Consider the following 134,831-nt stretch of genomic DNA (forward strand, 5'->3'; position numbering starts at 1 on the left):
GTAAAATAATACATTATAAGTTGCTAAAATAATTTAATATTTTACATTTATACACAACACAATAACGATATCTGTATATTTACACAACTATGTATAAATTACAGGATTGCAAAATTGAACACAACTTGATGTGATATTATTTTCACATTCATATAACCAATAACTAATGTGACATTCATCATCTTATTTACATACGTTACGATTTTGATCTCATTTTCACATATTTAATTTACTTTGTGTCACCTTTGCACATATATAATGAAATATTCTGTAAAGTGTTTTAGCAATGTTACAAATGAATTATACATGCATAAATTGAAAAACCATATAGTATATTTTTATGGAATTAAGTGTGACGCCACATCCACAAAAGTATAAATAATACTGAGTGTGACATTACATAACATAAACATAAACCACAATGTAGGGTGTTACTAGATCCACAAAAAGGTAACGTGCGTGACGCTACATAAATATAAACGTCTATTGGGTGTGACGATTCATCTAGATAATACACACATTCACATAAATGGGAACAAGATTTTTGCGTGATGCTACCCCGTTAGGCGTGACGCTACTCTACGTAAACAAGAATAAGTTTTATGTGACGCTAATAATATCCATATTTGCCAGAAAAATAAGTACACTCCACAAATAAATGCATTGGCCACTATTTGCCAAGATGGAGAGTGATCATACATATATTCAAAAACAATTTCGATTAACACCTTAATGTAATTCATACGAGGTTACCATGCCTGATGACAGTTTCCTATGAATAGGCGTAATGATATGTGATCGTTCATTCACATCTAGGATGAAATGAACAAAATACTACTCTGCATTCCGAAATGAGAGTCTAAATAACATTTTTAGGTACATCTAACATTCACAGAAATAAGAATTACATTTACAAACGTTTCCACAAATCCACTTATTTATGTAGTTGCCCTGAAGGGTGAATTTTTACTGAAGCGGCTATTTCTAGGTATACACGCCGTCTATTCTAAACTTCTAAATCAGAGTAGATATTCCTTTGCCTTGATAGCAGGATGTGACACAAGCTTTAAGCACTAACCAATGATTACCTAGAGCGGTAAACACTTAAACTTTCCTAACTGTCAATTCCATACATAGTTTATACACTGAAGTTATCTGTATATATACTTAAGTTATCTGTTTATGCGTTATCGTTAGCTGTTTATGCACTTACGTTATCTGTTTATGCACTTAAGTTATCTCTTTTCTCAACACTTAAGTATAATTTATACAATTCATTCTTTAAAAGAATGTTTTCTCGATGAAAGTTGTTTGTTGAGGCACGATGTTGTGCTCCTCCCTAAGTTCTTCCGTCGGGAAGAAGGCTGGAGTTTCTTCTTTGTATTCAATGAATTTGAAGTATTTGCCAATAGCCACTGCCGGAATCCAAAGTACAGAACTCAGTATAAGACAGACTGCACATAACTGACACCATCCTGGCCAAGGGCGTGATTCGACGATACCCTGGAGAAAAAAAAATATGAATAGAGTCTATACATTCACGAATACGACTGTTTCATTTTTGGACAAATACAAGAGTACATGTATATGTATTTGCAAAAAAAAAACGTTTATCTGTAAGAGACTATTCTCTATTGGAAAAATATAGCATAATCTGATTTCCAAAGAAGAGAACAAATATATACAAACCAAATCTGAATTCCAAGTTTCGTAGTTGATACCGTTTGAAAATATCTCAATTAAACTAGCTGTAAATATCACAACCATAGCAACTGGTGCCATATATCTCCAAGCAAACAGGAAAAAATAAGATGGTCGTGTACCCAACATAAGCTCTATGTCCTCGCTTAGTCTGAAACCAGAATGATACATTAACTACTTTTTGATTCTCAGCTTATAGTACCTGTTTCTATTAATCCAAAATTTCGGAGCAGGATTATGATTGTTCTACTGTTCATTAAGTAACATAACAGTGCCGTCAATGGCTATACAAAGTAACGATGATAAACATCCATAACCATCATTGTTTCAAATAAACAGTATTACCTTTTCCCGATCGGCCTACTGAAGACATGTTGTGTGCCGTGAGGATAGTTTTGCAAGATATATACCAACGAGGGAAATTTAATCACTTACTGTTGTAAACCATACACGTATGATATAGATACACATTCCATAAAAGCTATTATCAATAATGGTATATTAGCTGAGAATGAATCAAATAATGAGAAAACATATGGTCCTGTGTTGGTAGCAAAACATAATGCGACTATCAGTGAGAAAAAGCACACGACACCTGTAAATGAAAAACACTGTAAGTTAATTGGGATATTTCAGGGTGGATTTTGATGGCTTATTGACCAAATTAATTGTTTACTTATTTAGCATCTGTGCGTTTCAGTCACATTCAAAGGGTTTTTTTCGATGTATTTTTATCATGAATATCCTTTACGATAAGTAGTAGAGGCCACCAAAACCGAACAAAAATTTACTAAAATGAGATTGGTGATATTGTGCTAAGAGCATCCTTGCATTCTGTTTATATTTCAGTTAGTTCCATAAACTTTATTAGTTATTAGTCGTAGAAAAACCAGAAATATGTTTCACTTAGAAAGATAATAACAACGCCCCAAATCAAATTGCTATCAATCACTTTGCGACTCAATCTATCTTTCTATTGGATTGTTTCTTTACGTGGACAGACTACAGAGTATCAGGAGAAAACACGATGTTTGATAATTGATTCATTCCTTTAGGGAATATAAGGTGACAATACTTTGTTATTGAATCATAAAAATCAATATATCACACGTACCACAAACAATTTCTTTACGAACATGTCGAAATAATATCATATCATAGATAGAGGTTAGAGCTCCTTCTAGAGTACCAAACATACTGTCCAAACCCAGAGTGAATAACATCAGAAAAAACAGTACAGCCCATAATGGAGCTACTGGAAATTGGTTTATAGCTTCAGTAAATGCTATAAAGGCTAATCCAGTGCCGGAAGCCGACTGTAATATAAGAAAGAGACGATCGTGTGTTATGATAGAAGGATTATAGAAGGTTACATCTGACTATTAATTATAAAGATCAATATTGTAATTATGTACTTACTATGATATAATTTAGGGATAACAGAAATTCGTCTCCCTCCCACTCAATATATTTCGCAATGGTGTAATAAGGATTACTCTGGTAGGAGAAGATTATTGGCTGTCGAAACTTATCATTCTGGATAGATGTACTGTATTTCAAAGCAGTGACAAATATGGTATAAATGGCTGTAAATTTTTGTTTGTAATTTTTAGACTTGTACGTTGTACATGATAGGTAACATTGCCAAGTTATTCAGGCATTTGATTTAAGTCCTACATTTTTAGGAAGATAGCTTACCAGGCAAGGAAACATACACCCACTTCCAGCTGTCAGAAATGATAACAAAGACTTTAGTGGCTTAATAATGAATTTTCAAACAATCTTAAAAACATTTATAAGTCAAATCAAAACCTCAAAAATGGTTCATCAAATTATCAACAAATTCTTACATGAATAAGGTATCATCGACGTACACACAAGGGAAATAACTCTAAAACCGTTCATCCAATTATTACCAATTTCAAACTTAACCGAGATCTCAATATATAGATCCATAACAAGTTCCTGCACGATCGGATAAAAACTGTGGTCTCTATCGTGCATACGAACCAAATTTGAATAAGTAGACGGAGATAACCCAGATAAAAACTAGGGTCGATCGTGTCTACTAGAAATGTGAACGGACCGATCGACGGACGGGCGGACAGGGCGACGGCAATATACGTCCACATTTCCATGTGGGCGAATAAAAGGCGTGTATCTTAATAGTTTTCTACAGTCACTTGCGTTATAGCGATTCGTCAAACTTTTGGACCTTCCTCAAACTCATTTGTCTATTTCGAGAAAGCTTTTATGGAAATATATGACATTGGTGAATGGTGAAAGTCATCATTATGACCCCTTATCAAATCCTATCTTAATGTTGTATATCTTGTTATTATACTAATGGGTGTTGAGTGTTGAATAACAATTACAGACCAGAAATAACGCCTTATATTATGAAACGACAGCAGTTTATGCAAGAGATTATGCAATACCAGCAATCCAGAATTATTTTTTCAGAATAAAAACAATTTTTGAATCTTGAAATGAACATATCCAACATAGGTCATGAATTCAGTGTGTTCGATCTACCTGATTTGAGCACGCACGAGACAAATACGATAATGGAGATGGTCTGTCCAGTGATCGCTACAATAAGAAGGGAAGGTTACAAAGTTAAAGAATGACCTATAAGAAATCAATAAGAGTTATACAGATAGAATACTGTTTAATTACAACCCAGACTCTATTAGTAATAAATAATCATTTTATCAATACCCACCACATACCTCTTCCAATAACTTTTTAAAATCACAGATAACTGAAGAATTTAAACCGCCGTTTGTAGAATTACTCTGATTTTCCAGACATTTTTCATAGGCTAACGTAGTTTTAAATCCTGAAAGATAAAAAATTTGAAGTTTACTAACAACATCACTGTATAAAACGTTTGTCTGGTTATGGTAAATTATTCCTAAAGAGCTCAAAATCATATGGGATTCTATGACAATGTGACTGTTATGACCGTTTATCATAACAACTTTGCAAAATTAATTTTTGAATTATCCAGTACGCCCAATCGTTTTAATAATCGTTGTACTAGTAACTGGCGTGCTGGCAGACCATTTGTTTATTGGCGTGTCTGGTAGGTTATAACATGAAGCACGTTACAGGCATATTGCTTAGACTTGGACAAATAAGGGGAAAGACCTCAAAAAATTATTTTGATATCAAGCAGTTCGTGGTAATTCTTCAAGTAATCTCCAAGTGCTCTTAAGTCTATACTATAATCTGTATAATGTAATAAGAATGGCCATCTGAAGACTGTTTCTATACTTTTTATATTGATGAACTAATTAGACAGCCACGGGGAGAATGTTCTTAGCTATAAATATTCGTTATTTGCCTACTGACAGTTCAATTAAAAGCCCGTGTAACTGTTTATTTGACACTCAAGTGATATCAGTTAGTAACATTAACTTTACAATCTTTAGGCTCACAATCAATGAAGTTTTATGTACCATTCTGCTATATCTTATTAGCCAAATGAATGCGAACAACTTTGAACGGTAAAATGTGATAAAGATTAGTTACTACTGTTTGTGTATAGTTACTCCTGTTTGAGTATAGTTACTCCTGTTTGTGTATAGTTACTCCTGTTTGTATGGAATAATTTCTCTTTTACATAGTTTCGAGACCTACAATCTCAACGCATCATTAACAAAACATCTTTTCCTGACGATAATGAGAAGCAAAATCCTCTTTATCTGTGTCGTACAGACTTCAACTACAATATTCAAATTCATCAATTAAAGCACACCGAGGTGAGCTTCGTGTCATTTTACCAATCACAGACTAAAACTAATCTTTAAATGTACTTCTTGAAACCATCTTTAACAAAATACACTGTCAATTTGCCCCAGCGTTAAAAATTAAATCAAATTAAAGTGCGGGAAAAATCAATTCTTGACAATCATTGTAAGTAGAAGCTAAAATGTTGAACTGATCGAGAATCAAAGTGACTACAAAAGACTTGAGGATGATTCCAGATTTCAATTTCCTTAGGTAATAAAACCCAGAATTCAATCAGGAAATACTAGAAAAAAACATTGAGTAGGATTAAATAACTACAGAATAAAACCTGATTAAAATAACATCAATAGATACTATAACACTATCCGCTTTCTTGTATCAACGAATCCCTCAGCTCAAACCACTTTCTATTTCTAATGGAAGAATATTGTACATGGTAATTATTAACAATTTGTTCATAACCGGTACTCCTACAGAATAAACCTTCAAATTCCGGTCTGTCACTAAACCGGATGTAATTAAACTCTCTAACAAAAAACAACATAAACGTATATGCCGAAGTAAATGACGAACGAAACAAATTACGTTAACAATATTTCATACATTGGGCGTACATGAAAACCACTCTTCCTATTCCCCTTTATAGGTTATACGGAAATAAAAAAGACGGAGAGTGGTCAAATATATACATAGAAAATATACATACCTAATATGGAAAAAACAACCACTGCAGTGAAAATTGAAGTAAAGAAATCACACACCGTCACTAACAGTGTTTCTTTTAGAAAATTACTACGAACTGGGTTATAAGATGCTAAAGCTATAGACAACCAAATGCTAAACCAAAACTGTAAAATATCTGTGTTGCAGCATCTAACCAAACTGCAGGATCAAACAGCTTATTCCACTGAAAATTTGAATATAACACGTGGTTAATCATCACTATGTGGCTTATCGGTAGAAGTTAAATATATATGTATACCAAATAAATATCATTGCTAATGTGGACTTTCCTCTTAAAAACTGATATTATTTGACATTCATGTTTTGACAAACCGCATTCAAGGTGTTGATCCAAATTACTGTAAAGATCTCACTAGCTGGGTTCTTAAATGAAACACTTCAAGCAAAATAGACAGGAATGGCATGGAGCTGATCATCATCCTGTGCTTTGAAGTATTTCGATTAAATCATTGTCGTATGTCTGATCATTCTTGAAAAGTTTGGCTGATCAATTATCGAACAGTCGTCGTTATCATTTGATCAAATCATTATCCTGTGACTGATCATTATTGTACAGTTTTCGCTAGCATCTGAACGTATCACAATCGCGTGACTGATCCTCTTCGTAAGGTTTGAAGTTATCTTCTGATCAAATCATTATCGCGTGATTGATCATTATCGTACGATTTGATCTGATCAAATCATTATCGAGTGACTGATCATAATATAGCGTGTAAATTAGATTCATTATGGCAGACTTTTACCGTGAGGTTCATCTATACCATGTAGCTGATCTGTGCCTTGCTTGGAGGTAACAGTACAATTTGGCATAATAATAACCACGAGGTTACTGCTCTACCTTGGCTATCAGACAATTAAAGAAATTTATCATGTATGCCCCTAAGATGCATGTTGCTAAATTTGTATTTTCTAGCAGCTCCAGACAGATTTCTAACAACCAATTTTAGAACGTAAATAGATTCTGCTGTCCAGAACCAGTTGCTCGTCGTCTAGTTGACTTGACAACTAGCCTACCAATTACAACTAACAGATGTTTTTGTCATGAGATCTCATTATTTCAAGAAAATTAAAGACTCTTAGGCGATATCAACTTGATGAGAATGTAAAATTGTCAATATTGTTACATAATAAGTTACCAAAAATACATTCTTCTGTCCAAAAAAATGAGGAAAAACCCGAAAATCCTCAACAAAGACATATATACTTTATAACAGAGTTTTTGACATCGGTAATGCAATAATTCAAGCTAGTAGGAGACACTGTGGCAACTTTCCTTCTATTTATGTTTCAAGTTTCTTAACCGCCGCGTTTATTCAAATCATTTGTTGACTTTCGTCTTCAAAATCAATACTTGTGAATGGATATATATTCAATTCTGACCTATGGTATTTGAAATGGTAAGTGGAATAAGACAATAAGCGTAAAGGACCTACCTCTGGTACGAATAAATGTTCTATACCTTTCTCCATTCCACGTAGTGTAACACCACGAAAGAAGAAAACCACCAAAACGATGTAGGGAAACGTGGCTGTAACGTACACAACCTGAAAAAAGAAGGTCATATTCTATGTTCAATATATGAGTGTGATGCCTTTGTTTTTTGTTTTCACTGTGGATTTTGTACTGGAAAGCGAAATAAAGGCACTGGTTCGTTGGTAGAGATATTCTTTCGAATACACAACTAATTGTAGCTTGGCAATCGTCGCGAGCTTATAAAACTGACATGCTTGTTAAAAGTTTAAAACAGTAAATTGATAATAAAATAATATGATGTACTAACCAGCAAATGATGTGCTTGTCAGAAAGATAATCACCTCCGTCAATTTTTATATTTTTTCTGGGGCATTTTGTTTGAGATAAATTATTGCATGTCATTGATTGAGCAGCACTGCCACAAAACTAGCGTAAAATAACCAACGAAGACAATTTTTATCTGACAAATCAAAGGTTTCCAAGAGTTAAGAATGGTAGTCAAGATAAGTTTGACAAGTTGGCTCTTATCCAACTTTTAACTCTTAAAGTATTTTGTCTTTACATGCAAGACAAAGGTCATTTTCCGGAGTAGTTTCTATATGCGAACAGTCTAGTCACGCTATATCGAATATACCAAGGTTCAATTTAGATTGAAAAAATTGGATAAGCAATTTATCACATGAGTTTTGGCTGATCAAGTTAAATTTTGATTTTAATTTCATAACAATTCGGTAGCAATTTAAAATATTCCACTTTTTTGATTGATCTTGCCAATGACAATAGTTTCTTAAGGTTATAGAGGCCTTCGAGATTTACCGTATATTTTTAGCTTTGGCAGTAAATTCTCGCGAAAATTGTTCATTTATATTTGATTCGCTGATCTTTGCGCTAAATGTTAATTTTGGCTAATCAAATGAAATATTGGATGATAAAAGGTATCATTTTATTTCGCAAAATAAAATGCCATAGCGCTTAAATTTAAACTTGGAAAAAATATAAACTTGCTTATTCCAAACAGATGAAATACGAAATTTTAGCTTTTGGTATAGTCTTTTTTATTTCAAACGCATTCCCCTTTTTCTTTTACTAATTAAAAAAACGTAGTAGAGTCAGTGGTTGCAAAATATGGTTCTATCATTTGTTAATCATTTTAATAAGGATACCTTAACTTTCTAAAGAGCTGCACTCGTTGCTTAAAACCTTACGTCCGTACATGTTCTTTGATATGTATGGCTGTTTTTACGCCAATTTCAATTTAACTAATAGAATGAAATCTAGCATGTAAAACGTTTCCCATTAAATAGCTAGTTAATGGATTGTTTACTGTCTGGTGCTCAACGAATAAGTCAATGAAACTATTTCAAATTTTGATTTTTTTTTATTATGTCCGAAACAGGAAAGAACTCTGACACAGGATGGTGAAAATCAGGTTTTAAACGATGACACCTAACAACAGTCTGTCTGATTCATGAGTATGTGACGCTTACTGTCTCTAAAATGATGCATCTTGTCAGTGGAAGTGGTTGAGCAAGCAGATAATACATACACTTTTCAAACTCCAAGGAAAACATTATGACAATGGTCGAATTATCATTTCTTTTTCTTAATAGATTGACTTTTTGTTGGCGGTCTTGAGAATATCTGGCGAATTCATATAATTCTTCATAGAAAAAATAGGGCTTGAGTCAACATTCATATAGTAATATTAAAACTGGCTAAAAGTGATAAAAATGCCAATAACCAGTCTTCATATCTAGCACAAAATAAGTGTTTGTTCTACCACAAAAATGGCACTATCTTTAGGTATTGCCTTGGAAATGAAACTCTTAAAATGATGTAGAAATTTATGTCAAAGCAGTTACGGTAAAAAGATTCATGATAAAATTTGTATTATTTTGCAAACGTTTATAGCGGATATTTTTCTTCTCTTAAGCCCAAATATGCATCGACCGATCAATGCTTTTTCTTGTATTAAGAATATATGCCGGTTTACTTATGGGAGATTGAATGTACTTGTAATTATCTATCTACACATAACATTAGAGCCTCTTACTCTGGGTATTAATACGGTTACATCAGCCAATATAATAAATATAAGCTATATTAATGTAAGCTATATATGGAAGGTAAGGCTGAAAGTTAACAGCTTATTATGAGACGTGAATCCATTAGGATAAATATAGTATAATGGATACGTCCAATAAGGCTATACAAGTCAGTCGCCATCTTGCCTTTGTCACAGTCCTTAAAACAAAAAAGCGAGTAAACTCAAATCATTTATATCAAGCTCGTAAAATTGGACAATTGGACAACCAAGTCAATAACTGTCTGCTGAGTTATTGGTTTCTATAGGTTTGAATCCTTAGATCCTTAGAAAGCGTCGACCCCAAACCATTTCACTAACCAGCAGTCTAAATAAAATGGCCAAACATTCGTTCCGTTTTTTTATTTCTAATATAACCACTCCAGAAAGGGTCTAACTAACGACAACCCTCTTGAACGTCCGTCAAAATGTTAATTATAATGTTCAATATGACCATAACTGAAATGGCTACATTAAAAATAAAAGCTAATAAAAAAACGGAAAAAGTGTGGTTTAATTTTAATTAAGCTGCCATGGCAGAAGACTCACTTACTTTCCCTGAAGATTTGATGCCTTTAATCATACATAAATAGACTATTATCCATGCACCAATTAAACCAACCACAATCTTCCAGTTGAGATACGGTGTCGATTCAACTGAGTCAGCAGTCTGCAGAGTATCTCGATACCAGAAATAACTCGGAGGGCTGCTTTTCTTACAAAATAAGATTAATATAACTAATTAGATAAGCTAAAATTAAATACATTAGTCTGTACAGATTAAGTGTGTTATAAAGATAACTGTGGCGTGGCATTTTTATTCATGTTAATAATTTATGTTTGAGAACGAGCAAACAGAAAGCTAAGCCTGGAGCTCTGTTATCTACATCAGTATGCTTCTGTGAAAAATCAAAGCATATGCATGTACTTTAAAATGAGTGGGCCTTTTTTCATCTATTCAAAATCCAAAGACTGGACAGTCCTTGCGATTTTGGGACGATACCACACATAAAATAACCATTTTGTAATATCATGCAATCATAGACATCAGAAGAGGATAATTTAGGAGAATCAGACTCTTTGTAGACCATTGAGAGTATTCATGTACTTGAAAGCACTAATCTTTTAGCCAATATGACAGATCCTGCTAGTGTCAGACTCATAATAGATCAGACTCATCATTAAGCAGGTGTCAATGGTCCTTGAAGGTATTACTGGAGAATAACCAGTCATCGGATTCTGTCTCATTGCTATAGATAGTCGGAACGTTTATGAAACATCTTACCTCACACTCTGGTACAATGATATAGGAATCATTTATGCCGAGATCATGTGGACAGCTTGCCCATGGTAAGGGACTTTGGAAACTTTGTACAAGATACACTAAACACCAGGCCATGATGGTATTATAATACAGAGCTACGTTGAATGAAACAATAGATGATGCAATTCCTATTCCTCCTAAATATGGCGACACCTGATTCCAGGCACCATAAGCACCTTTTCTAAGTCTTTGGCCAATAGCCAATTCCAGGTAAAATAACGGAATTCCTTCCACTGCCAACATAACTGCATAGGGAATTAAAAAAGCACCTGAAAATAAAAAAAAAATAATAAAAATCCCTTGAAAATTAATACTTATTCATTTTTATAATAAATACACTGGTCAAGATACATTTTCCTAACAGGATTCATTTAGATTATTTTAAAGTTTCTATTCTATTTCTATACACGACCTTTTAGGATGCATATTTATTTAATTATAATGTCTAGTCTACTTATATACATTTTAGAGTACAAATGCCTTGTTTGCACCAGTACAAACACATAAAAAATCTCTAATATTATACCAGAAATCAAACGGAATTATTTAGGATGTATAGTCTATGGTAGATTGAGATGAGGTTATCATTGGAAGAGCAGATGCGAACTGTCATATATATCATTTTATATTATATATATTCAGTCATTGACCTTTTCCGAGATTTAAAATATCTATGGATATTATCTATGTTAAATAAAAATCATGACATATCCGACTGTCCAAATATTTATCATACATGCTTGGAGTCTTTCTCCTTCTAGGACTAATGATTGATATTTATGTGTTTCTACAACAACACTGAAAAAAGTTATAGGATTTAGCTTTGCCATTAGTGTCGTTTCCACAACAAGTCGCTACCAATTAATTAAATCATTGCCTTTAGGCAAAGTCAACGACCAGAGTATTTAATTGTCAGCAAGTATGGCAATATTCTCTTTTACCCTCAGCTACATTGGTTCAATTACCCTTAAATATTTACATGCTAATCATTATCATTTACACTCAGGTGATGGAATCACGCTGTATCAATGACGCAAATCCTAACGGATCCCTAACAGCTTTCCACAAGGTATTGTGAGAAAAAAGGCCACGCCATTCAGTTTATGTGTAGATCACAACGATGTTTACAGTATAAATGTCTCCCTTTGATGACATGTTTAGTAACCTTGTTAGTAAATCAGACGATGCACAGATCAATACTGTTCGAGTTGTGGATTTAAAAACCGGTTATAATCAAATCAATAGGAGACCTCCACCCCCTTTTCTTTAGTCCACTTCGCCACCTTTAACAGTATTAATGAATATATGAATAAGGTAACAGCCTGGGAACAACTGATCTGTGATAATATCTGCACTCATTGGAGGCTCCAAAGTGTGTACCAAGGGGGCCATGACCTCCTCCAAAATTCCCCCAAAAAGGAAGAAAATGGAGAAAAATTAAAAGGCAAAATGGAAGAAGGAAAATTTTGTTTATTTGATAGAGGAAGAAAGCCTCTGAAATGCATAGAATAATGATTTGAGCCCTTTATTTTCAAAAACATTTTGGAGTGGCCCTTCCAATACAAAATATAAATGAAATACATCGATTATGACATTAATTTCTATCGCTACCAGAGGTTTATGTTAACCGATGAAAAGAATTGGAGGAGAAACGCCGTAAACGTAGTTTATACAAGAATAATACACATAATTACCCCCAATTCAATTACAAATTTCAAGTCGTGACTATTTTGGATTTCTTGTTCTTTAATCAAGAAGTAAAGATCATTAAAATGCCACCAACATGTGATTATGTATTGAGTGGTATTGAGTAGATCGAAGATCATCAATATTGAGAGCCGATGATGCGATGATCAACAGTAGATCATATTACTTGACACGTAACGAATGTCATATATTACGCTGTTGTTGGCAGTATATTTAGAGATAATGAAGACTGACTGATAGTCTAGAGATATTGTATATCTAAAGTATTATGTAACAACTTATTCAGACTGGAAGCCTGTACATCTTGATCACAGTAACATAATCTGTCTATCTTATAACACAATGTACTTGTGTATATTTTGATAAAATTTCTTTATATTTCATACTGTTTTGTTCCAAATAAAATAAACAGTTATTATTATCGTATTATTATTATTACTATTATCATTATTACTATTATCATTATTATTACTATTATCATTATTACTATTATTATTATTATTACTATTATCATTATTACTACTATCATTATTATTATTATCATTAATTTTATTATTATTATCATTAATTTTATTATCAGTATCATTATTACTATTATTATTATTATCATTAATTTTATTATTATTATCATTATTATTATCATTAATATTATTATTATGATCATTATCATTATTACTATTATTATTACTATTATCATTATTATTATTATTACTATTATCATTATTATTACTATTATCATTATTATTACTATTATCATTATTATTACTTTCATTTCAGAAAATGATATATGATTACGCTCCACTACTACTATTATTTTTAAGAATGATATATCGGAACCCTGACATTTGTTAGTATTTAGTCATGCTTATTTTGTTTTCCACTGCTAGTGCTATTTCAAATCACTTCCTAATTGTTAAATTTGATATTTAAACACAAGAGATAACATTTGACATTTAGCAATTAATGTAGTTAAGCTTACTCAGGTTCGTTATAATTATATTATATCTAAAAAAGGAATATGATCTCAAAAACATCAAAATTGTCAGAAAATTGCAAAATGTATTCACCATTTAATAACATTTTAATATGATCTCATGTGTTGCAAGTTCCAATTATAACTGAATTTAGACAGCAATCACGATCTGAAAATATATCATGTACACACGATCTGATATTAACTGCATTTAATATAGTTGGACATTATACAGTTGTCAATTATTGAATATTGTGTCAGTCAAGGAATGTAAACCCGAGGCTTGTCTTTCTCGATTTAATCATCCTTATCCTCGATACCCAATCTAATATCAGCGGTAGATAATTATGTTTTAACGTAATATTCTTACAATACCATCTCAGTATCAATACAGACCAGACACACTGTAAGGGAAACTTCTCAGGGAATGAGTATAATTAAGAGTGTAGCAATGATAATAGGATTGCGTTCCAACCATTATTCCAATATCCAATTCCATTAACGTTAAGAAAATCAAGGACGATTATGGCAGGGACAACAGTAGGGCGACATAGAAAGTAAACTAAAATAAATCTAATTTGTAGTTGAGCAAGAAAAAGGAAGTTCTACCCAGATTTAGAAAGTGTGGATCACTCTGTTGCTAATCAAATGAATGTAAATGTTCATCTTCCAAGGGAGATAATTTTAATTTGAAAATGCATTTCTATTAACAATACCATACAATAAAATTGCAACACAATGGCTGAATTAAAAATGCAACAACTCCAGGCGGAGGCGTCATAATCGTAAGGAATCTTATGGAGCGTCTGAGAGGGTTCTCTCGAGAATTTTTGCAAAATTGAAATGATTTGGTGCATCCTGACAAAAATTTCTAATTTGTTCAAATAGAAGTTGGGGAATAACTGGGGTGCAAATCGTTATTCTATCTGGCCAAAAGAACCAAACCCCCAACCCAGTTCAGTGATTCCAAAAGCTCTTGTTCATTAAATTCATAAAACACTTCTTAAAACAAAACTATGAATCAACGACCAACCTATTCGTACTAAACATTGCTCTTTTCGAAATCTCAAAGGGATAATAATGGCTCTTTACTGTTTATGAATGTATAACAATATAATTATTCAGTTTATTTTATATTAATCATTCAGTAGTTTCCTGGATAAAACAGGAAAAAGCTTCGTTGATTGAGGTAAACAAACACATGTAATTAAGTTTGTAGTGGTATAATCATGAAAGAAGGTAGATTGGTTGAAAAGCTTCAAAGTGGTAGACTGATATATAGGTTTGTTTATACGATGACAAAAGCGGAAATTACGTTTCCACAAATGTTTTGGAAACAAATTGCATCACAGCTGGCTGTGAAATGGGAAAAGGGTTATTTTTCAATATGTTGATTTATGTCTTATTTTCACTAAAAATCTAGTTATAATGAGTCGAGTCAGATATCCGCCTTTTGTAGCATTGTTGTCAGAAGAAAGAAAAAGCCCAAATTTATTTTAAGTATTATAAACAGATCTTTCGTTATTCACTTTCTGTTCAGAGATTAGTAGATCAGTTGCAGGTAACCAATCCTCAGATCTAATGCACTGAAGTCATTAGACTCGTTACTATCCAAAAAATGGATTGCCCCCAATTTTACACTTATTTAGGTTTGATGGTACACGAGAAAAGTTAAAAAGGTTTTACATTGCACTGATCGGCTCCGTAAGAGGATTGTGAATCCTGCATCGTAGTGCATTATCAGAGGCATTTGAGTAGGACAATGGTCAGTTTCGTCCAGACAATGCACCAAATTAGATCCGGAATATTGTTCAATTTAACCGTCTTTTACTTTCCATTTCAACTATCTGAACATTTATGGGTAAAAGTGAAGTAACTTTTAGACAAACATTGGGATCCATCAGAGCATACCAGAAACGACTCACTGAACCAAAGGCGATAAAGAAAAACAAGAAAGCCATCTATAGATAGCATTTTGCCTTGCATGGTGGATGCTGTAAAATAAATCGATATTCTATTTTTGAACTATGCTATTAAATTTTTATTCTGTTTTTCCTATGAATATCGCTATTTAGTTTCATTGTTATAAGATAAAAGGGAAATAGGTTGAACATTTATAGATAACAAATAAAAAGCTTTGTTTTATCGTTTCAAATGCTTCTAGCCCTTTCAACAAATTATAACCATATTAAAACAATAATACTAATGGCATGACTATTGATTTTTTCGATGACTTAAAGAAATAATAACGCAACTCCAATTGTGATTTCCATCTTAGAAAAATCTTCAGATAATAACTGAACTATAAAATGATTGCTTTCTAGTTACAGCTCGTCACCATAAGGAATAGTCCATAGAATGCAACCCATAATTTTTAGATGCCTTATGTTCAGAATAAAAGTTGGAAATTTATCACAAGAAAATAGATCTAGTTACATAAGAATTTGAAATGACTAGATCTATAAGCTAACAATAATAGAAGAGTCTCAGGAAAGCAAACAAGTGTTGCCTGAAATATTTTGTTTTCAATTAATATATAAATCTAAATAATAAATATACAAACACCTGTTTCGAAGTATAATTTCAACAATGCAATGTTTCATTAAATTTTTATTCATGCAATAAAGCATAAATTACCATGTAAATTTTCAAAAAAACATGTAATTGGTTTTTTGAATATTTAGAGTATATCATATATTTGTATGATAAACCTTCACTATATATGATATCGAGAAGCCTGAAAACGCAACAAATAGTAACTGCCGAAGTTGATTGTTTAGAACATCCAAGATAAGCTGCAATGGCATAAATCGAACTACTTCAGCAGTGATGTCAAAAAAGTGTATTCTTTACTTGCATTGCACATAATCATGCTTTCATAAGCGTTCAACCATTGTTCATTAGCAAAAAATCAGGTGGGGGTGTAAAACTTGAATGACAAGTAGGCAAGCTGACGCCAAAAGACAGACTGCAATATCATAGGTAAATATAGACAATTTCAAGATAAAGATCGTGTATGAATACCTGGTGTAGTCTATTTTCAAATCATCGGCGTAGTATGCCATGGGTATTTGAAAATTTTGCTTTAAAAAACAGAAGCAGAAAGAATGGGATGGGGTATTAGATTAAGGTGATTGAACCCAATTTAGTGATGAAAATACCATACCGCATTAATGCATCGTGGTTTTATGTTGTTTTACGATTTATAAAACAAAGCTATTTTAAAACATGCCCAGATTTTTTTTTTTATCAGAAGATAAATTTTTATTTGGTTGGCAATAGAGGTTCCGTCCGGGGAAGAGCATAGCATACCCTGCCTCGCTCGCACCACCCGCCACAGTGCTATTATTAGCCTACATTGAACCAAGTCTATGACTCAAAAGCTCAAGCTAATAGCTTGACATTGGGGAACAAACTTGCCCACCAGTAGATTCATCGTCCTATTGGTATGTAATAAATATGTCAGCTTACCACCGCCATTTTTCTGTGTTAAATATGGGAATCTCCAAACATTTCCTAATCCCACAGCATAGCCCACTAATGATAGAATAAATTGTGCTCGATTATCCCAAGTTTCTCTTTGTTCAGCACCTTCACCAGTATGTCGACTGATCTTTTTATCCAAATCAATCCTCAAAAGATTAGCTGTTGATGCACCAGGACCAATGTCCATCGTACTACCATAAGATCCGGGTGGCGAAGCTGCTAAGGATTCCACGTCCGTGATCAGTTCTCCATTTTGATTTGGAATTGGTAGTCTCTCCATTTCCATGCCATCTGGTCTTTTGATGGGAACAGTTTCACTGGTGTCTTTAGGAGTTGACATGATATAAATCTGATATAATTCCTTGTGCAGATTTGTTCAATTTTGGAGATTTTCACAACATTTTACACGAACTCTTTCGGTTGAAAAAGTCATTAAATAAGTTGTCACGAAGTAATTAAGTAAGTTTCCGCTGTCCTTTTGAATAGCAATTAATCTAACTTTATAGACCTATCATCGTTTCACAAAAGTATCACAAAGTACTAAAAACTAGCATATAATTTGAGTTTGATTATAGGCTATCGTGATACTGGTGTTGAACACGAAGTTCCAGTAATTCGCCTCACATTGAATCCTCTATCAATCAATAATACCTTATAGCTTCAACTCCACTATAAATAGACAATTCATATAAATCTCCTTATCGTCACATTGTTTACGGAAAAAATCAGCAAATTTCTACCTGCTTTCCGTTCTATGATAATTAAACGTGGATTTTATTATCTTTTATTTATTGTCTCCATCACTCAAAATTGATCAGTAAAATCAAGGTCGATCAATTCAGGAAAACACATCTACATGTTTTGATTAAAATAGACTGCCGCTCTTTGGTGTGTACTTATGGCCTTTTTGATTTTGATTTTTTGCAGCCACTCACGAGGTAAATTGGAGCAAATTTCAACACAGTTTTTGTTCTTCTGATGGTCTACCGTGCTGATACGTGTATATCTATAGACTATGAAGGTTGAGATGAAAGCGTTAATCCTGTTACAAACTAATAAGCTATCGGATTAACTGCCAATCGTAAATTGAGTTCAAATCTCCATTCTTGATTACCTCCTCTGAAATTAGACCTTGATCGCTATCCTTGCAGTCCGGGGTTCGATTCGGGCAAAACAAAAAACAGCAAAAATATTATTTCAATCAGGTTTTCAACCTATGCATGTTGACGTTGAAGGCGCTGAATGATATAGTCTTTCGAAAAGTAAGACGTAAAACTCCATATTCAATAGCAAGAATAGTAAATAAATAGTAAATTCTAAGGTTGAAGTCCTGTGAACCAATGATAATGCTGAAAACAAGACGTGTCGTAGAGCATAAAATCAATCTTTGCGTTTCCTGTAAGAGCTAATTATGTTCTTAAGGAGAAGGTAAATTGTTCACAAGGAAGTCTTGATGTACAATAATTGAAGTTGGTGATTAAAGTAAGCAAAGACAGCATGGTAGCATAATTAGCACCTTCTTCTTAACATATTTTCTATAAAGGTAATGTTAAGACTATTTCCACTTTCAACAGCAAATAGACATATATGGGTAGAACGGATTCGTTTTCATCATAAAATTCGTGGAACCATGAATGAAAAAAAAAACGTCGAAAACATTCACAAAACTTTAACCATTAATTGTTGTTCCATAAAACTATATATCGTACAATTGCTCAATGTCAACCAGAATCTAACGGATCATGAAATCATTTGTGATACGTAGTGGTGCGTGGTGATAAATTTGGGTGAAATTAGCATGATTTCAAAGGAATTCAATTAAACTGGAAAATAAATTAAACCTATATAACTGAAAAATTAAGTCACTGTTGTATAATATAATGTACAAAGAATCTGGTTTTGCGATCCGGACATATTTAACACTAATGGATATATCTAATACCATTGGATCCCATGGGTGTGATAGGAATCCGCGAAAAGAACACACGTATATACTCGCAATGTCAATGTAAAAGGATCTTTATTGTGTCATTTTCATTTAGATAATTTCCAACTACTATTATTCCTTGTAAATAGGATATTATGCCATTCATTCTCCCATTTCTACAGAAACAGCTCTACAGCTTTCATTTTGTTTTATCTCATTTCGTTTTGTATAGAAACTCTATCACATCTTAGTCGTTTTTATGGTCCCACATTATGAATGACATTTAAAGTTTTACTCATTACATAAAGCATACTCCATGTGAGTCTTATTGTTCGTTTTAGATTTCACACAAATCATCTAAAGAGAAACCTTAAGTCTAATCATTTGAAATAAATGAGAAATACGGTATATAAATGTTCGTCGATGACGTCAATTTCATGGAACAGACGACACGCAATTAAAGGCGGAACCTTCGTTAACAGAGACTCTTTCTTGTTTAAAATGAATGAACATGCCATGTCTGTATAGTGATTTGTCATATCCAATTCATATGTAGAATTGGAATAAAATGGATTTTTAACGCTTTTCCCAACCTTATTGGATTGAAAAAAGAAGAACGTTTGACAGAACAGCAGCATTAGCCTACTCATTTTCGATTATCCATTGTCGAGGGACCTTCCGGGTGCATTATTATGAAGATATAGTATAGTATTTATAGTATGAACCATTGTGATGTCAGGTCCGGCGTCTGCGGTTCCTGAAATTCCATGACCTGATTCATCACATATCGAAACTGCTTTCAAAGTGTAAATTGAAAAGTTCTGGAAGACAGTAGGCCCTATTTTGCCCGATGCTTTACATGCACCTATAGTAATTTAGTAACAATAGCGACGACGATAATTTATATCTGCCCCCCTTAAACATCGTATCAACAAACTAGTTTTGACAATACGTGGTGCCATGTTTAATATTCACTTGAAAGTTATGACGAATGGAAAATCTAATTCAGGATTTCTTACATATTGCTCGACAAGATTAAAAGATATATTTATCTTCGTAATAGATAATTCTATACAGAACGTGATCCACTTTAAAAGCCAAATAAATTCCGAAATAGAAATATCTACTTATTAATTAAAATACAAGAAGTCTGTCTGTTTTTATCACTTCTAGAATGAATTTCATGTTATCCAGTTATTCATTGTCTTATTATAACAACTCCCATTTGGGAAGCTATACTGGGGCCTGTTATTATTTATAGTGAGACAGTTTAGACTGTTCAACATGAAATGTCTTATTCATGTACATATGCATAATTGTATTTTTATCATATTGTATATTTAGAGTTGAAGTCATGTTCTCATATACAAACAGTTGTAGTCAAGTTCTCATATATAGACAGTTGTAACAAGTTCTCATATATAGACAGTTGTAGTCAAGTTCTCATATACAGACAGTTGAAGTCAAGTTCTCATATACAGACAGTTGTAGTCAAGTTCTCATATATAGACAGTTGTAGTCAAGTTCTCATATACAGCCAGTTGTAGTCAAGTTCTCATATATAGACAGTTGAAGTCAAGTTCTCATATATAGACAGTTGTAACAAGTTCTCATATATAGACAGTTGTAGTCAAGTTCTCATATACAGACAGTTGAAGTCAAGTTCTCATATATAGACAGTTGTATCAAGTTCTCATATATAGACAGTTGTAGTCAAGTTCTCGTATACAGCCAGTTGTAGTCAAGTTCTCATATATAGACAGTTGTAGTCAAGTTCTCATATACAGACAGTTGAAGTCAAGTTCTCATATATAGACAGTTGTACCAAGTTCTCATATATAGACAGTTGTAGTCAAGTTCTCGTGTACAGCCAGTTGTAGTCAAGTTCTCATATATAGACAGTTGTAACAAGTTCTCATATACAGCCAGTTGTAGTCAAGTTCTCATATACAGACAGTTGTAATCAAGTTCTCCTATACAGACAGTTGAAGTAAAGTTCTCATATATAGACAGTTGTAACAAGTTCTCATATATAGACAGTTGTAGTCAAGTTCTCATATATAGAGTGTTGTAGTCAAGTTCTCATATACAGCCAGTTGTAGTCAAGTTCTCATATATAGACAGTTGTAGTCAAGTCCTCATATACAGCCAGTTGTAGTCAAGTTCTCATATATAGACAGTTGTAACAAGTTCTCATATATAGACAGTTGTAGTCAAGTTCTCATATACAGACAGTTGTAGTCAAGTTCTCATATATAGACAGTTGAAGTCAAATTATCCAAGTAAGCATATACAGACAGTTGAAGTCAAATTATCATAAAGAGAGTTAACTTTGCTTATGGTTGGCGAGTGGGTACCTTGAGCGTATAGGCGTAGAAAGAGGGCGCTATAATGAGTTCAAAAAGTTCGGAAATCGGGGTTCTAAAGACAGTTTGACGATGTAAAAATCTAAAGCTGATATATTTGTCTAATATATTGTGTAAATAAATATATACAAAAACATATAGGATGTAGTTGTTTTTTTCTATTTCAGTAGTCGACGAGCGGATACAGGAAATGAAGGTCTCGCCATATTGGCATTAATGTTAGTCAATTAAGTCGATAGGTTTCATGATAGAGAATAACTTGGGACTGATTAGTCCTATTGATCACTATTCTCTACAACCACATAAATAAATTACTATTTTCTCACTATTTCTTATCAACATTGTAACATTTATTGACTCTTTTGTTGCATTTATTCAGTCAATCAAATTTCATGGCCAGAACAAAGTTGAGCAAAGATTATATTGCGTCCGGGAATGATTAAAAACATAAATATTGAGTGAAATAACTAGTAATAAACTATTCAGGTCTGTGTTGAATGATAGCGTTTGAAAGTCTAGAAATTACATTATGATTAAATCAATTCTGTATACATTTACAATGTAACTAGAATATATCATGTTTTTTGCATCAAAAGAACTTCACTTTTTCAGTTACTAATAATTTTGAACGTAGCTGAATTACATCTACGTCTGTACAGTATGATATGTTGCCTGATAGTTTGATTTTGTTATGCGAAGACAATGGCGATTGAGATTTTCTATTACATTTATTTACTTATTATATTTTTTCTTTTCGTGAAGAAAAGCTCCAAAAATTGCACCAATGGAAGCTTTCGCCTCCATGATGCAGTGATTGTTAGTCAGTGGTGTCAGCAGTCATGTTCTCACTTAACGTTCCTTGAACATGCTCGCAGCCCCAAGACAAAGACGGTTATCTGCCCATGGTTTGGAAAGTTGTCCCAGTTTAAAGTCTATAGTCTAATGCCCTGGTAAGCCTAATTAGCATAATGGTATAAATACGTACGTGTGTTATTTGTGTAAAATTTCTAAATTATCTTAAAATAATTCAATACATAATAATTCAATTTAAAGTGTTATTCAATAAACAAATAATTTTGTATTAATTCTTAGAAATGAGTACCAAAGTGTCTGGATAATAAAAATAGTATAGACTACGTTATTAAGTCCTAAAATGAAAGTGTCCCGTGAACGAAATCATTCAAGAAACAATTATGATTCATATTATACACGCCAATTTAAAAATCATCGGAAAGAAAAAAACGCAGGTTATACGTCATTTTGAAATTTTGTTTTAATATAAAATTAATTTGTATATAAATATCTTCAGATTTTGCCTGTGTAAGCTATATACGTTACGTTATGCTTGTCTACCGTGTTATTATCATTATGTAAACACTATATCGGGTTCAGAATATAGCCCTCTTGATATTTTTCATATCTCGTAAATAATTTTAACCTTAATGTGATAATGGATAGAACCTGTAATAAAGGACAAGCGAAAACAGTGTAAACCTTATTGTTATTATTTACATGAACGATTTAATACACGGGTCGTCGACAGGTCAGCTGATTTCTTGTACAAAACATAGACCTGCAGAGTACAACTCGTAAAAACACCGCGCTCTGTGATAGGGGGAGGTTGTCCGGAGTAAAAACATTTTTCATAAAGAAACTGTCGATATCTTATCTATTGACTAACAAGTGTGTTCTTACTCAATAGAAGGTAAATAACTCTATTCTAACTTTGCTCAGCAATAGACAAATTCGAGCAGACGATTTTTTTCTAAGACGTGGAAACATATGTTGGGTTTTTGCACTGAAATGGGGATAAGTATCATTTTATCTAGTGCAATAAGGAAAATTTTCTCGAAAGCATGATTGCTTCTCCATTTCATGCTGAAGGGGTCGTTGATCATTTAGAGCTTAGGCGTTTCTTATCCAAACGCGAGTCCTTTTCTTACAACAACACCGATATGGTAAAACTGCTCAAACTGATACATTAAGAGGACTTTAATACCATATAAATTCTTATATTTGATATTTCAAAAAGCTGTCATAAAAGTGTTAATCATTTTCATTTCCATGGATAGTTTTTTTTGTACAGTTTTCCATATATTATAATATCTGAAGCATATAACTCGAACTTTGATCCTTTAGATTAAGAGTATGGGCACACATACCCTAACCAATACTTTTTGAGCTGCATTTACACAAATTATTAACGTCAATCGACAATATTACCAAGCAAAATTGTTATATTTATAGAAATTACTATTAGCCATATCCTTGAGATGCACGGACCTTAGTGACAGGCACTTTAAGTTCTAAACTTCAGTAACGACCAATACACCACACCCCCACTCAGTCCCTTGTTATGCAAAATTGATGGCAACAACAAATGATGCTTTAGACAATGCTAATAGTTTATGATGCCATATGTGTCAGTTCGTTATGTGCTAAGAAGTGCTATAATTTTTAAAACATTTCCTATGATATATGATTTATTGAAGTTGCCTGTTGCTTTTATTTCAATTTGAGTACCTCCTCGTGTATTGTGTACTAAGTTTAATGTTCGTTCAAGTGTTTTGTTACTTAGAATCGTTTACTTTATGATTTAAATGATAAACTGCAGTAGGTTAGGTAGATCATGTCTGTTATCAAAAATGGCGTTTCTATTAATTAGAAATACCTTTTTAGATACACGAAGCAAATATTTGGCTATCATATCAGTAGTCAAACCAGGCTGTGTTGTGGGTGGTCAATTTTTTTGTAAAAGCCTACGATATCCTTATAGTTTATTTTACGACTTCGAGTCAAATTTGTAGTGTACAATTGCTGGAGCGAGATTCACGTATAATAATATTTAACGATGTAAGATACCGGCCTAATATTAGTAGAACAGTTTCTGTAGTTGAGTTGCACTCCTTTGAGGAATTTGAAGAATCATGGAACAAAATTTGAATTTGAATTTTTTAACCAGGTATGCACAACACAGATATAATGTGTAACATAAGATAACATTTTAAATTGATAAAAAGTTGTTATTGCCAAGTTTGTTTAACTTTCTTACAGGCTAGTCAATCAACTTTCCACCTACTCTTGAGGCACTCGTAGTTCCATTACGTTACACAATATATACGAAGATTTAATGTTCCATAGCCAAACCATTATGTTACAAATACACATCAAGATATAATGTTCCATAGCCAAACCGTTACATAGTATCCAAACCGTTATGTTGCAAATATACACCAAGATATAATGTTCCATAGCCAAACTCATATCAAGTTAAAGACTGAAATATTTTAAACGATTGTAAGAAATGAGACAGGTGATTGCTCATTATCGAACTATCTATCAGAAGGGAGCTAACTCCAGTTTGTGTCAGATTGGCAAATTGGTTGTTTTTACAGTTGTTAGTAGTAAAACGATAGTGTGGACGGTAAAACAGGTAGAGAAATAATAGTATTAATGGATTGGTAGCTGTATTCACAATGAATATAGAGTAAGTTACTTTTATTCTATTGTATGTCTCTAAGTATCTGAAATTTACCGAGAATTTGAAAAAAATGTATTAGGTTATACGAATTATAAACAGATATCGGTATCATTCAATGATGTGAATTTTTGTCGAGCGATCTTATTTTCTGTAATATATGAGTTTGGTCAAACATTTCACTGAAATTGGCACCCATTGTATAGGGAATTGACAGAGTACACCTTTTTGTCTTGCATTGTCTACAAATGTTATGCCAAATTTGAAACTTTTCGAAAACTAGCTTTTTTGGATCGGAACAACTTCCATAAAACATAGGCTTGCGGCAAGTCTCGCAAGCGAATACGCCCACCAGCGGTCTGAAAATGAGCTAAATGTGAACTGTAAAACAAACTCTATATCGTAGCCTGTAGAGTGAGCTCCAGCCAAAAAAGTGAGAAAAAAAACGAACGCGGTTTTATGAGATAATCATCAGATCATCACCAAATTCAATAGTGCACATCTTCGTGTGATATTGACACACATACAAAAGATCAAAAGAATCCATGGAGAATTGTAGCCTGTAGAGTGAGCACGAGGTAAATGTGAACGTACCGACAGGGGCAACTACAATATACGCCCAAACTTACGTGTGGGCGTATAAAAATGCCGATATCACACACGTTTATTAATTCCGAGGAATAAGTATGGCCAGATTTGTCGGGTTAATTCTGAACTAAGTGATCTTTTATCTCAGTTTTTGGTAATTATAATTTTCATTTGTGGTTTGAAAAGCAATGGTCTCTATTTCATCGGAACTCGTAGGTTTAGTCTATGTTAGAAAACTGGAAGCATATCAGAGAATATACTAGTACCATATTTTGTTGTTTTTTCTTTTGTTTCGGTCTGTCGATTTCTTCCTTTGATCTATTCGACCCTGGTTAATTAATTAACTCAGAGATTACCAATTAAAACAGTAAATTGGCCATTCACGTTATCTCTCGAGAATACTAATGTGAAGAATTGTTGGCTTTCATACAAGAAGTTCGTCAAAATAAAATCAATTAAAAGTTTGTATATTACCCTACGAAATGAAATATCTTATCTCTACAAAGTGTGGCCTTACGAAATGAAATAACTTGTCTCTCATGCACTTTACCGAAAATATCTTATAGCAAATGTTCTCAACCAATAGTGTGGCCTTACGGATAGGAAGATCTTGTGGCATTTCAAAATGAATTATCTTTTCTCTTATGTATACTCAAGAAAGTACTTCTTACAAAGTGAAATATGTTGTCTCTTTCGTACTTTACCGAAAGTGTGGCCTTATCAAATGAAATATTTTGTCTGTAATGCACTATAAAGAAAATGGCACTTTACGAAATGAAATATTTTGTGTCGGGTATACTAGTACCGTGTCTATATTATGCACTCTAGAAAGTTGTTATGCATGTCCCTTGTAAAGCGGCATGGAATGAAGTATTTTGTTATTATATTGGACCAAAATCTGTATGGCCCGGCTTATCTACAAAATGATTTTTTTAATCATTTAAATGTATGACCTCACGGAATTAAACAGTTTGCGAATTGTATCTTGAAGTGCAGTTTTTATCTTAATTTAAGTCGTTTCTATGGGAATTCATTGATAATCAGCGATGCATGTTGTGATGAACAGATAGATTATCAGATCTAATAGGAATTAAGTCTATAAATATCTGTATGTATCCTTTATAGACTATAGACTTGTGTAATTAAGTTCATTAGTATGAAATTAACCATTTTTTGTTTTTAATTAGGTGTTTATGTGTTTTCAGAAAAGTTTTTAACATAGATGACTAATGCTTCTTATATTGCATAGCCTCCCCAAAGACAGCTATATGTGCACGATGTTGCTGGGGTACTTCTCCAGTCCAATTGAGATCCACTGTCTACGGGGGATAAGTTTTGTCCCTGGCCGCTCCTCGATCACATACCTAATAAGTCATAGAAGCGCCTGTGTTGAGATACATCTAAACATCTGATCACATAGCATTCAACCTTTCAAGGATCAATCTGTACGCCTTTTATTAACCGCTCCAAAACACCAACAGATTGTTTTCTGATGAATTTCATGTATATTAGATTTCCTGTGAACGCCAAATTGTCTGATCGGCAAACCCACTCAATATAATCAGCCTTATCGATGTGCATTGTGCATACATCTGTCTTCCTACACCTGACTGATATATGGTAAGTTAACTTATATCACCTGTGTTAGGAGAGTAATGACTGGTGGTGAACGGTTCTCGAAAATGCAACTATGTGCAGCAATAAACTGCACCAAATTACTTAGTTTTTAACTGCATTACCAATCAATTACACATGTAGCCCTGTTTATACATGCACTCCACCCGATGTAAATTATGAATTAGGTAAAGATAAATTGTTATTAAGTGTAATTACCTTACTAGTGTTTCATCAATAAATATAAACTTATAGATTCCACTTAAATACTCTTATCATTTTCTATATTGTTAGCATCTTATCTATAATTCAACTTATTTAACAATAACAAGTTTTATAAGCCTTCTTAACGATATCGAACTTATATAAACTTTAAATAATTGCCGAGAGAAAACTATTTTTGGTATGCAGCTGGGTACCATTTGTCCAAGTTCGTTGCCATCATTGTTTTTTGCATGTTCCAATAAAGGTCCAAGGATATTTGAACATGCGTTTCCACGTCATTTGAAGGGGGTAAGTTTCTATTGAAGCAGTCCCTTTAAGTTCAATTCAAAACACTTAATACCACTCTGCAATCGGTGTCGTGAACTCGGTATCCGAGTAAAGTAATTCTATAATTCTGTGCCTATGTACCAGTGCGTGTGATATTAACCAAACAAATTTTTGCTACAGACTGCGTTCGTTAGAGATGGCTCGACATATTTCCAAAGTCGACTTAGCTGAAAATGGGTACGGATAATCCAACAAAAAAGACCAATAGAGGTTTGGTCGAAGACCAGCTTGTAGAAAGAGTCCTGGTAAACTAAAGTCGTCATCCTAGTAAGAAATTGTGACTTGTTTCTTTCTTTTCTCTTTCTGAGAATTTGTGTTCGGTTATTCTAACATATCATAAATCATAGTAAAAGGTAAAAGAATGGTAAAAAGACAAGAGAATTACAGTGTAAAGATAATGATAAACAGATTTAAGGTCATAGAGTCAATATGTCGAATAATATGGAGATCGTTATCTAGCTAATACAAACCATTATACATTCTTCTATCTATATATTATCATCACTTTATGTTGACTATTTCTTCCCTCGTTTACCTGGCTAGTCGTTCTTTTATATAGTAATTCTACTGTTTCATTCAGTACGTTAAAACTGGACAGAGACCAGAATTTCTACCATGTGTTTCATGCTACATTTCATGTATTATGATCTTTTGGTTCTTGTGTTCCAGACATTTCAATAGCAGCAAGTTTTCAGTGTAAACATTCAGAATTAAGTTTCATTCTAAAAAGGTCGTCTTTTTTTATGAGTAGTTTCTTAAATGATGTTTCTTAATCTAATGTTTCACCCAATACATTACAACTGGGCAGAGAACAGAATTTCTACCATATGTTTCAAGCTACACTTCATCTACTATGATTTCTAGGTTCTTGTGTTTCAGACATTTCAAAAGCAAGCTTTTAGTATAAGCATTCAGAAAGCAGTTTCATTCGTATTAATGTCGTTTTTTACATGGCGTTCCAAGGATCTCCACCTTGTGCTTTATACAAAACAATATCTTTTATGATACCTTAGTTAGTATGTTCCATGAATTCAATGTCGTTAACATTGAATAGATTATATTTTAATCCATAAGTTTACAATATTGTTCCATAATCCATGATGATGTACCGTAAGCATTTTCTTACTGCTTTGGTTGATATCATGATGATGTCTATTAAGGGAGGTAATCTACTAGACCTTGATTACCTACTGTGGTGAATATAATACTAATACGATGACCATTGTGGTCGAATATAAGAATTTGTACCTTATGTTTCTTTCATCAATCATTCTGTGTTGTTTATATACTGTATGACAGTATGACAACGATAAGAAAGTTTGGCATGTTGTATGTTTCCCACTCTGTTGTTTTTCTTCAGGATTATCAAGAGCGATAATCTGCCTAGCTTCATTTTGTGGCAGTTTGGGGAGTTCCACTATTAAAGAGACAGATTCGTCATTTTCGGGGGTTGGTTTAGATCTTAAATATTTGTAAATAGTCTTCATGAGTACAAAAAAATATACAAATATCGCATAATTCCATCAAATATACCCCAAGCTAGGAATTTCACTTTCTATTTCTGTATATGTCTTTTCTATGTATGTCACAAGAAAAGACTAGTCGTCATTTTAACTTTCAAACTCTGGACACAGATAGATGTGAAGGCTCAAGGTGCACGGTTGGTCAAACGGGTGGCGAAGTGTTCATCTATGGATGCAATTGCTTTATGTATACAGTTTGCGATCCAAATCCATTTTGGTAAGGGAATAAAATGACTTGATTGAAATTTAGGAAGATAAGGATATTTTAAGTTTTCAGGTTGTTCACCTTCAGATTATCTATCTCGGCTTATGTTAACTGTCGATTTGGTTTACTCTTAGCACTGTATGTAAACGACAGCATTCTGTCTTGTAATTTCATTACATTCTAATCAAAATAAATCTGTCTGACTATTTTTACCATCATTAATCTAATACATATTGCATATTACATAGACATACTGTTATTAGTTACATCAACTAAGTAGCCACAAAAAAATCTTTTGACGTCAGAGCCAACTCTACCTGAAGATATAATATATTTTAAGTTATTATCACACTTCTTAGGTTCTTATATTCACGTTTCTTTGAAAATGTTATTATCTAAATCGTAAGTTTTGAAAACATTACTAAGTTAATTCTTTGTTGTAATGAATAACAGTTGTTTCAGCTTCCCAATGTTAAAGTATCCAGGTATCTTACTCTAATCTTCACAATTGGAAATATAGGCCACCTTTCATACGTTGTTTTTATTGTGCATCAAACATAAGAATGGTTAGATTTGACCCGTAGTTTGGAACTTTTTTTGATTTAATATAATGTCCAAACAGTCAGTTTAATGTAAAAGCTCAACTGTTGATTGATTTCTGTCAGATTGAACGATACCTCATTTAAAGCTTTTGATGCAGCTGATGATTAGGATATTCCATTGACTAGATCCAATCTGTCATAAAATGTTTGCGATATCAAATCTATCGGGCAGCTGCACTGGAAATGGTTGGATTTGCAATAGGCTATTAAAAAGTATGAGCAAAATGAAACCAACGAAAGGCCAAATAAAACCTTCTGCTGCACGTTAAGTATAGGGATATAAAATACAGCATAACAATTGCATACAGTCCAATAATCTCCCCCTCCCCTTTTTTTTAAGTCAGTGTTGATAGGTTTTTACAGTAAAACAGATAGCACAACACCCTATTGAACTTTGTATACCTAACATAAGTTGAAAATACGTGGTAGAGTGAAGATGCTTTCTTCTAAATACTGTTTTGCATTCCTGGTATTGTAGGAATCTCTTTCATGCCGACCTCGATTTATAAGTGTTGTGAAAAGGCAGTGACAGAATGGAATGTAGTAATTTGTAGCTATGTACTATTTCATGCGGGATACAAATTAAAAATTGCTGCAACTGTTGGAATCCATTTTTCATCATGTACTGTCTGTATATTTACAACTATAAATATCAAATTTTCAAGGTTAATAAACAGAGTAAACGTGTTTAATTATATATGTTTACATCGTACTTTATTTTATTTACATCACACCTTAAAGCAGAGGTTCCCACCACGAGCTTGTACCCGCGGGTTTACCTATTTCCAGAGTACCCGAGAAGTCAAAAAATGGTGTTACAGTGATTCAAACAATGCCAATAATTCAAATGGGTGAAAGCGTTCCGGAAGATATAATAAAGCGTATAAAATGGGTAAAAGATTTCCAGCCTTTCGTTTGTATATCGATGACATTTTATTTTCATCATTCCGAAATGGCATCTGTGGTTTCTGTAATTCCAGAAAAAAAATTGACCAGATTATAACATCATTAACTTAAATACAAATTTGTTTCATTTACAGGAACCTAAGTTTGACTGACAGTGGTGTATTTCTTAAGTGTAAATGAAACCCTCAAAATGCTCAAAATTCATCTCAGGCCATCTGAAATTCGCTTGCTTCTGCCTCAGGCCTCTCACTTTTGACCCTACCTCTCAGACCTTTTTCAGATACATTCCTGCTGACTGGAACGCGTAAAAAACATCTGGAAACTGGCGAAAAAGCATTTTTGATTCACTGAAAACTTCACGGAAAAAAGAAAAACAAATTAAATTCGACTCTCTTAAATAAATACCTTCATGAATGAATGTTTTCTTGTCTGTCAAAATTACAAAAAGAAGCTAACTGATGAAGTTTTGAGTGATAACAATATAATTTGGGTTGGTCAAACTATTTTCTGGATCCATTGGGCTAGTGGCCAATAAAATAAACAATATTCTTGGCATGTATAGTTTCTTATACTTTTGGTCTATTATTACCTTTCTTTCTTACGATTCCTGCAGCAGAAATAATAGAAATTGTTACAAAATGTTTGTAGTAGGCCACTAGAACAGTGTTTCCCGTGAAAGGCACACACCATAGCGAAGTTGATAGATTTATACCTCAATCTATTTCTGGATTTTGAATTCAACATATTGTAAGAAATGATTACTTACATGCCTACATTCATGAGTCATTAGTATCCCTTGTCCAATAGCAGCAGCTATAATTGCCCCAAGAAATTGTGTCGGTGCCCTATACACTTAAAGGGTAGCAGGTCAATGTTTCGTGATCCTGTGATTTTAAGGTGTCATTCAATAACCAGTTGAAATCTTGTCAACCTGTACGGTGGAAATACAACTTCATCTGAAGATTTATTACTCCCATCTGGAGTACTGATAACCCGCTTGGATACCACATGGTGGTACAAGAGAAGCCTATTTGAAAACAAGTCTGTATATTTGATTGAGGTATTGTCCCGGAACATTACTGTCAAAACCTGAAATTGTGGTTCTTAAGATTGTCGAATGAAAGTTAAGGGGGAATAAAGAAGAACAGTAGGCCTATGAGAAGTTTACAAGATAAGGAACCATTGCCTTCGGGTTTGAGATTAAGGACTTTTTGTATCACTACAAGTTTGTTATATCAAAAATATAGTACGTTAAAATAATGAAAATTGTCTGATTCCTTCTGATTCAAGTTGTATTGTCTCCCCTTATATTATCACACGCTTAGAATGAATTCGCAGTATACGAAATGGGAATTACTAGTAAAATAGTTTAATATCTATAAATCTTATAAAATACTTCAGCTGTTGATAGACATAGCACACTGCCTTGTAATAAATAACACCCAACATACAACTTAACTTTATCTTCACATCAATCTCTACCACAAATTATTTAATTACCTTTACTACCACTAGTAAAATATTTTACATTTGATGTTAACGTAATTCTGGAGGTAGTTGCCAGCTATTAACTCAGATTCGATGGATTATTGCTTTGTTTTCGTAACGATTATTTTTTTTTTCGTCAGCTAGGGAGCTTATTTCTCGGTACCAGAAATAGGTACGACAAAACGGACTTCATGACGTTTTCTAACTCGTGGCTATTCACGTATTAAATGTAAAACGAAAATGTTCTGCGCAACCGGAAGTGAGATAGCAAAAAACCGGAAATGGACTGTAGAGGGCGTATTTATCGTTCGATTTTTCTCGGGTCTCCTTTATTATAATTCTTCGTACAAAGGACATATGATAGCAGTTGAAAATATTCGATTTTCAAAAATTCGTTTGATACTTTTTTTTGTCGAAATTAATCGTAAAATGCTATTTCGGTTGCTTTTTGACGGATCGATTTGAAATTTTTATGACGTAGACCGTCGGTATGTGCAAATAATTCTGCATAGTTAAAAAATGTTCATCACTTCCGGTTTCGATATTAGTACTTCCGGTGGCATCACTTCCGGTGAAATTGAGTTATGTCAGAAATGACATATGCATAAGCTTAGAGTCACTAATACAAAGTGTTACAACTAAAAAAAATTCGTACCGGAAGTAACATATAGGTCGCCATATTGGTTTGCCTCAATATGCAAAACTTGCTATTTTGGAGCTATTTATTATCCGATTTGAACAATTTTGGTGTTAAATGATAGAATTAACGTTTATCTAAAACTTGTTGAGGACAGAATTTTGATTTTCGGTTTTGCCTTTTTTGTACGACCGGATATTTTTTTTCAAAGTTTGAAGGCGTATACCTCATGACCTTGACCTTTGATGACCTTCATATTTACTATGATGATAAATTGTGACCTTGAATATCTGATGACCTTTTGACCTTTGGGGTCAGACAACCATTTTCGATTTTATAGGGGTTTAAAAATTGTCCATTTTGAACCTTTGCAGTGCTGTGTCTCGTAGCCTAATAGTTATATAGCAATAATTCTTTCGAATTCATAATGCTGAGATTCGAGCTTTCCAGTGATATACAACATGTCTATGTAACATGCATATTTAAAAATTACATTCGTTTAACATTGTGGTATCAAATTTAAGTTGGTTAATGAGATGTCAGTATAGATAAAATGCCTGAGTTTGACATGTCCGTTAAAGTACCATTCTCCCCAATTTGTATCAGAAAGTTCGTTAACTCCAGGCACTTTTGGATATTTGCATTTAGAGATGCAGAAAAGTACTTACATCCATGTAATTGCAATAGACCAACTTCGTATGTACCCGAATGTCATAACACGCCCTGCATCAGTACTGTTATTAGTACAGTTCTAGTTTATATTTTATCCGTTATCGATTGGAACAATAGGGTTTGGGAAATACAACTCATAATCACATTTACCTTACTGCCACCCGCTAACGCGAGGATTAGTTTAACGACCAACGTTTCCCGCCAAAACTATGAACACGACGTCATAATATGTCCACGTTATGAATTGAGCTACACCCCCTCTTCCGTATACCGGGATATATTACCTCTTGACTCTATTAAATATCTTTTTGTCAGTGCTCTAAATTAAATCATGGCATGATTACGTTATCTTGTGCAGATGGGCATCCCAAAATAATTTTGATAAAATTAGTTAAAACATCAACTTTCGTAATCTCATGGGTGCAATGTTTAACGATTTAAGAAAACGGTACATGTTTTATGTTTCAGAACAAGCGAAGTCAAAAACTATTTTCATCAAATCAGAAAAATAAATTAGATTTAAAACATTTCAGAAGTAAATTTCCCAGACTATGTTATATATGAGATAACTGTAAATCTGTAAGGTGTGTTTCTATATACCTGTTTATATCCCAGGGGTATTTAATCACAGCCTGAAATCTTTCATCCAAGTTTTTAATATTTCCTCAATTCCTCCTTGCTATCAGGCAGGTTACATATAGGTGTAGCTAGTAATAATATTCAATTATAATCAATTCGTTGTATAGTAATAACATTCAATATTTAATTCAGTGTATATGATAAATTATCAAATGATTGCTCGTTGAAGTGCATGGGATTAGATGGTTTTGCATCATAAGGTTCAAGTGTATATTGGCACTGCTGGTTTGTAAAGTCAAGGTGTTTAGTTGTGTATGATCAATTATGATGATTGTTTGATGAAGTGCATCGAATTAGATGAATTATTTTGCTCAAATAAGCTTTAAATTGATGTTGTCGCTGCCGATATAGCCTACCTGGGTCCTTCATCACCCTTCACCTGGGTTCAAATCAAGGTGTAGCTTGTGGTAATTTGCGTAATATATGTGTGTGTGTGTATTAGTGTATGATAAATTAAAAGGTGACTGCTTGTTATAGTGCTTTGGATTAGATGAATATTTGCTCAAATAAACCTCAAATAGAGGTTTTCATTACTGATGATAATAATATTCATTTTTGTGTATTTGTGTATGATAAATTAAAAGGTGACTGCTTGTTGCAGTGCTTGGGATTGGTATTTTTGCTTAAATAGGCTTTAATTTGATTTGTCACTGCTGATTGATTAAATCAAGGTGTAACGATAGTAATGATATTTGTACAATTTGATTCTGTGTATAATTGTGTATGATAAATTATCAGATGATTGTTTGGTGAAGAAGACGGGATTGGATGTATTTTTTGTAAAATAAGGTTCAAATTGATGATTGTGCTGCTGATATACTTGGGTCAATTTGGTCAATCTAGATACATACAAAACGCAATGTCGTTTTCCAGGTTTCATTGAAATATATTTCCTTTATACAAATGAATAATTTTTGATTTTGTGTTTATTGATTGGATGTATGATAGATCAAGTTATTACTATGGTCTGTATATAGGCCTAAACATTCAAAACTTGAATCATTTAGATTGAATTTGATATAAAAGTTTAATAAGTTCATCTGATTTCAAGAAACGTGTTATTATAGTTCACGCCTTGAAGATGTCAGCATACAACCCAGTATTTCGAGAAAACAAAAATCAAAAAAGTATCAATCAGAGGAATAAAAGGTTTGTATACATTTCTATTGAGTAATGGGAAATCAGTTTTATGTTCTCATATATTATATTGTATTGACATGTCACTTCGAACTGATATACCATGTCGGACTGACATGCCATTTGTAATTGATATGGCATACCAAATGGGTAGGCTACAACAAGTTGCATGATATCGTATCGAAGCCTTTAAAGTTTTATTGTCCTTATCAGATTTAAGTATTATAGAACTGAGTACAGTACATAAATGTCAAATTTAGAAAAAAAATAGCTACAGGCAATTAAAACTGAGTTATATCAACTGTTTCTAATGCAAATAGATTTTAGTATCACGCTGTATCTCCCCAAGGAAATCTCTAAGACGTTAAAATAATGAAATCGAATCCTTTCAAGATATAATTGTTCTGAAACCATTGACCAACTAATTTTACCATTTAAATTACTATGTCACTTAGGGTTATTCAAAATGAGCTCATACATTTAAATTTTTTAAAGGGACAGATGGGCTTTTTTTTTTACCAATCGTACCTTAGTCTCAGAAACGGGATTCTTTTTTTAAGCTTAACCAGTCAGCCATAGTGTTCACAGATTACCGTCCAAATTTGAGCCTTCAAATCAATTTGTGTCCAGAATTAACCACGTTTGAAAGACAGTAGTCTTTTCTTGAGACAATGCCATATATAAAGAAAATACATCTATAGAAAAAGGAAAATTTTTTTTTTAAGGAATTATCTTATCTTAAGCGATTTTCGTACTTTACTAGTACTTCTGATGATTATTTACATAAATTCGATGTTCAAAGCGGAACTTAAAGATATACTACCTCTTAGGAAGATCAATTTTTTTTAACTTGGCCAAAATGAGTCTTTGTTTATCAGTGAACTTACCTAGTATCAAATCTTTATATCCCTTTATAATCCAATGAATCTATAAAACTAATTAATAGTCAATTAAACTTAGTATTTTTGAAAAACGTTTCTAAGCGTGTTTCAAAAATACTTAGATTAATGAAAGTATGGGCCTAGAGATTCTTTAATCATGGCACATGCAACACTTGTTAACCAAGTTTGAGACTTACAGTTTTTATGACCATTCTAGGGGTAGTATCACTAAAAAATATATAATCATCTTACATTTTACTGTATCAGCTAAATTTCAGTTATGTGTGTTACTTTGAAGAATTATGATTCTGGTCTCCTATATAGTACCTTGGTAAATATTTAGATGACCCTATCCTTACGATTGCAAATCTGGCGTGTAAATATTCGATTATATCTGGATAGATCGACGAAAATAGGGAACAATATGCTTCATATTTTACACAGACATATAGAAAGTTACCGGAATATCACGAACCACAGATATTAATCTTTTCGTAACGATAAATGACTATGCGTGTTTACATGAATAGACAGGTTGAAAAAAAAATTCCTGTTCGCACGTATAATAATAACCTTATGTTATTAAGTTGGACAAGGAAGTGATAATAGACGATAAATAATGCCAGTAAGGGAAATTAGATTTAAAAAATAGTTATCAATATGGGTGAAAGATGGATTATTTTCTGTAATCAATATAACTTATAGTAAAGGTTACACAAGCAAAATTTTCTATACTGCTTGAACTAGAAATAGAGCAATTTAAATCATGTTGGGTGGAAAATGGTATTTCAGTCTTGCGAAATCAAATATACAAAAAAACGACACAATAAGATTAGTAACATTTCATCTGGATTACGTGATCTACAGCAAATTGAATATGTTGTCACTAATTTGATTGGTCGAAGATAGTACCGCAAGAACTAGTCCGAAACATCTGCCTCTATTCCAGACTCTAGATATATAAGCCCCTTTTATACTAGGCCGCTATAAAGCGTTCCATTCCCGGTCCGGACGAGGCCGAGAATAAAACAATTTGTGCCCATTTACGTCACAGTAACTCAGTGGTCTGAGAACGCTTTTTCAGTTGTAGTGTAAATGAAAAGCATTCTCGGCACGGTTATCTATGGAACTCTTCTTGAAGAAGCTAAAATTAACCCTTGTAGTCACCGTGATGTAATCGAAGACATCAGGTAATCAACAATTTCTCTGAATAATGACGAAATTCCACGGTAAAAGTCGCTTGTGAGGCATGCTCAGTAAAGATTTCTAGGAACCATACCGTTTACAGAACTGAGAACCGTTCCGAGACCACCTCCCTGAGGTGGGCCAGAATTCGAACGGTTCTCAGAACGCTCGACTCTTTACATTACACGAAATTCATCCCTTCCGTTATGAGAACCGTTCTGAGAAAGGGGTTATATATATATTTTGACAGTTATCGACAGAAAAACAAGGCCGTTTTATGGGGATTTTTTACACCTGCGAAGATGTGTTTTTCCAACATAATATTAAATTACCTTTTCGATGACTGTAAATTAGTCTTGGGCATCACCGTAACTTTCGTTTTGATAGTATCAAAAGTTTAAAGAATGGTATGACAGAACTACAAAAAAATCAATTTTTCCGCATATATCTGGGCTTTGCGGATCCGATTAAAATAAATAGTTTTAAAACCCCACCACCCCGTCAAAGCAGTTTCTTCAGTCTCTATACGCCAGCTATTTCAAAATATCTATCAGATATAGTCCTCTGAAATAGAGGTAGCTGTTTCGGTTTACAGACACCTTTCAGATGTTGATATTGAGCTCCTGTTATAACTCTCAATCTTTTTGTATTTTTTCAGTATGAGTAAGGGCGTGTACATAGCCATAACGCTGGCTGTTTTGGCCTTTGGTGGAAACTGGTACTGGAATAAATTAAATAAAAGAGCTCGGGTTGAACGTGCTTGGCAAGAAATAAGTGGTCCAGACACAATTCAGAAACACCAAGAACATTCCAAGACATTTAATACAGCTCAAGTAATTAAGGTTAGAAAATGACAAAAACTGATCGAGAAATGAACAAGTCATGTATGTTATATTAGATTAGTGTATTATTAAAAGCCGAAATGGCGTCAATTAGAGGTTTAGTGTGCCGCGAGAATTTTATTTGACAGAAGTAAATTGATAGCAAGGAGACAATGAAGCTATTATATTGAACCAGGTCTTATATCTTAAGTATTTTCTGCCCTTAGTAACCTAGATCAATCTAAAATGAGGTTTATTGAACTGTTATTATTCTATAGGCGATCGTTAAATTTTTTTCCTTCACCTCATCGGCCTGTATTTCGCGATTCCTTTTTTCTATGAATTGACCATAATTTGATTTGAAATTTTGTTAAGTCTTTTCTAATCCTCCCAGTTAGGCTCCAAAGGCTCGAACGTTCCTTCTAAGATATATAATTATATAATTGTCTAAGATGAAAGTAGATCGTTCGTGACTTTAAATGCATCATAAAACAACTTTTACGTTGAAAAAAATAAATTTGGCATTCAAAAGGAATCATTTTTTTAATAGAGCTCTAAAGATTTAATAAGAAGCCTTTACGATTCTTAAATGAAGTCTTTGAGTTGATATCTCTTTCTCTCTAAAAATCAAACTTTTAAAAAGGGCTAGTGCATAAAGGTTATTTAGGAAGTAGGAGAATGACATTATGATTGAAATTTGTCTGGTTAACTTCCTGTTCTTGCTAAATTATCTAATGAAATGAAATGTAGTTATTGATTGTACTTTTTTGAACCTAATAGGGCCTATGAAGACGGACAATATCATACAGTGTGGGAGAAATTTTACCGGGGCAGCGGCATTAGTCTATTTTCGATATGTAATTTCGAATGCGCATAGCCTCGAGCATAATTAGAATACTTTTGTCAGCTCCCCAGTGTAGTATCACTGGAAATCCAGAAAGTACCAAACTTTGCCGGGATTAATCCTTCATCTCTACTGGCTTAATGTTTAAATCACTGGAGCTTGCTTATGTCGCACCTTGTTGTGGTATTCTTGTGATCCATTTCCAGTTGAGAGGAAGTTAACGTTGTGATAACCACCCAAAAGCCTGTTAAAGTAGTAATCAACACGATGTAAATTCATCAAAAAGTAGATGTGTTTATTTTTGGAATCGGATGAACCCCGATAAACAAAAATATTTGCTCGACAATACTAGCCTATTTATAGAACAAGGAACCGATGAAAATTGTCCCGATATCAAATTTACAACACGTAAATACATCAATATATTATCTGCCAGGTTAATATAATTCCATCATGCAACCGACAGCCTCAATCTGTTTATCTGATATACTGATATTATATGCTGTAAGACAATTACTCTATAATAATCTATTACTTCTCATGAGCAACCAGTCACTATAGATCTAATCAGCCGTCGTTAATATGTTAAACTTGATACGGAATATTACAATAGGGAATTACTCTGGTTCAAAACACTTTCCTAACACGAACATAACATCTTGATATTACTAAACATATCCAGATTGAGCTTTCCATATGATGATAAAGCACTGCCCAGGTAATTAAGAAAAGTATTTTGTTACAGCAATAAGATAACCCGAAGCAATTTAATTTCTGATAGATTAGGCTGCATTTAATATTTGATAAAAACTAACTCTTAAACGGATTTAAAAGAGCATCTATTGTCTATAAATGTCATCCAAATAGTTTTTTTAACAATGGCAGAAAGGCTCGTCCAGATTATAACGTTGCTTTCGCAATATTTGACATGAATAGACGCTACAAACTTAATCTTCCCGACATATCAGCAAAAGAGACAACAAATACCGAATCCCTTGAAAATGAGACCAAAAGTGACAAATTCCGTGTTGGACGATTTTTAAGGCGTCGCACAATCTATATCTGTGATTGCGAAGCCTTCCTCATGATGAAATTTGATCGTGATGCCGTTGTATCTATTGTAGGTTACACCAAAGATTTATTGTGCTATAGGATATGCTCTGGCCAACTCTATTATGATAGTTGGTACAGATGGTGTTGTCATTGTTGATGTAACAGAAAGTGTCACTTCTGGTAAAGAAGTACTTAAAGCTTTCAAGAAAATAACCAAGAAACCTATAAAGGCAATCATATACACGCATAATCATGCTGATCATACATTCGGAGCATCGGTAAGTTTAAAAATAACCTTTCTAGTCTTATAACTCAATCAGAATGTGTTCACTCAACCTTCTGGAATAAAAAATGACACTTTGCTTCTGTCAACTCAGCATTCATTTCAGTCAGACTGTTGATGTATTGGAAACCAAGTCCACATTTAACCTTTTAGAAGTGTTTCGTGTTCTTCGTCTTATACTCCCCCAGATTTCATACTAATACCAACACACAAGTGAACTGTTAGAACAACAGAATTGAATGTTGCGAAATATTCAACAAAAAAGCAAAGATATCATATATAGTATTAATTTTCTTCTATTGAGAACGCGGACCTCTGAGAAAACAATCAAACCGATGAGAGTAATTTACACAAAACGTCTACCCTGTACATCATAGTAGAATATTGAAATCCGAAATTTAGTACGGTATCGTATGCTTCAGATTATTCTATATTGTCTCTTACCCAGGGAGTAATTTTTGGGGGCAGTAAGGCGCTTTGTATCCTAGCATAATATTACATTACAATTTAAGTCGTTTTATTGAGTCAAGCTATATTCTCAGACATGAAAAAGATCGCAGGGAAAACCTACGAAAATTCATGTAATAGTAAGGCTTTATTGGAGGCAAGGGGGCAATGCAAGGGTAAGGGATAATAGGAAGAAAACGGTTGAAAATCTCTGGTCTTTTACAATGGCAATTTAAAATCTCTTTATGGCGGACTGATCTAAATGACATAAAACAATTTGATTGAAACAAGAAAAATGATCAGATTAGGAATATGTATATTAATTACTTTCGGACCCTAATCTAATTAATGTTACATTATTCATAGAACATTCGTTAAGACTGAATTTAGATAAAGACACTTAATAGCCGTCTAAGATCTGTTAAAGGTTATCTAATAACGGATTATGGAAGGCAAATCATTAAATACACGGATAAATGCAATTGTTGTTGATAGAGTACCGCCAGAAAAAAACCTTCTACAAAGGAAGTATCAAGCATTCAAGTTATCACTTATTCTATCCTATAGTCCTGGATGATATGTGAATGGAAATTTTGGTGATTAAACGTCTTAATTGTATCCTCAAACACAATTTTCATTATCCAGACCTAAATCTTCATATCAATATATATCAATTTATCCAATAATTTAACACCATTTCCAAAATTTCATTCATTTTTTACAGGCTTTTATTGAAGATCCCAAGAAAATGCCAGAGATATGGGCACATAACGACATAATCAGACAATTTCAACGAGTATTTTATACGCACCAGGCGTTTATGAAAAGAGCTATGAGACAGTTTGGAGCCCTTCTTACTAATACAATTAATGCTGGAATTGGTTCCCACCTACGTCTCAATAGCCATGATTCAAGTATTGGAATCGTCTATCCTAACAAATTATTTATGGGTAAAGAAAGAGACATTATGGTGGCAGGTTAGTAGTAGTAGAAGTAAACCACTTATTTTCAATCTCGTATTGAAATTTCAAAGATATTTTTTTCCAGTCTTTCTACTTTAGAGCGGTACACACTAAATGGTTTTTGTTGCAGTGCTGTCATAATGATCGAAGTTTTTCTTAATAATAACTATAATAGCTTTATAGAAATAAAGCTCCTTGAATTACAGTAACCACGCTAAAAACGTCACACAGAAAATTGAAAGGGTTCCATTAAGATGTAAGTAGGTGTAAGTACTCATATACGACTAGAAACCCCCTTTTGAATTATTTTTATCTCGAGCTTTCTCTCGATGGTTTTTCAACTTTTTATTCAAAAGCCCCGATCGAGTTCGAGCACTTTCTAATGACGAGAAACGGAGTTATAGCCCATGCTTTGTTTTGCTACATATACGTCGTAAAATAAATGAATGGAGTTTTACGTCCTTCTATCGCCGAGGAGATAGGTTTAAGTTGGTATGGTTTATGAAGCAAAATTGCTTTGGCAGTTAAGCTAATATAAAATCCAATACTAATAGATACGAAAAACGAACTAATTGCAATGTTTTTTTTTTGAGCCCGTTCATGTCAGACGACTAAAGCTTGCTATTACCGATACTAAGCTCTGTCTGGATATTTTTGTGTTCTCCAATTAAATAATTAACCAAAGCACCAATCTGGGGTGAATGCTGTAAGTAGTTGGTTAATCTGTTTTTAGCTATTAAAGTATTTAATATGGACCTATTAGATATTAATTTTTTCGACCCAGCTGGCAAAACATAAGACCGTTAACTGAAAGATTGACTAAAGTAAATAAACTGGCTATAAAATCTACACAACAGAATGGAAGACATTGAATAAATAAATTGCTAATAATAAAAGCGCGGACCATAGAGAGAGCATCCATATTCAGTTCAATATTAAAGTCGTCTACTTAAAAGGATGATGTTCAGTTTTCTGCTCATTTTACAATCGAAATAAGTAAGATGGATTACAGTTCCTCAGACGTGCAGACATTTGTGCAAGATTTTATTAACGATGTGATATTGAAATGTCCAAACGAATTAAAAGATTTAATCTAATCCTCGTAAGATATTTAGAAGTATCACTGCACATGAAGAACAACAATTTTTATGGATATAGACTTCTGATTATTTCTTTAAACACATGCAGTTAACGTTCTCAGGTGATGAATTGTTGGTCTGAAGATTTTATCTAATCTAAAGTGACCTCTAAGAAAAGTTAAGATAGTCACACCCGCACAGTATATTCTTGAGGCGGATAATAATTAGCAACCAATACGTTCCCCTTTCTTTTTTTTTCAAATCAACGAATCGCCTGTACAGTCTTTACGTAACCATCGTACGCACATTTTACCAAAGTATATATTACAGAATGTATGTTGTATTTAAGTTTAAGTAAGTTTGGAAATGCAATTTCTTTTTGCGTTTTTTCACAAAATAAATAATAGGCGCGATAGTTGTACATTCAATCAATACAAGAAAAGAAATCCAGGTTCAAAAATTAAATGAAAAAAGAAAATTAATGATCTAATAAGAATCTATAGTTGATTTATGTTCAAACTACGAAACTTGACAGGCCTACATTAAGCGATTAAGTTATTAAAGATAGCTTGCCAGGTAAGGAAACATACGCCCACTGGCAGCTGTCAGAAATGATAATTGAGTCTTAAGAGTAGCCAAAATATGAATTTTCTCGTTTCAAAGATCTTCATAATGTATCTGTAGTGTGAATTTATTCATATATATATATTTACTGTCAGTTATTTATGCTTAGTTTTTCACAATATTTTCAAAATCAATATTAATAACCCCAAATACATCAAATTAAATTATCAAATCACTCTGCTCTGGTGTCTTAAATCTTTTAAGATATTTTATCAGTCAAGGACAACTGTTTATCTAAATAATCCGACCATCTTCATAATGACATTGACAAACAAAATCAAAATCATCTGTAAATAATTGTAGCCTGTAGAGTGAGCACGAACCAAAAGTGAACGGATGGACGGACCGACAGGGTGATTACAATATACGCCCATCTTACGTGTGGGCGTATAACAAAATATAATACTATTGCCATACATGGGTATAAAGGTCAATTTAGTAGGGGGAGACGAAAGAGAAGTGAATTTTATTACGCTAATACAAGTTGCTTTTTAATTGACCAGACTAATCTCGTAATCTGAGTCTCCGGTGTAGTTTAGTCCACATTATGTTATCTTTACTGAGCCGTTTCAGTAGCTGTTTTTTTTTTTTATCTTTGTAGGTCTGAAATTAAAATTGGTTCACATCCCTGGAGAGACAGCTGATCAAATCGGAGTGTGGGTCGAGGACCAAAAAACCTTTTTATGTGCAGACGATATATACAAAGCCTTCCCAAACCTATATGCTATTCGTGGTACCCCAGCAAGGGATCTGTTGGATTGGACCTCATCAATTGACACGATGATAGCTTTGGAACCAGAGCATCTTGTACCTAGTCATACCAGACCTATGAAAGGTGGTAAATACATTAAAGACTTATTAACGACGTATAGAGACGCTATCCAGTTCATACATGATCAAACAATTCGCTTAACCAACAAAGGTTATCATCCGGACGAGATAGCAACATTAATCAAGCTTCCTAAAAAGATGGCATCGTTATCGTACCTTCAGCAATTCTACGGTACCGTGGAATGGTCAGCAAAGGGTGTTTATAACACGTATATGGGTTGGTTTAGTGGTGATGCTACCGAATTGTTTCCCTTGACACCTGATGAGGAAGCTACCCGTATGGCCAAATTGGTAGGTGGCGCCAATGTCTTAGCTGCTCAAGCTAAAGATGCCTCTAAAAAGGGAGATCACCAATGGGCCTTGCAGTTAAGCTCGTACGCTTTGAGAGTAGATCCGGATGATGTTCTTGCTAAAGATGTCAAAGTGAAATCGTTGATGTCTCTTGGAAGACGTCAGATTAGTGCCAATGGGAGGAATTATTACTTTACCAGCGCAATGGAGGAATTAGGGGAGGTCAACAATGAAGTTGGTGATGAACAACGAGCAATGTTTATACAAAACGTTCCCATTCTAAATCTATTCAACATGTTACGAGTAAAATTTATTCCCGAATCTTGTGATCATTTGTATTTAACTGTTTTATTTGTATTCAAAGACACCAATCAATTTATACGAGTACAAGTGAGAAATGCTATAGTATTGATACACGATAAACCGTCTAAAACTTACGATATAAAGGTACAAACAACAGAGAGTATATGGAGGCAGGTTTTAAGTAGTAGATTTTCAGCATTATCATCAATGGCTAGTGGAGAGCTGTCCGTTGAAGGTGGAATGTTAAAATTTAAAGAATTTATGGGCTGTTTTGAAGCTAGCTAAATCATTATTTTAAATCACCTTTTCATATACATGTATATATTACATTTATATTTTAGTTGCCTACTTTCGAAACAGTGATCTTTATGCAAAATTATTCCTTTGGCTGTACTGGAGTACAAAAGCCCAAAAATTCAAGTTAAGTTTTTAATTCGTCGAAAAAAATAAAAGCCGGGAAAGCAATCTATTTGGCGGGGTGGAATCATATAACTGACATTTCTTTTCTTCAATACGTCAGCATATTGGAAAGGTTATAAGGTTTTTTATTGTATTCTGATGTCTTCTCAAATGGTTAGCTTTGATTTATTCTTGATTTAATACTGGCAACTTCCTGGTTGCATTATAATAGATATTTCAGGAACCGTTTGTTTCACAATCCTGTATAAACTATTCGCTAACACGACTTATTGTGTGCCAAGTGTGCAGCTAAATATCCGACCTTACAAATGTCACTGCTTTCAGCACTTTCATTTAAGTGAAATGAAATAATTTGTGTGGTTATACGTAGGCTACTATTTTATGCTCGAGTTTATATTAAGGAAGAGATGTATGAAATGAGGAAATTTAGAAAGGAAAGGCGGTATCTTAAACTATTTTTCGCTGTCCGACTGGTGTTGGATCGTTCACATGTATATGGAGCATAGGTTTATTGTTACATTCGAACCACTAGTTGGATTTCCCATATTAGCTTTCTCTGAACTCTTTGTGGTCATTTAGGGCCAGTTTTTCAAAAACTTTATAAATATAAAATCAAGACTATTGTAAATTGTTGACCAATAAGATTACTCAAACTGAAAGACTATCTTATGTTTTCGTAAAAATCACTCATATCTATTCAAGTAGTCTTATGTTTTCTAAATATTTTGTCACTTTTTTCATTAACTTTATAATTGTTTGATTTCGATGTAAATGATTCTATATATTTGTAATTCTAAAGTTTTATAAAGTTTATTTTCCAAATCTACAACTCGATCTATGGCTTCTTTTTAGCACTAAGATGGATATTTAGGGTTAGATGGCAGATAACAACTCACTAGTAATAATATTTGTTAAGACAAAGAAGATTATCCTTTTATTATCAGATTAATATGTAGCTCAAAAAGCTATCCCTACAAAATAATGTAAATCTGACGTCGGGTTTGCAGCTTGCAATTTTGAAAAAAAAAATGGACGGATAAATCATAGAAAACCATGGCAAGAACGAAAAATTGTAATTTTTAAAGCAAAAGTCAGATATTTTTTACACACGATTCTAATCGACTCGGCCAAATTTCCACAACATAACACGATCGGGGTTGTCAGTCTCGGAGTTCGGTGTGATAGTAGCCTAAGCCTACCAGTACAAAGAATCGTAAAATCAGTGGCTTATTGGCATGGGGACAGGTTTTAACCAACCCCACGGGCTCCCACCAAAATAATATACCAAAGTATACAGTTATAATAGCAAACGGCAATATTTAAATGAGTGAAATGACATTATCTTAAAAATAAAAGGCATTAAATTGACTTACAGAGTGGTCCCAGAATACGGGAGAGGAAAAAAAAAGAATTTCCTAAGGTGGAGCTCCTACTCAAATAGTTGAACTATTGCGTAAATAATCATCAGGTGATTGGTAAAGTATTTGTTGAGTCACTGAAACTAATGACCTGAATGAACGAAGACGAATTCATACCATTTAAAGATCACCCGAAAGAAGTTCTGTGGGAATGGTTTGGGGTCATTAGTAGAATTGTGTTATAAGGATTCACTCTGTTGGAACTACATTTAATTCGGTTGAAAAGATAACCTCAAACACCAATCAGTAAATACAGTACCGAATGAATTTTTATCAAACTTTTTATTTCTAAATGTTCCGAAGACCTAGGAAGTAGAAAAGATGAAAATAATCATCAACTGTAGCCAAATTATAGCCAAAATGAAAACTTGACCATTACCAAATCGTACAATAAGAACCTTTTCTGGTAATATTTCTTGAAATTAAAAAACAAGGAAAAGATGTTTTACCCCCTTAAAAATTTTGACCATTTTTTTTTTAGTTTTATTCTCGAAGTCCATGAAAACAGCCATTTCACCAAAACTATAATCGGTAGTGGTATTAATTTGCGTACGATGAAGTATCAAAGCTGAAACTATTGATCTCATAATTATAAAACATTAGCCATCTTTTCACCAAATTACACTTTGAAATACCAGCCTTTTTAAAATTCCTCGTCAAAAATTATAACACCGAAAGTAATAACAGTATATTCAACTCTTCAATGCGGTAATCGAACTATTTTCACCCATTAACACCATTTTCAGCATAAATTGTCCGAAATCATTTGGTCTTAAATACACAAGAATGATCTAGGTGGAGTTAAAATCTAAGATTTGACAAGTATATGTTATTGACTAAACTGATATTTTGAATGAACAAATTTAGAACTCGGATCTCCGGAATACTGTAAATCATAAATACAGTCTCAAAGAAAAGGATAACCACAAATTTTATCGGGGAAGTGGTCGTAATTTGCTGGCAACCTCTAGTTATAAATATTAAAGGGATTGTAAAGAGGTTTTTAAAACCCCTCCGTGGTTCCTGCAATTGCACACAAAAATAAGTGTTTCATGACATCATCAATTCAGACTAATGTGATATAGCATTTTTTGCGATTAGTGACTTCATCAAGAACCACAGATGTCTGTTTGAAAATTGGAGATATCAGTGTCCCCGATACACGTGATATATTTAGAAAACCTCTTTACAATCCCTAATACAATAAGGTACATCTGTTATCACCTTTTGATAATGGAAACATGGTTAAGTCAGACATGAATATCAATGACCCAGACTGGTTTTAAATACTACAATAAATAATTGATGAACAATCCGATTTCTGAACATAAATCATATGTATTCTATGGAATAGATTGACATGTTCGTTAACCTGCCAGGTTTACTTTTGTTCAAACTGTCAAGAGCTATCTGACCACTCTTGAAGTCGATGGTTCTGGTTAGGTTGAGACTGGACTTCCCTTTGTCAGTGGTGCAGGTCGGACATGCTCAATTGGTGGGGCTTCATGAAGGGTACAGTATCCAAGGAAGTAAGCGTATTGGAACCACGACCAAACTGTCTCTAGTGTACATTGCAAATCGTGACTTACCTGGTACTCTCTAATCCAAATACGATAAAAGAAAATAGCTTGCCAGGCAAGGTAACATACGCCCACTACCAGCTGTCAGAAATGATACCAATGTCTGTAGTGGTTTAATATGTGAAACTAATCATCCAATTGTTACTAATTTCAAGCTTTACTGAGATCTCATGCCAAGTTTCATAAAAAAAACGAATAAAAAATGTAGTCTCTATCAGACCTGCAAGCCAACTTAGACGCAATGAATTATTTCAATTGCCATAACTCCAAAACCATTCATCCAATTTTTTCCATTTTTGAACTTGAGATCTCATCAATATATACATGCATACCAAGTTTCATTGAGATCAGATAAAAACTGCACTCAGTATCATGGCTACAAGCATAATTTGAAGCGTTTTTACTAAGTCAAGGGCAATAACTCTAAAACCATTCATCCGATTATGACCAAATTCAAAATTGACAGAGACCTTATCAATATATACATGCATACCAAGTTTCATCAAGATCAGATAAAATTACAGTCTTAATCATGCATACAAGACAAAATTAACGCATTTATACTCAGTCAAGGGCCATAACTCTGAAACCGTTCATCCAATTAAATCCAATTTCGAACTTGACCAAGATCTCAACAATATATACATGCATACCAAGTTTCATCAAGATCAGATAAAATTACAGCCTTTATTATGCATGCAAGCCAAATTTAACGCTTTTTTACTAAGTCAATGGCAATAACTCTGAAACCGTTTATCCGATTATTACCAATTTCGAACTTGACCGACATCTTATCAATATATACATGCATACCAAGTTTCATCAAGATCAGATAAAAACTGTAGCCTCTATCGTGCATACAAGAAATCCGGACGGACGGACAGGGGCGACGGCAATATACGTCCACATTTCCATGTGGGCGTATAAAAAGGCATAAATAAGTACAGGCACGATTAGGTGAAATGGTATTGAAGCGGTTAACCGATTTTATAAAATATGCCTTCTCTGAGATTCTCGTAAGAACTTAACAAAACCTTGTACTAATGATGTACTTAAAGCGAAACCGTTACAAAATTGTGCACTTATGATGTATTTAAAACGAACTGCCTTAGAGGTTACAGTCTGGCAAGCTTTTGACTAATCAGATCTGTGAAATGGCTAATCAGATCTGTGAAATGGCTAATCAGATTTGTCAAATGGAATACCGATCACGTAATTTTTCTTTTAAAAATGTGATGTTACACACTTTAACAATTACATTATCGGCAAAAAATAATCCCAACTATCAGAAATAAGTGTCATTCGATATACACATTTGGAACCGCTCCTGAGATGTTCACAAAGGGCACATATCAATTATATCGCCCAGACATGCAGACTCTGAATATCCTTGACGTGAAAAGTCAAGTTGTAAATGTCAAATTTAGAGCACTTTTCTCCATGGAACAAAGTTTGTTTAAGTGGCTTATAAAATTTATTCCATTCCAGAAAATGATCAAAATTGAGGAATGCGAATTCTAGAAAGCTATATCTTTATTAATAAGTTGAAAATTAATTAAATCTAATTGTTGGAAAATAAACAACAAACAATGCAAACTCGTATTCCCCCAGACATTGATAAATAATGAATGAAACATAGTTTTATTTAACTCTGTACATTTTTTAATTGGAAATAAAAATAGATGAAATACGTTATTTTGATGTTTAAATTTAATCTAACAATTTCTTTCTTTTGTTGAAATTTGTTTACAATTCTAAATAAGAAGTATGCACTTAAAACCTGAAGAGGTTTTAAACTCTAAAGATAATTCAATTTTCCAGATTAAAATGTCTGACATGCCTTTTTTGCACCGATTTTTCCTTCAGGTTGATGTCTATAATAATTACATTAGCGGTACAATTCTCTTTGAACTTCTGCTTTCAGCTTTATTTGTTAAATATAGCAAATATAGTTGAAGCATTATTACCATTTTTCCTGCTATATCCAACACCGCGAGGAAAGGGGCTCTAACGGAAATTAAAATACATATTTCCAAAGGAAATAAAAGAAGAGCGCCCTACAGATTTGTCGTCCCTATTATCAGCCTGACTACCCAATCCCGTAGTTTGAGTTCAGTATGTCCATGTATTCAAAGATGTTATAAAAATCAGCTGTTGTTCTAAAGATTGAACACCAGTGGCGTATTTGGGTTTTGTGGAGCGGGGGGAGTGGGGGTGGCGGTGGGGGTGGTGTTTTGGGGAGCATGTAATCATCTGGTAGTTTTAGAAATCTCAATCAATATTTAGTGTCAAAAAAACACAATTTCTTTCTTACTTTACCCCTTTAGCTGCTTTGAAAGTCAGCAGGACTCTTTGTATTGAAATTCTTGAACTATCTTCTGACAATGGAACAATTCGGGTGTCGATAATATAAAAGTACAAATCTTCAAACCTTGGGTGTAATGATTTTCTGTACAAAGAGCTTCCATGTTAGGCTTGACCCTAATGAGCCAATGTCTGGCATTTCAGTCCATGCCCTACATACAATATTCCCTTTGAGAATTTTAGTTTATTCAAAGAAAAAACCAGATAAAAAGCCAGACTTGGAATTAAATTCTTAATAATTTTACAAAAGTAAAAAATAAATTGTCTAACTAACTGGTAGTAAGATTCGATATATTTTAATATTCTTTTTAAATACACAAATATTAATATTTAAGATAAGCTTAAATGGGTTCACTAGTAAGATATTTATAAGTAACTTAGTTTTTAAGAAAATTAAATGTTTTAAGTAGAAGGACAAATAGCAACATAAGAATTAATTATTGAGGGATAGGTCTGAAAACTGAGGAACAATTTGCACACCAAGGCAAAGATCTGATTCGGAGTTTAATTTCATTAATCTACCGAGAGACTGATTAGTACACCGAGAGAATAAGTACGCCGAGAGAGGCAGATTAGTATGCTGAGAGACAGGCAAGTACACTGAGAGGCAGATGTGTATACTGAGAGATTGATTATTACACTGTGAAACAGATTAGAACATTGAGAGACAGATTAGTACACTGAGAGACTGATAAGTACACTGAGAGACTGATTAGTATACTGAGAGACTGATAAGTACACTGAGAGACTGATTAGTATACTGCGTACCTGATTAGTATACTGCGAGACTGAATAGTATACTGTGAAATTGATTAGCACACTGAGAGACATATTAGTTCACTAAAGGACCGATCAGTATACTTAGAGACAAGAGTTAAATAATGAGGGTCAGATTAGTATACTGAGGGGCAGATTTGTATGAAAGATTTGTATACTGAGTGACTGATTAGTACACCGAGAGACAAATTTGTATTCAGAGAGACTGATTAGTACAGAGAGACTGATTAGTACAGAGAGACTGATAAGTACACTTACTAACAGATTAGTATACTGAGAGACAATTAGTATACTGAGGGGCAGAGTGACAGATGAGTAATCTGAGAGACAGATTACTATACTGAGAAACAGATTAGTACACTGATAGACTGATTAGTATACTTAGGGACAGATTAGTATAATGAGCGTAAGATTTAAACGATATTAAGGAGTACAGTACTATGGTTTTTGTAATTTTTCAACCAATAAGCACAAACTTGTCTAATTAGTGTTGTAATGCAACATAATAGTGTGATGATGAAACTCCCCCTACCCTAAATGAAACACAAATTAGATGAACTTTGGTAACCTGAAAACAGGCCCTATTATCTGCAGAATTATACTAATAGTTATATGCTGGAAAGGTTGTGTGGTGCAAAGGAGATTATATTTTATAGAAAACCGAATTACCACTCTAATCTGAGCTGTCAACTTTTAATGTAAAGATATGATAGAAATCACATAAGAAAAAAGTAATGAAAAATTCCCATGGCCATTACCATATCAAGATAACCTACTTCAAATCAAATCATTATATTGATTTGAATTTTCTTACATGGTATATGAAAAATTACAACAGTTCAATTTAGAATATATATAGAAATTTAATTTGATTATCTGAAATGATACAAGTGAATGAAATGCTTTGAAAGCAAAAACAATGATGAAATGGCTGATGAATCTAAAATGATAGATGGAAGTATACTGGTGATACCACAAAAGTATCAGCACTTGTTCTTGAGATTTAGAAGTAGATTACTTTGCCAAAGCTCCTGAACTATCCTATCTTAAATAGTTCCTAAGATGCCAGCTTTAAGCAGATCTTCACGTCATCATGTATCTCACTTCATATCTTTAAAAAATCTTGAAATGCCAGATTTTAGCAGATATTCAAGTCAACATATGGATGACTTTGCCAAAGCTCCTGAATTATCATATCTTTAAAAAATCTTGAAATGCCAGCTTTTAACAGATATTCAATTCATCATATTGATAACTTCGCCAAAAGCTCTTGCACTATCATATTAAAAATTCTTGGAATGCCAGCTTTTAGCAGATATTCAAGTCAACATATGGATAACTTCGCCAAAAGCTCCTGCACTATCATATCTTTAATAGTTACTGAGATGTCATTTTTAAGCAGATATTGATGTCAACATGTAGATTACTTTGCCAAAAGCTCCTGAACTTTAATAGTTTTTAAGATGCTCTCTTTAAGCAGATATTGATGTCAACTTTGCCAAATCTCCTGAACTATCGTATCTTTAATAGTTCCTGAGATGCCAGCTTTAAGCAGATATTAAAGTCGACATGAAGATTACTTCGCCAAAAGCGCCGGACTCGACCCCATGTTTCAGCAGGAAAACAAGGACTCCCTATTCCATGGAATATTCTGGATATTGAGCGACCAGTTAATGTATGTTCTCTACCATAAAGATTATAAAACTGTCTTACATCAGATAGAAACTGGCTTAAATTGGATTCTGATGGCTGAAAAATATAAAAGAAATAGCACATTAAAGGATTGGACAAACAACGTCAAGAGAAAATCCTGTAAGATTGGACTTTTATCTATAACAATCTCACTTGAACCAGTTGACTTTCTATCAATCCACATATTAGATGTTCTTACTCTCTTTCTTTATTCCTTTCTTTCTGTCTGTCTTTCTTTTTTTCTTTCTTCTTTCTCCCTTTCAATATGTAAGTTTAAGAACTGATGGTTCGCCATTTTTAAGTATCCATTACCAAAACGGCTTGTTACAATCAAACCTATTACCGACTTTGCTTGAAAGGTTCTGAAGACAAGATACACATACAAGCAAATAATTCTTGTCAAAAATTTAATAGTTAAGACAATAGACCACCTCCAAGGCCCCCCTACCCTCACTCTGCCCCTATAGAATCTGGACTATAGCAGACAAATCAGCTGGGAATGAGACTGATAAATTTACCAATGTTTGAACCATACAATAAAGATAAGGATTCAAATCACTGAATTTATGTAAACTGTCCCGCTTGATTCAAACTTTAAATACATGAAACTGTCTATTCTGTCTGAACTCAAAATAAAATGATATAGAGATGATGGATTGTATTTGAAATAACAGATGCATTTTTTAAAAATGATCAAGGTTCAATGCAAACTGTCTATGAAACAGACTCCAATGCATGTGATTATAAGATATTCAATATTGTAAAATGTTGTCTGTGATTGATCGAGGGAGTCTTTTATGTTCTTCTTTTATGGAGTTTGTAAACCTCAGACAGATCAATTCAATATCTATTGGAAACTGTCAGTTATAATACTCCACTCTAGACTAGGTTTCAATGAAACAGATTTACTTGTTAAAAAGTTTGTACAACTGTTAAAGGTAATGTCTTTATCTATGAATTTCTATTATAACAATATTAAAACCTTAACATTAGTGAACAATGTTTTAAACCTGAGTCAGTACCTTCTGTAGAATAGTAACTTAACCACAGTGGCTTAATAATTAATTTTCAATAGCTGAAAAACAGTTCTTCAAATTATCATCAAATTCAAATATCAACATAGGCCTCATAGATGTCAATAACTACAAGCAATCTATTCATCCGATTGCTACCGATTTCAATCTACACTCAGATCTCATCAAGAAATTCATCAAGAACAGATAAAAAATAGCCTCTATCATGGCTAGAAGTCTAATTTGACGAGTCTTTACGAGTCAAGGGCAAGAGACCGTTCATCCCATTGTTACCAATTTCGAACTTGACCGAGATCTCATCAATATATATATGCATACCATGTTTCTTCAAGATCGCATAAAAACTGTTTTCTCTATCATGCCTACAAGCAAAATTGACACATTTTTTATACTGAGTCAAGGGCAATAACCCTGAAACCGTTCATCCAATTGTTATCAATATCGTACTTGACTGAGACCTCATCAATATATACAAAACAAAAATTCTTATGGACATTATCATTCCCAAATCCATGTCAATTTAGCATTAGACATCAAACTGAAGAGTAATTCGTTTTGACATATCATTTTACTAAGCCTGGCCTATCAAACTACTGTGGCTCTAGTTCTTAAACATGCAATGAGGTAGTCTCAACACTGTATGACAACATAAAGTAATAAACTGATAAGAAGGTGGCTTCTGATCCGAGGAACTAATCTAATTACTTCTTAGCGCCATCTTTTTGCAATCACTTTCATCTTTTCCCACTTTTTTATTATGTTTTGTGGTTTCTCTAGAGCTTTAAACTTCACAAAATTTAATTAAAAATGGCAAAAGTCACACATGCATGAGTAAATTTAAAGTGTGAGATAGATTAGCTTCAAGTATTTTCTTAATTTTTGTAACACAGTTTGTTGGCTTGTATGTATTTAAGATCATCTGACAAACTTCCAGAAAAAACCATTGATCAATTGATTGATTAGCATACAAAACGAAGATGGTCACCCTATTTCCTTTCAATCTTCCGTGATCTTCTTTTGATCTGTTGCTTTGTAAAAATTGTTAAAAAAGTAACAGCACGAAACTGTTTGAGATCACATGACAAGCTCATCTGCTTAACAACATAGTAAAATCCAGTGACATAGCAATTTTCCCTTGAGATTCAAAATTAATTCTGAAAACAAGCTTATCATGATTTAAAATCATAATACTAGACCTTAATCGGATTGTTAAGAGCTTTTCTAAAAAAATTTATGTCTATAAGGGACACTGATAGTATACTGATTTGCACCATTCCAATTTTCAATCAGACGTCTGTGGTTCTTGTTATTCCACTTGAACTATGCGTTTTATGATGTCACTGATCACAAAGGTTCTTATATATCATCAGCAACTTCTGTGATAGTGATGTCATAAAATGTTTAATTTTAATGAAAACGTCTGACTGAAAATAGGATTGGTGCAAATTGATGATATCAGTGCATAAAAAGTTTAGAAAACCTCTTTACAATCTCTCTAAACAAGCATCTGACAATCTTACCGTTTCAATGTTTCTCTGCTTAACTTGTACGTCTGCTTTTTCATTATCAAAAAATTCTTCTATGAATTTCTTTAACTTATTACTTCTGTCTTCATCACCATCATCAGCACACATCCAATAACTCTTGAATGATACACTGTAATATACAGGTAGCAAAACTGATTCAAATGTTTTTACTCTAGGTGGTTCAATCAATTTGCCATCCATGATCTGACGTAATTGTTATGATTCTCTTGTTCTTGGTCATTTACTATTTAACAATTTATTAAACCAATCATATGCTCAATAATATATTTCCTTATATGTTATGAATTCTGAGATAATCATTGTTAATCAACCACTTTTGACATTGTTTTGGATTGATTATCATATATGTATGACAATTTTTTATGCAACTGGTTCAAATTTTCCTGGAACACAATTTGAGGAAGAATCTAGACAGATCATTGTGTGCAAGTGTAAAAACCTGCAGCAAAAACTCTTACACCCAGATTGAAATTTCAAACAGACTGATACTAGTAGGTGTTCATCTTGCTGTAACAAAGGTATGTTGAGTTTTCATCAATGAACCCTTGTTATATCAAACTAATGTAGGCGTTACTAATGGTCAACATGGGCAATAACTCTATGTCTATTCATGACTTATTTAATACATTTTCTTCAATTTACGCATAGGTGATCTAGAAATCTGTCATGTGAAAAGTTCACTCACTGATAATGTTTGAGTAAAATGGTTCTTTTACACTTCATCAGTATACGTAAGTCATGTGTGATTCACAAAATAAATAAGATATTCTTATCATTCAGTAACATATAGAAAGGTTTCTGGCAAATAATGAAGCATTGCATTTTAATTTAGATGTAATCACAAAATAATTATGGCTAAGTCCTCTGACAAATACAACTAATTTTTTTTCGTTACCTTCTTAAGGCTTCTGATAATAGATCTAACTGGTAGAGTTCATTTGATTCTTGTCTTGATACTCGTTCAAACAGAAAATCCAATATTTCATCTAATTCATTATCAGTTAAATCACCAGCAGAACGAAAGTGAAATCCTAAATTACTAAATTCTACCATGACACCACTTCTCATTGGTCCTCCAGCTGGAATTCAAAACATACAAATATTTAAATTAGCAGAAGTATAAAAATATATATTTTAATTATTTTGATTTCAAGATTTCTGGTGAAACAGAAAATCGCAAAGTGAAAAAAGTCAGCTCTGTGGTTTATCAATCTTCACAATGACAAGCCATTACGAACTTAAGTCTTATACCTTGACTGCAATAGTAACTTTTCTTGAATAAAGAAATTTGTAAATGCAGAGATTTGATTGGATTGTATGCTACCCAAAATATCATTTTTACTGAATATGAAAATCACATCACATAATCAATGTATCTAAATGCACTGCTATAATCAAGTACGGTAGTCACTCAAGACTTTATGAATATTCTCACCTGAAGATATCATCATCATTTTGCCAACCCCAATAATATGCACATAAATATGTTCCTGGCTTTAAAGTGACAACAGTCAAAATAACCAGTTGAAATGCCTGGGAACTTGTTATTGGATTTGAACTCTATAAAGATAACTGTTTCCCCTAAATTTTCAGATCAAGATCAAGATCAAGATCAAACCAGTATTTCTTCCAATTTAAATGATCATTAGGATTGTGCTGGTAAATCAAGGTATAGTTTCAATTAATTAAAGTGATTTGCTCATGATAGATTACCATGTGTCAAAAACCAAGTTCTTTCAGAAGATCTGAATTATCGTTCATAAATCATTTAATTCTACATTATTAGATGACATTAAAGACCAGGTATAGAAAATAAAATTCTCATAACGTAGGAAGTAATGTATTCCAAAACGATCCTGAACTATGTCCAGATGTAATAAACTGAAAGTAAAAGCTGTAATTTTTGAACTCGCAGTTTTCCATGGACTTTTAAATATTGAGTGATTTGTGATAATAACCTTAGATTTAATGAAACCGAATGCCAGAGGTTTAACTAAAAAGTTATCAAAATTAAATTCGATAAATTATGGCAAATCCCCATAAAACTGGACCAAGTTTTTCTGACCCTACTCCAGCTGACAACTGTGTTTCAGTCTACAACTAATGGTTGACAATTAAAGACAATTTTATAAGCTTAATAATATAATTTGTTGAACTGTCTATGTCTGATAGTGTTTAATCAACTCAACCTTATAAAATCACCTTTATAATTCAATCAATTTCAATTCAAATTTAATATTACAGAAAAATGATAAAATGTAGGTAGGCATGTAATTCAGGAATTGCTTAGGTAAAATAAGAATAGAAAACTCATTATCTTACATAATTACTCTCCTATGCCACTCACAATCAATTTATGTCAACCTTGAGTGTCTCCGATGGAGAAATTCTGGTAATTTTTTTTTTTATCAAATTAATAGATATGAGATATAAAAGCCACATAACTTCAATTATTATGATATTTCATAAGATTAAGGTCCGATTTCCCACACATGAGATAGACACGAATCTTTAATAAAAATCAGAGTCAAATATTTTATCCTATATATTGAATTTAAAATGAATTATCTAAGGGAAAGATACAACTTGGTCGGATAAAATCCTTGGCATTCAACAAACAACCAGGGTTTAATATAAGCAGTATAATGCATCATAGTTTGGAAGAACGCCCACTTTTGAAATGATTAGCCAAAATTAAAATTTCTCAAAACGATCTGTGAATCAAATCAAATACATGTAGTATAATTATCCTGAGAATTTTCATTCAGAAATAAAAACATACTGGAATAAGCAAGGGCTATAACCAAGAGAAACTAACGTCATTTGCAAGATCGATGTGAAGTGTACAACTGGAACATTCACAATTGCTAAGGAACTTGCAAACTTTTGAAATGCGAATCAAAATTCAACTTGATTAGCCAAAAATAAAAATTGGCGCGACAAGTTGCAAGTCTTTTTCAAACTAAATTGAACCCGGCAACAACCGGAGATATTTTTCAACAAATAAAATTTATCTGTTTGTGTTTACCCTTGGTGTTAAGCTAACAACCTAAGTTGAACTCTTGTCAACTTGAATCATTCAATGAATTCCTCCTTCAACTGTGAAGAGCTAGTTCTAGTCAATTGATTAATTCAGAAGTAAAAATATGACAATATGATCTTTACTTCAAGATGTTATGAAAGGCAATATAATTAGAGAAAAAATTTGTTTAAAGTATGATAATCAGTGAATTTCAGAAAAAAAAAAAGCAATTTATTATAACTGCATTGTCTAACTAAAAAAACATAGAAAAATGTCAAATTTCAATTTTTATTTTAGACCAGACCATTTTTTTTGTTTTATTATTACTTGATAAAGACGAAGAACCTTCGTCGAAACGTCGCAAGATATTATATTTAAGTAATTGTTATCCATATAATTGTGTCCAGTTATTTATCCCATGTATAATATTTAACATTTTCTCAATTTTATTCATCAAATTTTCTATTATATTCCTGAAGAAACATTTTTTTTTTTAGAAGCAGGGGTGGCTTAAACCACTGCATCATTCTGTGGATTGCAGAAATCTTACCTGAGCAAAGTTCTTTCTGAGTATTTCTATGTTGGATGAAAAGAAATAAAAGAAATGATCCCTTTAAATCAGTGAATGTGATACTTGTCACAAACTAGTGATAATATGTCTATTGGGAATCGAAATGTTACACGGAATTACCTAGGTAAATAAATAATAGTACTTCCATTCAGTACCAAGGACCATTATCTTTAGTAATTATCTGTCCATCATCACAACTTTATTTGATTAGTATTTCTACTGTCAGTGACTGATCAGTGATTAAAAAGTAAACTCTTGAGATATATAAACCATCTCTAAATTGGAGATAATAACATCTCGATCAATTCTCACACTAACAGCCTATCAGATCAATCTCAATCAAACTATTCCATATAAAAGGATTTTATCAAGACTGATAAAGATTTGTCAACCATAGAATGTTTTAAGGAGCTATAAGAATTACCTGTAAAATGGTCCATGTTATTCTTAACCATTTTTATGGCCACATAATAATACAGATGGTTTATTGATATTTATACTTCTCAGACAAATAAACATACTTAATGGTGGGAATAAATAAATCATATTGATCAACAGAAATTTTATTGTTGAACTTATTGTCTTAATTGATGATAAACAGAATGAGTCATTAGATCAGATTCCTTATAACTAACAGCCATCAAGTAAACAGCAAATTGCTTTTAAATCTTGGAATTACGAGATAGCTTAATAAGATGACACTTAGCTGGAGTTATGGAAATAAACACTAACATTGTGAAAGTGTGTTTCTATTGATCATTAGTATTAGAAGGTGAAAGCTGACACTAGACTGACTCTCGGAAACACAGGCACAGGCATAAGATTAAGGAGGATTCAAACCCATGGCACTTAATCGCCTAGCAGATGACAATACAACAAATAACATATGTTATATGTGATATGAAAGAAAGAAATGCTTGTTAATCCTAGAATTAAACAGGTAATAATTAAAATCATATTAAAATCCTGTCTGCTTTTATATTAAAGATATTAATCAAACACTTTATAAAATAGTTTAACGGTCTGGAATCTTATTTTGAATTTCTTTAAAGGGACAGTCCACCATCCATTTGACCAATTATACCTTAGTCTCAGAAACAGAATTTTCTATAGCAAGCTAATCAGTAATAGTGTTCAAAGTGCACCATGAATTTTGAATTACAGTGAAATTTCTAGTTAGTGACATATTTGAAGGGATTATTCAAGATCAAAATCAACTCTCAAAAATGGTGAATGATCATGGCCTTTAAACCTCATAATTAAAATCTATATCCCTTTAACCGCAAGGATAATGAAATCAACTGAAAAAATTATTTCCTGAAAATCATGTTTTTATGCTTTTACTGCTACAATTTTTTATAATCTCATCACACATTTTCGTGTTTGTAATTAAGACTGGAATATGGAAAATTGGTGACAAAATGTGTAGGAGTCTAAAAGGAGGAAATGTCACAAGTTACTTTGATAATATACCCACAGAGAATATTTCATTAGAACTACCTAAAGACATAACTGATGTGGAAAATTCCTAAAAATCCTTTAGATTTGTTTAGAATTGGTTCAGTTAGTTTTATACTTGCCCAAGGCTCAAACCACAAGAAATTCAATTGAAGCTTCGCTGACCTAAAGTATTGGTTTGGTAAAACATTCATTGCTTCATCGCAAATATCTTATTAAATTATAAATTTGGCTTTAAGAGTATTCAGATACAGATATCCTCAAAATTGATTTTTTTTTTTAATAGATGCAAACCTTTACATGAACAAATATTTGATGGTAAGATCAGTGTTATTTCTAGGAATCATAAGATGGTGAGGCTACAGAATTGAGAATTGTCAAGGTGGTAACGGGGGAAGATGGGTTTGTTAAGCAAACAGTACCAGGCATTTTAAAACTCAACAATAAGAAATTTAAAGAAGGGGGATGGGAAATGTTGTTAAAACCAGGGGCCTTTTTCTCAAAAACGTGACTTAACATATTAAAGTTTTCTAGTCATCTGATTGGTTGAACACTAAAATCGATTTTAAATTTAGTTTTATTATCCAATCAGGTTATTGTATTTTTTAAGATTTTGATTTTATCTTGTAGATAAATTTACAAGAATAAGGCCCAAGTGGTTAAAACTGAAAAGTGTAAATTTTGGATTAGCAGTGTCTCTCATTTGACATCTGTTGTTGTTATGCCAAGTGTAGTCCTATAAAAGACTTCCTGATCATGATAAATTATCTAATTGGTAAAATACCAGAAGGTTTCATTTGTCTTTAAATTGGACAAAAAAGGGAAAATCTACAAAACAAGGACAGCAACTGAAAGATATCAAACCCATTCAAAATCATGAATAACAACATAACACTTATATATTTCAGGACTGGTAGCAATGATATACAGCACTTTTTGAGTGTATGTGTGTTATTTTTACTAATAACTAAAACTTAAAATTCCACATAATCAATAAACTTATCTATTGCTCTGTAAGCTAGGCCAGTGCTTTCATGGAGACTTGTCTCAATACACCCTCATACTGGCTACAGATAACAATGATACAATTAAAACTGGTTTGAAGATATTTTGTTTCATGTATATTCAAAAGGTTTCTTAATCTTCATTCACACAAGTCGAGTATTTCCTTAGAAAAAAAGTTGAGTTGGAGTAAAAATTTTTTTTACAAAAATAGAAAGCCATTTGATCAATGATAATAATTAGATTTAAATACAGCATCTTAACCTTTAAATCACACATATAAAAACTATAAATAGGCTTCAATATTCTTTTTACTTTTTATCAGAAAAACTTCCAACTTGGAAACAGTGCATAATTGTCAGCTACAAGTACTTGATGACAAAATGATGTCCATCAATTTATAGTTAAATCCTCACATTATGCACAATTTATTTCTTCAGCTATAGAAAAAGGAAATGTTATGCTTTGATCTCCATGAAAAAGCTAGCTTCTGAAATGGCTAATTTCTGCTAGCTTAGGTTAAACTAAGTACTGTATCAATTATTTCCTTTCAATTGACGGTTCATTCTAAATTTATAAGTTTTTAGTTGTGTGGAGTATGAAGAAACTCATGTGTTTCAGATAAACAAACCTGAGAAATATAGGTGTCCAGATTTCTGAAACAAGCTGTGGTATAGTGAGGATTACATTTACTTGGGGGTCATCTGAGTGCCCCACCCACGGGGGATTTTAGAGGGCACTAGTCATGGTAAGAGGTCAGTGTGGCCTCGTCCTCGAAGGTTGTCTATTGAGAGAAGCAAGAGAACACATCTAACACAATTTTGGAAGTAAAAGTAGAACACATTTTTCATGCCCTGTTATGACCCAAAAATTACCTCCTAAATACTCCACTGGAAAGAAGTAACATGAGATGAGCTCAAATTAGATGTTGATTCTTAAGATACCAGCTTATTAAAATATGAAGAGAAAATAATAATTTCAAGAAGTCATTAAGGAGAGAATTCTACATTAAATTATGGGCAGTAATAGCTTACCAATCACTTTATCTGATACTTATGATGCTTATTAATAGCTTTAGCTTCTTACAGTCTAAACTGATCAACCTATCAATTAACCCTATTCACTTCCTTCATATCTCACTAATAGAAACCAAAGGGTTATCATCAAGGACGAATTTCAATGTAATCAAAACCACAACATAAAGCAACAATCAACCACAAAATTTCAACAAAAAGATTAAGACGTAAAAGTTGTTTGAAATGTGATGTCTTTCACCAAAAGGTTAGCTAGATACTAATTTTCATTCCTGATTAGTTGTCATTAAAGATATCCCATTAATAGAAGCCACAGGGTTATCATCAAGGACAAGATTCAATATAGCAAAATTCAAAATTTAGAAAATACTTCCATCAAAAACATAACATGAAGCAATAATTTACCACAAAATATCAAAATAAAAAATTTTTTTGTATATATTTCGAGGTAAAAATTGTTTCAAACTTTGTGTTTGACAGAAAGGTTAGCTAGATTCTTATTTTTACTTCTGGTAAGTTTTCATCAAAGATAATTAATCATGATATTGAAGTAGCATCTTTACAATCAACAGGCAATCAACTATAACAACCATATCCACAGCTTAAAAGCAAAGTAAACACTTCTAATAATGACAAATTTGATTTGTATAAATATTAATCCAGAAGAAGTTAAAATAACAAATTCCATAACCTTAATCACCCAGCCAATCTGTCACTAATTTTCATTGGTTAAAGATATATTTCTTATCAATTCAGATTCATCAGAAATTAATATTACACGGAGGTGAGTTTGAATTATCCATCCTGCATCCTATAAGAAACATGATCATTGATTGGTCAAATTGAACAAAAATGAAGGTATCTCAAAGGTCTGTTATCAATCACGAGATTTTGGCATATCTAATCAAAGACGTACACAAAAGCATTCTGAAAAACAATTTCCTCTAAAATCTGAATGCAATTGCATTTCTTCAGTTTAGATTTGTCATTCCATGTAGCTAATACTGATTTGTAACTGTGCCAGACTGAACTAAAGTGAGAACAGGTATCTGTAGGTTTCATCTCTAGGTAAAATGAACAGCAAGACAACTACCCGGTATGATACAATTAAGACTGCCTACATTCATAATGTATATTTAGAAATATTTAAATGTCAAGAATTCTATATGTATCTAATTGGGCCAAACAGCGTCAGGAAGTCAAGTTTTTCCATTAATAACATAGCAACATCAGACACGCTGATTCCACCAGTTTTATATACCCCTTTATCAGGGTTTCTCAAGTAAATGAGAAAAGTGCAACTTTTTATATATGGAATTGCCAAAGCGCCATGAACATGGTTTATAAACACCTGAATGCAGACATGATATCCTGCTCATGAAGGGTTTTGCATGATTTCTTTTTAGGGGCATTTTCTTTAAATTCCATCCCGGACCATTTTGCAATGGTTGATGCACCACAAATGGCGCATGCACCACAATATGAGGAACCCTACCCTATATCGTACTTCAACCATGTTTTGTTATATGCAATTTATAACTAGAATCAATTATAGTGAGATACTAAATGTGATATAGAATTTTATATACAGTAAATGAAAAATGGTTTAGTAATGCAGATACAATATCCATGGTAGTGGTCAGTCTTTCGTAAAAGCATAGTGAGATAGTTCAACAAGGCCATTGGGTTCAAAACCTGCTTTTTAAATTAGTTATGTTTTTCATTGCATTACTTCCAATAGACTTTAAACAGTAACTAGCTACCTTTACCGAAGACATCAAATAAGTGAGAAATATATAGCAGATATATCTATATTTTCAATTTGCAATTTTTGAACGATATTTATTTTTTTTATATCAAATTTGGTTGTAGTTACTGCCCAGCTCATACACTATTCAGTGTCTAATGCATGAAATTTTGTCTTTTTGTCTATTGGTTTTAGAACTTCTGCTTTTTTACTGTCTATTATGGGCTTTTATTTTGATAAACCTTTTTACTTGAAAACTGTGCATTGTACAGATATGTGATAAGATGTTTTGAATTGCTTCATCTTAAAAGAGTTTTTCCTTTCTTGGAAAAGCAAAATTTTATAATGAAACCTTTTAAGATCAGTGTAGCCTATAGTATATTAGGTGCATGTGAATTGGTTAGTGATCTTGATCAATAGGCTATCAACGCCATACAGTACTTTTATAATGAAGTTAACCGTACCAAATGAAATTTCAACAAATACCTTTTAATACAACTCATTTAGCTGAATGATTTTAATTTCTTTAACTGAATGACTTCATTAGAAGACAATGATCATTTTTAAACAACTTAAAGTAGGTCTAGTCTAGATAGTACATAAAATTGGTAAATATTTAATAAGAAAAATATGTATTCATTTTACAAAGCACAAAGGAAATTTTATATATGTCTTAACCCTTTGAACACTGAGTGTAAATGAAAAAAAATTTCATATTCCCCGAGCTTCAAGTAATATAACATTAAGCGTATCATGCTAACATTATGAGACATCACATGGCAACGACCGCTCGGGTATAAACCACGTAATTATGTGGCCGTATAGGTTTTTAGTGTTGAAAGGGTTAAGTGTGTAGGAGTAGATAAAAAATATCTCTTTTTCTAATTATTTTTCTAACAATTAGACTGTATAAAATAAGTGACCATACCCATGGTCCATTGACAAAATGTTTGACCAACCACAATGTTTACATGGTTGCAGACTGTATTTTTAACAAAACACAATCTGAGCATTGTTGAGTTAATAGAAAGTTGAACTAGTTTAATTTTATCACACAAGCATGCCACAAATGGAAGTCCATTAATGTGGATGAATAAGATACCGTTTCTAGCCATGTATCTGTCATTGATTAATAACAAAACAATTGCCTAGTCTACTGTATTTCCTGGTCAGGGTGTAGTATACAGAACAGGAAATGCTTCCTCTTTCTTGGACACCTGAAGGCTGAATTCAAATCATCTCATATCATTGTCTCAGAAATAATGAAGACATTTTCAGTGCAGTCTAATGAACTTTAGAGTCTGTATAACATCCATCTGACACAAGCCAATCAATTTTCTTCCCTCTCCAGCACTGGGATTATGTGAATTAAACAAAGAGTGTATTCCAAGGAGTATTAGACTAGCTAATCAAGTCTGCTAAAACTGAATGTTATTGCAACATGCATTTTCATGGTACGTTTAATTCCATTGGTTAAAGCAGGGGTCATCATGTCATGCCAAAGATTTTTCATACAAAGAAAAAAAAAGGGAGTAGTTAGACCTTAACTGTAGTGGATAAGTAAAAATAAAAAATTACCGTATGACCACAAAAGACAAAAAATCTCGAAATGCTACTGGACAGTCTTCTTCCAGAAAAGTAATAGAAAATGGATGCTCAAAGATGTTGAGAACTGTACCAGGCACAACAGGAGTCTTCTGCGGTCAGAATGTTACATTATATCATTAATCAAACAAACAGAATATGTTGGAAAAAAATACCAGAAAACATTCTATACTTGTATTACATTGATCTGTTCAACGATAAAGAACTTACTCAATGGAGTCAATCACTGCCATTGTCAACAATCAAATGCAATTAATGATATAAAGATGTTTCGGAAAGTTGTCAACTTCAAATCAATTCTACCCATTGTTATAACTGATAACATGGTATGAAAATAAACCATTACCAAGTCGTTATTTACCCTGAAATAAATGCCAATTAAATCAATTGTGTAGATTAATGATGAAGGGACTCTGGGACAGTGTTATTTAATACGTGTGGTAATGATAACATTGACAAGAGCAAAAAACTCAGATTCAAAGCAACCTATTACCGAGTATACAAATGATGAATCAATTTTGATATTCAGATCTAGGCATAGATAACTACCATTTTCATGTTTAACAGTATTCCTTCATATCATGGAAGCCTATTATCAGTTGATTATTTTTGGTGAACTTATACCAGAATATTGAAAAATTAACAGTAACGAATGCTTCAAAAACAACCCTTTTACCAAGCATACAAATGATGAATCAATTTTAGACGTAGATAACTACTATCTAGATATATTTCTTCATTTAATAAAAGCTAAGCATCAATTTGTTCATCATGGTTGAACTCCTAACAGAATATGGTGAAATTAGAAGAAAACATCAGTATATCAATTAGTATGCTCTTAAGAAAAATCTCACTTAAAGATCGTTTAACCTGCTGCATTAAAAATCACTTAAAAGTTTAAAGGCATCAAGATTTAATACTAATATCAGTCTCATTCAATAATCATCAAATTCAGATGACTGGATGAAGGATAACGTGATTTGATTAAGATAACGCTGTTAAAAACATTTTTCAGATAGTGAAAAGAAATGGAATTAATTGCTTACGTCTCTTAACCTTCACTAAGTTATGCAGACAAGCAAATTATGACAGTGTGTTATGTGCCAAGTTTTTCCAGAAACATGCCTAATGAACAGTGATCAACAATTAATGATTATTGGAAAAAAGATAAAGATGGTTTTGTTGTATTTAAAAGATATTGCTCACTGGCAGCTAAAAATAAGAATATTTGGCAATAAAATTGAACACTTTTTCAAAAAGAAGGGCATATTCAATTTTTTTTTTTGATTTTCAATCAAAATTCATTCTAAATATTAAAAAATTCATGGAGATTTGTCAAAATCTGTCAAGAATCGTGCCTTGAACAATAAACAATTGTGGATGAATGGACTGACAGACATGTTTGTCACCAATGAAGTTATGAATGTATCTTAGTTACACTTATAAATTATTAAGATATCTGTACTGGGAATCCTTTCTAAACTTGGCTAATGATGAACATATATTCAACCTTAATAAGCTCAACTTAATTCTCTGACATAAAAAGAAAAAAAAAATAGATCTTTTCAATCAAGAAAGTAACAAAAAATGGTTGTCATAACAACAAATCCTATATATACATGAAAGCTTTGCAAAAATTTAATATTTAATTAAAAAAATATTACAAATTGCAAAAAAAAAGGCTTAATGACAGAAAAATAAATTGTTAACCTAAGGGCATGTTTTATAATTGTCCAATTCTTCTCTGACATAAAAAACATAGCACAATAGTAAATATTGACATACATAATTGAGGAATCATGTCAACTGAGTAACATTGTCATTTACAACCATCTTCACAATGTCAAGCTATTACGAACTTTGTTCAAGGTACCTTGACTACAATATCAACTTGTTTTTGTGTCAGAGAAGCTTGTATGCGCAACCATTTATCACAAAAAAACTTCCTGAATTGAGTGTATATGAGTTAAAGCATCATCACAATGTCAATCAATTACGAACTTCCTGTTATACCTTGACTGCAATTGCCACCTTTGTCATATTACGATTTGATTGGATTGTTTGCCAATGAATACAGACCAGAGCTCTTGTCAGCAAGACTGTAATTATTAAGGTTTTGTAATACAATACAATACATTCAGACCTTCTGTGTTAAAAGAAAGGTGGCTATTGATGAACTTCATAATAGCCTGACATTGTGAAGATTGGGGCAATGGGATGGGGTTTAACTAACTTTACCAACACGTAGACCCAAAAGAAGACATCTTTTAATAATGCCTTATGAATTTATGAAATGGATAACTGGATAACAACAACCTAAAGACAATTATAATGACTTGACTGTAAAATCATTTATTTTCTTAAGTTTTTACCTCAGCAGCATATTGTTGATGAAGTAAATTTATGGATTGGCTCACCTACATCATACAAGAACATTTATCCCCACACATTTATAACTACAAAGTGCACTTTATCACGCTAGTTTACTATCACTAGTTCCACCAGCATAATTAAATGGTGAGAATGAAATATAACGGACAGTATTCCAGTCAATGATTCACCATTTAATAAGATTAACCATCTGATATACCTATAATCACACCTTAGAGATTTCATACTAGTCAACATTCATTTAAAATAGACATGACTTTGTCATGATTTGAAGTCTCAGAGTATATTTTGTTGATTTGGTTATTTATTACATACCAATTGTCTGATGTCTCTGCTGTGGTTCAAGATCAAACTGATTAGCTTTGATCTCTTGAGTTCAAGAACTCAATTTCTATGATCACCACTATAATTGTAAAACTGGTACGTGTAACCAGTAAAAAATGACAGTTCTTGAATAAGCATCTTCTTGTTTTCCACTCTGCCTTTAAATTGTCAGTTAATATACTTAAAGGTCACAAGAAAAATATCTTAACTTGAGAGACAACCATCCATGTGAGACTCTGCTGGTGGTTTATTTTGTAACCATGGTTATTCTACAACATGGTACTGTTATGCCCAAAATGGTGGACATTTGAAGGACTCCATTATATACAGCATGTGACTCAGGTCTTCTAGAACATCAGCACAACCCTGAGAATGGAGTTTGTCCACATGGTACATAATGTTTAATATAGTATAAATAATGCTACATGATCATTGGACCATCTTCAGTGTGTATGTTGTGGTTATTTTGGTTCAGTTCACTTCATTAGTAAGGTTAAGTTCAACATTAATACACCTTAACTTGACAATGTTTTAAAAGACTTGTACAGACAGGTTGGGAACATCAGGAAGATTTGTAACTATTTGTCCATAGAAATACAGACTAATTCTGTCAATTAATACCATGATGAATGGCATGGTGGTTTGAAAGATCTGAAATTAATGGTCTTTTACTAATGCTTGTGTTCATAATGATCATCAACAAGTCAATATATTACATTATGTGGTTGATGGGTTTTGAAGAGTAACGATAAAAGGCTCACGTTTGTACAGGATTTGCGATATGTAATTTAATGTGGTTTAGTAAAAGAGAGGTATGCACGTGACTGAACAAGGTTAATAGAAATATGTAGAAATGTATTGTGTATGGATATGAAGGAAATGATATATTTATTATAGAATTAAGTGTCTGATCATCAAGTGTAATGGACACTGATCATTAATCTCTTTCACTGTCTAAATCTGATTATCGCTTCACCTATTGATTATTACAAACATATACCACCAAACAATTCAAGGTCAGATGTCAGAAAACAATAACAATAAATTTGACTATTGAATAAAAAAAACAAAAACAAAATCCAAGTAATAGCGTTCCAAATCGCAAACTTGAAATCCAGAATAACAGTTTGGCAGCGACCATGCTCATGGATTGACATGTGTTACCTTCCAAATGAATTGAAATGAGTAACCTTGGTAATGATCTGAGGTGAGTAACCTTGCTGATGGATCGATGGAAACATCAAGTAACCTTCACTTTTTAACAATCATTATTTCAAATTTCACGATATCTCTAAAAAAAGCAATTCTGATTGGAATTAAGAAGAAGTTCAATAGAGTGGGTGTCATTTTAAATACGTAGAAGAAAAAATCTTGACATTTCTACATCAATGATTTTCATTTCATAAAGAAATAAAAGAAATTTGCGCAAATGAATTCTGCCTGAGATAATAGACTGTGTGTGTACATTTGCTTTATAGAATTTGCTTACAGCAAAAATTGCTGGTACACAGTAGCTCTTAAAGCTTTCTTTTGAAGCTGAGAACAAATTACATTTCTTTTTATTCATCTCGAAGATGTGACAAAAATCCTTAAGGTGCATTTAAAAAGCTTCGTACCTACATTTCAAAAATTTGAATTTTTTAGTCACAGCTTACCACCGAATTTCTGGCATTTCTGTAAGCTTCTTCATAATTATTCAAATTTGAAAGTTATTTTAAAGAATTTTCATTCAGAAGAATGGTTAAGATTTGATAAAAAAAAGGAAAAAAATAGACCTTATTAACAAGATGTTTAACTCCCAGATACCTCAATTTAGAGGGTTTTTTGAAGGGATTACGATGATTTTCATGCTTTTATAGTACTTATAGAACTACATATATTCAAGTCAAAATTTAACAACAAAAATGGTGAAACCGTGGTCTTTAATTAAAGATGAGAAGACAAAATATAACCCAGAAATAACCGAACCGTCTATTGTACTAATATTGGCCTTCCCTTTATTGGAATTATGTAGATGAAAAATAGCTTTAATTATTTTTTTAAAGAAAAGTTCTGACATGATGTATGAAAAACAAATATTTACAAAAACATTAAAACTTGAGAAAATGACAGAATCATTTTTCAAATGTTCAGCAAACAACCATTGGAGGGAGAAAAGATTTTAACATAATTTTGTTGTTGGAAATGGCAAGCTGTCACATAATGTATTTCTGTCAAACTTAATGGCAGCTATTTTCATTATTTATTGACCTTCTTGTATTAATACAATTTCCTACAGTCTAAAATGCTCCTCTTCCATTGAACAAGAAGATGTACTGCCTCTGCTAGCAAGACACTTGTTCACTAATCTGAAAGTCCAGCTATCCAGTCTACAATAAGTACCAGATTGGCACCAGATTTAGTTGGGACAATAAAATAATCTACACTTGTCTGGAATTAAAAAAAACCCTAAAGCGTAGCAATGAAATTTAATATTAATGACTTTTGAAAGTTTATTAATATCTAAATCAAATTCTGACACACTGTTCACAATCCTGGAAAAATCAATAGGACAACCATTTTTAAATTCTATTTTGAAGGCACTATTACAAAATGTAGTTTGTTTTTGAACAGAAACCATTTATTCACTTCACCAACATAATGATTAACCTTTTTAACTTCCCTGTGAGTCTATAACTTATTCCGAAAGAATAATCTTTAGCATTAAAAAGTGTTATATAATAGTATATATTCATCAGTGGACTTACTTGTTGTCACGAATATACAACAGAATCCCTGTATAATCTGATAAATCCATAACACTAAGTCATTATTTTTAACCTTTTTTCAACAATTACTTGAAGTTTTATGCATAATTACTTATAATACAGGGATTGTTGTATAGTTATGACACCAGTAACACTAAGAGATAGAATATCTTTATCTATACCAAGACCTCAATATTCTTCTCTAAGGCCTCAACATATTACTGCAGTTTAAAGGTAAAATTTAACAAACAATAGTAACTAGATAATTCTGATGTTGTGCTGCCAGATAGTACTGATAGTATGCCAGATAGTACTGATAGTATACAAGATATTTCTCATAGTATGTCAGATAGTTATAGTACGCCAGATAGTTATAGTATGCCAGGTAGTTATAGTACAGCATATGTTCTTACAGTATGCCAGATAGTTCCCATAGTATGTCAGATAGTTATAGTACGCCAGATAGTTATAGTACAGCATATGCTCTTACAGTATGCCAGATAGTTCTCATAGTACGTCAGATAGTTATAGTAAGCCAGATAGTTATAGTATGCCAGATAGTTCTCATAGTATGTCAGATAATTATAGTATGCCAGATAGGTATAGTACAGCATATGCTCTTACAGTATGCCAGATAGTTCTCATAGTACGTCAGATAGTTATAGTACGCCAGATAGTTATAGTATGCCAGATAGTTATAGTACAGCACATTTTCTTACAATATGCTTCTTATAGTATCGATGTTAACTAAGATAATTGGATCATGAGATTTCATTATGAATGGTGTGCCAAGCAAACTGTATCAGTAACACTTTGAGACTTGTAATGCTATCACCAAAAGACATCATGGATTTTTCCAACACAATTATATTACTGTGAAGTCAAGTAGCCTTAATTCATACCGGAAATTCAATATCTCCTGATAATTCTTTCTATAAATATCCAGATTACCTTGGTACAGCTTAGACCAGCAGATATAGCGTGCTAGCGTGATCAGAAAACAACCATCTTATTTACATCTGACTCAATCACTGTAAAATAGAACAGCCAAGTTTCAACCAAGTGTCAAGAGATGGATCCACCAGAGCAATTTGTCAATCTGAAACTTGATTCCTTAATGTTTCAATCTTTGCTCTAGAAGAGTTAATTGGTGCCATGAGAAATGAATGACACCTTGTGAAATCGCATCCTTTGTGGTCTACTTTCAAGAAATTCATTTGACAAAACTTCACGTTTTTCTGTCAACACATGTTTCTTTACAAAACCCTTGGCTGAATTTATGACAGGATTAGCAGTAATGACCACAATACACAGATAATTGGGAATAGCAACTGATGACTGGCAATAATTGTAATCAACAATGATAAACATTATGCTCTTGAAACTTGCCTTGGACCAAATCAGGCAATCTGGTGTGAAAAAGGAGTTATCAATAAAGGGAACAGGAACAAGGAATTTGCCATTTCACTTCTGTTTCTGATTAATTCTCTAAAAAGACTGCCAGAGTTGTTAATTTGGGATAAATGAAATCACAACAGTAGATGAGTGGATTGTTTTCAGTATAAAATTCAATTATGTGTACCAGACTACCACATGTTGTCATATGATATATTTAGCATAAAAGATCATAGTATTTTTATCATGTCAAGTTGACTCGCAAGACGCAGAGTGTTTTCCAGCTAATCTGACATAATTCAGGTTAATGTGCCACATTTCTTTTTAATACAATAGTCTAACCATGGAACAGTTGCATAATTATTATTTACGATTTGTGATTTATTCATATTAGATATCCATAATAAGGAGAAGAAGAACTACAGAAGTATCAAGACTACAGAAGAAGCATCAGAAGAAACCATTGGAGCATGTGACATGGATTTTTTTTCCACACCGAAGAGGACATCATCCCCAACCCTGAAGTAGTAGTTTCATAAGGAAATCTGACATCAAGTTCACTTGCAAGCTTGAGACAAAACTATTTTGTAGTTTTTTACACCGCAAAGACCAATTTCCTCATATTGGAGACAACTAATGAGCTTGTTCTCAACTTTGGGTTATTGGGTTTATTCCTAGCAATTTCAGTCTGCTTTCTTCCCACCAGGGATGTAGGTCAGAAGGACTGATATGGAAAGAGCATCAAGTCATGTTGATGTGACAATAAACAGAGGTCTGCACATTGGAAATCCCTCAGCAGTTGGATGCTAATAAATTGTAGGAGCTGTCGATTATGGTTCAGATCTGGTCTACTTTAAATGAATCTGAAATTAAGCACAAGTATTAATTGACCATATACAGCATTTATATGGAAATATTGGTTAATAAATCGTAAAGATATGGTTGTCTAAATTGTCAGCTGATAGAGCTCATTTTAAGCTTTTACAATATCTATTACAGATGGCCGCATATCAGAATTAGCTTTATCAGATAAAAGATTGGGCAGAGTTTCTCAATTGGATTCACATTTCAGTGGTGCACAGTGGGTTTTAAGAAAAAGAAAAAGAAAAAGAAGCAAAAAGGAAATAAAAAAAAAGAAAAATGAAAAAAAATATGATGGAAAGTGAAACTGATCTCCAATATTATATTATCATATTTTGGTACAGAGAAGGCAAATTCAACCAACATGCACCTTTCATAATGATACAACGTATTTCCCAATAAGTGAAATATTATTTAAGCCTTCTTAATGAAAAATGTAGTGAAAATGAAATATGAACTAATGAAAAATCAATTTGAAGTTTTTTGACCTACATATCCAAAATCATAAATAGTTGAAAATATTGATTGATTGATTGATTGGTTTGTAGAAGGCGGAAAACAGTCTAGCAATTATTATTCTTGTCATTAATTTATAGCACTTGAAAGAATTTCTGGAAATAACATTAAAAATCAATAAAAACAATGATTTTGTCTGAGTCAAAGTTTATGTCCTTGGACAAAATTGGATATTTGAAGACCAATAACTTTTGCCATTGAATATTAAAACAAAAGTTGAAGGAAAGGAGAACAATTATCCTAATTAACACTTGAAATGTTAAACAAGTGGTTGCCTAGCAAGATACGCCCACTTTCCTGATACATTTTCAGTATATCAAGGGCAGTCACCTATCTGTGTCAAATCATACCAAAAATCTAATTTGTGCAAGATATTGTTGATTTAAACAAAGACACATTATTTAATAAAATTCTGACATAAACTGTCACCTCTATCGCCAACAAATTTTGATGAGTTTTTACTAAGTCAAGGGCAATAACTCAAATTCTGTTGATCGAAAAATTGTCAAATTCAATCTTAACTAAGATCTCATCATTATAAATGATCATACCAAATTTCATTCAAATCAGAACAAAACTGTTGTCTCTATTGAGTTCACAAGCCAATTATGGACAGACGGACCGAAAGGGGCGACGACAATATACGACCACCATTTCCTCTACTGTATTTCTTATTATATACCTTGTCAACAAGACATACAATATTCTGGCTTAACCTAGACCAACAAAGATCAATATGGACAGTGAAATTTCTGGTTTTGAGGTATATTTGAAGGGATAATACTGTAGTTCTAGTACAGTTGAAGATTATTACATATATTAGATTCAATGTCCAAATCAACCCCAAAAAATGATGATTGAGCTATTAAAAAAAAGTAACTTCAGATTGAGCAAATGAAGTCATGTAATGAAGGAAATTTTGCAATGATTTCTATCTGTTGAGAGATCCTGAGGGTTTCAAGATCATTTTTGCAGCACCCTGATTTCCTGTTCAGCGTCCTCAACTCCAGGACCATATTATTACAAAGTGATTCAAGTCAAATATTGTACAAAGTAACCAAAACTCAGTAAGCCTAAGTAAATAAAAGCCTTGAAATATTAACACTCACTATTATGGTTGTGTTGTTTATTTTTTAATTAGGACGGGTGAGCATTATATTTGGAAATATACGGTATATCACCTACAGTTAATATATTTCCATGTGCGAATATCTATAGATAACTTCAAAATAATTGAAATTCAGTGTATAAAATTGAGTATAAAAAATATTTTCTAAATAACAACAAGAATCAATAAGATATATACAGATAGTGGAAATACTGGAAATTTAGATTAAGAAAACAACTAACAGATGTTGAGTGTGTAATTTAATTGTATAGCACTATGCAAGAATTGATATGATTAAGACATAGTGGAAATAATGGAAATTCAGACAAAAAAAAACTGATTTTGAATGTATAATAATGTCTAACAGTATAACACATGAATTGTTTTAACAGATTGCACCACGCCATGTATGAATTTCCAACTCATATGATAGACAAGATGACAGATCCAGATATCACCAACATTCCATGAGCTTAAGATAGTGGAAATGATGGAAATTCTCACAAAAGGATTAATTAAAACTGCATCAAACACTTGCATATAAGTGTATAAAATATTAAAAATTTCACCCTTGACTTGAAGCGGTTTCATATGACTAGAAACTAGTAGAAATAATGGTTATTCCATACAGAACTAATAATGATACCGGATGCCAGGATCCTATCCATAAAGAAGTTCCTGCAAACATAGTGCTAATAATAGGTGTTTGAAGTAAATAATTGCCTGTTTTCACACTAGACTCTCCATTTATTGTAATTTAGCAGCCAAATCATATGATTTATTGTTAATACAATAATTGTATACTTAACTTCTCAGTTTACTCTCTCTACAACCCAATTAGTTGTCCTAGTAAACTAGAAGTTACAGGCACTAAACAAATCATCTTCAAAATGTCAAGCTATAATGAACTTTATACTTCTACCTTGACTGTAATATTCTTCTTGTAATAGAGAAGTTTGTAAATGAAGTGATTTGATTGGATAGTACGTTAGAGAATATAGCCAATCAGAGACTTCGACAGAAAGTCTGGGAACACAAAGCCATGTTTACAGCCTTTCTGTTAAGGTTTCTGAACAACTGTATTCTCCAATATAAAATCCAATGAAATTGGTACATTCGCTTACAGAATAGTGTTTATTGCAGTAAGTATGAACTTCGTAATAGCTGGACATTATGAAGAGAGGGAACAAATATGACAAAGTAGGAGTGGGAATGATCACAGAGTTTAATAGGAGTCACAGATGACAAGTAAATTAAAATAATTATATTATTATGAAACCAATTTTTCAATCAAGTAGTATATTTATATGATTATACCTTCATCAATTTTAATGAGATAATATATTTTCTAAAGGTAGGTTACAAGTTCATAAACAATTTGAATTAATCAGAATAATTAATTTAGTTTCAACTAACACAGAAAATAACTTCTAGTTAACATATTCTTTATAAATGATCCAGTTTAAAAATGTCAATTGACACAGGAAAATAAACCATAATAGAAAATTCTTTATGACATATCCATTCTAAGATAACATCCATGTGCCATGGATAATCTTTATAAATTATTCCTTTCTAAAATGACATCAATGTGCCATGGATAAGCTTTATAAATGATCCAGTCTAAATGACATCAATGTGCCATGGATAAGCTTTATAAATGATCTAGTCTAAATGACATCAACATGCCATGGATAAGCTTTATAAAAAATCTAGTCTAAATGACATCAATGTGCCATGGATAAGCTTTATAAATGATCTAGTCTAAATGACATCAATGTGCCATGGATAAGCTTTATAAATGATCTAATCTAAATGACATCAACATGCCATGGATATTCTTTATAAATGATCTAGTCTAAATGATATCAATGTGCCATGGATAAGCTTTATAAATGATCCAGTCTAAATGACATCAACATGCCATGGATAAGCTTTATAAATGATCCAGTCTAAATGACACCAATGTGCCATGGATAAGCTTTATAAATGATCTAGTCTAAATGATATCAATGTGCCATGGATATTCTTTAAAAATGATCTAGTCTAAATGACATCAATGTGCCATGGATATTCTTTATGAATGATCTAGTCTAAATGATATCAATGTGCTATGGATATTCTTTATAAATGATCCAGTCTAAATGACATAAATGTGCCATGGATAAGCTTTATAAATGATCTAGTCTAAATGACATCAATGTGCCATGGATATTCTTTATAAATGATCCAGTCTAAATGACATCAATGTGCCATGGATAAGCTTTATAAATGATCTAGTCTAAATGACATCAATGTGCCATGGATAAGCTTTATAATTGATCCAGTCTAAATGACACCAATGTGCCATGGATAAGCTTTATAAATGATCTAGTCTAAATGACATCAATGTGCCATGGATATTCTTTATAAATGATCAATTGTAGAATAACATCAATGTGCCATGGATATTCTTTATAATCTTTATAATTGATCCAGTCTAAATGACATCAATGTGCAATGGATAAGCTTTATAAATCATCTAGCCTAAATGACATCAATGTGCCATGGATAAGCTTTATAAATGATCTAGTCTAAAATTTCATCAATGTGCCATGAATAATCTTTGATGATCCGGTCTAAAATGTCACTTGACACAAAAAATAACCCCCTAATCAAAAATTCTTTATAAATGATCCATTGTAAAATGACATAAATATGCCATGGATATTCTTTATAAATGATCTAGTTTAAACAATATCAATTAACCCAGAAAAAAAGTAACTGTAGAATATATAATTTCAGATCAGAATCTTGCCTCAAAATTCTGGTAGGACAAGTATTACTTGATGTATGTTGCATTTCCAATATATCACTGGTCCTGCTGTTGTGGCCTTTCAGTACTTGAACTGATGTATACAATTTAATTTGTAAGAATACATTATCCAGAATTATACTTGGATTAGCTCAGAGGGAGTTCTAATTGATGATAAATGACATCTATTATAGGAATTATCCTGGTAACATGATGACACAGATCTTTAAGTATGGTAAATGAGTAACCTAATTCTGTAGTTTCATAATGTGCTCTTCCAGTTTCAATAAGTAGTTTGACATGCTAGTTCCATATTTTATTGGTTGTGGGTTCTAATTTCTGTTGTGTAAAAGTCTGGAAAATATCATCTTTCCATATTTTTCCAATCAATCAAGCTGTTAATGAAAGTTTAGGATTCTCAAAAGACAGGTTGCTAAACTAGGTCCTGGTAGTTTCTTGGATACATGTAAAAAAAAATGGTTGTTTCTTTGTTTTTCACAGTACTAAATTTGCAAATAGGAACTTTATTTCAGGTTTGCAGATACTGTAAGGTATAATACTATTGTTGACATTGATCTAGAAAGAGGGATAGATGGTTAAAAACAAGTTTCAGGGTGGCTGTATGGCTTCTGGAGGGATGTGCATGTCCTGCCCCCTCTAACAATCTAAAATCTAAAGTTTAAATTTTATTTTTATGGACTTTAACCCTCAAATCTGTACAAAAAGACAAAGGAAAATATTGCTATCTTGGCAACACAGTATAAGCAATGTAATTCCAGAAATTTCCCAATTATTTTTGATTTAAAGAAAAAGAAAGAACTTTATTCTACAAGAAAAACAACTGAGTTTAACAATTAAGGATCCTTTCTACTAGCTGGTCCTTAGTAACACCTCTTGGCACTGATTTTCCTAGATTTTTCGTAATTCTGTACCCATTTACAGCTTGGTCGACTAGAAATACGAGTGAAGATGACTTATTTATGGTCATCAGACTTTCACAAGCTGACCGACATTAGAACCTACAGACGCATTTGTTCTACGTAACCAAGCAATTGACAGCATGTAAAGTACAAAGCTTAACAGACTGTGCTATAGAACCTCAAACAATTGAAATCCTTTCAACAACCATCTGAGACAGATCTTTGTTATTTTCTGTTATCTAAACCAGTTGATCTTTCTGATATATCCAGCAACTCAAGAGAGAAGATTATTTTATTGATAAGAGTAGGATAATCACATTTTAGAATTTTCCAAGATTACATCTTTGAGTCTTGGATGGTAACAGTTTGTTACAGCATGTAGTAATCCTAGATCGTTTAGCTGAATCTGGTTTTATCTGTGCCAATTCCAATAAATCATTAGATTAAATCAATTAAGTTGGCATGGATTCAAGGTTAATATCTTTGGTCTCATGAAAAAATAACCTGAATATAATTTGCTTTATTAACGTTATAAATGATTAAAACAACCAAATAACCAAGTATATAAGTTACATGAAATCTTCAACAGGGATGTTGAGGTGAAAATCCCAGTCCCAGAGAAGTATCAGGTGTTATAATAACAATGACAATTAGCTTCATGGTAAGAAAAAAAAAGTAACATTATATGTAAGTAACCTAAAATCTTCCAGAGCTATGTTGAGTTGAAAATCCCAGTCCCAGAGTAATATCAGGTGTTCTGAACAATAATTTCTTTCATGATAATAATAAATGATAAAATGAATCAAAATAGCAATTTAAGTTAGAGAGACTGAATTGATAAACCAAAACACAGGGCAATATAAGGTGTTCTACAGAATGTTTTATCTTTGACAAATCTCCAACTTAAAAGTTTCAAAAAGCATTATGATTTTTACAAGGCCATTGATATTAGCCTTTACTGTTACGATTTCCTAAGATTGTATAGTATTACAGATTAGGCAAATTTCATTCTTGTTTTACAGATCTTTTATTGTAAAATCTGTAAAGTTGGGAGGAAAAATAAAGGCAAATTTGTGTGAAGCGAAGGAAAGATAAAGAAAAAACCTTGATTTTCTCACTTTTTCAGCATTGATTTAATCCAATATCATATATTTAATTAATAAAGGAAGTTTCCGATAATGATTTTGTTTTTCATCTGGAATGAATGAAAATTTTTTTTTCAGTGGAGCTTTTCATTTCTTATTTCTTGAAAAATTAAGGTAAGAGGTCTGTAAAAAAAAAAGTTGGTTTGGCCTTATTTATTTCAATCTAGTTCTTTTAACTTCCAAACTATTTTTTTTTTTTTATGTCCATACAGAATGGTAAACTTAAAAGAATATTATAGTTATGCTGACTTGTAAAAAGGAAGAACATGTCTTATGTCGGAAATCAATTTGGTTTTTACTTTAGTAAAGATTGTAGTAAGCTTTAAAGAATATTGTTCTTTCTAGATTCAATTGATGTCTTGTACGTGTGGAAGAGAATTTGTCTGATTCTAGCTAAAGAATCGATAGTAAAACTAAGGATTAGATGGCTAAATCACTCAAGCAAAATATTTCATCAAAAAAAAAGAAATTGAAAGAGACCTATTATTAATCAAGTTTTAAGTGTTATAGTCATCATTTTTTTGGCAGACATTGTCGTCCTCCTTAACAATTTAATGAAAATAATTGTTATAACCAACTGACGTGGCACTATTCAAATGTTTAATGTTTGTGTAATCCCAGAACTATCCAAATGTCAATACCATTCAAATCAACTGGATAGTGACTTTGTAGCTTGATCAAGATTTCTGCAAGATGGGAATTGAGGAAGCTGAAAATGGAGGTGACATAAATAAATAGTAATTCATTGTTGATAAATCGTTGATGTATTGTTAACAGCTTACTGGATCATGGTAACTTTTACAAATGGAACTTCAGTTTTGAACTTATCTTCACAATGTCAATTTCGTCTAATACCTTGACTTCAAAAGCCACCTTTCTTATATCACAGAAAGAATGCAGTGATTTATTGGATTGTATGCCAGTCAAAAAGATATGTGTATACATGTATGCCCTATATCATATAAGGTGTCTTTAAGATACATATACTGTTCATGTTGTTTTGCGATGTACTGATTCACCAATTTAGTGCCAGCACTAATAGTTCAATGGAAATACAGGTTCATTGGTCTCCTTTATAAACAAGTTGAAAGGATGCCAAAGGCCAAAAGTTTATTGTCAAATTTGGTAATAAACATGATGAAATTGAACAGCATCACTCAATATTCAATCCTCTTACTCAAGAACATGATAACAGATGTTTTATGTTAGATGAAGAACCCACTAGACAAGTCAAGTATATGAAGATCAACTGTTTCTTCAAACAACTAGAACATGAATTCAATAGATCTCCACATTTCTAGCTAATATAGATGACATGTGAATGGGTTACAATGGTGAAAGATATAACTCTTGAATAAGATAAGTCTTATAGAATAGATAGAACTCAATCTTGAGATGGATATTTATTGTGATTCAGAAACACTTGAATATAAAAATTATGACCACAGAAAATCACCATTGTGCTGAGTACAATTCCCTGTAACAATGTTGAACTTTCAGGGCATGACATTAACAACTTTTCTGAACTAACTGTTGCTGTATATTTATCACAAAAAAAAAACAAATTTGATTTGATTTGATTTGCAGATTTTAATTTTGGCATATTTAGATAGCAAAAGGGGGTCATCTTGGCAAGCAAACTGTGATGTGATACCACTTAAATTGAACACTGATTTCTGAAAACTGAAAACAGCGACAGTAGAGAAGTTGTCAGTCAAAGTGTATGCCCTTCTGTGATGCCCTTAGCTGTTTTTGTGTATCCATTTGAACTATTTTGTAGTTTTGTAGGCATATGACTATATTGAAGATCAATGGTAGCTTACTGATATTGTGTCACAATCTATTATCAGGTAGGGCACTTTGGAATAGGTTCGTAGCTGCAGGGAGGAAAGGGACAAATCTCATGAAAATATTCTGACAAAAGACCAAATACTATACAGAAGATCAAGTCTAGTTACAGGCCTGAATTATTCTGTAGTTTGTTGAACTATTATTCTAAAACATCAGTAAAACCTTGTCTTTTAATCCTGAGATAGCCTGCAGGAAATTAAAGTCTAAATTGAAGTTTAAATCTAACTTGTAAAGTGCTTTTGTCGTTTTATGATGTCACTTCTTAGCAGCTTTTGTGATAATGACATCATAAAACACATTGTTTTTTGTGGAATTGCAAGATGTGACTGAAAATTGGAACGGTGCTTATCAATGCTATTAGTGTCCTCGGTAAACATAAACAAAGCTGCTGTACAATCAATACAAAACTCCCAAGAAACTAAGGTTTCAGTTAACTTTCTTCAATATGATTTTGTATGTGCATGGATATCACTGAATTCACATAGATATCTTATTAACATGAATGGGAAGATATGACTTTAACCTATTATTGAGGAAAATCCTGTTTTGCATGAGAATTTCATTGGATTAGGTAGTAAGCGGTTGATCACCATTGTGGACAGTGGATATGACATTCGCATCTCACACCAAAATTTAACGAGACAATAATTTTTAATAACAATTTTGCATCAGAATCAAATTATTTAACTGTGGAAGTAACCACTGTGGATTTAGACATTCGGATGTAATGCCTATCAAGAGTATTCTAGACAATTAAATTTGACAATATATTGTCTCCTAGAGATCTTTACCAAAATGTCTAGTCTGGAATTTACTAGCTAATCAAATTTATGGGACACAAGTTGCATACATGCATGATAGGAGATTATAAATAAGAAATAAATAAAAACCATATTATACAAGCATAACAACTTTGAAAGGACACTATACATGTACAGGAACATGAGCTGTAAATGCTATAGCAGGGTTGACACACCATTCACGGGCACCAGATAATTGACCAGAAACCCTATATAGGGGAAAATTGGTGTGCATTTTCAATTGTTCCTCTTCTTTAATTTGAAACAAATTGTAAAATATGATTTTGCTATGTACACTATGTGTCAGAATGCGCCAAATAAATTAATTTTTTTAACTTTGGAGATCCCTCTCAAACACTCCATGAGAGCGATCTTCAGACAACTGACAATATATGTAAATAATCTTCAGAAGTACAAGAACTGAACACAAATCGTATAATTTTTTCTATATATCCCGGAATTTCAGAAAAGATGAGTCACTATTTCAATGAATTTTGATGGCGAGTTGTGAATACTATTACTGATCCCTTTAAATAAAAAGCAATATCCCATCCTTAATTTGACAATAATTCTTTACTAGATTTCTGGCAATATAGGTTATTTGATTTTAAAACATTTTACTGAGTTTGTAAGAGCAAGGAAGTTTAAATAATCATATTTTATATAGAGTCTGGAAGTCAACTGATGTTCTATGATATACTAATAGAGCACAATATCTTCAACACCATATACAAATGTTGATAATTCACTAGCTTTCATCTTGTGGTTACAAGGTGTTTTAGAATATCTATGCTGTCCAATATCACAAGCAAAGACCATTGATTTCATCAAGAATAATTTTGAAACTGCATATCATAAGGTAAATGTATCCTAAATGATACTTTTTATCACTGGCTAATGAAATGGGCAAACCTAGACGTGTGTATCCTATCAATCCTAAATGATACTTTATATCACTGGATTTCGCTAATGAAATGGGCAAACCTAGACGTGTGTATCCTATCAATGCTAAATGATACTTTATATCACTGGATTTCGCTAATGAAATGGGCAAACCTAGACGTGTGTATCCTATCCTAAATGATACTTTTCATCACTGGATTTGGCTAATGAAATGAGCAAACCTAGACGTGTGTATCCTATCCTAAATGATACTTTTCATCACTGGATTTGGCTAATGAAATGAGCAAACCTAGACGTGTGTATAGTTCTATTTACAGATCCATCTCGTGAAAATGTGTGAACAGTTTGTGTAAATGGAGAATTTGCTATGGTCTAATTGATGAAATCAATACTTTTTAAGACATAACTGATGGTTCTACAGTTCTTAATTTTGTGTTTGCCATTCCATGAAATCTACACAAACAATTAGCCCCCAGTCATATTATGATTTCACAATAAACATAGTTATTAGCAAACGCCTTCAAAAAGGAAGGGCAGATAATTAATGTAATACTTACTGGCTGGTGATATGGACCATTGTAACTGTCTTAATTCTCTTTTCACAGGTGCTGACTCCCACCCCATACTGTCACTAATTTCTACCACTGGAAACTCTATAGTATTACTATTAGCAAAATATACTCCATCTAATTTCTGTTTTGCTATGGCAACAGCTAATGGTGGACACTGGAATAGAATTCAAAATTTGAAAGAATAATTATTCTTCACTTCTGTTGGGAATTAAATCTAACTTATAGTGACTTTATTTGTCTTGTCATTTACTGTAAGATTGTATAAGTTTAATCGAATTAATATCTAATTATTTAAACAAATTTCCCCTGTTAGTGATCAAGTCGGGGCGGACATGTAAAATGTGTCTTGTCTTTCAGATGGGACAATAAACCAAGGAACTGTGTGCTTCGGGCGGAGCACATTTCTAAGCAGTTATAAATCACAAAAAGAATTGGATAATGCCGCTGTCCTGGCTAAATTTTTTAAATAGTACACTGCTTGGCATTTGTCTGTCCTAATAAGCCCCAAAAAATGCTGAAAAGAAGGGCGCCCCATGTTATCTCTAAATGAACTACATTACAGATAATATGAGTGTAAATAGTTATAGCCTTCAGTGTCTTCACAAGAAAATCTTTAAAAGTTCAATAACTGAATTCAATTCCATGGTAGAGACATTTTTTTGAAGTTTCTTACAATATTAGCCATCTAAACAGTGCCCAAATTTTGGCAGAAAATTGCCTTCTGTCAAAATAAATTTCAAAAAGAAAATGTGTGCTCATGCTTATAACCTGAAGATATAAGACTATCAGTTTTATTTTGAGGCTGGTTTCCCAATTCTCATAAAAATAATTGGTAAAGTTTGTTTTACTGAGCAGTGTGCAATGACATTAAATAAAAATCAGTGATCCAATCGCAGAGTGGAATTAAGTGCTGAGCATTTCCAACCTTGCATTGATAAAAAAAGATCTTGACAATTTTCCACCAGTTAAAATATACAGTATTGAAGTAAGACTTCTGATATAAAGGTTAACAAAAAGCCACAATGTTTTCAGTCTGTTGTACAATCCAATAGCTGCATTCCATGATGGCTATTGCAGTCAAGGTACCTTATAAGACAAGGTCACTAAGAGCTTGACATTGTGATGGTGCTGTAACAGTGAATTCATTGATGATTATATCCCTGTCAATGAGAGAAGCCCTTTTCATACAAGATTTAACATTTCTACCAGTAGAATGAAAATCTATCGAATGGATCAGAATAATATTGTCTAGCTAAATATCTAAGATAAAATTATTGTATGTATAGTCAGGTTTCAGTAGAATAATTATTGTTTTATCACAGAAATGAGCTTTTTCTGTCATAGATTTTCTCTCTTGTGATTCTACAATATGATCATTCTAAAGATACGTTTGATCTGTGCTACAAGATTCTAATACAGAAGACAGGATTTCTTGTCTGCTAATCTAAATGAAAGGAAGTGTTCCTCATTGGAATTATACATTTTAACAGGGCAAGGCAGAGCATAATGAGTGCAATTTAACAAAGTCATAAGTATAATATCCTGCCAATCACCAAGCAGCAATTAAGAGACTGTAGCGGACAAGATATTCTTTCTCAGTTAGCGCCTCTTGTTAGCACCATGCTGATATCGTTAACTATTTCAAAAACATTTTCACATGCATTCGCATAGGTTGTATATTACATTGTTCACATAAGTCATTCTTAACAGCTGTAGTATAATACAAATAAGTAGATTTCTAGACATCATGGTGTTATTTTTATTAGGCTGAAGTCTGCTGGAGGACAAACTATTAGCCTTAAGATCTTATCATCAATGTGATGGCAGCTGAAACACCGACCAGGACTCACGGAACTTCACATCTGACTTTTTTTCTAAAACTTTGAAATTAAACGGAGTGTAACATCTTACATTTGGGTACTTGGTCTAGTGAAGACATTCAGAAGTATGGAGACAATCACAACTACTATATTGATTTTATGAAAACAATACTTACCTTTTTGGAAACCTGTTGTAGCTGTAATGGTCCACCATAACATTTGACCTGACAACAAGTATAGACTGGTGATAATATGTCTACCCATCTATTAACATGTAATTCTAAATAGCACAATAACGTATAGATACCTGAAATATTAAGAAAATAAAAGTGTGATGTGTGATAGCGCATAATTTGTGTTAGTGACATCATCAAACACTTTGTTGTAATGGAATTGCAGGAACCACAGACACATGAAAACTTAAGAAAACCTTTTTACAACCACATTAAGGTTATGGAACAATTCGAGTTATCTGCATTTTTGTGTGTTTTTTTCTCTTATAATTATACGGCACTTTATAAATTAATCTATCTCATACCATCCCATCTCAACATTAAACTTGTGGTATTCCATAAGTTACCTATCAATGCTTTGTCCAACAGTTGCAGCACCATTCCCCACCCCTCCCTTTCCCCATCAATCTTCTCCAAGCACACAGGTGTTACAATATGGTACTTCATAAGTTATGTATCAAAGCTTTGTCCAATGTTCTTAACTTAAAGGTCCCAATAACTTATCCTAACACACAGGTGTAGCGATATGGTACTTCATAAGTTACATGTCAAAGCAGTTGTAAGAGCACAGCCCTTCACCACATCTTAGCATCAAAGGTGTTGCAATTTGGTACTTCACCTGTTTCAAATGAAAGTAAAAGAAAGACCAAAGTATATGATAGTGAAAAGAAAAATCATATACAACCAGTACTGTGTTCTTCTTTTACTTTCAGCAAACCGTTTTTGATTTTGATAGCGTGCAACCATGAAACAGGTCTCAGGTGTTTTGTACAAGGAGTTAATGGAGTGCAAAATTACAAAGAATCAGCACCTGTTTAGTATGTTTTACTGAGTTCTTTATGATCCAAATAACATTACGTAGTCATTATCAGAACCATCATTAAAATGAAAATCATGTAAAGTTAGATGGTGCAGAAAAGAACGGAACAGAAAGCCAAATTAATGGATTTTAAATAATTTATACCTTTAGCAGTACAAGTCTAAAAATGGCAGCAACAATTATCATGTAATAAAAAAACAATTTTGCACAAACAGTAGCAATTCTTTTTAGATTACCAAACAGTAATTGTAACCTATATAGTACACGCGACATCTAAAATTCGCCTCGATTGCAATAGCCACCTTTCTGGTATCAAGATGTTTGTACATGAAGTAAATGATTTGATTGGATTGTACTCTAGAGAATACAGCCAATCACAGCTCTTAATAGAAAGTCTGCAAACAATAAGACAAAATGTTTAAGTCTTTCTGTTGAGGGCTCTGATTGGCTGTATTTGCTTGTATACAATTGAATCAAACTGCTGGATTTCGGGGTTAAAGAATAGTGGCTACCGTAGTCAAGGTATCAGATGAAGTTAGTTATAGCTGGAGATAACTGGAGTGGAGATCACTAAAGCTTCAGGCATAGTCTGAAATATACAGTTTCAGTTTGAGCATTGTCTGGAAAACGTGGTCCAAATCCAAAGAGGGTCCAAATCCAAAGAGGGTTCCATTTAATTAAAAGCTGATTTCATTGGAAAAGGTTGAGAATGTAGGCTTACCTTCTTCTCTAATGTCCAGATTCATGACACAATCCTCAATACTGATAGCTCTTTCATGTCCACCACAAATACGATCAGTATTCTTATCATTTTCATCTGTTTTATTCTCCTGTCAAAATACAAACCATAACATTTAGAATGTAGATAAACTTTTCAAATTCAAAGATTACCTTCTTTCAACCATTCATTAAATTCAACTTTTAGCCTGAATTGATTGCTCTATGTATAATGACTTGCTCAGTTCTAAATCTACAACAAATTTCAATACTAAGTAGAAATTTAAGGAGATTGTCTAAAAATTATAAATATATAGCTAAAGTTCTAGAATTCTACGAAGTACATGATTCTTTTGTTTATATAACTACAAAAAGATCATATCTATCATTCAAATGTTTGTTCTTTTAAACTCCTTTTTCAGTTCAAATTTCAAGATGCTAAATTTCTAACTAAGGTATGTTAAGCTAAATGCTTTTGACATAAAACATTTAGCAAAATAATAATTTTGATTTATATACAGTTTTAGATGTTTCTGTTATATCTTTGTATTAATTTCACTTGCACTCCATGATAGGACGGAATAGTTATGCAACACATGTTTAAGGTCAATGAAATCTAACACTCTGCTTTAGATTTACATGTGAGGATATCTGAGATATTGTTTGTTAATCATTGACTTGCATTGCACGAAGGACATGTGATTACTTAATTGGTACAAATTTTAATACCATTTGATGCTATTCGACTGAACAAGAAGTAAAAGGGACAGGTTCACCATTCCTTGAACAATCATATTTCAGTCCCTTCAAATCAATGTTTGTCACGAACAATCTGCATTTGAAAGTTAAAATGACGACTCGTCTTTTCTTGATACTCTACCATATATAGAAAAGGCATATAAAGAAATAGATTGTGAAATTTCTAGTTTGAGGTATTTTTGAAGGAATTATGTGATTTTCGTACATATTTAATACTACTGAAGACGATTTACAAAAAATCAAGACCAAAATCTCATCAATAGATGGCATGTAGTAAAAGATAAATAGAATGATATAAATGTGATCTACATGTTATTCAGATTATACTATAGTTTTTAGAAATCAAGAACAGAACATATGTGTTATTATGTCAAAAAAATTGAGTTCTGGAAACTCAATAATCTATTTCTACTCCAAATTGATCAAATTTGATTAAATTTAAATCAATTTATTGACCTATAAGTACAAAGACTTGAATACATTTTTCCCATTCAAAAGACTGAATAGAGAATTTGCAGCTTATTTTGTATTGAGACACATATAGCAACTTTTGCACTGATTTGAATTTCCCATTCTTGTAGATTCAGAAAAATTTTACCAGATAACCTCATTATCCCAAATAAAGTTTAGCAGAAAGAATTTGACATAGTAACATCCATCTTCACAAGCTATTTCAAACAGTGTTTTGATACCCTGACTGCAATAGTCACCTTTCTGGTATCATGACAGTTTTTATGTCAAGTGATTTGGTTGGATTGTCATTTGCGATTACAGCCAATCAAATTTCTTGACAGAAAGTCTGTAACATGTCCTCCACAAGTCAAGGATATAGATGTAATGTTAAGATACGTAACATCATTATCAGAAGCTACATGTCCTCCACAAGTCAAGGATATAGATGTATGGGAAATGTTTTCCAATTTTTTTTCTTTTGTATTTCAAATTACATCTCACTTTAATATGACATGTGAAATCTTTTACAACAAAGACTAGAACCTTATCTTTTTAATTGAAATATAAATTCCAAGCTGTATGTGGTATTATTACAATCTTGAAATCATGTACAAGGAAATAATATTTCAGATAACTCATAAACACAAAACGGAAGTCAGAATAAAGTAAAATCAGATAGAGAGAGTGCTTCGAGCAATCGTAAAATGAAAGTATTCAGTTCTTAAAGTGATACTACATCTTAGAATGAACATAAAAATTTAAGTTCTCAAGAGTGGTCAAAATGAGTATATATTCATCAGTTAGCTTACCTGGTGTCATAAAGTTACAACATAAACCTTTGTAAAATCTGGAAAATTGGAAAATTATTGAAAAACTCTTTATCTTAATAACATTAAGAGTTTTTCAATAGATGCATATTTATGGATAATTATAAAGCTTTTTGGATTTATCGGATTACATATGGATCCTGTTATGTTAATTATGACACAAGGTATATCTACTGATGAATACATGCTCTTATTTAAAAATTTTAAATTTTATGTTCATTCTAAGGTGTAGTATCACTTTAATCAGCAGTAAAAAAAAAAATTTCATTATCAAAAATGTCATACATTATACCTGAAAATATTTCTAGAATATGCTATTTACATGTTTCTACTTGATCAAACATACTAATTGTTAAGTAACACTAGTTTTGGTATTAGGCTTCATAAAGCCTCCTGTATAAATCTGTACAGTAGTACCTACCAAAATGCATAACAAATTTTATGTAAACCTATTAATTAGTTGTGGCGTTAAAAAATTAACGAAAAGATTTTTCTAGTTAAAAAACACAGACGTAAGTTAATTTTACACATTTCTCTATATTTTTTATTAAATTTTCATAAATTTGAGCAATATCGTTTTTTTTCTTTCAGAACTAAGAAAAATGATAAAGCTTCTTTAATCTTAAAATAGGTTGGCAGACCATATTCATTTAGCATATCACATTTCATTTATAATCTAATTAACCTGTAGTGACATGTATGTTTATCTTGTTGGATGTAATCAAGTCGAACTTTTTTATGGATATACTTAACATATAAATTACTGGAAAAGGACAATTTGTATTCATATACTAATTTCTATATAATAAAAAGTCATGGAAATCTTGTGAAACCTCTTTCTGTGATTTATTATTTATGGTAAAGGCAGATGTTTACATTAAGGTAAACATGCAGTTAAACATTTGTGTAAATATTTCATGAGCAGTTGTTTGTCTAGACACATGTAAGATAGGTAGTACAATCAAACTCTGGAATAAAAAAAACCTATTAACTTTTATTAAAGCATTTATTGGTTAATAAAAAAACATATCAATAACATTATACAGTGTAAAAATGAAATTAAAATGAAATGGGAGTAATTATAATTCCTATTGTAATAAATACATACAATGCCATTGTAGTGTGCACTAAAAAAATATCAATATTAGCCTTCTATCGTTTTATTTCAATAAGTTATAGTTAAAAGCATGTACCACACAAGACATAGTGTCTTTTCCCATTTGCCTGGATGCTTCATTCCATGGCAGCTACTACAAGTATGCCCAATGATAAACTGATTAATAAATATGATACATGTTGTTTACAGTAGGTGATATCTAGTGGTAAACTGATTGAAGATCAGGTTATATAGTGCAGTGGTAAACTGATTGAAGATAGGGTTATATAGTCCAGTGGTAAACTGATTGAAGATCAGGTTATATAGTGCAGTGGTAAACTGATTGAAGATCAGGTTATAGAGTCCAGTGGTAAACTGATTGAAGATTGGGTTATATAGAGTCCAGTGGTAAAAGATCAGGTTATACAGTCCAGTGGTAAACTGATTGAAGATCAGGTTATATAGTCCAGTGGTAAACTGATTAAAGATCAAGTTGTAAACTGACTGAAGATCAGGTTACATAGTCCAGTGGTAAACTGATTGAAGATCAGGTAATATAGTCCAGTGGTAAAAGATCAGGTTATATAGTCCAGTGGTAAACTGATTGAAGATAATGTTATATAGTCCAGTGGTTAATTGATTGAAGATTGGGTTATATAGTCCAGTGGTAAACTGATTGAAGATCGCGTTATATAGTCCAGTGGTAAACTGATTGAAGATCGCGTTATATGGTCCAGTGGTAAACTGATTGAAGATAGGGTTATATAGTCCAGTGGTAAACTGATTGAAGATCAGGTAATATAGAGTCCAGTGGTAAACTGATTGAAGATCAGGTTACATAGTCCAGTGGTATACTGATTGAAGATTTAAAGTATAACGAGTCTAGTGGTAAATTGATTGAAGACTAGGTAATATAAAGCCCAGTGGTAAACTGGTTGAAGGCATGGTTGTTATAGTCCAGTGGTAAAATGATTGAAGACTGATCAATATAGAGTCCGGTGGTAAACTGATTGAAGACTGAGTTTTATGAAGTCTTGTGGTAAACTCATCAAAGACTGGGTTATATTGAGTCTTGTGGTGAACTGTTTGAAGACTAATTTATATAAAGTTGAAGACTTGGTAATGGTATCCAAGTGTAAACCAATTCAACCAATGGAGAAACCAGTTCCAAAAAAAAATTTAAGAAAAAAAATAGACCCCAAAGGCCACAATGGTAATGATGAAGTTATTTCTCAACAGAACTATGGCTATAAACATTAAGTTGATTACTTCAGAACAACTGTTTAAATAGACATTAAAAAATTAATGTCTTATCACCTGTTTTACTTACCAAATTTGATTAACTAACCTAAATATTTCTCATTATTCATTCTGTGATACACATATATCATTCTTGACTAGTAGAACTTGAGAGCAGAACTTGATTTTCAACGAGTGCCACCACTGACAGCATTTGAGAGAATCTGATAAATCTCTGAAATTTGTATTTAAAAGACGGCATTTTCTCCCAGGTATCCTCAGTTGCTGAAGCTTTACTTTACCAAAAGTATCATGCTTAGCTGTTGGAATCTGTGACCACCAAAGTGATTGCAAGTGGTAGTAGTCACTCCTTTTCTTGATTTTGTAATGATTGCATCAGATAGTTAATATCACCAGTCAATCTGAGCTCACCTCAAGGGCAAGTGTCTTTTAACAGCACATATTTTGACACATGAGACACTATACAATTCACATATATTTCAAATACATATATATATATAATAAACTCAATAAAGAAGAATTCAATAAATATGTTTAATATGACAATTATATGCTAGATAAGGCCTGTTCCATGTAATTTAATGCTCAGTTATTCCATACTTTATCTTAACACTTAAATCTTATGAAAGCAATGACAGTATTATTTTTGTCTTCTTGACTCTAGTCACATCTGGAAGTTATAATTGCTACTGACAACCACATACTGTTTTTTGTGATTAATTTGGTTAATCCACACAGGAAATGTTAAGAGAAATTTAGTTTGGCAATGTTACAAGACACATTAAATGATTGGATATGATTTTTTTTTGTTAAGGACAATCAATCATCCAAACATTTAACTAAAGCTAAACCATGTATTTTAAAATATGATCAATTTTCTTTTATGGAAGATGAAATGAATGGAGTTTTACATCCTACTTTTCTGCACCATGTGGGTAATGAAGACGGGCAACACCATGCAGGGTGCAATGATGGAAATTTAGCCAAGACAGAAGCATTAACCTGCTCTTTTTCGATGTGCAACTTTCAAGAGATCTTTAACATGAACAGCCTGTAGCACACAGGGACATGGTTTTTTGACCTATCAATGAATAGTAAGTTTTCCATTTATCCATTGGTATATCACTGTACAGGCTTAAGCAAGCACCTTAAGTAGGCGGCCAATGTCAAGCATTTAATTAAAGTATTTAATTTCAAAGGTTCTATTAACGGTCCATTCTGATCTAAATCTGTCTGTGACCACAAGGGAATCAGTGCTATTGTAAGGGTTAGAAATAGCACAAAATAATGTCTAACAAACCATGAACACTAATTTGGTCACTTTGAACTTATTTGAGTTGAATTACAAACTACGTCATAAAATTCATTCATCAGAGTACTATTCTATGTGTGGCTATTTTTGTCAATTTGTGCTAAAATAGAATCTTCTAGTAATCTATTTTCAGCTCCATTCAGATGCCTAGCTCCATTCATTCAATTGAATAATTGTGCGTTAATTTTGTTAACTAAATTGAATAGTGCTGAGTAAGCAGAGATATCAAGAAACCACATCATTTAAGAAAAGAAGACCAATCATAGACATTAAGTGCTGAAAGCATGTTTGTGCTATTCACTATTGTTTCTTAATTGATTGGTTTGAGATGAGCTTTGTGAACCTGACCAAGGCTGCAAGCTATCTTAAGCCATCTAATTATTGTTTGGGATAAAACTTTCCAATTGAAAGATAATTGGTAATTAGAGGATAGAATTGAATTGATTGAATTAACTGGTATTGACTGATTGCCTTTTGTTCATGAGTTAATATTGAATGTGGAATACTGTGACAGTATTTGCATTCGGAAACATATTTCCTTCGGATATTGAACTTGTCAATCATTCTGAAATGTCTGAAAAAGTTGCCAAATCAACCGTGTATGTACATTATTGCATTTGTATTTTCACTGTCAAATTGCCACAATGACTTAAACAGTATAAACAGTATACAAAACAACAAGCCTCTAGTCATTCGGAAGCTCTGAAGCCCTGTGTGCTAAAGGATGTGCGCATTAAAGTTTCCTCGACAGTTGGAAATCGAAAAAGAGCAGGCTAATGCAGGTGTCATGACAAAATTTCCCTCACTGCACCCAGCATGGCATTGCCCGTCTTCATTAGCCCACATGATGCAGAAAAGTAGGATGTAAAACTCCATTCATTTCATTTTTATTTTCTTTACAAGTCTTAGGTTCCATAGATAAAGTCAGGCACTTGATGTCTTAAAGTTTCAAAGAGTTGAACTAACTGCTACTGGCATACATTTGTACACGTCAGGAAAAAAAATCTGGAGATTGGGTGAAAGGATGGGAGATTTGTTCAAAGTGCGTAAATTCGTGAATTTTAATCTCCAAATTGCTGTAGCCTACAGCTTACAATTGTTGTTTTACCAACTTAATTTAAGCAAATCTATCCTTTACATTGAAATATTTCCACTGTCTCTCAGTTCTATAAACCAGATACGCAAACTTGCGTTTATTTTTCAATAAACTATAGTCTGTCACATGACAATATGACGTATCATTAATACATCAAAGCAAATCAATGACAAGATCTAAGAATTGTGGAAAAAAAATATGTTATAAATATATAATAATGTCTAACTTTAGATATAAGAATTAAAAGTTTGTATGAAAACCATTAATGGTGTGTAAACGCTATCGATCACGCCGCAAACAAACATAAATGACTTCATCATTTATTCAGTTAGTAACATAAATAAAAATAAACTACCTTGTATGAGAACAGTCTAAGATGAGAGACTAAAATCGTCTTACTACTATCACATACTACATATATTAACACATTGAAATTAAATTTAATTGCAGACAAACAAAATTCTTTTCAAAAGTGTTACAGATATCTGGAATTTATATCAGCTGGTACCCCATACAACTATATCCATTTAGCCATCCACAAGATCTTATTGAATTTTATTGCAGACTAATTTGGAGTTCTCTAGAATTTCTTTTTGAAAGTGTTATGGAGAGCTGAAATTCATATCAGACACCTATATCCTTTTAGCCAACCATAAGATCATTTAATTGCAGACTTACTAAATGTTTGGAATTTCTTCTTGAAGGTGTTATGAACAGCTGTAATTTATATCAGACACCTATATCCTTTTAGCCAACCATAAGATCATTTAATTGCAGACTTACTAAATGTCAATCAATATCGTCAATTACTGAAACCACTTACTTCTACTTTAAAGATGTTGTTTATTAATTTATTCATATACAAAGTAAACTAGCCAACAAGAAGACATTACAGCCAATAGAAATACATGACTTTAGGGCTTCCGTAATGAAGTGATAATTGAAGTCAACACTGAATAATTTTTACTCTGAAAAACAAAATTAACAGGCCAATAATCTCCTTAAAGGCTAACTTTTGTCACAAAAACACACTAGTAGCTTAAATCTAGATACAATATGTTCTAGGCCTGCAGACATCAGATTATTAATATGGACTATAAAAACCTCACTGGATAAAGCAGGCTTACTACTTTCAATTTATACTGTGAAACTTGATGGTATAAATTGTAAAATTACATCATTGTTTGTGGTTATTAGCTTTGTTAAATCTAGCTGATCAAAAATCATTTAAATTAGACCATCAGTTGAGTTCATGTACCAGTAAGGTCCATAGTGTATTACTGTATCATGCGAGTCCCATTGATTCACGGTTTTGCGGTGATTACAACCGTGAGGGCATTTTTAACTCATTTGCTCAATTCATAACTTAACTGGAAATAAGAGCTGAAAAGAAATACATATTGTCAGAAATGAATATTTTTTTAGCCAATTAAGGAACTTGTCTATTATCAAGCATTGATAATCAATATAGGATATATTGTTTATAACATGCTTCCCCATCCACAAAATATATCGTCAATTATACAAACTTTCAGCCATATCACTATAACAAATCCACAATTTCTACATATCTAAAACATACTGACCTTAAACTGGCAATAGTATAGAATCCAGGCAAATAATTTCCTCACCCAATGCTGGAATGAACTTTTACCAACAATTACCAAAGTAATCTACGATGCAAACCTCTTCCGTTGTGCTTGACTGAATGATATTTAATGTTTTAAAAATCAAAGCTGACTATTGCTCTGGTTAATTTGAATTTGACTAAATGAACCATATGAATAGTCAGGTAATTTAATATAGAAGAGAATAACAGAATATAACAGTTACAAAGTTATAAATTAATATATATTTAAACTAATAATGTTAATTTTCATCCCATTGAAACGTGATATGTATCGTATCGTATCTTGACCCTTGTATCATGATACTTATTGTGGCATTATTGGCCATACACAGCATAAATGTGGACTCTCTTAAAGTAATGTTGACAAACACAATCTGGAAATGGCATCAACAATTCCACAATTCAACACTGAATCAATTACAGAATCTGGCTTTAAAATGATTCTTAGAAATTGTTACAAATGTAAAAATTCTGATAAAACACTTTTCTACCAAGTTATCAAAATGATAGATCTTCCACAGAAAAAACACATTAAAAACTCTTATATATAAATGTATTATTTGGTGATAATTGAGTAACTTAATGTCCAGATAAGATAAAAAATGTTTTGAAACTGACTTTACTGAACTCCATTATTCTTGGATATTTGTCATTGGTCTAAACCCATTTTTCTTATTGTGAAATAAATATAACAATTTTCAATAATATTTCAAATTTGATAGAAAATAGTTTTTAAGAAATTGTAAAGAGGTTTTTGAAATTTTGTATCAATTTTCACCTTTCCAATTTTCATTTAGACGTCTTTAGTTCCTGTATTTCCATTAAAGTTTTATGACATCATTAATAGCGAAGTTCTTATGTGATGTAGCATATATTGCAATGAGTGACGTCATCAAATGCTTAGTTTAAGTAGAATTGCAGGAACCACAGATGTCAGAATGAAAATTGGAATTGTGCCTTAGTCTAAGTGGAATTGCAGGAACCACAGATGTCGGAATGAAAATTGAAATTGTGCAAATTGATGCTATCAGTGTCCCCAATACACATACAAAATTTATAAACCCTCTTTACAATCCCTTTAAGAAGAGTTATATAAGATGTTTGTTTACCAGTAGTATAAGTATCAATGTTGCTAAGAATTAATGAAAAATAAACAAAAACTACCAAGGGATAAAATCGTTCATGGTAAAGTAAATTTCATAATGAATTCAGTTCAATAATCTTTTAATTTGATTAGTTTCCGTTCTTTTGCTTTGAAGAAAAATTGGAGTAATGAAATATAAAGTTTAATAACCATGTAGAATATAATGTATAATTAATACAGATAATAGTTAGTATAATAGTTAAGAGCACTGAACTGAAGCAGAATAATGATCAATGACTATACAAAGCTTTACCAACTCGATGTTTGACTAACTTTCTACTATTGGCAACACTTTGCTCCTGAAGTTCTTCAATGATTCTTAGCTAATACTTGACTGAGTGTGTGTGTATATATATCTAGTATGACTTGGAAATAAACACACAAACATTCAACTATCATCTAACTAACACCGAAGTTTCTGGTTTGATTTTTAAAGGATTTTAATTCAGCAAACAAAAATCATTTGGAAAGTAAAATGTGAACATATTGAATTGTGCGTCTATGTTTTGTGGATCAAAATAACTTATAGTGGAATTTCTTCATTTAAATTTAAATATGGAATTATTGTAAAATCAGGTAAGAGCTATCACATTAAGTTTAATTAAACTTTTTGAATTAAAAAAAGGGGGTTGTAAATGAAATTTTCATTATATAAAACTTTGTGAATTAAAATTTCTAAAATATGCCATTTACTTGATCAATCAGAATTCGTTTCAGAAGCTGTTAATTAAGCAGCGTGGAAACCTTTCAAAATGTGTTGGAGAAATATTTCTCTAAACTTTTGATTAATTCATACGTTAGTTTTCTAACAAAACTTACACACTTTTTCTTAAATGGTTAATTCTATTATTAAGGGCAAGATACTTTTAAAGGAATGCTACCTCTTAGAATGGACATAAAACTTAAAGTCTCAAACTTGGTCAACAAGTGTATACATTCATCAATTGGACTTACCTGGTGCCATGAATTAAGAATCTCTATATGACATGTCTATTGAACTAAAAATTATTGAAGTTTCTAAACGATTCTAATCTTAATGGATTATTACTTAGTTTTTAGGATTTACTGGATTATAGAGGGATTCTGTTGTATAGTTATGACAACAGGTAGGTCCACTAATGAATAAAGACATATTTTAACCAAGTTTAAAAATTTCAAACTTTTGATTATCCTCGGAGGTAGTATACCTTTAATTACAACCTTCATAAAAGCTAAAGGAAACATTTCTCTTGAATTTGGTCTTTAGTTTTATTTATTAATTTGAGCACAAAGCTTTCCGAATCTAATTATGAACATGTGAAAAGTTGATGTTTCCATTTCCAAACTAAACTAAATAGGTTTGAATAATTTGTTAATAAGTTACTTTACTACCTTATTAATAATTTCATTATTAGAATTAGAATTAATTTATGGTTGTCACTGAAGTAAATAAGATAAATAGTCACAAAGCCATGTTACTATTTAAGAGGTTTTGACTAATTTTGAAAAGGTTGAACTTTCCAAAAGTGTAAAACCTCTTTAATCTGTTCAGTTTCTGAGTAAGTTTGTATTCTATCAAATAAACAAAGTTTGCTTAGTTTAAATACTATGACATCACCAAAGCTTATTCCAATTTAGGTTTTAGACCTCAACATCACCAATTGAATTACAATTTTTTTTTTTATTACATCACCAAAGCTTATTCCAATTTTGCTTACATTACATGACATCAACAAAGCTCATTATACTTACTTACATTTTAGTATATCAACAAAGCTAATTCTAATTTAGCTCAAATTACAATTACATCGGATCACCAAGGCTAATTCCAATTTTGATTATATAACATGACATCAACAAAGCTAATTCCAATTTAGCTTATATTATATGACATCAACAAAGCTAATTTTAGTTTTGATTAAATTACATGACATCAACAAAGCTAATTCTAGTTTTGATTATATTACATGACATCAACAAAGCTAATTCTAGTCTTGATTATATTCCAAGACATTGCCAAGGCTAATTCCAATTTAGCTTATATTACATGACATCACCAAGGCTAATTAAAGTTTAGCTTATATTTCATGACATCAACAAAACCATCTCTAGTTTAACAAAGGTTAATTCTAATTAAGTTTATATACACAAAAATTAATAATCAATTCTGATATAAATTCAATGACAAAACAGAAGCTAACAACTGCATGTGAGTAAAATAGTTCAGTCACATATTAAAAAGGGCTTGAAAAACAAATTCCAATTTTTTTTATATATAAATAATGACTTTTATATGGTCAAATCAGCTAAGAGAAAGTAAAAAGGATTCAATTTCACTATAACTTAATGATATTGAAAGAGATTGTAAAGAGGTGTTCTAACCATTTAATGTACATTGGGGACACTGATAGCATCAATTTACCCCATTCAAATTATCATTCAGACTTCTGTGGTTTCCACGTAGAGTAGGTGTTTAAAAACGCCAAATCTGCATATATTACATATTAAGGCCCTTAGTGATAGTGATGACACAGGGCACTTTGTTTTAGTGTAATTGCAGGAACCACAAGACTCAAGACTTCTGACAGAAGATTTGAAAGAAGCACATCAAAGTTAACAGTGTCCCTGATACACGAATCAGATTTAGAAAACCTCTTTAAAATCTCTTTAAGACCATCTTAACATTCAACTGTTAAATTTTCTCATAAACTAAATAAAATATCTTGTTTATAACTCGAGATGTCAAATCATTAACTGCTCAAATGGAATGTCGATTAAAGTTGAACAACATGATGCGTTCAATACTGTATACAAGAAAAGTGGAAAGATTATGATATCAAATGTACATTAAGAAACTTCTTTAGGGACTGTCTGAAAAAGTCCATATTATTTGGCATTGTTTTTCATCATAAACCAACACGTACTATATATTAGGTAATAAATATTTCAACTACACTTGCCATTTTTTTTATAGATTTGAAAGGGACATGTTCACCACCTGTTCAACAAATGGTTTTCCCTTTAAATCAGCATAATATTTCCTTAAATGGTCCTCGCTAACCTGTTACTGACTGTTGGCCTATTTTAGTCTCAGAAACAGGAATCTTTTTTTGAGCAAAGCAAAAATCCATGTATATTGATTGTCTGCGTTTGAAAGTTAAAATGAAGACAAATACATGTCCCATATTTTTTAAGATGAAAATGGGACTAAAGGAAGTAACCAAGCACATGATTACAATGTCTAGCATTCTAATTAAAATTAAAAATTTTCTAATATTTTTGGTCTGCATTGTAATATACCCAGCCATACTTTAATTAGGTTATTTTTAATCAATTAAAGTGTGTCATATAGAACCTGTTGCAAGGTAACATGAATTGTGAAATAATGAAACCAAAGGTAAATCAATATCACAGCCTCTTTTGAAATCGTTACCCCACAACTCATCAGTTGTCCTGAAACAAGTTCTACTTGACACACTTTGATTGGTTAAAAATAAATTCATAAGAATAGGACTGCCTTAAAATTAATCAGTCTGAAGAGTTCAACCGTGAACGAAAAAACTACTTGTCACTGATAACTAGGGACGACTCGCATAGCCAATCTTTATCTCATATAAAAAAAATCTTTGTTAGATTCAATGGATTTTAGTAGATTGTCATTTCTGGTTACTAACAATTAAAAGTGGTAGTAGCTGCAGTTATATCAGTAATGGCATTGAATGGTCTATTTAATGTTGGAATAAGTATATGAAAAACTGATTTCTTGAGAATGATTGTGTATTTCATGAAGATTTTGGGTCCTTTCCTTTAGTTTAAATTGATTTTATATCCTTCAAATTTTGTTAAATGTTTTGACAGCCCTTCAAACAGGTCGTGAAATTGGATATTTCAAACATAAGATTAAAAAAAGATAAATGGGTCAATCTCCATTAAACTTAACATATCAGAAGACAATTATTATGCGAATAATCTAATGTTTTGTATTTTTGCATTTTTGTTTATTAATTTAGTGGTAACCATGGAAATGTAAATAATTCAAGAGAAAACGGAAACAATTTTCCAGGGACCAGAATAATTTAAAAAATCTAAAAGATAAACCTTATTTTCTTCCTTATGGAATAAGTTTTCTAATAAGACCAAGATTGTTGACTTCACATAATAAACCACTAAATAACTGTACGTCAACTAGGGCAGATCTTCCTACTCAATTGAACTTTCAGCTAAAACTAACCAGATACATAAATTCTTGTGTTTATTTCCCTTCTTCATTGTATAAATATAAAGTAATAAAAATTATTTGCATTCTGGACCCGAGAGTAATTAATTAATTATTCTTTGAGTTGAGCAACAGTTTTAAAAACCTACAAATTTTACCGTCTCATTTTATTATCATCGAGCCATAAACAGTGTCACATGACCTCGCGTAATTTCCTTTGTTCACAAATACTGAGTGCAATTTTTTTTTTTTTTTTTTTTTTTTCATTCGGTATTCCATTCTGTGGCATTTTGTTTCGTTAATTATTGCTTTCTAATTCTACACTAATAAAGTTCAGCGAAAACTGTGTCCCGACGAACGAATTGCTAAGCTTTTGTTTGAGTCCAATTCCCTTGACTGTTTAGACTCTCGCCACCTGGAATGTCTTTCCGTTTCTATAAATATCTGTTACTAAATCGCTAATAACTCGGGTACCAAAAATAGCAGGTTCGACAGGACTGCTCACGACATGATTTTTTCTCAAACGCTAGCCCAGGCAACGCCCTTTATGCCTACGAACATTTTTTACTCTCAGATATGCTCTTATCAGGATTATTGTTATGAAGATCTTTATGAAAACTTTGAAGTTGTTCAATTGGATGCCCTGTCTTATGAGTAGTTTGATCAAAAAAAGAAAATTCCATTGTATTAACACAGTATAAAATAAAGTGTTTATAAACAATCTTCATCATTTATAATTTAATTCTTATTTATCTACTCATTTACTTAACATGAAGACATCATTTAGTTTTGCTTATTGTATGACTCAATTATATAACAAACATTATGTAAATTGTTATTATATTCTGATTGAATTTGAGCCAAATCTGTTGATGCAAATTTTTTTTATACAAGAAAATTATAAGTTCTTTAATGCCACTGTAACATATCTTGAAAAAATGACCACTTTTTTTTTTACATTTTTAAATCAAATACTAAAATGTTTCATTATATGTTTAATTATTCATTAAGTATTTCCAGGACAGATTATAAGCAACAAAGTCACTTACAGTAAATGTCTGAATATTTATGATTTAAGTATCACGAAATCTTACCATTCTGGTAATCATTTGTGACATTAATAGCTCAGTTAACACTTTAAATTCCAAATATATCACATAGATTGGATAATTTCAGAAATAGATAAAATAACATGGTTTACTATACAGTTGGGAGGCAGGGATGCTTGTACAATTTGACTGAAAAGACAACATGTTCAACTGCCAAAAACTCACTCTTACAAAAATTTAGTCTAAATCAAAATTCTGACAGAAACAGGTTTAAAACAGAAAAAACCTTACTTGGACTTAGCTTAACTGTGTTTTCTTTTCAAATAAGAAAACTTCAGGGAATGCCTGATTAAAATTTTACATATTTCTTTACAAAAAAAATAAATGAAAAAAAATTGCTTATATACAGTTTGGCCATCTGCACTGCTTTCTGAAACCTACGCTTTGAACTCAGGAAAAAAAAAGCAGACTGCATAATCATTGAATCCAATTATATGTTAAAATATCAGAAGAAAAAGATGATTAATTTTAGTCTGATTCAATTTTATTTCAAATGTCAGTGAAATTCCAAATCTTGAAGTACAGCAGTTGAAATGGCTCTCAATCCTCCCTATAGTGCTGTAAATTTACAGTTTAAATTCATTGAAAATTTCTCTTGCAAACCTTTGTTGTAAATCTCCAGAGTTAAACTTCTTTGAAGTTAAACCTTTGTTGTAAATCTCCAGAGTTATACTTCATTGAAGTTAAACCTTTGTTGTAAATCTCTTCAGTTTAAAATAATTGAAGATAGCTTGCGTTGCAAGGTAACATACGCCCACTGGCAGCTGTCAAAAATAATAAAACAGTCTTTAGTGACTAGAGTACGAATTTTCTCATATTGAAGAAATTTTTTATGCTGAATAATTCCACAAAATTTTTTAAAATCAATATCAATAACCCAAATACAACAAACAATTAAATCACACAGCTCTAATCAAGGGCAAAAAACAACTTTTGACGTGTGTTTACAAAGTCAAGGGCAATAACATGAACTTGTCCGAGATCTTATCAAGTCCAATGATCACACCAAGTTTGATCAGAATCGGTTGAAAACTGTAGCTTCAATCCTGCTCACGAACTATTTTTAACAAATTTTGATGTGTTTTTACAAAGTCAAGGGCAATAACTCAAAAACCGTTCATCAAAAATATTTCTTGTTAGAGCTTGTCCGAGATCTTATCAATTCCAATGATCACACCAAGTTTCATCAGAATCGGTGAAAACTGTAGCGTCAATCCTGCTCATGAACTATTTTTAACAAATTTTGATGTGTTTTTACAAAGTCAAGGGCAATAACTCAAAAACAGTTCATTGGAAATACGTCAAATCAGAACTTGTCCGAGATCTTATCAATTCCAATGATCACACCAAGTTTCATCAGAATCGGTTGAAAACTGTAGCGTCAATCCTGCTCACAAACTATTTTTAACAAATTTCAACACGTTTTAACAAAGTCAAGGGCAGTAACTCAAAAACCGTTCATCAGAAATGCGTCAAGTTAGAACTTGTACGAGATCTCATCTATTCCAATGATCACATCAAGTTTGATCAGAATCGGTTGGAAACTGTAGCTTCAATCCTTCTCACGAACTATTTTTAACAAATTTTGATGTGTTTTTACAAAGTCAAGGGCAATAACTCAAAAACCGTTCATTGAAATTGCGTCAAATTAGAATTTGTCCGAGATCTTATCAATTCCAATGATCACACCAAGTTTCATCAGAATCTGTTGAAAACTGTAGCGTCAATCCTGCTCACAAACTACTTTTAACAAATTTCAACATGTTTTAACAAAGTCAAGGGCAATAACTCAAAAACCGTTCATCAGAAATGCGCCAAGTTAGAACTTGTCCGAGATCTTATCAATTCCAATGATCACACCAAGTTTGATCAGAATCGGTTGAAAACTGTAGCTTCAATCCTGCTCACGAACAGTTTTTAACAAATTTGATGGCGTTCTAAGTCAAGGGCAATATCTCAAAAACCGTTCATAGAAAATATGTCAAATTTCGAACTTGACCGCGATCTTATCAATCTAAAGCATCCCACCAAGTTTTATCAAAATCAGATAAAAACTGTAGTCTCTATAGTGCTCACAAGAAATGTTGACGGACGGACCGACGGAGAGGGGCGACGACAATATACGACCACATATTCATGTGGGCGTATAAAAATTACTCTTTTATTGAAGATCTCATGAGTTAAACTTCATTGAAAATTTCTCTTATGAACTTTTGTTATAAATCTCCTCTCCGGTTTAACTTCTTAGAATATTACTCTTTTTGTTGTAAATCATCTCAATTAAACATCATTGAATATTGCTCTTTTAGACCTTTGTCTTATAAGCAATTATCTTAGTAATTGTTGATTGCTTCAGGAAATTGGCTAAGTCAAAGTTATGTTTGTAATCTTCAGATTGCGTGCTTAATCATTTCTCATGGTAATACCTCTTCATTAGTAACCAAGCGTCTGAAAGTTCTCAGAATTAAGTCTGAAAACTGAGAGCAAATATCTGGCTGGTAGTAGGCATTTAAATAATTTCAAATGGATCTACAAAATACTATGTTAAATTTTGCATTTATTAAATGTGGTCAAATTATAACAATAATGATGTTATATATTAATAATTGTATTTCAATAGACCTGAATTCTACGCAAAGTTGCCAAAACGTTTGGGACCACTTGACTCATGACTTTCAATGAGATTAGGCTTTATACCTTGCTAGGAACATGTTTCACAATTTGATTTCAGGATTGTACCGTACCCACAATTATAATAAACCAATAGGGTTAAGTCCTTTAAAACAATCAGCTACATAAATGTAATAAAGAAGAAATGTGCAAGAGTATAGCAAAATTGAATAGCTTTCCAGAAATGTTTTGCATTAAAAAAAGGAAAACTCATAAAATTCTCCATGTCTAATAATATATGTGATTTTTCTTTTCTCAATAATTTACTTAGTTTGGAATTTCCAAGTCTCATATATGAATAAAATCTGAAATTATTAATAAAAACCCTGATTTAGCGCCACTAGAGATTACCTTCCATTCAACAAAGTTGTATCAATTAAGGAAATAACAGAAACAGCTTTATTTTGAACTCTTCTGAAACTTATTGCACTCAAGGAACACCAACAGAAGTATAAAATGTCCCATTTAATAGTCAACAAACAACCACAGTTGGCAAAATGGAACCAACACTTATGGTCAAAATAGCACCAACTTGTGGTCAAACTGGACTCAATGGACGCAACAATTATGGTCAAAATCAAACCACTAATTATGGTCAAAATGGACTCAATGGATCCCAAACAATTATGGTCAAAATGGAACCAATTTGTGGTCAAAATGGACCCAACAATTATGGTCAAAATCAAACCACTAATTATGGTCAAAATCAAACCACTAATTATGGTCAAACAATTATGGTACAAAATGGAACCAAGTTATGGGTAAAATGGAACCAATTTGTGGTCAAAATTTTCCCGTAAGAAACATAAAAGACAGATCTTAATATCATTTAGAACAAATAGTTTAAGTCTCCTGATCTTGAACAGGTTATCCTGATCTGAAATTCATATAAAAACCAAGAATAAAGGTTGTATATCACATAAACCTCGATCTAATCTAAATCTCTGCTGGTAGTGATCTATTAAACATACAAATCTACATAAAGAACAATTTGATTAGCTGGCATTACTTGGTAATGAAATGACAATCAATTGTTGATCTAAACTAGTACAACTTGACATTACATAAAACGTGATGAAATTGTGTGATTGGAAAATTCTTTAAGAAGGAAAATTATCACTTAAGAGGAAAACTAGCAAAAAGTAATATTTCATCAGAAATTCATGCAAATTGAACTGAAAACTGTAGTCTCCTTCATAATCACATGCAATGTGAACAGAAGAACAAACGTTATGTCCATGATGAATAAGAGCAACAACATAAATGTTCAACCTTAAAATACAGGCATATAAAAAAAATTCATGCGAGGAATAACAGGAAGAAATGAATTCCATCCAAGGTAGAAATATTGCTCTCTCAAGACTTTACAGTTCTTTTTTAATGATGATTGTATTTTCATACAGAAGATAAAACAGCTATTCTGAATCTTCAAACAAGCGTGTCGTGTTGATCATCCCACTCCAATAGTTCATCAGGTGGTGGTGTGTACATGTAGCAACATGATCCACAAAAGCTTAAATGATGTGGCATAGACTCAGTGGCCATTTAATTTCATTTTCTTTTCTTAATGGTTCTTTGATCAAAGATTGAAATCTCACCTGGTTATACCTATCTATCTATGTATAACCTCCAGTGGAGGCACCAGTCTCCTGAGGCTGGATGGAAAATAATGGGCACACTGACTTAATGGGGGAACAACTCTCTCTAGGTTGAGATTCAAAATGCACCAAAGTTGCAATCTTTCCTTGTGGCGCCTGAGTGTTTTCCCCAAGAAATGTTTTCAAAAATAGAACTGATTTGATGCAAATTTGACAAAGAGTAACAAATTTTATTTTGAAATCATGTTAGAAATGAATTGGAGGTGCAATCTATTATTGATGCCGCCATTGAAAGCTGTCCCAGGCTATCTTGTCAATTCATTTTATACTATTTTGCAATGTTACATTAACATGTAATGCTAAAATAATTCAAATGGTATGTTTAAATATAATTGTCAAATTTGAATGACATTTTCAAAGAATTTGAATGAATGTAAAACTAATTTGATAGATAAGCAAATCCCAATTCCAGTTCTATCCATATCTTGTTTTTACTTCAAACAAAAAGTTCACATGGTATCAAACAATAAAATAGATAGAAATAACAAGTTCCTAGTAAGTCATATACAATCAATATAAATAATTGGTGTTTTGCTTGAAACAAATATTTTTATAGTGAATTTGCTCACTATATTCACAAAAACAAGTTTTATTCTATTAAATATTTATTTCAAATTCTTAGTCATATCATATAAAATCCTGTAAAATAATAAAAAGATAATCCATATAACTTAGTAAGATTATCTGTTATCAAAATATCATAATGTCATTATTAACGATGTTATGTATGTTTTTATAGGGGTTAAGCCATGTTGGTTAAATAAGATTACCACACAAGTTACGACGACTATATGATTAATCTTTTCGGTATACTTAAAGGGATTTTAAAGAGGTCTTCTACATTGTTTATGTGTATCGGGCACACTGATAGAATCAATTTGCACCATTCCAATTTTCAGTCAGACGTCTGTGGTTCCTCCAATTCCACTAAAATCCTTGCACATATCACAAAACTTGCTTTGGACCCTTCTCTACTAGTGATGTCATCAAACAGTTAGTTTTTGTGGAATTTTAGGAACCAGAGACGTCTGAGTGAAAATTGGAATGGCTCAAATTGATTCTATCAGTGTCCCTGATACATATGAAAATTATAGAAAACCTCTTCACAATGCCCTTAAATACTTCAAAGTGTAAACAAATGTATAGGTAATTTTATCATATATCTTGTTTAAAGGTCTGCATATAAATGTGTAATCATGTTTATTGGTTGATATATAATTGTTGTGATGTTTACTGGTTGGTATATAAGTGTAATTATGTTTATTGGTTGGTAAATAAGTTAATTCTGTTTATTGGTTGTTATCATATTTATTGGTTGGCATATAAGTTAATTCTGTTTATTGGTTGATACATAAGTGTTATCATATTTATTGGTTGATACATAAGTGTTATCATATTTATTGGTTGATATATGTGTTATATTGGTTGATGTTTAAGTTTTATTCTGCTTATTGGTTGTTATCATATTTATTGGTTGGTATATAAGTTAATTCTGTTTACTGGTTGATATATAAGTGTTATATGTGTTGGTACATAAGCGTAATTCTGCTTATTGGTTGTTATCATATTTATTGGTTGGTATATAAGTTAATTCTGCTTACTGGTTGATATATAAGTGTTATATTGGTTGGTACATCAGCATAATTCTGCTTATTGGTTGTTATCATGTTTAATGGTTGGTATATAAGTTAATTCTGTTCATCGGTTGATATATAAGTGTTAACATATTCATTGGTTAATATATATATGTGTAATTGTGTTTTTTGGTTGATACATGTTATCATATTCATTGGTTAAAATATATGTGTAATTGTGTTATATTGGTTGGTATATAAGTGTAATTCTGCTTATTGGTTGATATATAAGTGTTATTATATTTATTGGTGGATATATGTGTGTTTTATTGGTTGATAAAATAGTGTTATCATATTTATTTGTTGGTATATATGAGTTATATTGGTTGCTATATAGGTGTAATTGTTTTTATTTAGTATTTTGTATTTTATATAAGTGGAATATCATTTATTATTTATTTAATATATGATTAAATCGTGTATTGGTTCTAATTTTCTTCTTCAATGATTTAAAGCTGACATAAAAACTTTCTTTCAAGTTAACTGATAATTTTTGTTATTAACACTCCCCAGGCTAATTTAACTTTAACATTTCATGCAATCTATTCAATTAATTCATCTGTTTCTTTTATACTTGTATCAAAAATAGACATAACTGCACAACTTTAAAGATGGGTTCCCTTATTTTCATTTATAAAAATGAAAATGCTATTATTTATATGAATAGAAAGTAGAGGTGACTTGGAAAAGTACCAGTTTGTCTCACATGTCCATGATTAATTCATAATTAACTAATTAAAAGAGAACTAGAACTGTACTAATAACAGTACTGATGCAGGGCACGTTACCACATTCAGGTACATACGAAGATAGTCTATTGCAATTACATTGATGTAAATACTTTTCTGCATCTCTAAATGCAAATATCCAAAAGTGCCTGGAGTTTAAAGTATATTGACTAGGAATAAAAGGAATGCGCACAACAAAAATTCAATATTTCCATCAAATTTAGCATTGGATTGTACACATACATACCAAGTTTGGTGAAATTCGGATAAGAAATAAGAAAGTTGGTAATGCCCATGCGCACAACAAAAATTCAATATTTCCATCAAATTTAGAATTGGATTATACACATACGTACCAATTTTGATGAAATTCGGACAAGAAATAAGAAAGTTGGTAATGCGCATAACAAAAATTAATATTTCCATCAAATTTAGAATTTGATTGTACACATACATTCCAAGTTTGATGAAAATCGAATGAGAAATAAGAAAGTTGGTAATGCGCATGCGCACTAAGCAAATTCGATTATTCCATGAAATTTAGAATTTGATTATACACATACATTCCAAGTTTGATGAAAATCGGATAAGAAATAAGAAAGTTGGTATATTAAGTGCAGGTATCCCTTTAATGTGCTTCCGTAAGCTTAACTTACAGTATAACACGGTTCAATCCACCCTAGAGCTTATTTACATACAGCAAGGAATGTAAAAGGAAAGGTGTCTTTAAAACAACTTAGAAACAAATTTGATTTCTATTGGGGTTGACAGCCAGGTGAATCTAATTAGCCGATTTATCTAATAATAGTCCCATGTTAAGTGAATGGAGTTTTGAATTTTCATGTAAGGTATGCATGTTATATATCTATGGAAAGTTCAGAATCTCTATATTACAAAATCGAAAGAATTATTGCCATATCTCTATTAGGGACCGAGATATAGCACTTTAAAGGCTCAAAATGGTCCATATTTAGACCCCTATAAAATGGGAAAGAGTTTTCTGACCCCAAAGGTCAAAAGGTCATCAGATAGACAAGGTCACACATTATCATCACAGTTAATATGAAGGTCATCAAAGGTCAAGGTCACGTGATATACGCCTTCAAACTTTGAAAAAAAACATCCGTTCGTATAAAAAAGGCAAAACCGAAAATCAAAATTTTGCTTCCCACAAATTGTAGACAAACATATATAGTATCGTTTGACACAAAAATTGCACAAATCGGATAAAAAATGGCTTCTAAATAGGAATTTTCGCAAAATGAGGCAAACCAAAATGGCGGCCTAATTATTACTTCCGGTAAGTATTTTTTTAGTTTAATAGGTTTGTATTAATGACACTAATATCATGCATATGTTAGTTTTGGCATAACTCAATTCCACTGGAAGTGACTTCACCGGAAGTACTAACTTCGAAACCGGAAGTGATGCAAAAATTTTGAATGCGTTTTTTTATTCCACCATGCTGGCTGTCTACACTGTATAAGTTTCAAATCTGTCCGACAAATAGCAACTGAAATAGCATATTTCGATTAATTTCGACAAAAAAAAGTATCGAACTAATTTGCGAAAATCAATTTTTTTCAATTGCCATCATGTGTCCATTGTTATAAGAAGTAGAATAAAGGCAACCCGAGCAAAATCGGTCGATAATTACGCCCACTAGAGCCCACTTTCTGTTTGTTGCTAACGTCGCTTCATGTTGCTCAGAAAATTTTCGTTTTACATTCAGTACGCAGTTAGCCACGAGTTAGAAAGTGTGGCGAAATCCGTTTTTCCATACCTGTTGCTGTTTCCAAGAACTGAGCTCCCGGAGTGAAGAAAAAAGAAAAGAAAAAAAAAATAGCCAGAACGAAAACAAAGCAGGGCGTTCAAAGAACGCCCTGTAATTACCAAAAGAATTCCAATGAATGACAGGTCAAAAAGACTTTTTTTGTTTATCCAGACTGTACATACATTTATGATTGGTTAAAATTCTTAATTATATGCAATAAGAACATAAAGATATGATTAAGAATGTATGATAATTTATTTCGAACATCAATTAATCAAAGTTTGCTTTATTTGACACTAAAAAATAAGGAAGCCCATCTATAAAAAAAAACGGACTTGGACATATAACATTATGCACAACTGTTAGAACTTAATGCCCGGTATAATTGAATAATTACATTACTAATTCATATTAATCAAAATAATATGAATGTGTGTTTACTACATTTAAGGATTAATTTATGACATTTTTCAATATGGTAATATCTGATAATAATTGACTAGAAACATGGACTGTCTGTCTTCCCTTCAATTACAGCAGTTAATTATAGATGTATATAGAATAGAATGTTGATTTTTGACAAGTATTACAGGGTTAACTAAATTCATGTTTTATCAGCTGGTAAAGCACTTATTCTGATGACTACGTCCCTTTGATATCATCTCGGCGAGCCGCCATGGCTAACTGAGTAAGACTCTCTATCCTGAAGGTCCTAGGTTTGAATCTTGGCATACGTCGAAATAATATCTTCAGATTTTTCAACCAGGTTTCCCTCTATCAGTGAAGCAGGTCAAATGGGCTGTCATGGAAAAAGCATCTAGTCGTTTGAGGTCCTGTGTGCTACAGGCTGCACATGTTCAAGATCCCTCGACAGATGGAAATAAAAAATAGCAGGCTAATGCCTCTGTCCTGGCAAAATTTTCTCATTGCAATCAGCATGGCAATGCCTGTCTACACATTGAATAATGTAGGACGTAAAACTCCTTTTATTTCATCTTTGTTTTTTAAATCAACCTAATGTACTTGAAGAATTCATCTTGAAACAATTCCGATTGTGAAGTAATCTGGAAAGTCTGTTTCTAATCAAATATCAATCAAGAGGAAAGCAGACTATCAAACATGTTCTAAAGATATCAATCAAACATTACTTACATTTAACCTAACATTCTTTCATCAAATTTTGTATTGTTTTCTATCCATTTAAATCAGTGATTGAACACTTGATGTTGAAATTTTATTGAATGGTGTGTTAGTTGATGACTTATCTCTTAGACTTACATCAGCACTTGAAGCACATTTTATCTCCATTTTATCAGATATATCTCTTGCACTTTAATTCAAACTGGAGTTATTTGTGAGTTATTTCTTTCCTTGATCATTTGTCTGCTCCTGATGGGACTAGGAAGACAAATAATGCTATGCAATCACAGTGCGCAATCAAGGATATTTTGAAAGGTTTGCAATTTTGGCATTTCCTAGTTATACCCACGGTAGTAACATTACATTAAAGGAGACATTTTACCATCTGTTTGACCAACTATACCTATTAGTCTCAGAAAAGGGAATATTTTACCTAAGCTAATCAGTAATAAAGTTCACAGCTCACTGTCAAAATACATTAATAGAAAAAGAACATGAAATTTCTAATTCGAAGTATACTTGGAAGGGATTATGCAATTTCCATGTAACTCTAGTACATAGTCTTACATCAAATGTGTAGGAGCAAAGGTGACCTTATGCAGAAGTGTCGAAGGTCAAATACGGAGGTGAACATGACCTGAATTGGCATGTTGAGGGACACATGGTGTTTGTCTTTGGGAGTGATTTTATTTGTAGGCCCAAAATTCACAGGAAGTTTTGCAGGGGAAGCCTACATACGAAAGGCGGGGCACATGGTTGACTGCATTAGTTTCTTTGTCTCTGTCACTGGATAAGCTTACTACTATCTAAAATTAATAAGACCTTCATTCTTTCTAATATTAATTTAATCTGCTTATTATATCCATGTGAAATGATATTACTGGGATTCATTTAGATCTACAACCTACAATCTAATCATGAAGCCACACTTCATTGTCTTCATTTGATAATCAAGGCTATTTTAAGATATGATAAAAACAAAAATCATGAACATTTATGACTGGTTAATGTTTTCTTTCGTGGTTAAATTATCTAAATAATGGTTATAATGAAGTTTTCTCATGAAAACTACTGCTGTTATGGACAATCAAATTGTCTTAATATATCAATTTATGAGAAAAAAACATTCTATTAAGAAAGTAATCAGTATTTTTTGATCAAATTTATAATTTCATTATCAATGTATACATCGTTATTTACAAGTAATCTTCAGTAATTGTAGGGAAGATTAAAATCTAATAAGATATTGCATTTAATGCTTTCTTTGGAATCAGCTTTTCTATTCATAGTTAGTGATTAGGTAGGGTGATTAAATATGGAAGAAAAACATGCTAAATGAAATTAAAAAATATGCATCAACTTTGAAAAATATGAGATATAGAACTAAAATCAATTAGAAATATCTGCAAAACGATACAGCATTAATGAAATACTCATAACGCCTCATGAAGGAAATAATATGTAATGTAAATTAAATTATTATTACCATTTTAAACAAACAAATGAACCATATTTAACACTGTATATATCATGTACCCTTGTTTAAAAAAAAAACAAATTTATTATTCAACAGACGGCATTGGCACTTTGAAAAAACAAGTACAAATCATTTATAAATCTTGTTTCAAACTTTTCTGGAATAATAAAGAAATACTATTACTGACAACCTGTATATAAAAATAATTATTTTCATACTCGTATATAAAAAATAAAGCCAGTTATTAGAATTATGACATTTAATTAATCTATGAGATTAATCTATAACAATGGGATCAAGTCAGCCACAAACGAATATATCCTCTAGGTTTTTATTGGGTTTTTTTCAATAAGCTAGACTAATTTTTCATATTTTACGACCATAAGTTATAGTTCATCTGTCACAACATAAAGATCATCTGATATCAAGTTTATCTGTCTTTAATTTTAAATAGTTCCTCTGTCTATAATTATAAATAGTTCATCTGTCTATAATTATAAATAGTTCCTCTGTCTATAATTATTTATAGTTCATCATTCTGTCTTTATAAATAGTTCATCATTCTGTCTTTATAAATAGTTCATCTGTCTATAATTATAAATAGTTCATCTGTACACAGTTGGAGAAGTTCAACGTCAATAAGTCAATGATATTTTATCTGACCATAAGATAGAAAAAGTTTGTCTGTTCGACAAATAAGTTAGGGATAGTTCATCTGTCCATAAGTTAGGGATAGTTCATCTGTCGATAAGTTAGGGATAGTTCATCTGTCGATAAGTTAGGGATAGTTCATCTGACAATAAGTTAGAGAATAAGAGATAGTTCATCTGTCCATAACTAGAGAAAGTTGATCTGTCAGACAAATATAAAAGACATAGTTCATTTCATACCTAGAGATGGTTCATCTGTCCATAACTAAAAAAGTTTATCTAACAAATAAAAAAGAGATAGTTCATCTGTCCTTAAAAGAATGAAAAGAAATATTTTCTTGAGGGAGGGAATCTGCATATCTGGGATATAGTTGACTTACGGTATACATCATAAAACTCACAAGAAAACCCTTCCTTGGAGCCAATATTCCTGGAAGTTAATCATTTCTATGATAAATATCGTCTATGAATTGTGTAATATTCTGATGACAGATATATTTTTAATCTGTCTCGAACACAAACTATATCAATCAAATTAGTTTTTATTCATGAAAACAGAAAACAAAACAATATCCATACAGTTTTTAACACACATCGCCAATTACAAACAAGATTTGTGCATTAACAACATATTCACTGTCAGAATATAATTATATTAAATTATCTTGTCTTGAGAGACATCTTATATAAATCTCAAAGAGTATACGAAAGAACGTTAGTTGCAGTTTCCATAGATCAAAGATTTTTTCACGGGTCAAATTGACATAAGTGGGATGTCATGTACAATTATGATGAAATGAAATGAGTGGTGTTTTACGTCCTACTTTTCTGCACCTGACCAGACTAATGAAGTCAAGCAATACCACACAGTGGGCAATGAGAAAAATTTTGCAGGACCCTTGCATTAGTCTTCTCTTTTTTTAATTTGTAACTGTTTTTATTTGCACAGCCTGTAGCACCACAGGGCCTGGGATAATTGTCCTGCATCACTAACAGGGAAACAAATACATTTGAAAGCAATTCATCTAATGTGTCTGGGATTTTCACTGATATGCACACCACATGACAATCCAGCAATATTAACTCTAACAACCTTTTCTATCTGGTATTCATGGAGACACTTTTCTTTACAAAGTTAAATCTCTACTACTTTTTTATTACAGACACAATAAAGGTCCATGGTAACTTTCTCTGTTTGATACTTATAATATCATAAGAAGATTGAGGCAAAACTTAGGTTTATAAGTTTTATATTCATGAAGATTCATTTAACATCAGATTATTGGAAACGGAAGTGTGTCCATTCTCAAGGGAGATAACTCGTAATAATAATAATGAGGAATCAGACCACCAATCATACTATCTATGTATTAGAGTCTATTGAATATCCAGTGCAGTTTTGTCATTCATGAAATTTTTTAATTGTACAGATTAATCTTGTGTCTACCATAGGACACTCCGGCCTTGATATTTATTTGACATCTTTAATATTGAGTGCCAAACAGAGAAAACTAGGTCAATATCCTAGAGGACATCAACTGACAATCACAATAGTCAATTAAATCAAATATTATGGAGCTTTAAACTTTTTTTTTCTAAATTAAATGTCAGTACTACCATATTTGTTCAGTTTATTGTTATCCAGCCTGATCATTCTTGACGTTAAATAGATCTGACAATGTATTGAATTTTTTATTTATTAATAGCAAAACAAGTGAGGATTACATCAATATTATAATCATGGTGAAATTAGAAAGAAGACAATATCACACTGTGAAGATTATTATTGAAATTTTTTTTGTAGGCCAAGATGAGGCCAAGGTGACATGTTGGGCCAAGGTAACATTTAACTGCGTTAGTGCAAATACATTTTTTAGTAAGGTAACAGTCACTGAAGGCAGCCATTTCAAAAACAAATGATAACCACAAGAAGCCAAGGTGACATGTTAGGCCAAAGTAACACTCAATAGTGTTAGTTCAAACACATTTTTTCATTAGTATTAGTCACTGACGACAACCATTTAAAAATCGCAAGAGGCCAAGGTGTCTTGTTGGGCCAAGGTAACATTTACTTTTGTTGGTTGTGTTCATGTATACCCATTTTTCTGGAACTTTGTTTAAACTGCTACTTAGTCCAAGGTAACAGTCACTATAAACAACCATTAAAATGACATATTTCCACAGAAAATTCTAATAACTTAAATTTCTAATTTTTCTGAGTTGCTAGAGGCCATGATGGCATGACAGTAGAAGGTTTAATTGGCACATGTCAGGTTGACATTGTTAATCGTTGTGGCTATGAACACAACAACAAAAATTGTGAAGTAAAGATAATTATAAGACATTGGAAATTTAAATTTCCTGTTTTAAAAACCATTTCTGCTCTTGAATGATTTATAAATGTAAATTCTATAGGGAAACTTATGCCACTAATCTGCTTCATGAGGAATAAAACCAGTATAATATACATATTTTCAAAATAACAGACATAGGCCATCAATTGTACATGTTTATCAGAAACAGTTACATTCAGCAACAAGATTCATAACTTCCAATAATTATCTTGACCACTTCAATTATCTGACAAATTAACAACCAGAAACCATTTTCCAGTGGTCAATTTTTAAATCTGAATTAGCTTTAATGGCCATAGTTCACCGTTTTTGAAGGTTCATTTGGGCCTTGAATATATGTAAATAATCCTCAGAACTACTGGAACTGTACAAAAACGCATAATTCCTTCAAAAATACCTGAAATTAGCAATTTCACTTTTTATCTATTCTTTCACTAGTTCATCTGGTATTCGTCTTGAGATCTATAAATAAGGGGTGTCTTTAACTGTTGTACATTATGGTAGAGTCTAGTCATCCGTAATTTTCAAACATGAGTAATTATGAATATATTTCATATTTCAACAGTAAGCTGTGAAACTTATTATTGATGAGCTTTACTGAACAAACCCTGTTTCTCAGATCCGAGTACAATTGATCTACAAATATGGTGAGCCATGAGAGGGATTAATGATTTCAGACATACAGGAAGAAAATTCCGTAAAAATCATTTTAAGTATAAATGGAATTGAGTTTAATGTGCTAATAAAATAAAAATATAAAAAATTTATAAGACCTCTTTAAGGTATGTGATTAAGTGAACTTGGTGAATGAACATGAGAAATGAAAAGGAGAAGATACCTCAAGCATACTGATTAATATTAATGACATTCTGTTAATATCTGTTAATAGGTAATAGGTTAGCCATTACATGGCATTCAATGTCGGTCAAATGCAAAATTTAATGACAACTCTAGTCTAATGAAGTATAAAGCCATTAATCACTGCTTGGTATTACATAACTTGATTACCAACCAGATAATCTGATAATCCCTTAATTACCCGTTATAAGTGTTAAATTAATCATCAATTCAGTTACCTACTAACGGGAGTTCTTTAATTACATTTAGAAATTGAAACAGTTATCTCCCTTACTCTAAACAAGATATTCCACAAAATCAGAGTTTCCCCATCTCCTTGACCTTCGACCTCGCAAATTTACATCAATATAAACCTATTCAGGATTTATTATCGATTACCCAGATGCTTTTTTCACCTTATGAAAGGCATAATTTGGGATGCAAATGAACTTAATCAATGACCACAATTGAACACAAATTGTAGCTGTAGAATGGGTGTATTCTAACAGGTAGAATTCCTTTAATATAGTCACTTAATGTACGATAAAAGCAATCAATACACATGCTTATTATTATACAAGGGAAGTAACGTAACTTATTGAAATCAAATCACAACAAATACCAGCGTGTAGAATATAAACCTTGTATTATATATATATGCAATGAAGAATCTTTTTTTTTTTATTGAATTGAAAAATGTTGTAAATACACCATATCTTGCATACAAGGGCTAATATATCACTTAAAGACTTGCCTAGTATTAATACTTAATTGCATGGTGCAAACAGAAAACAACTTGTGCATATGCAATCCTTATTCAAAAAGAGATTTCCCTTTAAACAGTTTAGGGTTGTTGGTGCTAACACAGGAAACCTCTATATGTATCATAGCATGATCAATACAAACATGGTTTTTATGATCCAATTATTGACAAATTCGTTTTGCAACAATATCATATGATTCCTGCTTTTAGTGATCATCTTTTTACTTTAGCTAGAGAATTGATTATTTTAAAGATAAAATCTGAAGTGTTAAAGTTCCTGACAAGCCAACTTTAATTTAATTAGATGAAGTGAAGATTGAAAACTTTGAACCATGATGAAAACTAGCCTTTAATTAAAACTCATTCTAATCTTTTAATTATTACTCATGATAAAAAGTTCAACAAGACAGTTCATGTGGAAACCACAAAAAGACACTATCAATTTAAAACTGATTTAATTTTTAAAATTATCATGTATTTTATACATAGTAAAAATAATAAAACATTATTTATCTCTTACATCAAACATACAAATTGTACTGGAAAATCTTCCTTAATGGAAATTAGATACACAAAACATTAAAAAAGTAAGCTTTGTCATGAAAGACATAAGCTTAAACCATTACTGTTTTAAATGTTATTTTCAAAGAATTAATGAACTGTTTTGCCAATAAAAAACTAATGTAATTAAGTGAGATATTAAACACTGCCACTGAGCCAAGCACAGTTCTCTACAGTTTTGTACATATGTGTATTCATACAAGATTTTTGGCAGCAGGGGGTAAAAACACCCAGTTTTTAATAGGTAACGGATCATCCAAAAAGGTGTGTTTTTAACTTTCTCTTAAAAGAGTTACCAAGTTCCAAACTTGTAGGTGAAGCGCTTTTTGTCATTCAGGATTATTAACATTGATATCGTGTCACTGTTAACTACTAACGCATGGTGCATACTGCATATAAGTAAGTAACATGGCACAAAGAAAAATATTCTGCAGAACGACAAGGAAGTGATTGTTTTCTGAATGCTGTTAGTTTTATGTCATTCTTAATGCATCAACGCACTGATTTTCTCTTGTTTGTAACTCATCAAATGAATCATGTAAGGAATTCAAACCTCATAAGCTAAGATAAAAAAATAAAACCATTGAATATTAATACAAAGCTCAGTGAATCTGATTTCATTTTCTACGACTTTATCAGATTTTTTTCAAACTTTTCACTTTATCTGTAAAATTGCTTTTTAGTTTTTGTCTATTTTAATCACAACTAAAGGATTGGAAAACTATAAGAAAAGTTTAATTCGCAATTGTTCTAGTAACATACATGCAGAATTGTGTAATATTATGATATAAACCAACATGTTTCGAAATGTTGGTAGAGTTTATTTGTTTCAACTCTATGGGTTGTGTCATATTATCAAATAACTAAAGGGAAGATGAATATTTGGTGAAAACAGTTTTATGAAAAAAGACCACTTAACATAGCTGTCGCAGTTTCAATTCCCACTCATGTGTCGGTGATACACAGACTTGTTGCACAATCTTATCACTCTGGGTCATTGCACACTCATGTGGGCATGTCTGACAGATTTTACTTAAAACTGCTTATTAAATCAAATGTGTTGCATACAGGAGCTGGCTGAATAAAAGTTCCAAGCCTAACTGTGAAAATACTGCACAAAACTGTTTGTTTTTATTTTCTTTCTCTACATAGTTCCCTTCTAAGTTCTTAACACTTTGCCAGTCATCCAAAAAGATTAAAAAACGTGATTTTGCAAAATGATCAGAGATAAGCCTTAATGTGATACTTCAAAAGATAACAATCTTTTCTCCGATCTGTTATACACAACTGTTAAGGATGCATGAAGATATTCAAGAAATATTTCATTGTTCACGGTTGTTGATGCACAAGTATGCAAAGTGGGATGCTTCAGGTTTCCAGCAGATGCTCACATATCACAATAGGGCAAAGAATTTTAAGAATTCTAGCACTCTGTTAAAACAAAACCAAATTGCACAAGTTGCACTTCTCTTAAATATGTATACATGCAAATATCATATTAAAGGGATTGTAAAGAGGTTTTCTAAATTTTTCACTAATCAAAAAGGGCCATATGTGATAAAGCATATTTTCAATCTGTATCTTCATCAAACATTTGGTTTTAAGGGAATTACAGAAACCACAGACGTGTGATTGAAAATTGGAATTGTGCAAATGGATGCTATCACTGTCCCCGATAGACTTAAAATTTTGGGAAAACCTCTCTACTATCCCTTTAAGACATCTGTATATCAATCATAGCTACCATTGACATTTTAAATGTTCTTAGCACATGCATGATAGAGTTCTTCGGAGTGAATAATTGCATGTAAAATATTAGATTAAAGTGATTTACCTCATCTTGTGAGAATTTTTCATGTACCTCACGACATCTACATTTCTTAAAGACCTTCTGTAAGAGTTTACGTAGCGTAAATCTGTCAACTGTATTACCATGTGTATGTCTTCTTAATTCATTTAAGTCTTTGCCCTGAAATGGAATTGGCCATAAATTATTACTAAGTTTCAACCCATTAAGAAATCAAAGGGAAAATAGTTTTCCATAATCAAATTACGTTTTAAAAGTGACACAAATTTTTATTGATTTCCTAGGCCCTGGTTGCCAATTTTGGGGGTTTGCGGATTATCAGAAAAAGAGTAGTCATTATTTTAACTTTCAAATGCAGATGATTTGACACACATGGATTTGAAGAATCAGATTTTGACGGTGAGCTGTGAACACTGGTACTGTTTACCTATTATATTTAATCATGGGCATATCGGTATGTATATTGCAAAACAATCGTTCAGATGTGAAAATAAAACTCCAGTTGAAATAGATAATAGATGTACTTGTGAAATTCTACTAAATTAATTAAATGTGTGTTTAACATATGAGGATTGTTGTCGGCAGACAAATCAGTTAATTTCAAATCTCCAGAGGAAATGGTCTTATCAGACACAATTCATTACAATCTGTAAAACCTAACATAACAAATGTCACTATCATTTATATGTCTAACACATCAAAATTCAACCATACAGTTATTACTTCACACATAATGCTCAAATTTCATACTCTTGTACCCAGACTCCTATAACCATTATCACAAAATATCCAGTGTATAGGAATTTTATATTGAAAGGCTGGATAGACAAGTCTTGGAGAATTTTGGTCCATTGATAATTGTCTTAAAGGTAAAAAGTGGACATGTTACATCATGGCTAGAGGCCAATAAAAAAGGTCACATATGTAGAAGTAAGGAGTCACTATTTTATAATGAAAGCTAGGTTATCATGTCACAATTTCAAGTTTTCTCCAGGATAAATATCATTTCATATGTACATAGGGCATCAAGTAGGGCCTACATCAAAAATGTATAAATTTAAAAGTCCGTTTGATTAATATTCACGGTTTATAAAATATGTCCATAATTCAAATATTATTTTTTTAAATGAAGCTAGATAGAAGCTTTGAAAATATTTTCAATATCAATGATTTTTCTTCTTGAGGTTTGTTAGGTAAAAAAGAACCATGTTACATAGAGTAAGTTTTGAAAAAATACTGGGTGATTTAGACAGGGTTTATTGCCTCAAAATCCATCAAGAATTGTACTGATTATAGAGTGTTCATAAATAAAAAATCTAATGTGTACAAGGGCAATAACTCATGTAAAATAATTTGTATTTTTTTTTTGATTGAGTTTTTCTTGATGGTAAATTAAGTTTTGGCAATATATGACAAGAATATTGCCTTCTAGCGTGTCTAAAATCAAAAGACCAAGCAATAACAAGAACAGCCCAATAATCCTTTTCCTAGACCATACATACATTCAGCTAAGCTGGAATAATCGACATATATTCAAAGTTCACCAAGTCATGGAAAGCACAATAAAAATGTTTCTCAATGACTGAGTTTAGAAATAAAAGTTTCATACTTGTATCATGTATAACCAGTAAATGATTTTAGCATACATGTCTGAAGAGGCGTCTTGACACATTATATTTCAGGTTTTGGTTTCTGGACATCCACCAATACATTTATAGTTTACATCTACTTTAAGTGGAATAATGGTTAAAAATGCCTTACCAAAGGTCAATAGTCGTTGTTAGAACAACTGACCGTGAAAGTTTTGACATATTAACTGTGTTTCCACTGAGGGAAAATGCCGGCTGTAAGCTAGCTTTTGTGTTTTTCCACTGGGCAAATTGTCAAACTGTTATGGACCTCTCTTTTTGTGTTGGTCAATTTATCGGGAGGCGAAATGCCAGCTTTTGCCAAATATTCAATGAAAACGCAAAAAGCCAGCTTTATCTTGTTCAGCAATAGGTGGCGTACTGATTTTCTGGTCTACTGGTTTAAAGGGCAGTCTTGTACATCACGAGTTGTCAATAATGAGCAACTTTGTGATCGAGGCTAAAATCGTTCGGGAGCCAGTTAAACTCTGTGTAAACTCAACAAGTTCAGCAATAAAGCTGGCTTTAAGCTAGCTTTACTTTACAATTCTCAGTGGAAGAACAACCATAACATCAATGATCAATAATAGGAATAATGAATAAAGATAACTTATGAACAAATCCGCCAAACCCAGATATATTGGGAAATATTTTTGTAAACAGTCAAACCATCATAATCCCCCTTCACCATTTACCTCATGTCCAGGTTCCATCAAAGTTTTATTTAAACTAATCTCTCGTTCTGCAGCCAAAAGTTCAAGGGTCACAGTTACAACGATGTCAAACATTAACTTACAGTCATAGTAAAGGTTATTCAATATTTTGTTAGCCCAAAGTGAGGAATATCCCTATAAAACAGGGCTCATGATCTATCAGAGGCGGATATTTCGGACTAACTTGGCCCCACCACTGAATAATTTATAGAAAAAAGTCACTGATAATGACATCTTTGACATGTTTTATTCAAGTAATCTTATTCTCTATATATATTTCAATCCTAGTCGGGTAAAATACTGAATAAAGATGACCAAGATAAGACCATTTAAATAAACTAAGCAAATAATATCAAAGTTTCAAAGCTCTTGCGTCAGTCTGTCCTTGATAGCTTTAATTCATGTCATTTTGTGCTGTTATATTCAAGAAAACAGTGTGAAACTAACAGGAATATTCAATGCAAATTACAGACTTTTTCTATAAACTAGGGATTGATTTATTTTGATTTTGAATTTCTTCAGAATACATGTTTAAATCACAACTATTATGTTACTAGCTTTTTCTGAGCATATATTATATCATCTAGAAGCTGCTTTGTCTCATGTAAGTTTTACTGATAACAGATAGTAAGTGCATGTTGATTGAGAGGGAGGGCATGCTCTCTCTTTTAGACACCTTATGCAACTCTTTGACATTGTTTGTCAATTTTGTGTCCCTTTTGGAGAGTTCAAATAGCTCATAAAATTAAATGGTTTGTGTAGAAGACACTGCTATAATGAATGTTTCGACTAGTAACTTCAAAACTATGTTCTATGTAAATTTTTCTTTTTGAGAGTCCACATAGCTAATTTTGATTTTAGATAATAAGATTGTTTTCATACAAGAGACTATTATAATGAATGCTTTGACTGGTAACTTCACAACTATGTTCTAAGAGTATTTTCTTCAAATAACAAACAGAACAATGGGAAAACAATAATTTGTTGCTTGGTTTATACAAATATTTGTTGCTATACTATCAGCCACGCATTGTACAGGTTATTGAAGAATGTTGTAAACTTGTACTAACATATATCTGAAGATAAAACAATAACAGACAGACTCATCTTAAACAAAATTATATCCGAACATCAATGTTAAATTGAAAACATCAATATCAAAACCATGAGAAGATAAGTCGTATTTGGTTTCAATAAAATATGAACCAATGTCTGACATTAAAAATATGTTAAAAGTACAGATGTCTGTATTGAAAATAAGTGATGGTCCCCGATGCTTGACAATGAAAGACAGTACAACTACCAATGCCTGTCATTGAAATTAGTAAAAGTACCAATACCTGACATTGAAATTAGTAAAAGTACCAATACCTGACATTGAAAAGTACCAATGCCTGTCATTGAAATTACTGAAATTAGTAGAGAAGATAAGTCGTATTTGGTTTTAATAAAATATGAACCAATGTCTGACATTAAAAATATGTCAAAGTACAGATGTCTGTATTGAAAATAAGTGATGGTCCCCGATGCTTGACAATGAAAGACAGTACAACTACCAATGCCTGTCATTGAAATTAGTAAAAGTACCAATGCCTGAGTTTGAAATTAGTAAATGTACTAATGCCTGAGTTTGAAATTAGAAATAGTACCAATGCCTGACATTGAAATTAGTAAAAGTACCAAAACCTGACATTGAATTTAGTAAAAGTACCAATACCTGACACTGAAATTACTGAATTAGTAATTAGTACTGAGATTGAAATTAGAAATGGTACCAATGAATGACACTGAAATTAGAAATAGTACCAATGCCTGTCATTGAAATTACTGAAATTAGTAAAAGTACCAATACCTAACATTGAAATTAGTAAAAGTACCAATACCTGACATTGAAATTACTGAAATTAGTAAAAGTACGAATACCTGTCATTGAAATTAGTAAAAGTACCAATGCCTGTCATTGAAATGGTACCAATGAATGACATTGAAATTAGAAATAGTACCAATGCCTGAGATTGAAAATAAGTGGTGACAGGTGTGAGTGACAGATTATGAACTATTTAACATTCCACAAGAGATAAATTATTTTGTAACAAACTAAGCTCTATTGACCACAGACGTTTCATTATGATAATCTTATTGATCTATTATCAAGATATTGGATATGTGAATACAAAAACAGTCAAATGGTCAATTTGGTCATTAAAACGATACTAAAAACAACCACAGACTTCAAGAAAGGTAATGTCTTTTATCTTTGAATTGTCAACTTCTAATTTAAAATTAAATTAACTCGTCAAACAAAGACTCTTTCACTTCAAACTTTGCTTTGTTTGCTTCTAAGGATTTGTTCAGTTTTGAAAGCTAGATGTTTCAATTGAAAGAGAGTCCAGGTTACTAACATAAGCACAAAAAAGTATGAAAAAACTATGAAAACTTTTCTGCAACTATAATCAATGTAGGAAGGCCACTGTTTTAAGTAGTGGAAGGACTCTATAATCAAGAGAAATAGATAGATACATGTACATTGTTACATGAAGGAATCTAAAAATCAGTACAAGGGAACTGCCATCAGTACAACAAGAACACTATAATCAATACATGAAGTACACTCTAATTAGTGTAGGAAGGACACACTAATCAGTATTGGAAGGACACTATAATCAGTCAATTATCATAACAAAATAACTAAAACAGGAAGGACACTATAATCAGTTCATTATCATAAAATAACTAAAACAGGAAGGACACTATAATTAGTCCATTATCATAACATAATAACTAAAACAGGAAGGACACTATAATCAGTCCATTATCATAAAATAACTAAAACAGGAAGGACACTATAATCAGTCCATTATCATAACATAATAACTAAAACAGGAAGGACGCTATAATCAGTACACTATCTTAACAATGTAATCAATACAGTAGGGACATGATAATCAGTACACTATAATTACAATGTAATCAATACAGGAAAGACATTATAATCAGTACACTATCATAACAATATAATCAATACAGGAAAGACATTATAATCAGTACACTATCATTACCATATAATCAATACAGGAAAGACATTATAATCAGTACACTATCATAACAATATAATCAAAACAGGAAGGACACACTAACCAGTATAGGAAGAACATTCCATACAGTACAGGATGGGCGCTATCAGTAGACTATCATTGCCGGAAATGTAACTTAACAGAAAAAGTTTTAAAATCTAAAATAAATTAAGTGAAGATAACTCAGAGAAAAGTGGTAACAGACCAGAAGGAATACTGTAATCAACAGTTATAATGAAATAAATAAGTAGAAGTAAAAGAATGAATCACTGACAAAACAAACTTCCGCAAACCAAGATAACACAGATTTAGTATGCAAGCTTGAACATTTCATTATCTTTGAAACGCAATAATAGAAATTTTCAACTATTCCCAATGTTCATACATTTTTAAGAAGCCATTAGATTTACTTAACCACTAATAGCTTTAAAGGGACAAGTTCGCCATCTGTTTGACCTGTTGTACCTTAAGTCTTAGGAACAGAAATTTTCCAGCTAAGCTAATCAGTTCACAGCTCACTCCTGAAATTTGTCTAGAATTATTCGCTAAATTTGAAAGTTAAAAAGATGATTCGTCATTTTAAAATACTCTGTGATATATATCGAAAAGACATACGGTATATAGATTCTAAATATTATAGAAATAGGAAAAGAAATTCTTAGTTTGTGGTATTTCGAAAGAATTATGCGATTTTGTACAATTCTAGTAATTGTAAAGACTATACACATATATTGAAGACCAAAATCAACACCCAAGAAAATGGCAAAAAAGTGACTTTAATGTTTAATTTATTATATTTTTTTTGTCTATTGTTCTTCTCTTTAGGGCCAATGTGCATGAAATAGGTCTCATGATCTATTGATATGTATAACATCATTGACGTAGGGAGACCAAAGATTATCAATCAATAGCAAGTAACAAAATTTATTAGCAATGTCTTATGTTTCTAAAATAATGGGACTGACTGGACATAGTAATCATTGCCAGTAGAAATCCCTTCATGAAAGTTTAGTGATTTAATATTCAGGAGTCTTAGAGTTAACAGTGGATATATACATCTGATTGGTTCAGCCTTGATCAATATATACATATAACTACTAGTAGCAAGACAGTGCCATATTGTGATACACCTTTAACTTTCTCTATTACTAACTTCAGAAGTTTTCATAAAGTTTTTTTTATGATATTTAAAAGATAGTTTTGAAAGTGTATAACAAAGTTCTTAACTACCCCTTCAAATATTATCACAATTAATTTTACAAGTGTTTGAAAATAAATAATGACTGTGATGAATTCAGAGAATATATTTGGAGTAGATCTTCAATCTTCTTTGGTAAGTTTCTATATACCATATTTTCTCAAATCTCAGACCTCTTTCCCCTTTATCAGTTGGTCTACCTGTATATGATATCGTGCCTTGCAATATACACAACTAGATAATGTAAAAGACTATTTTTGAAAGGAAATGCACGATTCAGTTTAACAATAGAAAGATGTTTTAAATTTCTTTCTTCTTTTATAAATTGATTTATCAGATTTTGTTAACGATGTTAAACTCTCCTGGTTTTTTTTAATCCAAGTCAATAGACAGAGTAATCTACGATTAATGAATTCGATTTGCTTGTAACTTCTTTTTACAATATCAACATATTTTTACCATTTAATGTTTAACTCTGCTTTTAGTAGACAACGGAATAAATATTCTATAATATGCATATAAATATTTCAAAATATGCATATTCAAATGACATAAAAAAATAATTCAAATTATGCATATAAGTATTTCATTATACGCATATACAAATATTTCTGAATATATGCAAATAAATATTTCAAAATTTGCAATGTCAATCAGACACAGTTGCTTAAATAATTTCTAGTTAAAAAGAAAGGACATTCAAACAAAAAAGACCCCAAATGACAAGATTATAATATATGCAAAATGAGATTAGAAGATAATGATATAGATCCAGCTGGGATTAGAAGTTGACATTGCAGAACTGCAAATTGGTATCAGGTGTTCAGGAATAGGCAATGTAATCTGTATTAATGGCATCCACCCCCTTTATTCATAGAAATAATTAATAATTGATGAGAAACAAATGACTGAATTCACAATTTTACAAAAAATTTCATATAAGGTGCATTCTCCCTGAAGCTGGAATAAATGTTAAAAGGTTTGAAGTTTTAAAGTTTCTTGAAAATGCTTGTGATAAATTTGTTAGTTTATGTGTAGCATTTTTACCTTAAACACAGTAAAAGATTATTAAAATCTTGCCAAGTTTGAATTATGACTTTCAAAGATTTTCAGGTCTGTAACTTATTCTTAAAAAAAATTCTTGTGGGTCACAGAATTGCCTGAGTTCTGTCTTCAATTGGTTTGGGGGATTTTTTCTAGAAAATTTATTCATAGCAGCACTCTTCCCTGTGCATCCATGTGATTGTGATATATCATATCAGCACTTATTCAGCTGCCTTATAATAGCATCAAGAATTTGTCCGTTGATTGGTAAAAATCGTCATTACTCTGAATGATTTATAGCTTATGTAAAATTACAACATCAAGTTGGAGATGTAATTGTGCCTTTAATTGGGATTTGGAAGAGTTTTTATGGTCTACATTCCAAAGTCTTCTCATTACAAACTACACTGGACACATTATTGTTGGTAGAAGTGTCAAATTTGATTGGATCCTTTACGAGATATTGATGATATTTAGGCCAATATAAGTATTGTGTCAAAAGCATTGACTTGTAAATGGGATGGGATTCTTTTCAGTCAAAATGTTTGGACAATATTACAATGAATCCAATCCAATTTCACTTCCTCAGCAAAAAACAATGTTTCTAATGCATCTAACAGCTTAGCTACAGGTGATGAGTGACCAAAAGAATTTTGAATTTTAAGGTTTTATAGGTTTTTTTATCATTTTCGTTTCCTATCCGATGCCTGTGATTCATGAAATTCTACAAAGAATATGACTACTGAAACAATTAAAATTCAAACCAAATGGTATTCAAGATAGCATCTTCAAAATCTGGATATTGTCACACAGAACAACAATCGTCAAACGGGAAATGGGAATGATGCACATGGAAGCTTTTTTAAATCTAAGTACTGTTTTACCAAGGTTTCTAATAGTTTTCATGATTACCACTCTATTAGTGAAAACCCCTGGCTACTAATCAGCCTATTTATGGCTCTTCCACATTATTATCATCCAGCTATGTATTTGCCTTTGAAGTAGTTTATAAAAACCCTGGAGAAAGCTTAAATAGTTCAGTGTCTTTTGGACTGAAGTATAGCTATTTGCGTCACAAAAAAATTGCATCTTTTTAGCAGTATATTTCAAGTTATTCAAATTCTGTTCCTGGTAAATTAAACATTTTGATTTTAAACCACCCAAGTTTATGACCAACTTATAGAAAGTAATATATTCAATTTATTTACTCTGAAAATAAACTCCATGAAACCAGATCTATATATACCAATAACATAATTCTCTTTGATGATGATATGTTGTTTGAGAGGAGATAATAATCCGTACTGGTACCGAATTACGAAGTATTTTCCTTATCAAATAATTTGATTTTACAACATAATAACATTATTATAACGTATTATAACAGTAATTGTAAATACTTTGTAAAAAGTATTTTGTTGTATAAATCTGAGGAACACAAACTTGACGTAAAAGCTGAACATGTTAGGAGTATGTATTAAAGATATTGGACCACAGCCATATACACCCACCACAGCATGCAGATGGTAAATATTCAAGAATTTGGGGAAAGGGCAATAACTCTACTTCTAACAGTCAAAATAGCTCAAATTCGAACTTGATCGTTGTTTTTTGAATATGTATACACATACCGATTTTCATTTGATTCCATCAAAAAAGAGCGTTTACAAGCAAACGGACGGACGGACCTTCGTTTCATGAATATGTATGCACATACCGAATTTCATTTGATTCCTTCAAACACTCTAGTTTTTAGAGTGTTTACGAGCAATTGATGTTGATAGAAGCACTTACTGTAAGAGGTTAAAGGGCAATAACTCCTCAAAACTGACGTAATAGGCCTAAATCTTGAAAAAGCCTTAAATTTAATCAGAAGTAAACTAAACTTTCTCAAACATTTCATTTTAGGTCCAATAACATCCATTTTAAGTTTCATCAAAATCGGTTGAAAACTAAGAGTAATAGCACATTCAAGATTTTGGGGCAAGGGCAATAACTCTGCTTTTAACGGTCGAAAATAGCACAAATTCAAACTTGATCTTCCAGTCAAATAGCTTTAAATGGGTACATAAAATAGAGAAAGGTTTGGCCAAAGATCAACTCGTAGAAAGCATCCATCATGAAGTTGTTATCCTTTTAAAAAGTGCTTTGTATTTACCTTAAATCTATTTGTTCGTATTATGATTGGTATACATAGTGATGGTTTTGGCAAGTGCTAAAGCTGTCAATAATGTTAGAAGGCACAGACATTCTTGAGGGTTTAATCAGTCAAAACTATGGCAGGTCAGCTTACTTTTTCCATTTCAAATTGTTCATGATACAATATACTTGACATATTATCTTTCTGCCATGAGAGTCATTATAGAACTTCATTTACCTCAAGCAAGAAAATTAATATGATATTTTATGAAGTGAGGTCTAAGTTATCTTACCAGGAAGTATGCCAGTCACAGATAAATTCTTTAATGGCTTGAATTTCTGCATTGAGTTCCTCATTAAGAATAGGGTATAGTGTAGGTATGTCTGGATTGCATGAAAGTAGATATCCGGATATAAAAAACATCAGTATATTGTTACCATGAACACTTTTCATATTTAGTAATATGTTTGGTAAAGTTCAACTTATATATCAATGTAACACTTCATTTGTAAGAAGAGCAACACTGCTAGACCTACTTAAGTCATAGGGTAGGATAAGTTTTGCAAATTGGGAAGAGAACATCGGTAGGTTTATACTGTTACCATAATCACTATTTTTAAAATAGTTTAAAAAAAATATACCCTATGTGAAACTGCATGCACAAACCTCATGGTCAAGGAAAGGATTGGGGTTTATTGTTTATCAGATTGTGAAAAATGAAAATGAAATGAATACAGTTTTATGTCCTACTTTTCTGCACCATGTGGGCTAATGAAGATGGTATTAGATTGTGAAGGGCCAATACAACAATATATAGTCGTTATAGCAAACTTCTAGTCATATATTACAAATCTGTTTCTTGCATCTTGGTTGATTTGTTTGGTCAGGCATAAATTTTCAAAACACCTGATGGTACTTCTCCTTGGAGGAGTCCACTACTTTACAACTTTTACTCTTAATTTGGCCAAACTTTGGACGAGATTTTGATTAATGTAATTGTCTTACTTGTACAGATTTTTATCATTTATACCCATGCCATTAACACATTGTTTACTACATCATCATCAACTTTACTGACCCTTACTAATAAAACTTATCTTCAAATTAGTCAGTAAATGCAATTATCACATAATAATCAATACATAACAATCGTCTTGGGAACTTTCTTAACTTCAATTCAATGTCTTTAACTGTCAGCTGCAATAACCTTTGGAGACTTAACACAATTTTTTTGTGTCTGTTGAATAAAGTATGTAGTAAAAATACTCAATTACCCATTATATACTCATTTTGTCTGAGACAATAATTAGACAATTTCTACTCTTTCATACCAACCATAACACTGTCTTTTGAGTTTTTATATGTCTGCTTAATGTCCTTAATCATCAGTTCTCACATTACAAGATGCAAGACATTAAAGGGATTGGAAAGAGAGATTTTACAGACATCTGTGGAAATTTCACTTAAATGTCACTATCTTAAAGTTCCTTAAATATATCAATAATAGCTTTTACCATAGCCACACTTAAAACACTTACTTTTAGTGGTATGGCCAAGACCACAGACTGATTAAAAACTGGAATGATACAAATCAGTGTCTTCTATATACATAATTTATTTGAAAACCTCTTTACAATGCCTTTAGACTATTTTTTAACCTTGTCATATTTACCCTTGAGTTTCATATCACAAAAACCTTTAAAAATACCTTTTACTTAGTAGTGCGTGATGACTAAAATTCAGGCAGTCTAACTATTGTTCTTTCAGCCCGTTTTTTTTTTTTAGTCGCCTGAACGCAACCAGTTAAACTTAAGCTGTCTTGACTGTCTTGGTGGCTGGTTAAGCCAGCTTAGTTTTGTCATCTGAACTCTCCTGGCTAATCTTAAGCCGGATAAGTCATGTCTGCGCGTGCACATTCGTCCAAACAAATTCCCGCCATTTTAACCTATATCATAATGCCCATGCACAATGGTATTATCACCTCTGAACTTCCGGATAACTAACGAAGTAATGTCAAAAGCGGTCTTAACTTGTATGTCTGTCTGAACGCTCACCAAAAATCAGTAAACCATTCTTAATATATAAGAGTTAAGCTGCCTTAATTTTAGTCGTCTGAATGTTTACAATGTATATATATAATATAATCATATATAGAGAGATATTACTAATACATAGTAAAACATAAAGTGGTGACAAGACAAGTCTGAAAGGATATATAGGTGTATCCAGAGAGATTCAATCTTCATACCTAGAATATCACATTACAGCAGAAGTTTTAAACCTTTTTCTTTCTATAAACCCTTTCAGGAGCCTGATCGATTGCATTACCCCTCTTCCTTCAATAAATTTTGTGATTTTCTCTTAGGATTCTTTGTCAGATTAAAATCTGAATGAATGGAACAACTTTATTCAAATAAAATTCATGAAAGAATTCAAAGCCACACATTACCTTAAAAAGAAAATTCACAATTACCCCCTTGATGGTAATTACCCCCAAGTCGAAAAATCCCTGCATTACAGTTTGCATTCCATAAATAAACCATTTTAAATAGCATTCCATAAGTCTTTACACTTGTGATTGTTTCTTGTGAATATATTTTTCCGTGCATGAATATATTGCATTAAGTTCTGAATATATTTTCTCAAAGACTGTTATTTGTTTTCATTGAGTTCTGAATATATTTTCTCAAAGACTGTTATTTGATTTCATTAAGTTCTGAATATATTTTCTCATAGACTGTTATTTGATTTTATTGAGCTCTGAATATATTTTCTCAAAGACTGTTATTTGTTTTCATTAAGTTCTGAATATATTTTCTCTAAGACTGTTATTTGATTTCATTAAGTTCTGAATATATTTTCTCAAAGACTGTTATTTGTTTTCATTAAGTTCTGAATATATTTTCTCTAAGACTGTTATTTGATTTCATTAAGTTCTGAATATATTTTCTCTAAGACTGTTATTTGTTTTCATTGAGTTCTGAATATATTTTCTCAAAGACTGTTATTTGATTTCATTGAGTTCTGAATATATTTTCTCAAAGACTGTTATTTGTTTTCATTGAGTTCTGAATATACTTTCTCAAAGACTGTTATTTGTTTTCATTGAGTTCTGAATATATTTTCTCAAAGACTGTTATTTGTTTTCATTGAGTTCTGAATATATTTTCTCAAAGACTGTTATTTGTTTTCATTGAGTTCTGAATATACTTTCTCAAAGACTGTTATTTAATTTCATTGAGTTCTGAATATATTTTCTCATAGACTGTTATTTGTTTTCATTGAGTTCTGAATATATTTTCTCAGAGTATGAATATATTATCATAAGAAATTGGTAACAAGATATAGGTGAACTTTTAATGCTTGTCGTCTCATATCATACTATATAGCCTAGCCCATTATAACATCATGATTTTTCGACATGAGACAAAAGTAACAGACAATACATTGTACGACGGCTACGATATTTGCTTCACTCAATATTTTGGCAAATTTTATTCCTATATATGCCCAAGTCATTAATGATTAAGGAAGGCTTTTAAAATAAGCAATAAAAATCAATTCTTCGAGATATCATATGCATTAAATATAATACTAACCTCTCATATTTCACATGCATTACATACAAATGCTTTCAGGTGTCATATACATACAGCAATGAAACTATATAAACTGTATATATTCAAATTAAATATTTTCAGACCAACTGCCACTGATGAGTGATTCA

At 32.0% G+C, this 134,831-nt stretch overlaps 3 protein-coding genes across 3 annotated transcripts; 1 reads left to right on the forward strand and 2 right to left on the reverse strand.

Moving 5' to 3' along the window:
- Nucleotides 1-2,132: 2,132 nt before the first annotated feature.
- LOTGIDRAFT_164761 (hypothetical protein) lies at nucleotides 2,133-17,434 on the reverse strand (the record flags this gene model as incomplete). The annotated part of the gene is made up of 9 exons (XM_009061284.1): nucleotides 2,133-2,296; nucleotides 2,900-3,017; nucleotides 4,434-4,435; nucleotides 6,164-6,294; nucleotides 6,336-6,364; nucleotides 7,635-7,745; nucleotides 10,311-10,472; nucleotides 11,043-11,350; nucleotides 17,233-17,434. The coding sequence occupies 9 exons, from the start codon at nucleotides 17,432-17,434 to the stop codon at nucleotides 2,133-2,135; spliced, it is 1,227 nt and encodes a 408-aa protein (XP_009059532.1).
- An 18,091-nt stretch (nucleotides 17,435-35,525) lies between these two features.
- On the forward strand, nucleotides 35,526-46,430 carry LOTGIDRAFT_234133 (hypothetical protein; the record flags this gene model as incomplete). Its single annotated transcript, XM_009061285.1, has 5 exons — nucleotides 35,526-35,593; nucleotides 38,306-38,489; nucleotides 40,437-40,643; nucleotides 41,820-42,072; nucleotides 44,362-46,430. 5 exons carry the CDS (start codon nucleotides 35,526-35,528, stop codon nucleotides 45,468-45,470), a joined length of 1,821 nt encoding a protein of 606 aa, XP_009059533.1. The 3' UTR covers nucleotides 45,471-46,430.
- Nucleotides 46,431-53,256: 6,826 nt separating this feature from the next.
- Nucleotides 53,257-121,475, reverse strand: LOTGIDRAFT_124753 (hypothetical protein; the record flags this gene model as incomplete). The annotated part of the gene is made up of 7 exons (XM_009061286.1): nucleotides 53,257-53,473; nucleotides 55,983-56,126; nucleotides 56,913-57,096; nucleotides 84,769-84,937; nucleotides 86,780-86,910; nucleotides 88,378-88,486; nucleotides 121,335-121,475. Coding segments are annotated over 7 exons (1,095 nt in total), but the record flags the coding sequence as incomplete, so codon positions are not given.
- Between the last annotated feature and the right edge of the window lie 13,356 nt (nucleotides 121,476-134,831).

This window comes from Lottia gigantea (genome assembly GCF_000327385.1).
Source record: "Lottia gigantea unplaced genomic scaffold LOTGIsca_47, whole genome shotgun sequence".
NCBI classification, from domain to species: Eukaryota; Metazoa; Mollusca; class Gastropoda; family Lottiidae; genus Lottia; species Lottia gigantea.